This window comes from Durio zibethinus, chromosome 13 (assembly GCF_047325235.1).
Source record: "Durio zibethinus cultivar Kanyao isolate XHJ-2024 chromosome 13, ASM4732523v1, whole genome shotgun sequence".
NCBI classification, from domain to species: Eukaryota; Viridiplantae; Streptophyta; class Magnoliopsida; order Malvales; family Malvaceae; genus Durio; species Durio zibethinus.
The window spans coordinates 22,891,482-23,014,001 of record NC_143174.1 but is presented as its reverse complement, the minus strand read 5'-3'; the positions used below and the strand labels follow the sequence as shown (position 1 = coordinate 23,014,001).

The following is a 122,520-nucleotide window of genomic DNA, read 5'->3' as shown; positions in this document are numbered from 1 at the left end:
ATGATTTGTCCTACGAGTTTATCTTCGGTGTTTTTGTATGTCGACTCTTCTACTGAGACTTGGTTCAGGCTGTTTGTTGTTATTCCTGAAGCCAACTTAGTAAAGAGTTTGCTAATGAATTTTTTGACTTTGGTATTTTTTTCACCTCAATTTTCTTGAAATCAGCCACTAAGGCTATCACATTGTCCATATATTTTTAAATTTAATTTTTTCGAGCTTTGAACTCCTTATTTATTTGGTTGACCACTAGCTGGGAGTCGCTATATATGGTTATATATTCAACGTTGAGTTAGATGACCAACCTCAAATCAACTATCAGTGTCTCATATTTCACCTAATTATTAGAAGTCCTAAACTTGAATATCAAGATGTATGAAAATTGCAGTCTTTCCGAGCTGATCAGAATAAAATCAACTCTTCCACTATGGTTCATGGCTGATCTGTCAACAAAAAGCTTCTAACTTTTCTTATCTAAGGTATCTATTTTTTTCTTAGGTTTTCTTTTAAGGTGGCCCAAGGTAAGCTCTGCAATGAAATCTACCAGCACTTGAGATTTCATTGCCACTTGGGTAGAATGTGCAAGTTGAATTCGTTAAGCTCTATTGCCCATTTGATTAGCCTCCTTAACATTTTGAGCTTCTGTAAAACCTGTCTTAGTGGTTGATTGGACAATACGAGAATCTTATAGACTTAGAAATATGACCTAAGTTTTCTAACCGAAGTGAGAACCTTGTAGGTTAATTTTTCTATATTACTATAGTTGATTTCTGGCCTCGTTAATACCTTGTTCATAAAATACATCGATTTTTATTTTCTTTCTTCCTTTCAAACCAAAATCGAGCTAATTGCTTGGTGTTTAAGTATAAGTATAAAGTATTGTCAAACCTTAATTTAGACAAAATAGGTGGAGAGGATAAAAACTTTTTGAGTTTTTTAAATATTTTTTAACTTTGAAGAATCCACTTGAAGTCCAAGATATTTTGAAAATTTTGAAGAATGGCAGACGTTGTTCTATCGACTTGGACATGAATTAGTTTAAGATAATTATTTTACCAGTTAACCTTTTTACATTTTTTACTAAGGTCGATACCTTTATGTTTAGGATTGCTTGAACCTTTTTTGGGTTCATCTCCATCTTTCTTTTGTTGATCACATAACCAAGGAACTTACCTAACGTGAACTCAAAAGCACATTTACTTAGGTTAAGTCTTATATTATACTTTCTTAAGGTGTTGAAAGTCTCTCTGAGATCTTTCAAGTGCTTAATTGAGTTCTTGCTTTTGACTATCATGTCGTCCACATATATTTTTATATTGTGATTGATTTAATTTTTAAACATCTTGTTGACCAACCTTTGATAGGTCACCTTTGCATTTTTTAATCCGAAAGACATTATCTTGTAATAGTAAAAGCCTTTCTCAATAATAAAGACTATATTTTCATTATCATTTTTTAGCATTTTTATTTGGTTGTAACTAGAATAAACATCCATAAAACTGAGAAGGCTATGATTGGCACTATTATCCACTAGCCAATCTATGCTATAGAGAAAAAAGCTGTTTTTCAGGTAGGCTTTATTCAGGTTGGTAAAGTCAATGTATATTCTTCATTTTTCATTGTGCTTTTTTACTATGACCATGTTGGTTATCCATTCAGGGTAGTAGATCTCTCTGATTAAGTCTGTTAGTAATAATTTGTTGACCTCCTTCTTGATAACCTATTGTCTTTTTAGGGCAAAGATTTTTTTTTTGTCGAACTAATTTTACCTCGAGATTAATGTGCAGCCTATTAACCATTACATCAATATCAATCTCAAGCATATCGAATGATGTCCAAGTAAACATGTTGACATTATCTTTTAGGAGTTGAATTAACTGATCCTTATGTTGAAGTTTAGCTTCGATTTGCATATATTTTTAGGAATGCTATCCTAGAACAAAATTATTTCAAGATCTTCGACTAACTCAGGTCGATTTTCATCCTAATCCGAACTTTAATCAATTATGTCTTTTTGTTCAATTACGTCGGAACCATTTTATTTTATGTTCTTGCTTGTGACTTTTTGCTTTTTGTCAGCTTTCGTTGTTTTCTCCTTTTTAATGCTTTTATTCTCGACTGAACTGCCGGTCTGCTTCTCAGTCCTCCCTTTTATTATTGTGACATAACAATGACGTGTCGTGGACTAGTCTCCTCTAACCTCTCTAACCTTATTGGTGTTGAAAATTTTACTTTTAGATGGGGAACTGGGCCTATAAGCCACATAATAGACTGGATAGGTTGGCCTTATATCATGTTGTACCATAAATTTTATGAACGAGATGATTGTTTTAGGTTTTATCCCCAAAGAGATCAGTAGTTTGATTACTCTTTTCACAGGCTCCTGTTCATTCTCGAATCCCACCAATGTTATGATGATCGACTGTAATTGATTTTCACCAATTTTCATATTTTTTATGGTGCCGTAGTACATGACATCGATTGAACTCCCATTGTCGAACAAGATTCTCTTGACTACATAGTTATACACTATGATCATAATCATTATAGCATCATCATAAGGGTGTTGGATTCTTTCAAGGTCTTCCGAGCTGAATGAGATTGGCTAATTTCTCTAATTTTTTTTTTTCACTTTGCCATGGTGCCCACTGTTATAACCATGCCTAGGTTGGATTTCCTTTTGGCCGAGGTAAAGCTACCTCTAATGATCATATTAATCATTTCGATAATCGACTTATTGTTATTAGTTTGACCTTTTTCTTGCCTCACCTTGTCTTTTCGATTTTTTTTCTCTTTTTTAGCCTTTCTTCTCTACATCAGGTGGGCTCTCTTTGGTATTGTCTATAATTTGTTCTTGGCTGGCCTTATCTTCACTACTTTATAAACCTTCACAGCTGACCTTTTTTTATCACAGTTTCAAACTCATTTTTCAGGTTGATGCAATTTTCAGTGTTATAACCTTTGTCACCATAAAAGGTAAATCTTTTGGTTAGATCCCTCATTGTATTCTGTCTCAGTGGCTTTGGCCATTTGGGGTTAGAATTTCTTTTAATTTATATAAGAATCCTTTCTCGAGATCGAAATCTTAATAAAAATTACAACATCTAGGAGGTGGAGGCAATGATCCTAGTTGCATTGCTTTGTACTCAAGCTTTACTAGAGTTTATCTAGCAATGTCAAAGTTGGTGAAAATGTTGGAAATATATGGGCTAGTAGAGAAGTGGGAAGAATGGTAGCATGTTGAAGTTACACGTAGGCAAGAGTATGAAAGATTGGAAAGGAGATTTTAATGAGAAAAAGATTCATTAAACTGAAATAATTTTAATGTTATTATATTAAATTTTGTGTTCTATGCATACTAAAACAAATTATGTATTTAGATATTTAAATATTTATAATATTTAGTTTATGAAGTTAAATTCATTTTTTATTTTTTTCAATAATTTTTTATTTAATTATAATAGTAAATATGAAAAGATATAAAAAAAAGTAAAATTTTTAATTTAGTGGCATTTGTAGTGAAAAACATCATTAAATTTAGAAATATTTTTATTTACAAACACTACTAAATCAATAACTTAAAGATGTTTTTAGATACAGATGTCGTTAAATTACTTAAAATTAACGATGTTTGTATCCCAAAATGCTGCTAAATTTAGTGACTTTTTTACACAAACACCTTTAATTCTAGGCAATTTAGCTGCGTTTGTTTTCAAAAATGTCGCTAAATTAATGTTTTTGTTTTTTTTTCTAAAATGTCACTATTTTTTTCAACACAAGTATAGTCGACGTTCTTAACGGCGTTTTTGATAAATATCGCTAATCGTTTAGCTAAACATGAAAAAAAATACTAATAAAAACCTATTCTTCTATAGTGATCACAATACTTTGTTAAGTGACCAGATTGACCCACTTTACCTATCTTTATTAGGGCACTTGGGGTAAAGTCGAATGAGTTAAGAGTTAGTTTTAATATCAGTGATCACATGGATCTTTAAATTTTATTTTAACTCGTTATTTTATCATGTAGATCTTTAAATATTACTTGTTAAATTTTATGTGATGCAATAATATTATATAGTATTTAAAGATAATTTTTTTATTATTCTCTATTAAATTTTATATTTGATAGAATGATGGTGTACATATTTTTATATTTATCTAATAATAAGGTGTTTACGAATTATTTATTAATAGTGTACGAAAGTTATATACTATTAATACATTAAATATAAATTCTATATTAGATTATTAATTTCATCCTGTTAATTTTCAAAAGCTTTTTTTTTTTTTTTGCATTAATTAGTTTAATGATTTTAAGTAGACGTGGATCATGCATTCAGACGTAGGGTCCAGCAAACATACAATCTTTTCCATATCCAGGCTCGACACAGCCAAGAATTCTGAAACGTCTGAATCAATGTGTTCGAAACATTTGTCAGATAAAATATAAATAAATAAATATTCACCATGTGAATTTGACTCTTTTAGCAGCCATTGTAGGACATATTATGAGTTCATTCCACAAGGCATACAGAAGCTTCTGTTATGGCTGTCAAGCATTTTCGTCACATCCTATGTAAACAAAATAATTCATTCTCCAACGACAGGATTACCGTAGAAATGGCTCAAAAACTGTTATATGTCATGTGTAATTTTCAACAAATGGGAATCTCAGTTTTCTAAAGAAACAATCACCTTTAAAATCTCAGCTCTTTGAATCCATCTGCTCTAAATTTATGAATGACCTGAAGTTTCTTTGTTCATTAGAGATTTCCAAGGAATAATCCCATTTTCTAAAATAGACATCTCTCTCCGGTAAAATTTGTGGGAACCTTAAAAGCTTGGTTCAATCCCTTGGCTGTACTTGGATGACTCCAAGTCAACTAAAGAATCATATATTATTAATTCTCTGGTTATATGATTCTATCTTGTCTCTTTTACACATCAATTAGATGTTGTCCCCAAATTTGAAATGTGTTATCCCCTTTTGACAAGTCCTTTTATAAACTTTGTGAAGTCAAATTGGTGGAAATTGTCGTGGAAAAGAACTGGGGGAGGGGGGGGGGGGGGGTTGGTGTTGGGGTTGGCAATATCAATAAAATCTACCATGGGGATGCCAGTAGTGATAAACATGCCAAATGAAAATGATTTTACCAAATTTTAACTCTGATAACGATGTTTAGATGAATTAAGTCAGAAATCAAGGAAAATTACAAAATCAAGATCATGTGATTTGGTTAACTTTGCAAGAGATGACAGAATATTCCAATTTGATTTCTGGAGAAAGAAGTTGTACAAATCATGTATGCTACCTAGCAGATAAACTAGTAAAGGATTCAGTGGCAGTGCCAATATAATGGAATACACTGAACGCCTTGCCTTCTTTCCTTATTGTGAGATAACTCCATGGCCAAGCACCGTTTTAGCTCCAGTAACACAAAAGCTTACTGTAGCTCAATGGAAGGAACTAGGTGTAGTACATGCCACTGCCACTTCCAAAGCTTTCCAGACAGAATTCAATCAAATTCTCCATGCAGCCTTTGATCAACAATACTTCCCATAAAGACATCATGTGATTTTATTATTGCAGATGCTTGTTCTGCTATTACACTCCAAATGCACTATAACTTTACCGGAACTTCAGAGATTTAATAGTTCTTTCAGAAACTCAGGAACTGGTCCAGTTAAGTGATTGTTTGACAAATCCCTGGCAGAAAATGATGCATTATATGCATTGGGAGCTTTGTGAAAATCTGGTTCAGGATCAGTGCAGAAATGTGATTCAACAATATGAGTGCTATGACATGTATATTTACAGGGCATCCAGTGATGAGAGGTTACCAATTGAAGCAGATATCATGCCAATTAATCCACTTAAAGTCAAGTTAATGGTCTCATTAAAATATTAAGAAACTTTTATCGGAAGCATTGCTGAATTTAACAGATAACCGGAGACTAACATCAAGATCAAGATCAAATTCTGGGTGCTTATCATCACCATCATAATTTCCATGCAAGAACGAGGCTCCAATCAAATATATAAACTGCCCTTTCCAGCTGCAGGTGCTAAGGGGTAACAGTTCTTGTTACCATGTGGAAAACTACTAAGATCTGACAGTGGCTAAGCAAGATTTGGATTGTTTGTAAATTTAAAAATTATGATATATATGATTAAGGTTATTTATGGGTTGAGTCGAGCTTATAATATAATTTTTTTAAATTAAATTCAAACTCAATCTATATTTAAGTGAATTGAAGACGCTAAATAATTTATTGATCCAAATTATTACTATAATTTGATAGCCATGGCCGATAACTAAAAGGCTTAAGAAACCAATGGGCTATGTATAGCTCATAGTTGAACAATTAAATTCCAAGTATTATTTAAAAAAAGAAAAGTGAAAAAACCCAAAAGAGTAAATATGTAAAGAAAGCAAGGGTATTTGATTAAATTTGCCCATCCAACACCGATAGCCGTGACAAATTCCCGCCAAAAGAAGCAAACGCCTATCTGGGGTCTTATTTCAAACACCTTTCCTCCGATCACCAGTTTCCGTTTTCCATTTCAGCTGAGCCTTTGTTCAGAAAAAAGGATCATCGCAATGGTAAAATCAAATTTCTCTAATCCCTACTTTTCTCTTTTTCTTTTCTTTTCTGCTATTTTCCTTCATTTTCTCAGCAGCCAAACTTAGATTATCAGATTTAGTTGAATCTAACGTTGTTTTAATTAATGCTATAATATCCTTTAAATTTTTTGATATATGGAAATTTCCTATGAAATTCCCCTAACTTTTAAGATTTTTACTTTTTCAACTGTGATTCAGTCGAATAAATGAGGTCTTTCATTGGAAGAAGAGAGGGAGAGGATTCTCCATATATTTTATGAACCCCAAGACTTCTTCCTTGTGAGTGTATCAGTTTATTGAAAAGTTGTTGTTAGATATGCCTAAAGCTTGAAATTTTATTGATTTCATGCCTTTCTTACAATGGTTTTAGCTTAAGGAGCTTGAAAAAGTGGGCCCCAGAAAGGCGTAATTACCCAATCTGTCAAAGATGTTGTCCAAAGTTTGGTGGATGATGACCTTGTTTCAAAAGACAAAATTGGAACATCTGTAAGTAAAAATTTTTCCCAAATTAATATGTTGATTTCCTCTATTTCTAGATAATTAATTGCTCTTATGATGTAATTCTAGGTATACTTTTGCAGCCTTCTTAGCTGTGCTGGAAATCAGGTGGTTTTGTTTTCTAACATCCTTTTCTATCTTAGCATAGTTTTCATCTCAATATTGATGTAATTCTTCGAACAGCTGACGAATGTGCAACGAGAACTTGAGTCTGATCTTCAAAGCAGTAAGAAGAGGTTCTCAGAACTTGTTTATCATTGTAATGAATTAAAGAAGAGGCGCGCAGAATCTGTAAGTATCTTAAGCTTGCTCAGTGATTTGGTATTTCAATTTTGTTTTTAGTGATGAATGTTAGTGTATAATATCTCAACATTTTGTGCATTTGCCAGGATGAAAGAGGGGGGGCCTTAGCTGAACTAAAAGCTATAGAATTGAAATATAATGAGCTTAAGCTTGGATTCTTCATATCTTTTGCTTCCTGTAAAAAAAAAAAAATCATATAGAGGCCTATTTGAGTTTGTAACAATCTATGGTCTAAATTTTCAGGAGGAGATGGGACAGTATTGGACAATGATCCAGCTGCATTTGATGCAATGAGTTTAGTGCTTGTTTTGCCTTGGCGCTCGAGTGATTGTTTTCTTTCAGACACCTGCCACCTGCCGTTCATGAGAGTCTGCATCGTTTGAGGGTTTTCTGTAGTTCAATAAACTCCCATGATCCCATCAAATAATTTTATTTAATCTTGGCAGAGAAAGCAATTGAGCTCGTCCATTTTATCTTTCCTTTTGCATAACATTGATTTCCTCTTCCTTTTCCCTTTTATGTGCTGCACATATATGTGCACAGTTGTACTTGTACTGTTATGCATAATGTTGTTGACTATTTTGATTAATTTCGATTGATATTCAAAATATTTCTTAAAATTAATTGTCCAAACCTCTGCAGACAACATCTTTACTCTGCGGCAGTGGTGCTCGAACAACTTTCCTGAAGCCAAAGAGCAGCTTGAGCACATGTACAAGGAGGTATACTGCTTAATTTCCTCTTAAGTATATGCACAAACTTGTCAATTGTCATATGAAATGCAAATAAAGCCAGCACTCTCTTTGCAATGGGTATCCCTTTTATTTGTGTTATCTTCAACGGTCTCTCTGGGGTGCACAAACTTGTTATTCATTTCAAATCCAGTGGGAAATACTCAAGTCCGGGTCTCTGACAGTCAATTAATTCTGGTTGAAATTTGATTGTTGTGGGGAGTCACACGACACAGAAACCTTTCTCTATGGCTGCCTTAATACATCATATTGTTAACGTTTCTAGACATAGAATCAATAAAACTGAATAATTTATTTAAAAAAGAGAGTTTTTTTCTCTGTTTTGGCCACTTCTCATTAATAAGACTAAAGTGCATATTCCAGAATACATTTTACAGTATGACCTCTCTGTCTTCCTTATTTATTGAATACATGCTTGTTTCGAGGCTAGCCCTCTTGTTAGACTTGGTTCTATATTGTACACTAAGATTTTGCTTTCCGAATCTTACTACAGGTAGGAATTACAGATGATTTCGATTATGTGGAGTTGTCACTAGCCATTCCACTCCACGAAGTTGGCGATCAGATGCTAGAAGGCAATCCTTAAGTGATGCCATTCATAGTATCTCTCTCTCAAGTGGACACACTATATGCAATACCATTTTTTTTCTCGAAACTTAACGACTACCGTCTTGATCGAATGTTCAAACCATAATAGTCGTCAAGGTGAAAATAGGTTCATCTAAGGCTTAATTGAAGTAAACATTACTATAAGTTGATCATGGAAATAGTGTATTAGTTGTTTAATTCCGGGTATTTGACTTCGGTAGAAACAAGAAATTCACTTTTCTTGATGATTTACTTTTTATAGTCTCAATTGTTTCTTAAATTTCCAAATGTGTTTTCTCCGTTGTCATAACATATAGATTCAAAAATCTATAGTTATATTTAACAAATGAATGGAATTGTCATCAATCTTTTATTAGGTGTGATTGGTAACCTAAGAAATCTATCATTTTAAGGAACTCTTAAGCTTACTAAAGGTCCGTAAAAGAATAGATTCAAGTTTACGAACCAAAACAGGATTTGAGAGTTCGTTTACATATGAAGAATGTTATAGCATTCTCACAAAGGATGGTAACATATTATTTCGAATTTATCCTAAGGTTTAGAATCTAATGGCTTCAAATTTTATGTTAAACATTGAAAACAATTTTTAAGATTCTCCATCAATCTGGTAGTACTCTAAAAAAATTTTTTTCTCACTTCAAGAGTATTCAAGAATCCCATTTGATTTCTTAAAAAGGTTTCATCGTCGGAAAAAGATTTATTTTTTTATTTTTATTTTGAAAATAAATCTAATTATTCCACAATTTAGGTCTATTTAGAAAATTTTTTTTCTCTTTTTTTCTTGAAAAGAACATAATATGACAATTATTTTTATTGAAATTTCATCTAAATTATTTCACCATATGGGTCAAATTTAGAGAAAATTTTTTATCTAGAGATTTTTTAAAAATTTATAATTTGAAATTTATACGAATCTCATCCTTGAGTAATTTGTATTTAATTTCAAAAATTTTATATTTTTATGCTTTTTATCTTTTTAATTTTGTTTGAAAATATATATTAATTATTGTTATTAAAATTTTATCTATATTATTCTACCATTTGGGACAAATCTAGACAAAATTTATCACCTAAGAATTTTATAAAAATTTTCATTTGAAATTTTTATAAATTTCATCATTAGATAATTAATATTTATTCTCAAAATTTTTATTTATTTTATTTTATTTTATTTTGATAAAATGAAAAAAAAAACAAGCAAACAAATAAATTAAATAAAATAAATAAGAAAATACCAAAAATAAAAAAACGGCTCGGCTCAGGCTTGGGATATGGTTCGACTCAAGACCAAAAATCAAGGCTCAGATGCGCAGCTCGAGATCTCGGTTCGGCTTAGCTTGGTTGGAACCCAGGCGGAGAAATGGGTCGCTGGTTTGGGTGCGCTACGGGTCGGGTTGAATCTTGACAAAACCCGTGGATCCTGTGGGTTTAATAATGCAAAAACGACGTTGTTTTGGGGATGGTATATAAGACTGAAGATCGATTTTTTTTTTCAGAATTCCCTTCTCCTTTTCTCTTTCTTCCCTTCTCTTCTCCTCATTCTCTCTAAATGATTTCAGATTTCGGTTGAATTCTTACCGAAATCTGAAAAAAGCCGTTGAAAACTTCAAATTTGACTGAAAAACTGGTCAGAAAATTCAAAATTTATCGAAAATTTTCGTCAGATTCTGAAAAATTTTCAAAAATTTTCCAAAAAAAGAACTCCAAAAATTAAAAAAAAAAAAGCTTCTAAAAATCCTATACTGCCTCAAACACTTTTTGCTTCTGTTTCACCTCTTTGTTTTCTTTTTTTCTCCTTGATTCCTCTGTGATTTATGAACCTATTTATAGGGATTGATCAGAAGAGTTTTTGATCAATCCCAACTATTTCTGAGATTTAGATTCAATTTTTGAATACAATTTCAACTCTTTCAATTCTCAAATCACGGCCAAATTCATTCCAATCCTTTTATTATAATCTTAATCTTAACCGAAAATTAATCAAAATAAAAAAAATAAAAATATTAATAGATAACAAAAAATAATTAGATAAATAAAAGAAATAGATAAATAATAAAAGCAAATAAATAATAAAAATAAAAATAAAAATATTAATAAATAGACAAATAATAAAAATAAAAATAAAAATAAAAGTCAATTGAACCTGCTAATTGGATCTTGAATCGGACTCAATAAACTTAAATCCAAACTCTATTGGATCAGGTCCAATGACTTTAAGCTCGGATTAAATAAAGTGTCTACATCCATTTTGATTTGCACTTGATATTATACTTATCTTTTTCCTGTTCAATAATAAGGTAAGAATATTTAGACTTTGCAAGGAAACAATTGTTAAAATGAAAATTATATGGCGATCGAATTCATTATTTGTAGAAGATATTAGAAAAGTCGGAATGAATATATGTTTTTATCTACTTGCAATTTGGTGGGTGTATTATCAAACTCATAGGTCCAATACATAATAGATGATACGGTGAATATGCTGCCAAAATCGGGGTGGCATGTCTGGGGTTTCGTCCATTCCATGTTGATTTCGACGTCCAAAATGAGGGCAAAATCCACTTTGAACTTTGAAAACCACCCAGTGACGTGCATCAACGTAACAAATTACTTAATAAGGAAAGCAAATATTTTATCAAAACTCAAATCTTTTTTGCATGTGGCCAAGTGAAAAAAGAATCATCAGTCATTGGACGTGCCTAGGGAACACAGCTCTACAATACCGGGAGTCTGATCGTGCAGCCGTCATTGATCGTACAGGTGGCACCAATCAAGTCAACAGCTAAAAGTGGGGGTATCACAGCCTTGTTCATTACCTCACGGCATTGCAAGCCAGAGTGGCAGTTTCTTCGTTAAGATTCTGAGTTTCGGCCTCTTTTTGAACCCCTACCCTTAATGTCTAAAGTTTGAAAGCAGGGGTTATCAAAAGTTCGTTAGCAGGAACAAACCCAAGAAACAAAAAAGAAAAAAAGGCTAGAATTGTAGTTTGAAGATAGGATGGAGATTTTAAGAGTTCAGTTTGCAGTAATGGCCATTTTTGCACTTGTATTGTCCCTGATTGTACCTTCCATCAATGCTCAAAGCCCCGCTCCTGCACCTCCACCTACAAGTGATAGTTTGTTCTCTCACTCTCTCTGTTTCTGTTGAGTCATGGATCTAAATGAATACTTTGGTGTCTGGGTTTTTCTTATAGTTGGCTTAAATTGTATTTGGTAAAGAATTTTTGGTGTTTCTGGGGGGCCATGACATGGTTTAAATATGATTTGCAGGGTAGCAGTTGATCAGGGGATTGCCTACGTTTTAATGCTGGTAGCTTCTGTGCTCACATATATCGTTCACTGACAGAGATGACAAAATGGAAAACAAGTCATGATTGTAATTTTTGTATGCTTTACCGTTCATTCATTTGGAACTCAATTCTTTTCTAACCAAATTTTTGTTTTCTTCTTCTCCTTCAGATTTTTCTCCTCCTTTATCTCTGTTTCTTCGCAAATTGCAAACTTCTTTGTTCAATATTCCTCCAAAAAAAGAAGAAATTTGCGTGGCTGTATGATAACTAATAACACCAAATGGTCTTTTCGAGATAATTTACCGTCTCCAAGTAGTTGACATTACACAGGTAGTCAAGATAGCTACAATGACTCATAAGCAGAATGGGTGTTTATTGGACGAACAACAAAAAGAGAAAAAAGAGGGAACAGATTCCAGGAAGCAGAGTACAACGTTTAGTTCATGCAATCTTTATGTACATTGTCTGTAAAACATTCAAGGCACACAAATTTAAAGGAGAAGGTTCAATAATACGATATGGCCTCTCTTTCATGTTTTGCAACATGACCTGCAAACAGCAACAAAATCAGTTCTCTACTAGATGCCTGCAGAGCAAAATAAAAAAAAATAATTAGCATCAAAAGAATGGGTCCAATTATGCTGCAACGGTGAACTAACTATCAGATCAGTTAGCCGTGTTTTAAGGTCCATCTGTAATTCCTGCATAACGAACTGAACTAGAATGAATTACCTTAAAGTGCCATCTCTGCCTGCAATGCAGCAAGTTCATCTTCCTCAGCTGTGCGCTTTTGAGGAACAGGCCGAGCTGGTTGCCTGCCAGCCGGCACCTGCACTGTAGCTGCAGGAGCTGTTGTTGCAGGCTGGAGAAGCTGTTCTTCCAAGTCAGCACCTTCAAGTTCTTCAAGTTCCGCTTCCAATTCATCCTACAGCATCAAAAGTTTTCAATTCATTGTTAGATGCGTATAAATGCTAGTCACGATATGTGTAAACATAGATAATAGCAACAAAAAAAAAAAAAAAGAGAAATGAAGAGAGCACATCAGAAAGGTATTAACCTCGTCAAAATCAGCAGCAGCTCCAATAGGAGTTGACAGTGCTTCTTGAATCTGTTTCATGTTCTCAGTTTGTTCATTGATCTCGTCCATTGTTTTGTCAACATCATCTATATTCCTGTAAAGAAAGCCATTTTCAGTAAAACAGGGAGAACTAGCCACTGCTTGTTCTTCATAAAGGCCCAAGAATAAGTGCCAATTTAAAAAGAAGAAATAGCAAGTTGGCACACTTCAGCAGTATGGTGAATGCCGATGCAAAGGGACAAATACAAGGAAGAAAAACCCAAAAAGTAAATTTTTGGCCGACAGTAACAATATCTTGTTTACATACGTTGCTTTCTGCATTGCCTTCATTGTAGCTGCTCCAGTTCTCAATGCATCTACAGTCTCAGTTGTGGCTTTGGCACCTTCTAACATTATCATCTGTAGAAGTTGATATATACCAATAAGAATAGCATCATCAGAAACAGCAAAAAACTCAAAAAAGGCTTTTAGGACACAATTAAAACACTAAAAAAAAACAAAATTCCAAGTTCACTTGATCATGTATACGAAGCTGGAAGTTTCCAAGCTGTTCTATTTGCTGTTCATATAGTTTCTTCCTCTTCAAGCACTGTATAGCCGCTGCATTAGAATAGCAACAATAAGTAAACAATCAACGTACACAACATGGATTAATTAAGTCATAAATCAGATGATAAACAAGGACAATATCTTTGAATGTCAAGTTCAAATGACATGAGCGCACTAAACATCAGAAATTCAGAATCATATCTTAGAATGTTAATGTTAATCTGCATTAGAACATCAATTTTTGTCCAAAAAGCATTAAGAACTCACAGTTCTTGGGAAACCAAAAGACCCTAAAGATGACACTTGCAATGCTGTAAAACATTTGAGTGCTATTTTTATTTCTTTTGTGGTAGCTTCACTCTAATATGTTCTTTCCTTTCTTTTAGGAATTTAAATGAAAAAAAAATTGGGAGGGGAGGGGAGGGGGAGGGGGATTATTACTGAAAACAACCATTAGAAGTCTCTAATATAAATACCAAAGAAATATGATATGAGTACAAGTCATCACATGATACTGCAGCATGACAGAGTTTTATATCCTTTGTTACATATTTATATAGAAGTATCAAGAAACCAAACATAAGAACTACTATCATTTACAAAGTCAAAAGTCAGCTAGTCCGAAACTTGATATATTTTTTCAACAGAGAAAATCATGGAAAACTAGATAAAACAATAACTATACGTGCATATACATTGCAACCATACCTCTCTTGTTTCTCCCTTTGGCAAATTCCTTCGCCTTTTCAACCTCTGCAGCAGCCTTTTTCACAAGTACATTTTCCTTTTTCTCTAACATATCAAGGGTCTACATGATGGAGATCAAAATAGGGTTCCATTAAGCATAATGCAGAAGAAAAGCAATGTAATTTAATCAGTGGAAACAAATAAAGAGTGCAATTTGCATTTTGCAGCACCACACCAAAAAAATGCTGGAATCTGGATTATGATTAAGATTGTGGAGTTTGAAAGCATCCCTAATACACAATCAATACAACCAAACTTCTAACCTTATATAAAAAGATCATAGTCCATCATACTGTCAAATTTTAGTGAGATCAGCAAGGAATTTGCATACACAATAAAAGATATTTTTTCCTTTGATACTTAGAACCTATCTCTTTATCTGAATGGCAATACTAGATAAGTTGTGCTAGAAGTATAAGAAACAAATTCCATGCATTAATCGATTTTTTGCGTCAGAAAAATATTACATTTATTGCAAAATTTTCACCTTCAAGTTGTCAACCAAAGTAAACAAACACCCCCTCCTCCTCAAGTAGCAGATTTTGTGAAGATGGATTACTTGACTACAAGAATAAACTCCATCATATATATTAGCCAGTTAATTCTTTTTTTTTTTTTTTTCTTGTATGAAATTTATTCAACTTCAGCTGTTCATTATTTTTCAGCGATTGACAACAACCCTTCTAAAATGTAATCAAACAATATAAGAATCCACAGAAGGGGTTATCATATTATTCCATAAACCCGTCAGCCAGTAACTCAGTTCCTTCAAGCAAATCCGAAAAGCAACAACCAATTGTGAGTACTAAATTCAACCCGGCAATTTTCAAATTCCAGAGCTCGCACAAAGCAAAAGAAATCTAAAGCAAATAGCTGATTTCCCAATTAAAGCGGATAAAAGAGTTAGAAAATCGAGAATATACCTCATTTAACTTATCTAACGTGGTTAGAGCATTTGTTTCCTGCTTGGGTTTCCCGAAAAGCCGGTTAAACATGATTAACTCTCGATTAAACCCCCGATCTTCTGTTCAACAACAGTCACCAATACAATCAGATCAAAAGAAACATAATCAAACAATCAATCACTCGAAAACATGGAAAAAAAGAATCAACAAGAAGAAAAACAAATGTTATAAGAAGTCAAAAAGAATATTAAAACAAGGGGGAAAAGTTCTAACCTGTAAATTTAAAAAATTAGGGATGTGGGGAGTTGAGAGAAATAAAAAAAAGAGGGAAAGAGATCTGGGAATTTCTCGGAGAGAGAAAAATAGAAGGGTGGGAGGGGGATTTTTTTTGGGGATTTTTTTCCTTAAGCGTGTTGTGTTCGAAGGGAGTTCTGCGTTTGCTTCGTCTCTCTTCACGACGTTAAGGTCATTTGCTTTCCGTGTCGCGTTCACTTGGTATTTTATGGACAAGATTGGGCCCCATCTCTACGGTATTCATTCTATCGTTTGAGACTACGCCGTCGTTTCGATGCTGTAAAATAAAATAAAACTATCCAAAAGAAATTGCCAACTTGGCATTTAAGTTTAACTAAAAAATTGCTTTTTTTTTGTTTTTTCTGTCGGTTTCTTTTTCATTTTCATTTTAGATACAAATTATGAATAAAAATAGTAAACAAAAGTAATATAATTAATTTGGAATTATATCCGATATAATTTGTTTTGGTTGATTTTTTTAAAAATCATAATTTAGAAATAAAAAAATTATAAATAATAAAAATTTAAAATTTATTATTAAAAATAATAATATAAATAAATAAAGTTAACTATTAAATTTAAAATTTTAACAGATTTCGTCATGGTTAAATTTCAAATTTTTTTTTGTCGTTGGAGTGAGAAGTAATGATTTTTATTAATTCTAAGTTTGACTAGTCAATAGTCACTGTTGAGATGATACATCAGAATTATTCATTAAAACAAATTATAATAAAATAACAATCTTTTGTAACCTAATTAACACTCTTGATTGAAGGGGACTCATTCTAACTTTATAAAGATTTTCAATGCTTTTACCCATTCTACAAACACAGCCAATCCCAAACCTTAATTATGACACTTACATAGCTTCTTTTCTTTTTTTATTTTACTTGAAAAATGGATAGAAAGGGTAATGACAACCAAAATTTTTCTTTGGTGCAATCTTTTATTACCAAATTGTCTCACCAAAAGTTTAAATGTGATTATTTGATCTTTTTTTTTTTTTTTAATACCTTTAAGAGACTAAGAGGAATTTCACTCCATTTGAATGTAATTTTATTTCTAATAGAACAGATAGATACTTTTTCTTTTTTGGTTTTTTTATGACGAGACCTGAGAAAAGTAGGACCCTTTGGATTCACTTCAACCTCGAAGAATTAACACAGTATCTCACTGTCATGATCCTCTGTATGAAAATGTTTGGGATTTATAATTGGTAAATTAATTATAAGCCAAATCAATGATAAAAAAGGGTGGAAACAAATGGTAAGAAAGAATAAAGAATATTTAATATTCTGCTTTATGCTTTTTGTCAAAAAAAAAAAAATTTCTGCTTTGCGTTCGGTTCTTGAGTGACGTAGAAGAAAATTATTGAAAAAAATAGAGATAATTTTATTTTTCTTATTAATATTTTTTCTAGATAGTTAGGTAAAAAGTAATACAGTAAATTCTCACATATGAAAATATATTTACCGTTTACCATTACTTGACTCGATTAGTTCACCCAAAACAGAAACAACCTTCTTTCTTGATCCTGTCAAGTAGTCATTGTTAACTTCTTTTCGGTTCCACTTGAGAAAGAGAGATGTATCGAGAATGGAATTTTCATTGTAGAGTGCTCACGAAGCAAAATTTCAGGTTATTATGAAACATGCAAGTATACGAAGTTGAAATGCAAAAGTCATCTTCGATAAAAAGTCCTCTTACCCTATGGGCTCAAACAAGAAAGAGTTGCATCAGCGTTTCAGACAGGATTGGCAATTCAATCTGTCGTTCCGATCGACCCAACTTTATAAGTTTTTTTTTTTTTTTTTAAATCAAATTTCAAGTCTATGTAGTATTAAAAAAAAATCAAGATCGAATCAAGTTCGAATTTTAACCAAACCTGACTCGATCCAACCTAATATTATATAAAATTATTTTTTAATTAATTATTTTATTTTTTTATTTATATATTTTAAAAATAATATTTTATTAATTTTGAATCAGATTAGATCGAGTACGATTTATACAATATTGGGTCGAGTTAAATTCGAATATAAAAAAAATTTTCGGATCAAATTAGGTTCAAATTTTATGATTATAAAATCGAATCGGGTTCAAAACGAGCAAAAACCTGCTCTAACCTGATGTCATGGACCTAATAAAGAGTCATGAATCTCACATTGAACAAAAAATGAGTCACTAGGGTATAAAAAGATCCACACCATCAGGCTGATCTAGGTCACTGGAAGAGTGAATGCTCGGGTCCTGGAACCGCACGAGCCTGGAGCTTAAGTGTCGACTTATGACAAATTGTATCAAAACCAACCCTAAACCGCTCGATCCACGCCAAGCCCCTCGAGGGAGGTAGGCAAGGTGGCCAACTTCTGTGACGAAGGCATCACTAGATTAGGGAGGTAGGCAAGATGGTCAACTTCTATGACGAGGGCATCACGAGATTGAATGGAGGAAAATGTCATGGACCTAAAGAGAAATCTTAAATCCCACATCGGACATAAAGAAAGGTCATTGGGATATAAAAGGGTTCACACCATCTCTTTCTTGTGAGCCGCCTTTTGTAGGACAAAACCGTGAAGCCAAGGGGGTTAGTGCAAATAATATCTCACAAAGGTGTGAACCGTGACAGTCAGGCTGATTTAGGACGTCGAAAGAGTGAATGCCCGGATCCTAGAGCCACATGAGTCTGGAGCTTAAGTCTCGACCTGTGACACCCGACCTATTACCCACCCTAGTTTCAAAAAAGTTGCAGGGTATACGTTGGGCCCTCTGAATATCAAAGAAATGCAACCACAGATGATTTTGCATTCTTTTCAGAGGCGATTCCAGGACTTATTAATTTCTTGGAAGTAAGAATGAGACTCAAGGACCAATTCAACTAGTACACTACTCACCCTACTTTAGAGTAAATGAAGATATTTTTCCAAAAGGTGCAGTTCCGCATGCATCATTGGCGATGACATACCTATTGGAAAATCTATCCAAACACCACAACCAGAAGAAAGTTATCGTGATGAACTCTGAGCAGATATTTTGTGATGTCAAGCAGGCATCTAGTTCTATGTCTCATCCAAACTATTATGAACTAATTTGATTTTGGTGCTGTCAATAGCTACCTCCTAAATTTGGCTCCTTCTCAGGAATCTTGATCAGCCCATCTTCTATTAGTGAAGGAGTTTTACATTTTCATCTGGTGCCAAGTGCCAAGTGCCGTGACCTTCTTTTTTTCTTTTAATTAGGTGCCAACTCACCAATCTTGTGAAAAATTTTACATTGGCTACTCAAAAAACAAGTAAAGAGAATCAGAACTAGAAAAGCTTCTTTAGCATAGCTCCGCCTTGTTGGCTATAGTTGAACAATGTTCTAGCATAAACCATCCATGATCCCATGTTCTTTTAAAAGTTAACCGTTTTCCATAGGCTATGGAAAATAGAATGGAAATGGCCGAAGTAAAATTCTAGAACCCTTAAATTCGATTAAGAGGCACATGCCATACTCATCCTAAGAGAAGAGGATAAGCTAATTGAACAAAATGATATTTCAATTGCAAAACTAATAAGCATAATCCCTCATCAATGGTTCAGAAAATGAATATATTTCAAGGCAACCCACAATCACACTAGAACCCTGGAACTGGTTAACCTCAACCATCAATAATCAAATTTAAAAAAGATCCATCCTCGTGACTGTGGCAACATATAGAATAAGAATCAAACTGGAAATCAAATACTCTAAACCACAATGACTCATTCATTATGTTATTTTAACGTTATCTAATAGTAATATTTTCAATCCTTTCTCTCCTCATGACTCCAAAGATGTACTTTCAACAATGAAATGACATTAATTTAGCAAGGACGAAGCAGAAACGAAAACCATGATAAACCAAAAAGTAAGACAATTGATAACAAAATCACATCATCCCTAAAACAAAATTAAAGTTCAACTCAATCCTTGATACCAGTAGCTAAATATAAGTATCATAAAACATTACAAAAAGAAAATTAAAGACTTAATCCATCAAAGCTTCAACCAACTACATAGCTCTTACTTCTCAGATGAGTTAGGTCCCCTCTTTTTGCCAAATCCAACCACTGCAAAAACCCCCAAATTAAAATAAATTACTGTCATTAATGAACATTCACATTTCTTTACATTCATTTAGTTTCAGTGAAATTCAGTTCACAACAAAACTTCTTCCAAGAGCAAAAGTGAAATCCATTTCTAGAAGAAAAAAATTCCCAATCAAAGTTAACCATAATAAAATATGGGTTTCTTTTTCACCCGTGAAAGAACTTCGATAAGATCTAAAATGAACCAGATAATCCAAGTTGAAAATCAAAACCCCACAAAAAAAGGAATGAAAAGAGAGAGAACAATAATCACCTGCGGTAACAAAACGGCGGTTGTACTGCATCCTCTTGTAAGCGCGGCCGCGGGGCTTCTTCTTCTTGTCTTGCTTTGCCACTTTAGGAGTTTGGCCTCTAACCTTACCGGCACGAGCTAAAGATCCGTGAACCTTACCTGAAGTAATCAACGGGATTCAAATTGATCAGCATCAAACACCCAGGAAAAACACCCTAAGCAAACGAAAAGACAGCTAAGTGAGGAAGCTTTGGAGATTTACCCATGTCGGATGGTCAAAAGACTGCTCTTTGGTTGCTGAGCTGCTGGTTGTTTACCTCTTTGGTTCGCTTCCAGCGGTGAGCACGAAATCAGCAACACGAGGGTTAGGGTTTTGGTAATATAATGTGTGGAGAATTTGGGCCCGGTTAGGACCCTGAGAGTTGAATTTGGGCCATTATAAAGTCTTAAAAAAACAGTTAAAAGTAAAGCCCATTTATTGCCGACAGTCTTTAAAGCCCAATCTAATTCAAATCCCTCCTTTTAAAATTTACCTATGATCAAAATAGAAAATAAGGAAAATATGAAAAAAAATTACGCACAAAAAGAAATATGAAAAAAAAATTAATTGATCAAAACAGTTTTTTCTTTCCGGATAAATTGAGGCAGTGCTTGGCTTTAAAAGATAAAGTTATTTTTTATTTTTTTTTTAAAAGTAAAAATGTATTTGATAATTGAAAATAAAAATAAAATTATAAAAAATAAAAATAAATTAAAATATGAAAAAATGTTTTTAATTAAGAAAATAAAAGATATACAATATTTTTTTGTGTGTTTTATAAGTTATCATATTTAAATATATTTTAATTTCATTAATTAACAAATATAAATTATATTTATAATTAGATGTCATTAACAAATATCATTAAATATTTTATTTATTTATTTAAAAAATACTTTTTATGTTTTTTACTAAATATAATTTTTAAAAAATAAAAATAAGAAATAAAAACTATTTTTATAAAATAACAATAAAAAATATTTTCTTAAACCAAATATTCTTTCAAGATTCCGCCTTAAAACAACGCGCTTTAGAATCCTTTATATCGTTTCGTCCGTTGCAGTCTTGCAGACCTCAAAAAATCGAAGATTCCACAAGACTCATTAATTCATCCAATAAAAAAATTACACGTGTATAAAACAAACATGGAAGCGCAGCCCTCATTGGAGTATATCAAAATGAATGTAGTATTGGCTCCAACAGTTCATCCCTGACCACATATAAAATGTTTTTAGGGTTTATCCCAAGTCTCTAAATCCAAAAGCCCTCATTTTTTTTTGGTTGTAAAGTCCTCGTTTTTCCTGTTCACTTCAGTCACGCTCGAGAAGCCAATGGCGGAAATAGATCAGGCGACGCCGCCAGTGGACCAACTCACCGCAATGAACTTGAACGACGCCATTCAGAACCACGCATTCTCTGACCGAGTCCTAATCCGGTCTATCGTGGGCCGATCCGACGGCGGGGCTGGCCTCGCGGGGCAACGAGTTCGGGCCGGTGGTTGGGTAAAGACAGGGAGAGAGCAAGGAAAAGGAACTTTCGCGTTCTTGGAACTGAACGACGGCTCGTGTCCGGCGAACTTGCAAGTGATTGTGGACGCCGGCGTGGCTGTTCTGAGCAAGCTGGTGGCCACCGGCACGTGCGTGGTGGTTGATGGAATATTGAAGTCGCCGCCTGAAGGAACGAGGCAGAGGATTGAGCTTCGGGTCGAAAAAGTGGTTCATATAGGCGAGGTGGATCCTGCTAAGTACCCCATACCAAAAACGAAGCTCACGCTCGAATTTTTGAGGGATCATCTTCATCTTCGATCTAGGACCAACACGGTATGAATCTCTACCCCAAATTAAACGCTCATCTCTCTTTTTTGGAACGTTCTAAAACTATAGTATTTCCCTGAAAAAAAGCTTAAAATTTTAATGCTACTATATATATATATATATATATATAGAAGGTTAGGTGTTTCAATTTTCCTGACAAGTCATCAGTGCACAGTTCAATTCAAAACCAAATATGAATTTTTGGTAAGAAAAATTGAGTAACTTTAGGAATCATTTGATGTTGCTGTTTTCTTGCTTTATTATATCTAAGATATTTTGTGTAATACATATGTTAATTTTTTACTTGTGTTATTTATGGATTCAGATTGCTGCCATTGCTCGAATTCGAAATGCACTTGCTTTTGCTACTCACTCATTCTTCCAAGAGCATCATTTCCTTTATGTGCACACTCCAATTATAACCACTAGTGATTGTGAAGGTGCTGGTGAAATGTTTCAAGTTACAACTCTGATTAGTGAAGCTGAAAAGTTGGAGAAGGAGCTGATTAAAAACCCTCCTCCATCAGAGGCGGATATAGAAGCAGCTAGGCAACTTGTGAGTGAGAGAGGAGAGGCTGTTAAACAACTTAAAGCTGCTAAAGCAAGCAAGGAGGATATTGGTGCTTCTGTGGCGGAACTTAACAAAGCAAAGGAGAGTCTCTTAAAGCTGGAGGAGAGATCTAAATTGAAACCTGGCATCCCCCTAAAGGATGGCAAGATTGACTACAATCAAGATTTCTTTGCCCGTCAAGCTTTTTTGACAGTTTCTGGCCAACTACAGGTTGAAACATATGCTTGTGCTGTTAGTAATGTATACACCTTTGGACCAACTTTTCGGGCTGAACACTCTCACACTTCAAGGCATTTGGCAGAATTTTGGATGGTAGAGCCTGAAATAGCATTTGCAGATCTTCAGGTATGTCTGGCACTAGTTCATAATACCCTTTTACATTCATTTATGTGGTTTAAAAAAATATTCATGTGGAAGTTAAATAAAAGATTGGATACTTTTGCAGGATGACATGAACTGCGCTGAGGCTTATGTGAAGTATATGTGTAAATATTTACTTGAGCAATGCCTTGATGATATGGAATTCATGGCAAAAAATTATGATAAAGGTTGCATTGAACGGCTGAGAATGGTTGCTTCAACTCCCTTTGTACGAATATCATACACAAAAGCAGTGGAGCTATTAGAGGAAGCTGTGAGAGATGGTAAGAAATTTGAGAATGAAGTGGAGTGGGGGATTGATTTAGCATCTGAGCATGAAAGGTATGCAAGTGTGTATTGTTATTTTCATCCACATGCTTGAACTGTGGATGCTAATATCTTGTTTTGCTTTTCTTGCAGATACTTGACAGAGGTTAAATTTCAGAAACCCGTTATTGTATATAACTACCCAAAGGGAATTAAAGCATTCTACATGAGACTCAATGATGACTTGAAAACTGTTGCTGCTATGGATGTCCTTGTGCCAAAGGTGGGCTTTTTCATTCTGTACATTACATATTTATTCACAATCTCTCTGTCTTTGCATCGTCACAATTGTGAGTGTATATTTTTCGAACATTTTAGGTTGGAGAACTGATTGGGGGAAGCCAAAGGGAAGAGCGTTATGAGGTTATTCGGGAAAGGTATGAGTATTTCCTTGGTCCATATCATGATGGTATTTTAGTTTTGTGCTGCTAAGTTTTGTCTTAGTTATATCATTGGCACTGGATATTCTACTGTTGACATTGAACATAATAATGAACCTGGTTGTGGTTACTATTCGTTACAGAATTATGGAGATGGGACTGCCCCTGGAGCCATATGAGTGGTATCTTGACCTGCGGCGCTATGGAACAGTTAAACATTGTGGATTTGGTTTAGGCTTTGAACGAATGATTCTATTTGCCACTGGCATTGATAATATTAGAGATGTTATTCCTTTCCCGAGATATCCAGGGAGAGCTGATCTTTGATTTGGTTTAGGCTTTGAACGAATGATTCTATTTGCCACTGGCGTTGTTAACATTAGAGATGTTATTCCTTTCCGGAGATATATCCAGGGAGAGCTGATCTTTGATTTGGTTTCTGCCAGATGACCTGAGAAAATGGTCTTGATTTTCAGTTTAAAAATACGCATGGATGTTCGTATATTGCCTTATTACTCAAGCCTTTAGTGATATGTTACGTACTTTATTCTTGCTCTATTTCTTCCCGTGCGCTTCAATTTTTTGTTTGTTATACGTGGATGTTAATGTTATTTTCTTATGTAACAAGACTTGTCTGCTTTACTTCATGTCTTTTGATTCATTCCTTCATAAAAACATTAGTATAATATTGATCATCGACCAACATAAATTTGTGCTAAGGGAGGTTGGAGGGTTAATTTAAAAAAATAATAAAGGTATCAGTAACTGTAATAACATTTAATAGTAAGCCCTATTTAGCACAAAAAAAAAAGTATATTAATCATAAGCAAATACTAAATCTTGAGTGAAATCGAAGCGGTCTGGAAACGGCGTCGTATGGTTTCCTTCTTCAGTTTGAGTTTCGAGATTCAACGCCCCCACATCTTTAGGCTTTTCAACTGTAACCGGCTGTACCCATAGTTGTTTCATTTTGCGAATTTGGTTTGAAAATGAGGAAACTGGCGAGACGATTTGGAAATTCTAAGGATGACAAATTCACTCTCCCAACCCTCGACGATTCTCGTCCCATGGATACCAACGGTCTCTCTGTCCTTCTCTTTCTCTTTTGCCCATATATTTATCATCCTATTTGATTAACAATAGCGATACTGATAAAAAGAAAGCTTTTTCTTTTTTGGGTATGTTTTGAAATCGGCAGAACAAGAGGAGTTGGTCCGATCGCTCGAAAGGATGCATGCTTACCAAAGTCTTCAATGGAAAGTAATATCTTTGCTTCTTCATAATCTCATAAGGAAAAAAAGAAACTTTCATCTTTCCCTTCACTTGCAATTCTAATTTCTTCATATTACATATACTTTCTAATTATCCTGTTTTTCGAATGTAGAGCGTGTTTGCAGCACTTCTCTTTTGTTATTCGGCGTTTCTTCTATACTCCATCTATCAGCAGGCTTTTTTCCCATGGGAACTGGTACGAATCACCCATATATAGTTCCCAATTACTTACTATGGCCAAAAATCTTATCACGGTTTAGAGCGTATTATTCTTGGAAAATTTTCTTGGGTATGATTATAGAATTGCTAATGTAATTGGATGGTTTGCAAGGTCCATGATGCACTTTGCTCTTAAACTGTATTAATTTTAAGAGTTCATTGGATTGTATGTCATTTCTTTTTTCTTATCACCAATCATCAAATGTAACTTTTAGCACTTTGATTAACAGCGGTACCATGCTTACTTCATGGAAGAGGTTGATTCATGGATAATAATAACTGCAGGTTTGACTGTTTGCTTATCCTCATTGATTTGCATTCCTTCATTGGCTGATTGTGCCTGTAACACGTCAATTATTTTACTAAAATAGTACACAGTTTATTCCAAAAGTCCTGATTTTGGCTATTCTTATGATGAAATATAGCCATATTGTTTTACAATATTTTATTTTTCCCTTTAATTTGCTATTCATAGTAGATATTTTCCACTCCTATTACATTCAGCATGGCTGATGCGGTGTTTCTAACTGTTAGATATGGTATATTTACTAAGTTTATCCTTTATTAGATTGGCTAGCTGTTTTGGCTTGCTCAATGGCCATTATGGGTCTATTCAATAATTCAAAGGATCACAGAAGATGGATTTGGTACTCATGCTCTCTAGGCCTTATGCTTGCAGTTTTCTGGTTATATTACATGCTGAGGTACATCATAGTCTCAGAATTTTAACTCCCATATATTTGATTTTCATTGTCCATATTGATTGTCTTGATTTGGCCATGGAAATTTTTAAGAACAATCTATGATGCTTAATTGTGGGTGAAAAAGGGGGAAAGTGTTGTGGTTTAAGGGGAATGAAATGAAGCAATGCACAGACAACTCCATTCAAACCTATTGGATTGCAGTCATTTTTAATCAGAAACACTTTTGTTGGATTCTTTATGCATTGAAATACATGTAATCAAAGCAGTTTGTATTTGTTAGTTTGTAAAATTGGTTTCTAATGCAGTCTTTTCAATTTATTTTCTTTTGTAATTCAAATGTTGTTGAAATCTTTGTTTGCTTAAGTTTATTCTTTGATTCATCAACCTGGATGTTGTAATATCTTATAACCTGTCATTTGCTTACTGATGCAATGCTAATATGCATGGTAGAATGCCAAAATTCCGTTGGGATGTTATCTGGCTTCCTGTTGGGCCCTTGAGGTAAGGTCTATTTTTCCTGCCTTTTTTATCTATACATAATGCATATCAAATTCATACTTGTACAATAAACTTGCAGTGGATCTGGGGTATGTCTCTACGTGGACCATCTCCTTTCTGAGTCATCAGAAGAAGTGAGAAAACTCAGAAGCTACATGTATGCTTTTAAAGCTGGCTAGAAGTCTGTTTCCGCTCGGTATCAGATTGTCTAACAGGATTTAGAATTAGAAGCAGCTTTTGTTAGGTCATGGGGGTTGAAGAAAGAATGTCCAATGCCATAGTTTGGCAGCTGAGAACTTATCTTCATTTCTCTGCACTACATAGAGAACTACCTCTTCACCAGTAATTCTCACTGGACAGACTGGAACAAAAACCAGAATTGGAGGATTCTTGTTTTGTTTTTTTTAATCATTTTGGAGCGTTTATTAGTTAAGTCAACCATGAAGTGTGAACAGTGCAGAAACAGTCGTTGTATCATTTTGGAGTGTTTAGTTAAGTCTAACGTAAATTCCAAACCATTCATCGTTTGAATCTTTTTATAAAACTAAAAAGCACCATGCTTAAAAGTCCAAACCAAATATACGAGGAAAATAGTATGTCTCACAAGTCACAATTGTAACACTAGCCAAAACTGGTGAACAAAATGGAAGTTCTCATAAACTAGAGATCAAGAAAATACTACTCATCATCATCAATGACCTTGGTGCCCAAACCCTTTAGTCCTTCAGCGGGGATTTCAGCAACAGTTACTAGAGAGTAGAGCTCCTCCTTTGCATCTTCATCATCATTTCTCCTGCGAGCAATGCGAACCCTAATCCTTCTTGGGACACTTCGGATCCCTCTGCTCCAGATGTGCTTGTTCAGCTTGACATCAACTCGCACATCCTTGGTCCCCATGGCTTTTTGTGCAAACTTCCTGATCTCCTTTATAGCCTTGGGAGCTTTCTTCTTGAATGTGCTGTTTCCAAGGGTACAAAGAAGATGGTTAAAAACAAGTTACTCAACCTTTTACCGGAAATCATCAATTTCAACATGATTAAACCTATTTCTAAACAAAGTGATGCCCTCCTGCAGAAATAACTTCTTATTCCACCCAATTCAAAGGCTGAAGTATAGTTAAGATTGCTTCGTAAGATCATGTTTGGTACATAAGATGATGTATAGAATAAAATAATAATCATTCTATATTATATCTGATTTGTATCTAAAGAAAGGATAAGATTACAAGAAGGATTAATCATCCTCTTGGAATAAGATGATTCAATCCTCCCAAAATAGAGATGATTATTTTTAATCCATAGGATTGAACTTATATGTCTTATTATATTCTTTAAAATTACATTAATAACTTAAATTATATAAACTTTAAGAAAGGATAATTTTGACCAATAAATAAATAAATTATCTTATTATAATCTTTGGACACATCAAACACAAGATAAAATGATATTATTTAATCTAATTATATTCATAATATTATCTTATCCTATTTTATCACATCCTTGTGTACCAAACACATCCTAAAGCTATTGCTATTACCAAAGCAAAAATATCACACTATAGTATGTAATACTTGTCACTATTCTCCTATAATAAAAACCCATTCCTCCCAACTTCCAAGCACAAATTACCCTTAAACGCAGTGGCACCAACTTGAGCTGTTTCTTTTTCATTAATACCAACTTTACAGTTCAATTTCTTATCCCCACGAAAGACCATTACTTAGCCCATTAAATTCATGATTACAATAGCTAGCCCACTAATCACAAACAACACGAATACCAAAAAAGGTCAAATTAACCAAAGGATTGATACATATAATCGAAACATTGAAAAGAGTGATAAATCAAGCAAACGACTTTCAAAGAAAGAAGATAATTGACAACCAAGCCAATAAAGACCTACCAAGCAAAGAGAACAATACTAGGAATAGAAAGAAAAAGGGATCCATTAATAGAAAGAAGTCAATTGTTAAATTACCAGCCATGAAGGCGCTTGTGAAGGTTGATGGTGTACTCTCTGGTCACCACCTCTTCCTTTCTTCCCCTAGTTTTATCAACCATTTTCACTCTCTCTGCCTTTAGCCCTTACCTGCATTCAGCCATCCATTTGTCACTTCAAAACCAACTCTTAATCAATAGAAATTGATTTAAAACAAAAAAAAAAAAGTAAATCAGAAACATAGAATCGTAATATAGTTTTCTTTTTCGCTTCTAGTTTCAAGTTGGGTTTTCTCTGACACCAAACGAAAGGAAAAGGAGAGAGAGAGAGAGAGAGAGAGAGAGAGACCTGGTAAGATTTGAAAGAAAGCAGAAGCCACGCGAGAAGAGAGGCAGAAAAGAAGGGAGCTCAGGGAACAAAGTATATTGATTCCTGAACCTAGGGTTTTCAGTGGTTGGGTTTTGGGCTTTTATCGTGTGGGTTTTGGGTTAAAAGAATTAATCTTTTTCGGCCCAATTTAAGCATTATGTCTTATCTTTTTTTTTTGTTTTTTATTTATTCTTCTATTTACTTAAATATTTTGTTTGGAAGATTTATAATTTAAAATAATTAGTACAAATTTTAATCAAATATAAAAAATTTATCAACTTATAATTTTAAAAATAAAAAAATAAACATATGTCAAGACATGTAAAAAAACTACCATTTAAAAAATAAATTATACCAATTATTTTTTAAATCTATGAATGGTGGGTATTGTTAAGGGTGAAGTAACCATGGAGAACAGATTTTAATTAGTACTATGATTTTCATTTCTGTGATTTGATGTCTCGACATTCTTAAGACTCACATGTTACACCATAAAAAAAATTAGCAACTTAAAAATGAAAAGGAAAAAAAAAAAAATCAGCCTCATTCTTTTTCCAAATCATCTTTCCAGACTCAAATCTGCAGAACAAGTCGGAGATAAAACAAGAAACATTACCAAAAAGCACCCAAACAACAAAATTGAGATGTTTATATACCTCTGAATTGAACTCTGCCAAGACGAGATGGCTTGCGACAACAGCTCAGGCTTATCAACAGGAACAAACAACTCATATACCTTCTCATCAGCAGAAGTTACTGCATTCTGACAAGCACCCAATTCGGGTCCAATGCTTTCAAGGAACTTTGACAAAATCATGATTTGTTCGTCTTTTAGTGTCCTTTACAGTTTGTTTGGATTAAGGAGAGAGAAAATAAAAGAAAGTAAAATTAAAAAATATAAAAAAATAAATTTTTTTGTTTGAATAAATTTTTAATTTAATAAAAGGAAAAGAGATAAAAATTAAATAATTTTTAGTTTTCCTTATAAATTTAATTTTTTTAATATCTCAATTTGAAAACAAAATTAAGAAAAAAAATTAAAAAAAATTTTATAAAAAAATTATTATATTCATATTTTTATTAATACTAAAAACATAATAAAAAAACCTAAATATATCACAATTATCTTATAATATTTTTTAAAATTATCTTTTTTTTCAAGTAAATTTCACGTATCTCTTTTAATATAAAATTTTTTTATAATTTTTTGGTAATTTGATTTCAATAAATAATTAAATATGAATAGATATATTTTTTAAATTTATGAGATGTCAAATTAGCTCAAAATCTATCAATATATATTTGTAAAACATCTTATTATTTTACTTGATTAAAAATTATTGATATAGTAACAATTATGAGATTAAATAAAATAATAAATATATAATGATCCAAAAATACTTTAAAATCATATGTAATTAAAAATTATAATTAAAAAAATTATTATAATGAATTATATTTTTCACTCTTTATCTAAATAATAATTGTTAAATTTTATTTTTTTTTATTATTTTAATTACTCAAATAAAAATTACATGTATTTTTTTAAAAATTTTTATTAATATTTATCCAATCATATTGTAAAAGATACACCGTATGATTTAGGCTTAAGCAACAAAAATTTTTAAAATCCCTAAACAGGCTAGGGTTTTGTTAGCTCTTAAATTTGTCAATTAATTTTTATTTTCTTTTTCAAAAAAAAAAAAGGAAAAAGGAAAAAATGAAAGGAAAAGAGGACGACGAACCCGACTTTAACAGCGAGAGCGAGGGCGGCTGTCATTCGGGGCTTAGAATTAGAACGAACATAGTAAACGAGTCCATCGTCGAGTATGCCGTAGTCGACTCCGAAGGGTCGGTGTTGGAACCCTTGGTCTAAGTCCACGTTTACCAGTTTTAAGGACCTGAACCGTGCTTCTTAGCGATCTGTTGGAAGCCAATCCATCTCTATCTCTCTCTCGCTCCGTTGACTCCAGACGAAAACGGGAGAAGAAAATGTTCAATGCCAGAATCGGCTAAAACTAGTATATTTATTTCATGGTATCTTTTGTGATAATCAATATGATGCATTTATAAAATTCAAAATGAACTAAAGATATATTATAATAGTAACAAATTTTTTCCCAGAAAAAATTATTTTAATTATTTGAGTTACTGAACGTAAAATTATGTAAAACAAATTCTAATGAAAATATTTATAAGTTTCCATTGATATTTGAAATATTTTTTTATAAATAAATAAATTCATTTTAGAGTTTATTTTATACTTTTGAATGTCATTTATCCAGTACAAATACAAATTACACGATTTCAAATCTTTATTCTTTATAAAAGATACTTTAAAAAATTTTAAAACATATATATATACAACACTAGTGAAGGAAGATCCAACTAAGTTACAAAGTTTCCTAGGATTTCTGTGAACACTTTCGGAAACTGAGAGCCAATACTGTCAAACCAGCAATGCCTGCTAAAATCTGCCAACACCAACAGAATCAAACTTGTTAGGTTCATTTCTGAAAATCAGAATGAGATCAGAATAGCAGTAAAACAGTATGATAACTGACCTTTGCATCTCTCCCATGAGATGTGAGCCATTTCGACCAAGATAATTGAGGCTTTAGAATCACAACTGTGTGCAGATTTTTGAAAGGCACTATCCTTTGTAATGCCAGTTGCATTGTCAATGGTGTTAGTGATTCTCGAACTTTGGAACGCGCTTCATCTAGAATCTGCACCAGAGAAAGAACCAAAAGTTTTAATTCCAATGATGATTAGAATAAATACTCTTTTTGCATTCTCCAGAAGTCAATAAGACAGCTTTTCAAAGCCGCTGCTTGAGTTTTCCCTTTTCACCATTGTGTTTAAACTACAACATCTAGTCAATTACATGCTATTAGAACAAATTCTTTCCTATCTGTTCAAGGAGAATATATAGTTAAATAAATTAGTAATTGTTCTGACTGCAATATTTACAGTCACTATCATTTCAGTAACAGCTTCTTCCAACTACAGAACTGCAAATAACTGCTAGCTTCTGTCAAGAGTAGGATTTCCGACATAACATGCATGTGTGTGTGGGATAACTAACAAGCCACAGATCAGAACCACCATAGTTGGATACTTACAGTGTTTAAAAGAAAAAAAATCATGCCAGTAATGTTTCTAACCTGTTTTATCATTAGAAAAAAAGTTTACGATCATATTAAATATCATTCTGGACTAAATCCTATTTCGCTTTCTTCTTGGTTAAACTCGAATATTTTCAAACCATACACTTCCCATCTAATATGAGGAAGACAGGAGGATTTTAATAGATCTCCCTTTATTCATACACGTAGTCTAAAAATCTAAAATCCAGTTAAAACATGCAACCAGGCTACCGGGCTATCTTCAATTTATGTTTGAACTTTTGTTTTACCGCTAGAAACCGTTTAAAAACCCCCAATCAAAGTTAGATGCAATATAAGATGGAACTACAGTATACGGATCCGAGAAAGATGCAAACAGAGCCACCAACCTTAAAAGAAGTGCCAACATCACCAGAATAGATCCTCGACTGATAGCTGCCTAAAATCATGTCCAGCCAGTAACCATTTTCCTGAGAAGCGATAGCAAATTAGTGCCAAGAATTAAGTGCTCTATGAATTATTTTCATCTGTTCTCGTATCTCTTAACCTTGACCAATACACAATTACTAAGGAGATAGATAGGACAAATAAAATTATACTTGATAATTTCAAATATGACATGATAACAGGATACGAAAATAACATAAAAAAATCGTATATATATATTTAGTATAATTCTATTTTGTGTTCTAATCATGTCAACAGGGTTAAGTCACAACACTATTCATGTCATGTTTTGTATCAAACACATTTATTATACGTGTTACATGCGATACAACATGATTAATATATTTAAAATTAATTTATATCCAATTAATACGACAGGACACGTTTATATACGAATAACACAATTATTATTTATTTTTTAAATAAATTAAAATAATTTTTTTATTTTTTTTATATTATGAACAATACCGTGTCTTATGCATGTCATTATTATTTAACATGAACACAACACGAATAATTTTATGTTTTAACCGTGTTGACATAATTAAGATACGAAACACGATTACACTAAATTTATACATGATTTTTTTCGTGTCATTTTCATATTGTATTATCATGTCATATGTAAAATTGCCAAGTCTACATGAAAGAAAAGCAAGCAATTAATAGTAATATAAGCATCAATGCTTTGGATTTCATACTAGTTGAGTTTTATTATGTTAATATACGACATTTTAGTTTTTTTATTAGACCAAAACTTTTAAAAGTAGGCCATGAAAGACATAGATGCAAGTAATAAGAGATGATATGAGGCTTAAGAAATAGATGAAAAAGTTATTTTTGATAAAAATGTATAGCATAAGACGGTTTAAACTTACGACCTAACATGATTCCTTTTTTTTAGCCTTTCATATAACCGACCCCAACATTATGTGTTATAAGGCATAATTTGTTATTGCTATTGTTGTACAACATTTTAGTTTTTTTATTATGTTAATATTTTGTGTTTAATGTTACTATTAATAGAAACTAATATTTGTTTAAATACTTATTTCCTAAACAAATTAATAATCGCATTTATCATATCATTTTATGTTTAAATAGATTATAAATACTTATTTCCTAAATAATTTTTTGTTTTAGTACTAATTTAAATTATTATTTTTTGTTTAAATAGATTATAAATAGGTTAATAGTCATATTTATCGTGTTAATCATGCTTAATCGTGTTAATTATATTGTGTTAAATAGATTAATCGTGTCTAATCGTATTATTCATGTCTAATCATACTAATCGTGTCATGTCATATTACTTGTATTAAACAAATTAATTTTAAAAGTATTAGTCGTGTCATGTCATATAGAACACATATAACAAACATGTTATGTTCGTGTTTAGGTTATTCGTGCCGTGTTCATGTCTTAGTTATTCATGTCATGTCTAAAACAAAACACAACACGATAACACGAATTACCAGGTCTAGCTAAGATGAAGTTTAGGGTTTAGCTGTGAGGTTGATAAGTGCATATAGGATTCAATCCTTCATTTTCGGCATCCACAAGCCAAAATGATGTTAAACACAATAAAACATAAAGAAATTTAACCTGCAATCCATTTTCATGGGCTCTCTGCTCAATTTCCAGCATGGTTGAAACATCCTGATCTGAAGGCCCTTCTTCTTGAAGACGTAATATTTCATCGAAAGAAAGATCAACCTGTCAAGAAATATTGCATAAATAAGGATTTGAGATGGTTGGCCTCTTGATGATTAAAACTCAGAGGTGAATGGGCAAAATGTGCAACTTTAGGATACCTACCAGCTTTGAGGAGATCTTTGGATCGCAAGAAAAATTAATGCTAATATCACCACGCATGTCAGTGGTTATACATGGCAGATAACCATCAAGGAAATCATTAACACTAGCACCATAGATCTGGGGCACAGAGAACATTTATATTATGACAAAAAAATAGGCCACAGAATATAAAAGATGTTAGCAGTTAAATCTGTGGGACACCCATACCTGCCCATGCTTGAAACGAAGAAGCTCCAGTATTTTGTTTTCTAGAAGTTTGCTAAGGAACCCGACATACCGAATCTCTTCTACCTGTAATTGTTTTTTCCAATGGAAAGATGCATCATAAAACAAAAGTCAATAAAGGCCTGAGGTCTTCCACAGAGTGAGCTTCTAATAGATCCATTACAAAAATATGACAAACCATTGTTCCTTTCTTCAGCTCTATGGGAATGAATATATGGACACAACATTGTGCTTCCACCATGGGGCTGTGTACCACTTCTCTGCAAACACATCAAATGCTTTAGAAGTAAATTTTCAACAGAAAGCATGCAAACTCTAACATGAAAAATTGGCCTGGTGATGCATGCACGTGCATAAGCAATGAAAAGAGAAAGATCGACTTCTGAACACCGAGGACAATTGAGTTGAGCAACCAGTACAACTGAATCCACCAAACTCTTCTCTTGTTACCATTATCAAATATAAAAGTCACCTACCTAGTTATGGTTGTAGGATATGTGAATGGCAATTCCTTGACGTAGTCAGAATTAAAGTGGAAAATAGGTTCAGAAGGCTTTGGTATTCCCCCCTGCAAGCAGAGGAAAAAGACTAGTTAACTCAACAAAAATTGTATGTAGACTTGGGGTTGCTTGAAAAGGAATCCCAACTAACCAAATACTGCAGTATTAAAGGAAGTGCAACTGTGGCATCAATATTCCCAACTATCACAACGGTAAAAGTTGATGGATCCTTGAAACAGCTGTTGAAATATTGACATGCCTTTAATGGATCAACTTTCTTAAGGTCGCTGATTCTTGTAGGCTGCAAGAAAAATTAAATCTAAATCACAAGGAGGCATACACATTTGAAATCCTTAGTAGTATTTAAAAACAAGTGATAGTGCATACCCTGAAAAAGTAGGACTTTCCATAGTTGATTTCAGTCACTCGGTTTGCAAATGCAGTAAAAGGATCCCTTGCTTGAGCAAGAATCATTTCTTTTTCCACTTGCATCACTCTTTTGACAATTTCTTCAACTGGTGTTACGTCTGTCGTAAATAGCTGATAAACAAGCTGCCAGAACAGGAGTATCAGGAGACATAATATGGGGAGGGGGGGGGTGTTAAACTGGCATGCTCTGAAGCAGTTAAGCATGTTTTAAAATATGAAAGCAGAAGAAGGCCAGAGAAAATACAATTGCATCATCAAAGTTGAAAAGTGATTATAAGAAGTACCATAGGCTACATGGAATAAATAGTAACTCCACTATTTGTATATAAGAAGTAACTTTAATTACTACTTTATGTATAGGTGTTTGATGCATTTATGAAAAGAAATTCAAGATAACCACCATCTATTGCAACAGCACTACACTCAATGAATTAACATAAGACACATTGGCATATTTTCCATGTTAGTTTACATGAGATTACCAATCCTAGGAAGAACTTTACCGTAAAAATTGCATCAAATGAGGTAGGAAGGCCTAATAAGAAATTCCTATGATGCATATTATCTCATGCAGCCCAAACCACCACTCTTTCTGGAGAGAAGAGAGAGGAGCACCAAAAAAATAGACAGAATAGCTATTGTTCTCATTCATTTAGATATCATCAAAGATGCAAAAGAAAAACTACAGCAAAAGTTATCATTTAGATGGGTGCTAAAATGCAGATGTGTAAAATCCAGTTAACAAACCTGCAGGGCAGCTTCCAAGTACAAGGGCGAACAACCACCATGAAAACTTCTCATGTACTTCCTAACATCTACACCAACATTAACTCTCTTACCAGCCAGCATATCCATTAGCACTGATGGTCTATGACCAAACATACCGACTTCTCTTGCAATTTCTGATCCCATCAAAGATGAAAAGTAATTGTTTTCTGGGAGTTCAGATAAACCACCATAGGAGAACCCTGAAAATAGAACCTGTCGAAACACATAATAGTTAAGAATTATATGCTTCACATGAACCAGTGCTTAACTGAGGTTATTATGCCTTAAATTCTAAGCAAACAATAGTTAAAACCTTTTATGGTACAAATTTACTAGAATTATATTCATATTGACTCTTTTCTCAGCAACAAAGTGGGATTCTAACTGATAGGATTTCTAAGTACTGTAAGGCCTAAAGGAATTGTACCTCATCATCAGAGAAGTCTGTACACTTATAGCAAACTCGCATTCCATTTGATAGAATCAATTCGGTAGCTCCAATATCTGAGTACTCAAGCTGCTGTACAATGTTCCTGAAGTAAATTATTAGAATAGGGTTAAAGTTCACGTAATCAAAATACCTAACTGAGATCTAGAACTTTGTAGTTGTCTAGAAATGAAGTAAAAGGAGGCCATAAACACATCAACATGAAATTACAAAATTCATTTAGAGATGAATGAAAGCTTATTTGGAAAGAGAATATATATTCATTGCTTGAAAGAAAAGTAAAAGATCATCTTATTCATTTAGAACTTCATACAATTTGAAATATTATCTCATTAAGACATTGCTTGTGGAACTGTAGTTAAGACTTCTTAAACACTGATTCCCTCTCTTTTGCCTAAGGATGGTTAGATGATGACTATTTAAGGAATAAATCTCAAAACAAGTGAGACAACATATACAAAAGTATCTTCTATTATACCTTTTTCACTTAATAATAGGAGTGGCTGAGTTGGTTTCTTATGCAACTGGGATCTCCCTTTCCTATTTATTAACCTCCTTCTCTCAAACACACATAATGATTTTTACCTTCAAGCACTGTCATTCTCCTAGTTTTCCACCTATTATCTTCTTTTCAATCAATTTTACCCATTATCCTTTTATTTAAATAACATTAGAATATCACATTTTGAAGAAAAAAGAATAAATTATATAGTTTTTAAAGTTATACTGTAAAGGCATGGCATAGTGCAACAAAACAGTACAAAGGGCCCAACTTTACCCTGCATTTGGCTTTGAATTGACAATTTCTTCTGGTACATCTTCATCATCCCAAGGAGTAATACTACCTTCCTTCTCAAGCTTGTTGATCTTCATGACAACATTTTTCAGGTCATTGATCTTTGCAGAAGCTTGAGGTTCAACTATTTTAATGACACAGCTACATGAGGTCCATAATTTTTCTGCATATTTAGATACCTCTGATGCTGATACATCTGCGCAGATGAAATTATGAATGGAACAACAAATAATGTGAGATACGGTTTATTACAAAAATGTATATAAAAATGTTCTAAGTATTTCACTTACAAGGAAGAATAGTTTTTCGGAGCTGAGCTTCCTGCTCAATCCCAAGAACAGGTACATCATGGATGAAGTGCTGCAAACAAAAAGATGAAGACAATAATTTTCCAGATCATGTTAGTGCAACTTAAATTTCAGGAAATGGTGTCAGACCTCTACATATTCATGTCTCAAGCTGGTTGATTCCATTTGATCACGTTCCAAGTATGCAGATTCTATACTTGACAGCAATAATGCACGGACAACTGATATTTCACGTTCTGAAAATCCATGTAGTCGTACTCTTGAAACCTGTAACAGAATGCATTAGTAAAATGACTAAAGAAGAAAAAGAAGGAATGAAAAAAAAAAAAAAGACACACACACATCAAAAGGGGAAATATTAAAGGCATACCTCAAGAAGCATTGATTCTAGGGCCCCTAACGTCCCCTTTTCTTTACAATATGAAGTCATCATATAAGCCTTAGATTGGCGAACAAGATTATCTGTAGCACCTGAACAAGAGAAATAGGGCGGATCCTTTCTCTTAGAGATCTTAAAGAACCTCTGGTTTAGAGCAGTTGTAAACATGGACTCCACAAGCATATCCCTGTAGTCTTCTATTGTCTTTAGTTGGTCTGCTTGCTTCTTATAGCTTACCATCACTGAAGACTTTCCAAGGAAAACCAAAAGAAAACATATTAAAATTGGCAATATCCATATGAAAATCAACATGTTTGCCTGTTATGGTAATTTGCTCCTTAATGCGTGCATGTATGTGCACAAACAAGTCTTATTATTAAGATTTTACTAACCCCATCAGCTTCAGGTTCCACAAAGTATGAAAAGCGTGGCTCCTTGTGTGATGGAATTGTAAAGTGTGGTACAGGTGGAAGGTCGGGCTTTGAAGTTTTATGCCCAAAATGAGTCCTTATCAACTCAACAACACTCTGGAGTGAGAGAGAGAAAGATTGTTAAATTCAATTGATTAAAACAGTTATAACTCTAATAGGAGAATTGCAGATTAACCATGACCAACCTTTGTTTCAGGAAAATCTCCAACAGCTATCACTGCCATATTTTGCAAATGGTACCACTTCTGATAAAATTGCTTCAATGCTTCAGAAGAAACCGTTTGTATTATTTTTTCCAATCCAATAGGTAGACGTTCAGCATACTGCAATTGAGCAAAGTTCTAAAAATAAGATAAAATAACACAACACCAAAACTTAGGATTGATGAGTTATGAACCAAATAAAAAGTTATTCATGAAATTATTTTCTCAAACTTGAGCCTCTCAAATTCTAAAATGTAAGTGAAAATTTATTTTGACTGTAGGTTATAGGAAAAATCAGGTGCCAGAGAAAACAATGAAAAAAGCACCAGTGGCCACTGACCCTTCCCTAACCTGTTACACCAATGATATAAAAGGCTATGGCAATCAGTAATCTTCCATTTTTTGGAACATCTGCTAAACACCATTTCTTGCATTACAAAAGGTGCAGTAAAACGGAAAATCAAATAATTAGATCTCTTCATGGTTAGGTGGAAAAGGAAAAAAATCATTGTGGCTATATCATGCTATGAGAATGCCAAAAAGAGAACATCCTTGAAGGCATTCTCTGTTCATTGATGCAATACTTGCAAATAGATCAAAGTTAATAGCAGTACCTTTGAACCTTCCATCATCAAAGCCCAATGTGCATCACCTATTCTCCCGCTAGCATTTCGACCCCCTCTATACTCTTCCATCACTGCCCCTCTTTCTTTCTCCAAATCATCTTTTGAGAGTCGAATCTACATGTCACAAATAATTATACCAAAACATAAAAGGCATTATGAAAATTTTCAAACTAAAATAAGTTAAGAGATACCTCTGAACTAAATTCTGCAAGGACCAAAATGGCCGTGGATAACAACTCGGGCTTGTCAATAGGGACAACCAACTCATATACAGTCTCATCGAAATATGTATACGCATTATGACAAGGACCAAATTCTGCTCCAATACTTTCCAGAAATTTGACAATATTATGATTTGTGTATTTCTTTGTGGCAGAGAAAGCAAGATGCTCAACTATGTGAGCCACTCCACGCTCATCCTCCTCTTCTACAACGGAGCTGCCATGAATGTAATAAATCAGCGTTTTTACAGTTTATATCGGAAACTTGTATGCTTTAGAGTCTTAACTATAGTATAGTCATAACAATCAAAATAATCACACAAGGAATTTGATAAAAGAAATTTAGAGACCTGATGAATCAGATATTTACCAAAATGAAACTATTGATCGGATCCCACCTAAAAGAGTTTCAACTTTCAAGGCTAGAAAAACTATCTTGACAAATAGCTCTTGAGCCACAAAGACCTTTTTTTCTCTGCATCCGATTAAGGCAACTAGCTGTCTAGTCTATTTCAGCTAATAAGTTGACAGTTTTGGTAAATAGGACTATCTGGGTAATAGCAAGTGTTTTCTACTATGAAAACAGGCTTTGGGTAATGCTTGGCTTCCAACGACTATATTTCCTGTTTTATTTTCTAAAAGAAACATACAAGAATACATGAATGCGGTCTAGTTAAAGCCAAAGGTTTCCGACAACATCAAAATTGATCCCGAGTAGCATAGACTATTACAAAAATAGAATCATTCCAGCATAAAATCAAAGGAGCTAAAAACCCCCCAAAAGATGAGAGAAGTTAAACACTAACCCGACTTTTACAGCTAGAGCTAGAGCAGCTCTCATTTTGGGCTTATGATTGCAGCGAACATAATAAGACAGACCATTATCAAGCTTTCCATAGTCAACTCCAAAGGGCCGTTGATCAACCTCTTGGTTGAGAGACACGTTTAGCGGCTCCAGAGACCTGAAGCTTTGCATCTTGGCGAAGGATGATGATTTCTCTGCTGGATGCGACCCCATTTCTTGTTTCTTTCTCTTGATTCAGGAAACACAATTGAAGAGAAGCTTCTTTCCTTCCATATATATATATATATGGGGAGTGCTCGACCTTTACAGGTCAATGTTGAAAACCCATTGTACTTTCCATTGCATTGCGCGGAAGAAACCAGTTTGAAGCCTCTTTAATACAAAAGAAAAGTCAAAGCCTTTTAAATTTTTTAGTATTCATTTCCTGATGCGGTCAGCCTGTCACAATATCTTACGCTGCCGTTGTTAGAAAGTCTAAGAGGGTAGGAAAGGCTACAGGGATCTAATCAAACGTGAAATGTTTGTATTAAAATAGAGAATAATAATTGATTATATATGTAATAAGATAATGTTACATGTTTGTATTAAAATAGAGAACAATACTTACCTTGGATTAGATATGTATTTGAAAGAGTCAAAAGAAGGTTAGGTATTCTTGGTATAATACCCAAAGAATCAGTGTATTTTATTTTTTCTTTTTTTGGGTTTTCAACATTATTGAATTGAATTTCCTTTTTCCCAGACTGGCTCCCTTAACCATCTTTGTCTATTTTACTTGTTATAATTTTGAATTTTCCATTTTGTGAGCATGGATTTGGTTATGGTTACACTAATTGCTCTTCCTTTTACAGTGCTCAATCTTAGTACCATTGTTCATTTCTTTCCAAGGAAAGAAAGGGGGTAAGAAAAAAAAATTTTAATTTAATGATTAATTACAAAATATAATTTGTTATTTTATAATTCAATCATTAAATTAGAGATTACATACATCAATTCATTTATCTCTTCTCCACGAGATGAACATAAAATATTCCACCTCAAGAAATCAAAATCTAGACTTTACTCATACGGCAATCTTTTGTAGTTTATAAATAGTAAAATATAGATTTCCCATCTTTACAAAACTCAAGTGTTGTGCTCTTGCTTTTTCTTTTATCATTTACTATAATATTTCATTTTATGCAATCTATACATTATTATTTTCCTCAACCAAAAAAAGTTAGGATTTTCACCTGCGTAAGATGTGCACACCCAAGACCCGAACGCTCACATCAAGATCAGGCCGCGAGATCTAGTTGAAGGAAGAATCAGCCTAAAACTGCAAGATTTGCTCGGCTAAAGCTCTGAGTCCGTAACACATGTACCTTCCAGGTACTAGCAGGAGGTAGAGGAAACTAAAGGCTAAACGCCAGTTATTTGTTAATCTTATGCTGTTGGATTTATCCAGTAATTGGAGAAAGTACTTATTCTTTAAGTCTGCAGTTTGGTAGGGCATTCGTAGCATTTATGGTCAATTTCTTTAAAAAAATATAAGCAGAAATTGATCAGAGGTGCGGTGCCAGCCCAAGCCTTAGCCTCGGTTTATCATGAAATGCAACATTGTCTGTTTCAAAAACATTAACTACCAAGCAGATATGCCGTCAATATTCATAATTAAAAATCAACAATTTAATGAGAAATTAAATTCCATCTCTACGGGCCAACTGACCAAGAAGGAAGCTGAAGGTGATATTGATAAATGCCATTAAGTACTAGAGCTCAATGGCAATACTAGCTAAGAAATAAATAAAAACTGCTCCGCTGGCCTGGATGATTGCTCAGAACTCAAAAGCTTTGAACAGATCCAAGTCCAACCTTCCGATTAGGGGAAGTGAATAGGACAAGCTTTGATTCAACAATTATTTCAAGATTGGGAATATTCAAATTAATGTGAGGGTTAAAATGATCACATTGGCGATAAAGTTAGCTAATATTCTAAGATAAGCTTACCTTAAACTACTGCTCAAAAATTTACAAACAAGCCTCAATTTACCGCAGCCTACAACTTCACTACAACTTATCAGTAATGCTTACCTGGTTAATGCATCATGCCTAGAAAGTGGTACTTCATACATGTTTCTGAGACACCTTTTGTGCAATTAACTTTACCTCTTTAATTCTCTCATCAACCAACAGCTGCAGCTGCTGTCTTTGAGTTTTTGTCTGATATTCATCCATTTGAACACCACAAACCTCACAGTTCTGAGACCTGAACATGACAAATGACATCTCCTTATTGTGAGCACTTAGGGCCTCAATCAATAATTTTCCTGCAGTCTCAGAATCTTTTCCCAGTATATCAGCCTTCACCCTATTCCAAATGATTGTTACATAGTCCTCTGCATGCTTCTCTACAGGTTCAAGGCCAAGATATATCAAAATCTCCCAACACTGAAGAAACTGTTTCTTGTTGATTTTCAAAGTTTTTCTGACATCCTCAACTACATCTGGAGGTGGCAAGAATCGAGGAACATGGGTTTTTTTGGACAATTTCCCATGCTTAGACGCAAGACAGCTGATTTAACAGCACTCTGGACTGGGTCAAAAGCTAGCAGTCCTTATACATCAAAACTGGTGCACAAATGTTAGAAGTAATCTAGAGGCTCTTCAATTGTCAAGTCATAAACGTTTTCAGATATTGCAACATTGGTCAGCACCTCCACAAGGTAACTGCCATAACCCTGGTGCTGGTAAGGAGGCAATACCAAAATCTGCCAACAAAAAAAATAACTTCATGAAAACTGCTAATGGTGATTAATAAAATATATCAACATGCAAAGGTTGTTGAAGAGAGCAATAGTTTGGGGTTAATTCAGTCTACCTCAATTACTAATGGGAATAATGACAATGAAAGAGATTAAACCTGGCTGAGTTGCAAGTGTGAACCATCAGGGTATCGATAAAAGCAATAGAGAGCTGCCAAACCAAGCACTAAATGCTGTGTATTTTCTGTCTGATCAATTTTCTTCTAAGTCAAGAGATATAACTCCCAGCTTGGATCAGTTACATCAATTGGATTGCTACCTAATCAAGAAAATAGAATTATTTAGATTATATTAGGAACGAAATACATACTGCTATTAATATCTGTGACAAGTGACAGTTACCATCAACAAGAAGAAGAACCAGAGGTACCAAGCGACTATAAAGGTGTCCAGCAGCCAAATTAATCACCACCAGGCGAACAACCTAAGAAGAAGTATAGCAAATCAACCATAGCTCATGCATGCATGCAACTCAAAACCATTAATTTCATAGTGATGTAATTTACCAGAAGTTAACATCAAGGTAACTTAATCTATTAAAATATTTTCCCTTCCATGGTGGTTTGAACTATTAAGGAGCACTAGCGTCCTCTTTCAGTGCATGCAAAGATAGTAAAAGTACCTCCAGACCATAAGAAGCTGCTTCTGAATTGCCATTAAAATGACTTATATGGCCTATGGAGGCTTGACTTCGCAACTTCTCTCCATTTGAAACAACTGAACTGAAAAAAGTAAATATATAGAGTTCACAACAACCAACCAAAGGAAATATAAAGCCAACATTGCAAAGAGAAATGGGAAATACATCTTTATATGTGCATAAGATTTTCATCGCATAATACCTAATGAAATTATTCTCGGTTGAAAATGTTTGCAGGAAATCATCTCTATTCTCCAAAAGAGTCTCACCAAAAATTTTCTATAAGAAGAAGATGTAATTAATCAGAAGGCCTCAAGATATCAGACATTAAGTAAAGACTCAACATTATAGCTAATGTATACCTCAAGAGCAGATTTCAGGTCTGTAATCCCTTTGCCCACCTTGAAATAAACAACAGCAGATATAATTAAAACGCCATGCAAAGACAAAGAAAATGCTTCACTGATTCAATGTATGATACAAAATGAGATTAAACCGCTACTAGTGGTTCAGAGTTGCGGAAATTCTACTTACATCAGATGTGCCTTGGAAGGTAATATCAGCATGTGCATGAAATGATATGCTGCTAATCCAGATGGTTATCTGCATAAAATGAAGTGTAATAATACATCAAAACTAAACCGTCAGAGAAAATAAAAGATTGTTTAAAGGCAAATATACTGCAACTTAGAATGCAAACTACCTTTAACCATTGGTAACCATATATCTTCCCATCTTCTTCAAAAAAGGTGTTCAAATCAACTGGACTGATACAGAAACCATATGAAGTTCCCACTTCCTCTTTCCTAGAAACTGAATTACCATCAATTAAGCAAATAAGTAATGTGGAAGAAAATTCACATGAAAAATATCAGAATTTCGAGTGGAAATAAAGTCTGACTAAATTAAATACAAAACTAAAAACTGACCTAATAGGGTTGCCAGTGTATAATTAGGAATCAACCATTTGCCAACAATCAAGAAGCAATCTATGATGGCCCAGCTAGGACCATACCATATATGATGAATTTAATAGTGAACTGAGTCTGCCAACTCTAGTATTGACAGGTCATGCAGCAATGCCACTTTAAAATTAGTAATAGCAAGTAGCAACAAGCCTCACTAACTTATATAAGGAAGACAATTCTAAATTTTTCCAGGTGACGTGTCGTGTATTATGACTGCCTCAACTCTGGCAAGAGCAAAGTTAATAACATTTTCATCGAGACTAAGGCAAAATATTTTCTTCGTTCTTACTTAAAACAGTTTTAAGTATCCAATTGACAATTCACGAAAATCAACTTTCTTTTTTCTCCTTTTTTTTGCCATCAATGTATAGCAAAACCCAAAAACAGAGTTTAGGTTCCCAACAGCAGAAGATAAACCACTCATAAAATTAACACAAACAAAAACTCAAACAAGTTGAGGAAAACAACTTATTTTTTTCAAAAAGAAAGCTACTCACCCAAATAAATCTTAATGCAGTCATTGGGCTCAACTCCAGCATCTGCTTCAAGAACCAACAAAAAAAATACAGAAAAAAAAAAAAGAAACATCAGTGAGCTGAATCACGGAACACTCTTCGGACAGCAAATAGAAAAAAGAATTTACTGCGAAGCTAAGGGGAATTTAAGTTCGAAATGGAACACGTAATTTCGGCGGAAAAGCTAAAACATAAAACGATGAAATCAGAGAAGAGTAGACTGACCGACGTTGGAGAAACCGACGCGTCGCTTTTTCTTGGGCTCGGAGAGTGGATCGGGATTGGGTAATTGCTGCTTCTGCCCCATTTGCCGGAGGGTTAGGGTTTTGCAGAGCCGGAAATGATGGAGTGAGAGGCGGGAAATTATGTTGTGCGAATTGGGGATACGTTAGGCTATTTATAGCAAATCCGGTGCAGTTCAAAAGAGAAAAGGGTAGTGATAGCGTTCAGCGCACCTTGATGTTCGAGAAAAGGAAAGTTGAAAGGATTAGGCTGTAAGGCATCGTTGGCCCATAAAAGAAATGGGCTTAAAACAAAAGCGAAAAGCCGACCAGAGCCTCATTGTTAACCCATTGAGAGCATCCGTTTTATCATGCAATGTTTTTCAAAAGCTTTTGCATTGAGGAACAAGGTTCTTTCTTTGGACCAGGTTGAAATGCCTAAAATTCTATCAAGGGGCTTCAATGTTTTGACATCCCTAAAATTCTAACACACAAAAGGATTAAAGTAGCCAAAGAACTAAAAATAATCCCTCATTTAAGCAATCATGCCACAAGAAAATGTCTATTTACAAATGTATACGGCTGTAAGATTCTTCCTCGTGCTGATTTTAAATTGTTCTTGTACATGATCCGTGGGTTTTTGTCAAAAGAACTCAATGACTAAAAATCAAAATGCACCCTCATACAATGTACTTAAAATTTCCTAATGCAATCTTAGCTCAGTTGATTAATGCAATCAATATTAAAAAATGGCATTGTGCAAATCTGATATTCAAATTTGAATATTTGCAACCCATTTCCCTTTCATCAAACTAAGACCTCTTTTGTACCCCAAAAAAAAAAAAAAATCCAGATGCACAGAAAATGTCTCAAAATTTTGGCTTAACATCTCTAGCAGAGGTGAAATTCTCCCATTACATCAAAAGCTTGAACATGAAGTGAAACATTTAATGTTCGAAACTTTTGGAACCAAGGAAAATTGACACTCATCCAAGTAAAATGACACCTTCACTAAATATCTATATCTCACTTCCTCCGAGAGATCCTAACAGCCTGCCTGTTCCTCTTCTTGACTCCAGATTTGACTACCTTAAGACTCCTACGAACAGTACTAAGTCTTGCAAGGGCCGCCTTCTTCAAATGTGGTCGGTAGTAATTATCTGCAACCTGAAACCATTGAACAAGCAGCAGTCAGGAAAAGGCTCATATTCGATAGCTTTTCATCCATGATATAGATAGGTGTATTAGCCTTTGTTTTGGGTTTTTGGCAGAAATAACTCCACGACTTAGATTCAAGTCTATTGCCAACATTAGAACTCGAAAACTAATGAATAAATGCAGGGGTTTTCCCAAATTGAGAAATGAGTAGCATTCGCAACCAACACAAGAAATAGAGAAAAAAGACTAATGCAGGAGCAAGATATTTAACAAAGAAGAAAACTTCGTGATATCAATAATTATTGTCAGCTGCAACAGTTGATCAAACAAAAAGAATAGAACGGACAATCAATTAAAAGAACAGGGATACATGATCGAGGATTGAAGCTCGGTAGCCAAGCGTAACAAATACATTTCATTGAAGAACCCACCATAACATGGGTCTCCTTACATGTTAGCTTTTCATCACAACTTCTAAGATAAAACTGTCAACAGATGGTTGCAGGCAACTTTCTAATATAGAAGTTGTTCAACCGGCAATAACCATTCCATTAAACATTGCACATCCAACATATCATTGAAACAGAAGAATAGAACATTAGCAAAGAGCATTACATTCAAACATGAGACTAATCAATGCTTGTTTCCCAAATGGTTCGAATATAAGCTAAAACTACACATCTGTTCATAACTTGTAAAACAAAATCGTAAAAGTACCTGATTGACAGCAGCCTTAGCCATCCTAGGAAACTCCTTCCTCATAACAGATTTATGAAGCAAACTACAGGTTTGTTCTGCTTCTTGGTCTTTGAGGTGGCAAGCAACACAGACTGATCCTTCCCTCCAGACTGAATAGTTACATGTTTGCTACACCTGCAACAATTTAAAAAAAAAATGTCTTCTATAGTTTGGGATTTTACGGATAACAATTAAGACAAAGTGGAGGATTGGGTTCCCAGAGTGTTTGTAAGAGTTGAGATTGTAGAGATTGTTGCTCTCCTTACTGAATTGGACGCTAGCGTTTCCTCGGCCGAACTCCTTCACCAAGAAATAGTTGTTCTTCTTCACGATCTCCCAAATCAACTGCCCTGGAACCGTCGCCATTTGATTTGCCTGAGAACAAACGCAATGGATAGAGATCAGATCGAACCGAAACAAAAATGTGGAAAAGGGGAAACAAATTTAAGATCGTAGAGAAGGAAAAAGACCGAAATCAGAGTTTAGGAAAACAAAAAAAAAAAAAAAGGAACCATTCGAAAGACCGAGAGGAGAGGTCACAGCAACGGAGCAATAGACGCCGGCGGCGAACAGGGTCTTAGGGTCGCCTAACTATTGCGATACCGAAAGTTGTGCTCCTATATTCCGGGTAAAAATCCTAATAAATCTGGCTATCGAAAGACATGATAATTTGATTTGTCATCGCGTTTCGCTGAGGGTGCTTGGTCTAGTGGTATGATTCTCGCTTTGGGTGCGAGAGGTCCCGAGTTCGATTCTCGGAGCGCCCCACATTTGTATTTTATTTTGGTGAAAATAGGATTAGTTTCAAATTAAAACAGAACACCAAATCAACTAAGCATCAGCTCCCCGCTTTCGCTAAATGAATGGCAAATGGTTTGTGCATGCCAAGAAGAAAAGGAACTTCAAAAGGGCAAAAGAACCGTCTTTATCAAAGACAACATAGTAACTTCCTTTGAATTCTATTTCCCATGTAGCTCCTTACGGGATGAACATTTATCAAAGCAACACAAATATGACGTAGCAGGCTAGCAATTAACCTCACTGAAACATAAATAAACCACAAGCTCAGGCAATGTACATCAGCACCATATTTGGGAAACGGATGATATTTACATTCTTAATCGATGGATTTTTGTTTTGCAGAAAAAATACGACCTGCAGAACTATTCCTGAAAGAAAACACAAAAATATACTATTTACAAAATAACAACCAAGTATCAGCTTGGTGATGCCTGGTTTTCTTTCCTCCTTTTCCCCTCTCCTTTTGCTGGAAGGCAAGATGCTGGGGGTACTTGGTGGTGAACTCTCTTGTTCAGTCACTCAAAAGCAGTGGAGTTTGCAGTAGAATTCAGGACAGAGATGCATAAGAAGATGGTAAGAAACCAACTATGAAGTTTAGTTTGGAGAAGGCCTGACATGTCTGCAAAACTGTAATCCAATATGCTTTCACTTTCCAAGCAACCATATTCATTTTTACAGGTCATGTAGTCACTTATGTCTTCATACAAGTCACCTATACGTGTATTTACTAACAAAATCCTTATTCTAACCATTTGAGGTTGCTGAAAAGACTTCATCCCTTTTATTTGGGAAGATTAACTTAAACCAGAGAAACAACACACAGACAGCATAAAAGATAAAGCATTCCTATTTCCTTTCTAGAAAGGAGGATTACCAAATTAAATGCCAATAAAGACCTAGGTATCTTTTGATCCCTCCTTCCACGTTCCCCATCTCCATTTTACTCTTGGACGATAAGTTGTACACCTAGAGATGAGGCTATTAGCAGCTCCAGAATCTTCTTTAGGGTGGAGTAATGCCATGTCGGATAAGTTGGGGCATTCATCCAAGATTGAATAAATAAATGAGAGGGTAACTTCAATATCGTACACAACCAAATGTGCCACAATCTCTTTCAACTCCTTCATTGCATTCCTATCCTCCAAACCTCGTTTCCAAAAACAACTCTCTGCTTCAGACCAAGCCCCAGGGCCTAAATTAAGAGACATTACATTTGGAAACACATCAAACAATGCTTCTAATCCAAATTTGCTTGTTTCAAGAGCTTCAGTCCATCTGAGAGAATCCACTGTCAGCTTCTTAATTGATTTACTAGATGGAAACATGCCAAGGAGGCTATGAAGACTTGAAGATTCAAGCTGAAGGTTTTCCAAATTACAAAACTCTTTCGCTCTAAAATTATAGGCTTCCTCAACAGAAAGATGCAAATCTGACAACAATGGGGTATCAAGAACAAGAGATTTTGGCTTAATACATTTCAGTCTGAGTTTCACGAGGTTGGGAGCAAAGATAGTCAAAGAAAGTGGAGCATTTGACACCGTCCACAAGCAGGATTCAAGATGCAAGAGATGAATCTTGGGATCTTTAAGTCCTCCAACACCAACCAAATTCAGAACTCGAAGAGAAGGAAAGCAATCATTAAGTTTGGTTAGGTCCTCATCTTCAAGTTTAATAAATTCAAGTTTCAAATTTGTTACCCCAGTCATTGGCTTCAACCTATCAACCGAAAGCCAAGCATTCTTCAGCTCTAGTTCCATAAGACCATTGCCTACAGACACAAAACAAAGGCAATGGCCATTGCATAAGATACAATACAATAAATAACTTAACAAAAAAGAGAAAAGGCTTCAGGCTTTAATGCAATCAAAAGAAAACTGATGATTAATTCATTTCGCTTAACCATCTTTCACAATCCCATTTCTCATAACTTTAACTCCCAAATTAAATCAAACCCCCCAATCTATTAAGCTCAATTTCAAACTAATTCTCCTGTATTCAAAGATAAAATAAGAAAGAAATTGCATTGCCGAGGAACTCACAACACGAAGAAATCAAGCTCAAAACCTCAGATTTCCTCCAGCATGACTGTATCAAAAAATCCAAAATCGACAGCTTCCTTAGGTCCCCACAAACCTTAGGCAACCACTCCTTCACGAACCCCACATCGGTCAAATACAAATCATCCGACTCGTCATCCACGTCATCGTACGAGATATCTCTGAGCGACTTATCGACTCCGATCGTGATTGAGTTAAGACACCGAGCTTGGCGGACAAGGTTATTAAAGATTGCCTTGAAAGGAGTGACGTGGGCCTTGGTCTCAGGCGAGCGGGATTTAAGGTATCGAGATAAGGTGCAGAGGAGGTTAACAGAGCGGACCTCGTGAGAGAGGGAGTTCAGTGTTTTGGAGACGAGTCGGCACCGAGCAAGGTCGGCGGAATCGGTGAGTCGACTCAGGATTTCCACGACAAGAAGTGGCGGTAGATCCTCCATTGAGAAAATGAATGACAAAAACTGGAAAAAAAAAATACAATAAAAAAGGACAAGACAGCTGAATGGAAGATATTAGAATTGTTTCAAACAGTTGACCAGTATTTGTTATTACTACCCTTCAAAACCTGTCCAAGATACATAATGAACATGTCTTTACTTTTAATATCCAAAATGCCATTTCAGTTGGTCTGTTAGATTACGATAATGTCCTTCAAGTGATTGAAACGACAGAACCTTTTCATCACCCGGGCTTTGCATGCCATGTTGGGAGTTGAGCCAGTCAGCTCTGGAGATGGTGTGAGAGAGAGAGAGATGGAAAATTGATCATCTCAATGATACTTCATTCGTGCAAATGGCAATGACACTTCGGAGTTTACGGGGTATAGTCATATAATTCAAGTTATCTCACATATTCACGTCCACAAAAATTGATGATATTGAATGCTAACATAAGCGAAAAATACAGGACCAAAGCACAAAAGACTCAGCCCCAGAAACTTATTCCACTCTTGATTCCCGTCTCAGAGCAACAGTTTTATTGCATTATAGCAAGCTCCAAATCAAAGAAGCTTATGAAAGCAAATCAATGAACAGATAATATTTTGACTGAGTTGGAAAGGTTATATTATACAACCCTATAAACCTTAAAACGAACCTGTATAAACATAAATATCGAAAATAAGAGTAAAAATATAATACATCATATTAGACTGCGAAAAAAGCCTATTCATTGGCGATTCTGTCTGAGAGAATATAATTGTGCGGTCAAGATATCATAATCAGGAAGCTTTGGGTGAACATGACTAGCTTTCTCCTTAGATGGCCCCTCCCTAATTGAAGTTTGAGCCTTCAAACTTTTGGCACTATCTGATGGTATAATCTTCGGGACAGAAGTAGATGACAGTTCCTTTTCCGATGTTAAAGTTCCATCAAATGAAGACCTTTTGGTCTCTGAAACCAGCCTTGAAGTTGCCTGTGATGCCAACTGGGAATGATGAAAACTTTCCCAGTGATCAGAGTTCTTCTTCTGAGGCTGAGTCTTTGATAGCTCATCAGCATTAGAACTCCTTGAGAAGGAATTCTTCTCCCCATCATAGCTAGAAACTACAGTTGGCTCAGAGGAAATTGTACTTTTAAGATTGGAACTTCTCCGTGAATTTAAAGGATAAGCCCTTGTCCTTCTAGAAAAACCAGTGTTTGAATGAGCCTTGAAACTTGTTTTAGGAATATCTTCATCAGAATCACTATTTCCTGAACCAAAATATGGGATGCGGGCCCTTAAGCTTAATCTTTTATTTTCTTCAAAGCTTGGCGTTTTGTTGTATTGGTCTTGAGTGCTACTAAAAGTCTGTTTTGGTTGTTCCTCCTCAGAGTCATCATCACTAGAATCAACATGAGTAACCGATGCCCTTGTGCTGAGTTTTCTATTCCCCTCATCACTCCCTTTCCAACTGTGTGGCTCTTGATTGTAAGATCCAGAACTAACTGAAGCCTCCACTGCTGCAGCAGCAGAGGATGATTGCTTAATTCTAGAAGATGTATCATTGGCTGCCTCTCCAGAGGATAAAGCATTGCCTTGAGGAATTTTTGAATATGGTGGATGCCTATAACCCTTATTTCGAAGGCCACCTGTCAATTTTCCAAAGTTCAATTCCTTACTTTCTTCCATATTAGAATGATTAGAATGTTCAGTATCTTCCATGCCTTCAGCCAACTGTGGAGAGAAATTACTGTTTTCAGCTTGGTGGGAATTCATATTCTTTATATGACTACCTATACTTAGATCAGTGGTCCTAACAAACTTAGAATTGTCTACCTCCTCTTCACTTTCTGAGCTAGGGCCATAATTATCAAAAGTTGCAGGCAAGTCATCTCCATGTGAAGGAACTGTAGAGCTAGTTGAACTCTCAAAGAAGACAGGAGTAGACCGCTGCTCTGAGAAAATATGTGATTGTGAAATGGGCTTTGCAGGTGACTTAACATCCTGCTCAACGCTCCAAGAATTTGTACTTGTAAATGGATGAGTAGGTGATCTTTGACCAGGAGATGAAAAGTTCATACCGTTTTCAGGTACCTTATGCTCTTCCTCCAAATCAAAATTATCTTCATCATTATCTGATCCATAATCATCAAAAACTGCAGAGGCATTGTCATAAGAATCTGTTGTTTCTTTGGTGGCTCTTTGAAGGCTTCCTTCATCATTGAGAAGAAAAGAATCCTCACCAGAATTATTTCCCAACTTCTGACGGTTTAAATTTAATACAACATTATGATCATCAGCAAAAGTACCCGAGAGAGAATGAGACGAAGAATAGCTTGATTGCTTCCTGATCCTTACTTCCTGATAATCAGCAAAATCAGAATTTTTTTTATCATGCAGTTCATTCACAAACTGCATCCTGCTTTCGCCTGAGTTTATCTTATCATTTTCTGACTTCTGCCAATTTAAATTAGAGACAACATCACGATCATCAGTAAAAGAGTTTGATTGAGAATGAGAAGAAGAATAGGGTGATTGTTCCCTAATCCTAGCTTCATGATGATCAACATTCTGAGGATTAATATCATGCAGTTCATTTACAAATTGCATCCCATTTTCGCCTGAGTTTCTCTTCATACTCACTTCAGCAAAATGCTCAATTTGCCTGCCTTCAGATGAATTACGTAGAGAATATGCATCTAGGATCTGATTATTCACTGATGGTTCTTCATTGAAGGAAGCTGCAGTTGACTTAAAGGAACTGTGAGTGGATTTAACACCGCTCCTCACATTGTTACCATAAACATTTTCAGACTCTCCTGCCCGGTTATGTTGTTCGTTGCTGTCAGTTTGTTCATAATTCGTAGAATTCCTTCCATGGAGGGAAATATTAACTGGATGTCTGGCAAGATGTTCATTTTGAGATGCTGAGCCAGTATACTCCCATGGTTCATCATCTCTCATACCATGAGGAGACGACATTAGTGACTCCGTTGAATACTTCTGGGAGATATTTCCACGGCTTGAAAGTTCAGCAGCAGCTCGGGCAGCCATACTCGCTCGCTCTGCAGATTCTGCAGCTGCCTGAGCTGCAGCAGTAGCATCCTTGAATTCCATATTCCAACGTTGCCTTGGTGAAGAGAAAGTTCTCTCATTCCCAGAATATGAATTCCTAAATTCCATCCCTTGATTTTCAGTTCCTTCAAAACAGAGCACCCAAAATATGCTAATCATTAATGGACAATGAAAAGCTAAGTGAAATTTTTATTTAAAAATGACCAAAAGAATTGATCAATTAACATGTTTGAATAATAATTAACATACCATGAGGTTTTGAATTTGGGGGATAAGTGCCAGAGGATATTGAATTATTGGCACTATTATTTGAATAATCAAATTTCTTTGGGTGAGGAGATGATCTTGAGCTGTGCTCATGGAAGCTTGTGGGCGCATCATTTTTCTCAATGTGTTTTGGATCTTGAACATTAGGACGCCCCTTATCATGATTAGGAACTTCAGTGCTAGGAGGCCTCTGCTCATAATGACTGGGTGATGAAGCTTGGATATTAGGAGGATCCACTGGAATTTTGGTGGCCTCCATAAAACTATTTGGTCTATTCTGCAGAAGCAATTTCAAATGAAAAGAACATAAGTTGTCCAGTAAATCATTCAATCACTGACAAACAAATAACAACATACAATCACTTCATAATCGAGTATTTTTCTAAGGAGGGTCCTAAGCATCATAACAAATTGGCATAAAATAACCTGTTTGGCACTATTCTAGTCTTACCAGCAAGTCATCATAAATCTGTGACTCTTTTGCTCCAAATGATTCAGGATCCCAGTTGATTTTGTGTTCCTCAGCAATTGCAGTCAAAATTTTGAGTTTGGTTGGACCATCAGGTGCTTTGGCAGATAATTTCTCAACCAACTATATGAAACAATATAAGGATCAGTCAATAATACTACTATCAAAATTCAGTTACATTTCAACTATTGTTTATTCGTGAGTAGATTTTCCATAAAAACTCACCATACGACCTACACCACAATTAGGACGCAGTTCAAGCGCGGCAGAAGCAAATTCCTTTCCATATTTTGCAGTAAAATGTTTGGAGACATCCTTGAGTTCTGGTATCTCTTCACACCTTGCAGATGCAAATATGACACTTGAAATTGCTTCCTTCAAATCAATTGGGCAGTTTCTGAATAATTCAGGTCAGAAAAGCACAAGCCAAAGTTGTAATAAACAATAGCAATCAACAAAATTTAATCTGGCTGAAAGACCAAAGCATGCATATGCAGCTATTCAAAGCCGGTGAAATAAACAGGTCCTCATAACTTAAGCGGGAAGGTGCCAATCTAATTAGTTGAAATCAAAGTAGTTTTTGGCAGTTGGATCGAATGTCAGTTTCCCCAGGGATTAAGGCAACTTAAGATTTTTAAAGACCAAGTCTAATTGCTTCAACACTGAAAATCTGTTCTCTATTTGTTTCAAACATTTGCAAACTCAGCAAAAGTTTCCCTAATTCCATTTGCATGCTGGCAAAACATTAAAAGACGAATAAAATCAAAATATGAAATACTAAAGAAAGTATTTTTACACACTTTTGAGACTCAATGATGGGCATACGTGCCACGATAAGTTCACAGTATATCTCAAGAAGATTATATGCTTCCACAGTCTTTTCTTCCCTAACCACATGCTCCACCTGAAAAAAAACCTCCAAAATTAATACCACAACAATTACAAACAAAATTATGATTATGAAACTTTGATCAAAATTCAATACCCTAATCCTGGCCGTCTGATCCTGTCCTGACTCCAGTAATTGAGCCAATTCCCTCTTTAACTGCTTGACCTGTGCTTCCCTCTTGTTCTTCATTAGCTTTGTTCGCGGAATCGCTAGCTTTAGAGCTATCTTGCTGCATCAAATCAAAATTCAGTAAAACCAAAACCAATCAAAACTAAAAAAAGTCAAACGATCACTTCGACTTCGATCCAAAAACAACCCAAAATTCAATCAATGAAACATATATTAAAATTAAAAAAAAAAAAAGAGAATTTACCATTTGGCTGGCTTGAAGCTCCTGTGAAGCATTTTTTCCGGAGCGTGTCTGATAATTCGATTTGCGAGATGATTGTTAATGGAAATCGGTATCTTAGAAGTGAAGAAAGTTATACAAGTCGATTGGACTCTCGCGCAAAATTGGATTGTCGTTTTTCCCTTCTTGTTCTTTTCTTTTTTTTTTTTCTAAAAAGAAATTTGTTGTTGCGTTTTCTTTTGTAATTGTCAGAAAACGAATCTGATTAGAACACTCAATTTGGGGAACAGCGTAAGAAAAGTTGTGGGTCAAACATTTGATCAAGAGAGGGGTCAGGGGAATGAACGACGTGGAACTCGGTTCACATTTTGGATTTACCAGATTGCCCCTTTAGATCACAGGTAATTTCCATGCTCTTGCGGTGAAACCGGGCCGGCTTTAGTATTGCTTCTTCAAACAAAACTAAAATGTCCAAGTAGCTTCGTAAACCTTTTTCATGGTAGATAAAATTCAACTCGGCAATAGAAAATAATTTTCCAAGAGGTTTTTTTTTTCCGTCTACAATTATACATTTATATTTTGTTTTTTTCATAATAAAACCTTTCGTTCTTACATTTTAGATATAAGAAAGTTTAAATTTCTAAAATGTATTTTAGAGATAAGGAATGAGTGAAATTTATAAAATATACTTAAAAAAATTATATTTGAAGTTATTAAAAATTAAATATGATTATTAAAACTAAAAATTAAATATTTTTTATAATTACAATCATAATCAAATATAACATCTATATAATCAATTAAAAAACTAATTATTATATCATAATTAAATTTTACAATTACAAATAAATATTATATTGATATATTCAATTGAATAATTAATTATTACATCATACTTAATTTATGATGAATAATCAACTAACAAATTAAAATATAATTAAATAATAAAACATATATAATAAAGCTTGAACTTAAAATCTAAATATTCTAAAGTTTTCACCTTACTATTAAGATAAAATCTCATTGGTATTGAAAATTTAATATTCTATTAATAAATCACATAACTTTTAACATGCTTTAAAATGTATTCATATAATCTAAAATCAATAAAATTTTTGGGATGATAATTGTATTTTTTATCAAAAAATATTGCAATGATCTATATTGTTTGAGCTTATTGTTGAGGAAAAATTTTCTCATAAGGCTTGCACTATAATTTTATAAGCAATGTTTACTTTTTTCTTAAAGTTTATATTTGAACATTGTTAGAGTATATATACTATATATTTTCAATAAATCACATTATAACATCTCATAAAAAATTAATTTTGAAATTTTTAAAATCTCAAAAACTAAATACACTTATTAAAAATATACTTCAAATTATTTTTTTATAAAACATTATTGTTTGATTACTGACAATAAATAACTTGCATTAAATATAAAAAAAAAAATTATCATGTACATTTTCAATAAAGGTGTTTATGGACTTGATCGAGTCAAAATTGGGTTAAACTCATATTTAATATTAATAACTTATATGTTTATTCAGATTCGATCGAATATTTTAAATTTTAAAATTTTTTCAAACCCAACCAAAATTGAAAAATAAATCCTAAACACATCTATTAAATTTAATTTATGTAATAAATATTAAAAAAATATTTTATAAAATAAATATAAAAATATAAATTACATTTATATAATTATAATATTATTATTGTATATTTTATTTGAATCGAAATCAAACTTTAATTCTTTTGTCTTAGGCACCATCCAAAATTTAGTCTAAATATTATTTTCAAAATTATTTAATAAACTTTAATTTCTTATTCAAACCCTCTTAAAATTGGATAAACCTTCGGATTTAAACAAATAATCCAACCTTTAAATTGGTTTATTTTTCACAAAATAGTTTTTATGTCAGCAGACAATATATGCCACAAATATTATTGTATTCAAATAGCTAAAATATTAAAAAAACTAACCTGAATTATTTTATGTTTATAATATTTTTTTATATTTTTGTTATATTTAAATAAATTTTTATTTTTTATTTATATTAAAATAAATATTTATTTCAAATAAAATATTAATTTACTTTAAAATTCTATTTAGATATAAATTAAAGGTTAAGAATTTATTTAAATATAAATTAAAGATTAAAGATTAAAAATTTATTTAAATGTAAAATAAAATTTAAGAACTTATTTAAATGAAAAAAAATAAAAAATTATAAAAAATGATAAAATTTAGCATTTCTTTTAGTTATTTTAGCCTATTCAAAATAACCAGTTCAGGTGTAACGTGTAAGCTCCCCCGCCCCCACAATCTAATTGGGCTAACAAAAAAATCCTACCACCAACTAGTGGCCTGATTTAAAAATAAATCTCCAATACTTCATCCCATTGGATGAGGATCAGTTTGATACTGTTTTGACAAAAAGAAAGAACCAGAAACTAATTCGTCGCTAAAAATACATAACGAATATTAAAGGCATCGAAGTGTGATAAAAGTTCATCAAAAGCTCCAGAAGATAAAATTCTTCAGAAAAAAAATCATAGCCCATCAAATGGAATAAATCTACAGTTAATGAGAAGTCCAATCAAGTTAAATTTTGAAGTTGAGAAATCAAAGTTCATCAAGCTTGGTGCCGCCTAACCGGCTCAGCAAGATGGCCATATCCATACCGTGCATCATGGTAGGCACAGCCGTCTCGATGGGACAATTACGAGAAAATCCAACCTTGCCAGATTTTTGTACTTTCTTTATGCAACTCTTAAACTTTTCATGGCATTTTACGTTAATCAAACCTGCAAAAAGAACGACTTCATCATCATAATTCTGTATTACCTTCATTATTATCAAACAATCTCAGAGAAAGAGAAATTTGTGCAAATTTCAATGAAAACTGGGCAAATTGGTGAATGACTCAATATAAAATGATGACGAGAGATTACTAGGACCTTTTCTCTCGACGCACTCGTCGTGGATCTTGCAACAAGCGTCCAGATCGTCGCACGGTTTTTCTCCAGGACAACCAGACCACCCTACACCACAATATTTCCCGTATCGGATCCCAACCGCTTCATTCCAGATTTAAAATTAATTGATTAATTAATTAATTACGAAAAACAATTAATAAGAAAATCTAGTTGATTTCTCAAGAAAGTAATTCGGGAGGAAAAGAAGAAGGAGCTCACAATTACAGTTTTCAGCTATGCAGGTTCTGCTACATTTTAGCTGTGTAATTATAACAATTATTGTTACAACTATTTTTTTTTAAATGGAGAGAATAAAAATTCAAAAATTGGATTCGATCATTGGCATTCGAATTCTCATTCTTAATCGGAAAAAAAATAGAGATAGGGTTTTGGGAATATTGTACCTGGGAATCATTCGTGACGGAATCGGCGAAAACTGTGAGGAAGACGAAGATGAAGGCAAATACTGCTACTAAACGTGTCCAACCAGGAACAACGGCGCCGGGCAGCATTCTATCGCCGATTCGTTGACCGATATAGGCCATTCTTTTTTGTTCTTTCTTCCTCGAGTTGTCCTTGTGATACAAGTCGTTGTAAAATTTTGTTCAACATTGTTTTTGTATTGGACGTGGGGAACCCGCGGGAGGAATTTCGAAATTACCAGAACACCCCTCCTAAGCATTTGAACCTCCGATACCAACAATGAATCCGTTCAATGGTCGAGGCCTTTTTCTTATTATTATTATTATTATTTTTGAAGAATTGACTAGGCCGAAATAAATTTTGCACGTATAAGAAAAGGGCAAACGCAGAAAAATTTCGATTCCTTTTTCTAGGCCGAAAGAAAAGCTTTTGATTCTTCATTCGTGCAAATGCCAAGAGCAATTGATGTTCTAGTATCAATTTATTTATGTCAAGCTCGAAGCTATCCACTGTACTTTAGACTGATAGAAATCCACAACCGTGCTGCATTGTTAAAATTCCAAATCAAGATTTAGGAGCAGCTTCGCCTACAGATGAATCGAAGAGCAAGTCTTAGGTTGGTGACGGCCACAATACCACGGAAAGAGCAAAAGCCTATTCGAGATCTAAGTCTAATTCTGAACTTGGTCTGAAATATTTAAGTATAACCACCGAATTAAGAAAAACATAGCAGAGCAACTATTGGCGAGTCATGGATAGAGGCCGACCAACTAAAAGCTACCACCAAAGCTGTTAAAAGCTACTATAAGAAAGAAAATCTGAATCATAGAAACTAGTTAAATCTAACAAGTCAAGGACAGGCTGTTACTGTTAAAATGCCAATCCCACCACATACGATTTGGCTGGGGATAGAAACAGAATGGAAGATTAGGGGAGATAAGTTGAGAGTAATTTGCACCATTATCATCAATCTTGGTTGCGGTAAATTCTGTGAAGATAACGAGACAACAGCAAGGCTTATCAACCTAAGCCATTTTCAACTATAAAAATTATTCAGGTTATCATGTTAACCACTGATTTCTCAGCTTCAAAATTTCCATGAAACAACAAAATTGTGCATCTAGAGTATCCGCAATTCAATCATGCGAACAATGATAAAAGCATACACATTTAACTCCCTGAAAAACCTTCCTCTGGCTGATCACCGTTAGACATAGTAACCAGTGAAAGTAAAACCCCTTCCCACTATCTCCCCAGCACAAAACCATGCAAAGCACTCCAGTCCAAACAAAGCAGCAATACCAGCATCTTCAACCTTCAGTTCTTGCCTGTTCTTCCATAAATTCTTGATATAATCAAGCTCCTTCCAGAATGACTCAGAACGACCAGGGATACTGCAAAAAATTGCATCAAAAGGGGTTACTCCGTTTCACACTTGCATTCTGATTTTTAGCCACTATTAAAGCCTCCATAGAGTAAACTAATATTTGCTTCTAATGAGACGGCATATAACAACAATGAAAGTGCAAATAAACACAGTAAGAAGATATTAGAAGCATTATCATTGACTCTCCGTGACGTGCATAATCATAAGCAACCCAGCCGCATTGTTTTGTTCTTATATTCTCCTGTTCAGAAGTTCATAGGACATCACAGGCACAGTCACAAAAATTTCCAGAATGTTAAAGAGAATCTCGTTATTTGGTTCTCAGGAACTCAATAGTTGACATATTTATTAGTAAGTTGCGAGGCAGCTTTCATTCGCTTACCATCCTCCTGAAGATGAAACTGGGAAACTCCCAAACACGAGGCACATGCTGAGAGAGGAGTAACAAAATGACATATTTTCCAAGAGAATTCCCCAGAAAAAGGTTTCTCCTTTTTTCTCAGAGGTATGGATTAAAATGAATTCTAGCCCTATGTTGATAGCAATATACTGTCAGAAGACCATTCAAGGTCTTTCAATTTCAACAACAAGAACTTCACTTCCTTCCATTAAATCCAAGTTGTCCTATTGACAAATGTTCTCTCACAGTGGCCATTCAAAACTTTCCTATTAACATGCCAAACAAAACTCATTTCTAGCATACCAGAATCCTAATACCATGCTTCATCGACAAATTTTGTAACTCAATCAAAATACGAAACACCTGAGTGTACTGGAAAACTATAGAAATTCATGTATAATGCAAGATAAATCTGGAAATATGAGAAGATTAATTTTGCCATCAATGCAAAAGGGATAACCAATGCCATGCCCCAAGTAACATCTAACATGCTAATAAACACATCAATTCGTCCAATTCTACTAACAACCACATATAGTTTCATATTATAAAAAATTAGCAGATACAAATAAAGAGCACCATAATCATTAGCAGTGGACAACTAAGACCAAATGACCAAAGACGTTACCACTGCATCATCTGACTTTCACAAATGATATTACACACCTATAAAAAAAAAAAAAAAAAACTTGGTTCGTGCTTAAGAAATTAGGCTAGGACAACTTGATTGGTACTTTGGACTAGTTATAACATAGTTCCTTCGCTGCAGTTGTTAATAACTGTGTCCATCTGTTAGATAGAGTAAAATTTAAACATTTTGTTATTTTAGACCTCAAATCTAGGGAGCTCTAGAAAAAAAAAATTGATATATAAACACATGATATAAGGCAGGTCTTATTGGCAGTAGAACAAGAGAAGCAAATAATCAAAGGTAAGTAACAAATACCTAGCAAGGCGAGTGTAAAACAGCTGCTTAGACAACTCGCTACATTTCTCCACGGTCGGTGGCTCCTGAATGTATTGCTTGTTCTGCTCCAACAACTGCTTGTAATAAGCAGTTCCATTTTTCGCCAGGAACTTCGATGCTTGACACGCCTTAGATTGCAACTGTTGCAATTTTGACGCCATCAAAATCGCACCTCAAATCTGCAGTATATATAAAACACAATGAAAAATTAAAAAATTAATTTCTGTTTCCAAAAATTGACATAGAATACCTAAAATAACAAAAAAAATATGTTGAAATTAAAAAAAATGAAATTAGGTAACTAAAACCCTACAAATTAACATAAAAAGCAATCAATGGTGGAAATTAAAGTACTTTGAACAGTGATCGAGTTGTAAAATCAATAGATCTGTGAGAAAAAGTTAAGAGAAAAACGAGAGATATTTTAAAATCAAATAAATTACAGATCTAAGCAAAGAAAGGTAATCTTACTGGGAGAAAAAGTGAAAGATAAAGAGAGCGTATTATCGATCGGAGTCAAAGTTTAGAGGAGAATTGGGGGCGGACTTGTCTTGGCTTCTCTCGCGGCCTACCTTGGAAAGAAGAGCGAGAGACTTAATGGGTGAGATTTCTGGGATCAGTGGATTCGTTTCCTAATGACCCCTTTCGGGGTTTTTTTTAATTCTTTTTGAGATTCTGTTTCTAATTTGTGTAATTTTCAGGGTCACTTTGCAATTTAAACAAACTACTTCCCTTTTTAGGATAATTTTCCTAATTTAATTATAAAGAGGTTAGCTTTTACTTTTCTTTCTTTAATTGTAAGGAATTTTTTAGTTAATTGCAGCTAAATGCACCCTACTCTCTCTTCTTCACATTTTAGTTTTTTATTTTTTAAATTTTTTATAAGTAAAATTATTTAATTATTTTTCTCTTTTAAACAGACTTTTAAAAATTCATTTATAAAAATCTTTAAAATTTTTTGAAAACTTATTTTCTAAAATTTGAAAATTTATTTTTGAAAATTTTAAATCGCATAAAAATATTTTAATATTAAATTTTACAAAATTAAATACAAAATTAAATGAAAAAGTAAAAATAACAAGCAATTTACCTTTGATTTTATACTTTTTTTTACTTTAAATGAGTGAAATTTTTAAGTACCTTTTTACTTTTAAAAACCTCAAATCATTTATTCATTTTAGTTTTTTGTTTGATTTAGTATTTAGTTTCATAAGCTTTCGTGTTAAAATTTTGTGTTGAAATATTTTTGTGCATTTTCAAATTTTTAAAAATGAATTTCTAAAAACTTGTTTGAGATAACTAAATAATTTTACTTCAAAAAATTAAAAAAAAAAATTGAAATGTAAAAACAAAATTGTGGGAAGCATTTAGCAACTCTCTTTTGAAATTTGTTTAATAAACCTATTTTTTACTGTTTTAAGTGATCTTATTTAGTAAAACTTAGTAAATTCATGTATAAATAATTTTATATAAGCCAAGTTTATAAAATTTTGAAAAAATTATCTTTTCATAATCTTTCAATAAATTATAATTCGAACAATTAATAAAATAAAAAATTTTCTTTATCATTTAAGTCGATATCTGTTAATAGCTTTAAGCTTTTACTATCTTTTGCTTGTAACTTTTACAAACTTAAAAGAATAAAAAACAACTTTTACCTTATTTTTTTAAAATGTTTTAAAAAGAAATTGAAAAATTTTTCAATAATAAAGTTTTACTTTTTAATATATTTTTATTACAATAAAAAAATGGCATTACTTAAAGTTATGATCTATTTATTTTTTATTTTTTAGTGAAGATGAGATTAGGAATAACATTCACAAATATTTCTAAAATTAAATAAAATAAAAATGAAATGAACCAAATTTAAAATTCAACTTTGTGTTTCATCCTCACTGATTTTTGCCTCACAAAAGGCTGCCTGGCCCTTTTGCAATTGGGCGTTTTCTGCTGCAGCACTGGACTCCTTCCCCTGTAGTCTTGAACAAGAGCGTCTCAAACGGCCCATTTTTGAAACTAGTAGCAACAAGAAAAAGGCCTGACTTCATTTGGGTCCTTTTGGTTGCCCATGTTTTACTCATGATGCAAGTGATTCATATATATATAAATATATATGGGTTAATTATAAAAAAAAAAAAAAAACATATGAACTGAAACTAAGTTATCATTCAAACTCTTATCATTTTATTATAATTAATTAAAAATTTAAATATCTATTTTCATTTAATTAAACTCTTTATTGGACAAAAATTGATCACATAAGTCGTTAACCAATTTTGATCAAATCAAAAACTTAATTAGGTAAAAACAAATATTTAGATACTTAAAATCATGTTTAGTTCATAAGATTATGATAGGAGATGAGAAGATGATATTATAATTAAGATTAAATTAAATAATATCATCTCATTTTATGTTTGATACATGTAATAATTAAAATATAATAATTTATTTATTGATCAAAATTATCATTTTTCAAAATTTATACAATTTACATTATTGATATAATTTTTAATGATATAATATTACATATAAGTCTAATTTTATGGATTAAAAATAATTATCTTTACTTTAAAATGATTGAAACAACTTATACCAAGAGGATAATAATCATTTTTGTAATCATATCTATTTCAATTAGATACAAATTAAATATAATATAAAATAATTATCATACTATCTTCTTTATTATTTTATGCACAAAACATAACTTAATTGATTGTAATAAAAATATAACAGCTTATATGATAATTTAATTTTATTTCAAGGTTTTTTATAATTAAGTCTTCCTTTTTTTTTTTTACTTAAGATTACAACAGATTGAGCACTAATCATTGTAATTAAAAATTCAACATTCTATCAATAGATTAGGTAGTTGTTGACCTATTTCAATGAGTTAATTATGAATAATAATTTATTAAGATTTGTTATTAAAATATATTAGATGGGTCAATAATTCAATAGTTCTAATTTTTTCCATTTCAACGAAATATTTAGCCTCAATGACATAAGCTACAATTTATCAATTTGTTTAACCAACAACTAAAATATAATAACAAATTATAGTTAATAATTTACTAATTTTCTTAAGTAAAAAGGTAATAAATCAAGGAAACCAATGGCTACGTTACTAATCGTTTAGCAGCTTAGCGTTGAAAATGCAAGGTTGGGCTTGGCTTAACTGCATGATGAATTCTTAATTTGTTTGCCTAGCTAGATCTAGCCAGACCCATATAGAAAGGAAATTTTGACCAACCTCCTCCATGGAAGTTGATCCTATCTAGCTCAATCAAAAGCACCATATCATTACGAAATTTTCCTTTTCGAGCACTTACGTCTGTTCATACATAAGCAAGTACATCCACACACATTCTAGCATGTATTTGGACTTTGGAATAATTTTTAATGAGTTTGGTTGATGTGTAAAATTTTTTATATATTTTTCAAGTTAGGTTTTACAAAAATAAAACTAACCAACTGAAGTTTTGATACGAAAGAGTGATTAAACAATATAATTGAAATATTGTTAATTCAATAGGTTTGAGCTTAAATAATTTTGATTAAACAATATGTGAAGTTTGATTAGCTATATAATTAGTAATTAATTTTTTAAATTTATTTATATAATTATTTTTAAAAATAATATTTAATAAGTTGGATCCAAGATTTTTTTTAAGCTTATAATAAGTCAAAAACTTAGAATTCTTATTGTCCAACTCAATCAAATTCCTTTGTTCCTTCCATCACATTTGTGGCAAAAAGGTTGTATTATTGGGGGAGAGTTGAATGATTAGCTTGACACTATATATTGTTGGAATAACGTGTTTGGACTTTGGATAAGTAATATCATTGTACCATGTAAATCTTGTTAACAACACATCTTTGACATGACATCCATCCTATACAATCATTCCATCAAACTTTTTCAAGTTTTCCCACCAAAATTGTTTCATTTCAGCCCAAAATTAAAGAAAAAAAAAAAAAGGTGATGGGAATCGTGATTATGTGGACCGATGGCTCTCCATGGCAGCGCAGATTACGCAACCAGGATTGCCTTGGAAGGGAGGGTGGTTGGCAGCCAGGATGGAAGAATAGGACTATGTTGGATCATGTGCGTACGTGTCGTTTTATCATGGATTATGATTGTCTCCGTCTCCGTCAGCCACGTGGGTTGATCTCAACGGATGTGATCGAATCGACTGTTGGTCTTTGGCTGAGTTGACTAAGAAATCGTTGAATTTGTCAACACAGCGGCTTTGCTTTACAGGTGTTCGCATGTGAGGCAACATATGCTCTTTTCCATTCAAAATTCAATCTTTGTCATTATTTTCTCTAAGGTTTTCATTTTCTTTTAATCCATTTGATGCTTTTTGAAGTTTTAATTTTACAAGCGTTGGTTCGAGAGAATTAAATTTAATTTAAAACACATATTCATCTAAGAATTTTAATTTCAAAGCATGCATATCATCTTTACTTCATAATCTTTGAAACAAAAATTTTAATTCGAAACATATTATTTTACGAACTGATGAGTTAAAAAAAAAATCTAAAGAGACTAAAATTTCTTGAGAGAGTGTAATTAAAATGTTTTTATTTTTTGATAAAAAGAGAAAAAAAAAAAAGCTAAGACATATTAAAATTAATATGGTAAAATAATTTTTATTGGGTTTTCGGTTACAATTTTAAAAGGTGTCAAATATTGCTTGAAAAAACTTAATGCAAATTAAAAAAATATTTAGATAGGGAAGCTTAATAGTAATATTTTGTCTCACCCCAACAATTAGTATTATTATCTTTAACTAGTGGCTAACGAGCTCTAGAAGAATATAGAAGTTTTGGTTTCAAATCAAGATCTTCTTTTCATGTCTATCTTATGTAAAAAGAAATTAGTATAATTAATGACCGCTAATCTTCTTGAGGCTAATAAAATTGATGCTTAATTTGTGCAAACCATTCTATCAATAAGACGTTAACTTATTTTTTTCATCCAATCAACTATAGTTAGATGATAATGCTAGATTAGATAAACATCAAACCGTTAGTTATCGATGAGATGTTTGGAAAAATACATAGATAACAAAAACTAAGGTCTAATCACTCCAATAATCTCGGTCGTTTTTCTAACACTAAACTATATGATTAAGCTTCAATGGCCCATAGGATTTGGGTGTTTAGTTAAGATCATACACAAAAAAAAAAAAAAAAATTTATATATAGAATTGCCTAGAATATCTTATCTAATAATTATTAGCACATCTTAATCAAGGTTAGTGTATAGTTAAGATCATGCTGTAGTCTCTAAAGTATCTAATTATTGGCACGTCTTAATCAAGGTTAGTGTTAATTGAGCATGACCTGATTATGACAATTTGTAGGATCAACTGAAATGTGTTGGCCCCAAAGGAAGAGAAAACAAAAAACCTCTAATGTTAAAGGTTCAAAGTCCATCTTTCCAACCTAGCTAGCCATGATATTAGGGGGCTTTTTTTTTATGGTGTTGGCTGATGATTTTATTCATTGTGATCTTTCAGACCATTAATGTTACTAAGTGGTGAATGATAAACCAACAAATTCATTTGATAATTTATGGGTTCTGGTTAAGTGAATGCTCAATATAATTTTAGATGAACCAACACTTTTTTTTTTTTTTTTACAAAAAATGCTATATCTAAGGTAAAAAAAAAAAAAAGAATTGCAAGTATTTAAAATTGAATTTTAAATTTATTAAATCTAAAAAATAATTATATGAACTAAGTAAATTAATTACTTTGAATTTGTTGAACCAATATTAATTTATATAGATAGACTATAATCAGTTTGATCTTTCATAGAAGCATAAATAATATCCGAGAAGTTAAAAATAAAAAGAAATGGATAATAATAGTGATAATGGAAAGTTTTTTCTTTTGCTAGAAAAAGCTTGTTAGATTAATATTTGAGTGAATCTTGGATAATCTGTAGCTGTAAATCCCAGGGGAAAATGTCGCTATTTCTTAAGGAATTTGACAAAATTTTCTTAAATTTTCAAATGCAAATATAGGATAGGAAAACATAATGGTATAATGTTCCATCTATAAGTTTGATATGAAAGCTGTCACATCATACACATATATGTATGTGAATGTTTTTTGTATGGTTTGGGTGCAGCAAATAATGTCTATATCATTGGTCGGCTTAGAAAATCAAGCACGTAATTATAAGGTTGGCTTGGACAAGTGATGGGATTGATTTTGAAAAAATTAAAAATAATAATGAAGGTGAGATTAATTATTTTAATGATGCGATTAAAATCTATAATAATATATATGTTTAGATATAAAGTGAATTGTTATTCAAAGAAAAAATGATTGTTAAAAATATTAAAATAAAAATATAATAATAAATTATTTTTTTAATATATTTTAATATATTCAACATTTAAAATTTTAAAATTTTTATTGAAATATATAAACGATTTATTATATATTTATACTAATATTATATGAAAAACTTTAAATAAAAAATGAAAATAACAAAAAAAGACAAAGGGTAATCTAATCTCTACACTATACATTGGAGGGTAAAGGACAAAAGATAGCAGAAGCATAAAAGGAAAAAAGGGATGCAATGGAGTGGTCGATTTTTTACTGGACCCTTAAGCTGCAATGGCGATTGAAGACTTCAATACGACGAAAAAAAGTTGAATCGTGCTGAAACAAGTAATCCAAATAACTTTTACTGACGATTGAAGGTATGAATTGTGTATCAGTCGGTGACCCAAATGGAGCCATAGTCTAACCAATGGGGTCCGAAATTTAAAATTTCATTGCACAGTTTAGGGTAATTTGACCTTAAAAATTTTTTTTAAGGGGTCAATATAATACATAAAAGAAAATTAAGAATTAATTTATAGTTAGTAGAAGTTAGAAGTCACATAATTGTCTTTTGTTTCTAAAAGAACTAACCAAAAATTTAACAAAAACGAAAACAAATTAATTATCCATTATTTTTTCTAATAAAACTCTAATTTGTCAAGAAAGAATATTTTAGAAATGAATATAATAAAAAATACATTTCATAATCGAATGAGAGTTAGTTTGATAAAGGAATGGTTGATTACATATTTGAAATAATTGTATTTAATAATGTTGATAATGAAGCAATTATACAATAATTTCAAATTACGAAAACAAAATTGTGAAAGAATATTTTTATATTGAATTATTTTTTGTTATTAATTTATCTTAATTTTTTGTAATAACGTCATTATCATGTAAAGATTATGTATGAAAATTTTATATTTACATATATGTGTATTGTGAAAGAAAATACTTCTCAAGTCCCATTTTGTATGTTTCTCTTTTAATTTTTATAGAGATTAGAAGAAAATGTGTTTTACGTTTAGTATTGTATGTTAAAATTTTATAAAAACTATGTTTCATGATTTTTAATGTATATAAAAAAATAAAAAATATTTTTAAAATAATCAAAGTATTTGGTAATATATATATCTTGAAATGCATTTTGAAATGGGAAAGACTCTCCTCACCTAAGCTATAATTTAAAAAAAAAAAAAAAATCTTAACTTGTACAATATGAACTAAATTTTAAACTATATGATCTTCCACCATTCTAACATAATCATGATTTCATGACACGGTGGAGCTTCTGAATTGACTTCTTTCCTTGGTGGTATCCAATTTAACTAAGTAATTTCTTTTAGAAAGAAAAATTGATTATGTTTAGCTAAGGATTCAAAAACGAGCACATTTCTTGCTTGAATTGGATAATGACCAAGTCAAAGGCATTACAAAGAAATTAATCAAAGACAATAGTGTGTGTGTGTGCATATATATATATATATAATTTAAAAAGTAGTTTAGGTGACAAGAGAAAACGAAGTTCTTCCAATTAAAATAAATGGAAGAATTTTTAGGGAACTTGCTTTTACCAGAAGCAAGAAAACAAGAAGATAATCATGTACACCTAAACAAGAATATCAAAATCATACTTTGATTTACACATTAAAGACACAAACCTAATTCTTCAGACGGGTTATGTCGGCCAAAGAACCGAAATGGGTAAAACCCCCCACTAAAAACTGGTTGATGATGGTGAAGATTTTACTAGGTTTCTTTTCTCTTTCTTTGTTCCATGAATTTATGTATTCTTTCAAGTGCAACTCCAAGCGTCTGCTCACTCATGTTTGCAAAACAGACCCTGAACCAGCCTGGTTCGGAGCAATGGCAGGAGGATCCTGGTGATATGTTTATTTTCACTTCGTTCAAGATAGTCTTCCAAAGAGCCAATTCGCCTTCTCTTGTAGGTTCCTCCAGTAATGGACTTAGATTCATCCAGCAAAATAACCCAGCATTGCCTTTCAAGCATTCGATCCCGGCATTTTTCAACCCTTTAATGATCATGTCATATCTCTTGCTTAGTCTCTCCCTGTTCGTCTTTATGTAGTTTTCAGTGAACTCCTTGTTGGACAACATGCAAGCCAAGAGATGTTGTGTTTGAGAAGAAATCAAGGTGAAGCTTGACATCCTCCTGGCAGTTGTGACAACCTTGTCATTGTACGAATATATTGTTCCGACTCTAAAACCTGGAAGGCCAAGATCTTTAGAAAGACTGTAAACGATGTGAACTCTTTCAGAATTTTTGTAGTCACGAGCGTCAAGAACTTCTGCAATGCTTATGAATTCGGGCGATGAGAAGGTTGATCCAGAGTAAATTTCATCTGAGACAAGGTGGATGTTTTTGCGTGTGGCGAAATCAAGAATCTCTTCCAGGACTGATCTTTGGAGTGTTGCACCTGACGGGTTTGAGGGGTTTGTTATCAGTACTCCTCTCACTTTCAAGTTCATGGATTCTGCACATTGATATGCAGCTTCCAGGGCTTGATGTGTAACTTGGAAATTGTTTGAGCTATCGCAATGGATTGAGACAATTTTCACACCGGTTCTCCACCTCAGATCTCTGTCAAATCTGAAGGAAGCAAAACAGTTCAAATTAGAGCTGGGGTAAAAACATGAAGGAGCATGGAAATGCATAGGACATGAACTTCCAAGAAAATGTTATTATCGGAACTTGTTCCTACCCCGGATAATATGGTGTTGGAACCAGCAAAGCGTCCCCAGGATCTGCCAAAATGAATGTTAATAGCTCATTAGCTGCAGTTGCGCCTGCAGTTAGGACTATTCTATCAGGGTTGAATTTAGCTCTTCCCCCTCTAATTTGCTCCATGAAATTTGCCATAGCCTGTTGCAAAATGAACATGTTTTAGTAGGCTTGAAAAACTAGCTACTTTCTGACTTGTGCTTATATATGAAACCTGTTTCTGTTAGGATAACAATCTTGAGGTTCAAGAAAAGTACCTGTCGGAAAGATTTTAGTCCATGGTAGTCTTGAAACAAAGCATTTTCTCTAAAGCCAGGTGCTCCTTTCCCCCAGCTAGATGCTTCCGAATGCTCTTCCAAGAACTTCTCCAGTAAATCAAATGAAACCTGTTCGAGGAACAAGAAAGAGAATTACATGCAAATTCTAATTGATTCATTTTTGCTGTTGTTAAGTAACTGTTTTGCCCGGACACTTACTTGATTTTCAGCCAGTCCCATCTGTATGACTCCTGACAGGTTGTCTGATTCATCGTAGGGGTTTTCGTCGTATGCTTTCCAGCCTGCAAAGTATGGAGAGTCTTCTCCATGAGTTTTAGAAACCGCAACCTTTGATAGCCCAACAGAAGGTTGCTCAATCTCTATAGCCATGTCTATCTTTCTAACTGAATAAGTAAAGCCTTTTCTGTGAGGGAGCTGTTGAGTACTAAAAAAAAAGGCAAGGATAGACGAGAGAGAGAGAGAGAGAGAGAGAGAGAGGGACAGAGAGAGGAGAGCTTCAAGGAGATGAATATGCTGATGAATAAAGACCTGCCCTTATATATATAGGATCCGGGAAGCCCTTTGACACAGAAAAAAAGGCCTTACAACTTGCCTGGTTCTTTCAGAAGATAGAAAATAAAAAATATTTATCAATGATTGATTCTATAGTGTAAACAAAATCAAAGGTCACCTTTTACAGATAGTATTTATCTCCAGTGACAACTGTTAGCTTCTGTCATCTTGTCAAATCTTTCTTTATCTCAATCTCCATGAGATCCATACCAAATATGGTGGTTGATTTGTACAGGAAAGGTTGGTGCCCATTGAGGCTTTAATTCTCAAATTTCTTTTCGTTAGAATATACAAAGGTTCTTATCTCTTTTATCATACTATCTTCAAGCAATTACTCTCTTGATTTATAATATATTACTAATTTCCTTTTAAACTAATGGTGATTGAGTTCCCTTTGCAAGTCTCCACTTCCCAACCTATGACTAATAAAATCCCTGTTTGAAAAAATAATTTCCTCAGTGAAAATCAAATGCATATATTACAAAACAATTATGTGGAGAGATCTAAGAGTAGTTAAGTTCTGATAACCTGACAAAGATCCCAATTTACTGAAGATTAAGATTCTGATTTGCAAACAAAGTTGGGACAAAACAGAAGCTCCGAGAAGATCTGATGGTCCCACTGATGCATTAGTTCCAAGCAACAGAACCTATTACTTCTTCAGGGTCTTGAGGATTTCATCATTATGGATGATCATTTATCTAATCTAGGTTTAATCAAAGGTAATCTTAAGCAAAATCAATCATGGGGCTTTATGATTTAATCATTCAGTTAATCATATATATATACACACGAAATGATCATTAGATCATCAGTGCTTATTAAAGTCAAATACTTTGCTTCTGGTTATTCTGCTAGTCCTTCGTAAGTACATATGCAGAAGGAAAAAAAAACGTTTAGGTATATTATGATTTTTTTTATACAAAATAAATCGTAGTTTGGAATAAAAAAAAATTGTGGGTACTAACTTTTAAAAATTATTGCATAAAACAAATAACTAATTATAAACTTTCGATTACATTATGATTTGAAAGCTAATTAACTTTGTAAATGGCTAATTAGATTCATTAATTATAATGACATACTTTAATTACATGTCTGGTTTTCTTTCTTTGTTACTAATATCTAGGTATACAATATGCCCACATGTAAGAGTTAAGATATTTGTCAAGATTATGATGGTTTTTTTCTTTTTTTTTTTTGGGAAAGAAAAAAAAAGAAAAAAAAAAGGCTTTTAGATTTCAACTAACTAACATAGAGAATAAACATTAAACAAAACCCTCATAACAGAAACCAAAGAGAAGAATATGCTTTTCTTTGTATATATGATCATCGACGTGGGGCTCGAGATCATGTGCGGGAATTCAACACGCAATTAATAGATTGCATATATACTAACAGTGCAAAAATAGAGAACATCAAAGGAGTGGAGTGGTCGATGACGACTGTTCCGCTACTTCCACCGTTTCAAGAGACACAAGTATCGTGTAATCATTTTTAAATATTATATTTAATAGATATGAAGTAAATTTTTTAAATAAATATTGAATATATCAAATCAATAAAAAAGAATGTTATTTTAAAATTTTTAGAAAAACGAAATGAACTTAAAAAAAAATTTGAAAACACTTTCGACCGTATTAGAAAAATAAAACTCATTCTTGAACTGTGTCAACTGACGGGGTTACCCTGCAGTAAGAACAAAGTGATTGGCTTCTGTCATTGATTATAGAATAAAGAGTTACGCAGCAATTAAATCACATATTCTAGAGTAAACCCAATTTTTTAATGCATGGAAGTCACCAAAACCAGCTTCTACCACATCATATATATCACAAAATAAATAAAATAGTACTGTCAGTGTGGTAGGTAACTGCAAGCTGCTAAGAAGCAGTCTTATCCACTAATATACGTTAAAGTCTAATTGCTTAAATTTATTGTGCTTAGTGGAATCCAACTGATAAGCAACTGGATATGGAAGCACCCCAGAAATTGGGATTTCAGAAAGGAAAATGACAGGCCAATTGGTTTTATGGGGAACTTACAACTGGACACCCTCAATTTCAAAGTACCTTTTGATCCTGCATTTAACACACTAATAAGCTAACTGTGTCAACATCATATAATTAAGGGCCATGTTTATCACTTCATACTTTGAATTTAGACTAGAAAGTGAAAAAAGCAACCGAGTATGTTCTTCAATTCAGATATCTGATCTCTGCATTTGATGTTGCTGCTCCACCAGACGATAGCCTTGCCTTCAATTGCTACCGACAACATGCGCTTAAAATGTCAGAAATCACTCGTATATATTACATAATTGAAGGAAAACTCTTCACCATTGAAATTCTGCAAGATTTACAGGCTCTCTGTTCCAACTTTAACCCCAAGGAGTAAGATCAGACCAAACAACTATTAAGATAAAAGGGGGTGTATGTTTGTATATTTGCATCCCTATTAGCGGTCATGAATCTTCGTGGAAGATATAATGCCAATAAGGACATGCCACGTCGGAATCTTTATTCTAATAATCATGCTAAGTTCATGTCGATAGAGAGAGAAACAATAGTGGAATATTGGGTAGTTCAGATTATTAATGCTACCAACGCTTGGACATGTAAGAAAATAAGGTTTTCCAATAAGATTGCATGCTTCAACAAATATTATACGTGCTCTCTCTTTCCCTCCTTTCTATTCATTATTAAACTATTTTTTTTTCATTTTTTTACTTAAAAATCACTGTTTATATTTAAATAATCATTTAAAAATAATTATATAAATCAAATGAATTTAAATTTCATTTTGTATAAATATAAATTCCATACTTACTTAATATGTTCTTTGTTTTTTATATATTTATGTAAGATTCGTTTCGGTACAACAAGTTTTGTGAACCCCGTAAGCATGCAATGTTCTTTGAAACCTGCTCATCATTGTCTTCATATTGGAAATTTCCTGTTGATTGATGCGAGTAAAAGTATGATACTTAGCCCTACATACAGTACTACATGAAAAATGTTCTTTGACTTTTGTTTTTTTGTTGAATATTTCTAATTAATGAATTGCTATATAATAGTTGTGATAAAGTATAACAAAATGTGATCCACAGGCATCTCATAGGTTTTTGAATTTTGATTACTAACAATATACATGATCAAGACTACTCAAAATCATTCTTTATCATTAGTGTCTTGTACTTATGAATTTTTATTTTATATCATTAATTTTATCTTTCAAAAACATTTTATCAATTAAAAATTTGCGACTTCAATTTAAAATCTTAAATTCAAATTGTAAGAAAGAAAAAAATATATACTTCTATAAAAAAAATAGTTATTTTACTATTTCTTTCACTTGATTTTATTTTACAAAAAAACTCGTAGATTGGAGATAAAAAAAAATTACAGGTGCTAAAATTTAAATTTATTAAATAATATATTTTAAAAATAATTATATAAGTTAAGATCTTAATTATCTTTTTCACTTAGTTTTATCTTTTATATATATATATATTATTTCTTTTCCCCATATAAATGAATTATTTTTTGAAGGAGTACTTAGCAAATAATTGCAACACATGAGCCAAGAGTGGCCTTTTTCATGAAAGAATTTTCTATATTTCTCCATGTGCTTTCTCCTACTCTTCCCCCTCACCTCAACCTGTTGGAGTCAAATGATTTGTTCCTTAATCAGTATATTGTGATCCTTGAACAGCAACAAGCCCTAGATCAGATCATAAGTTTTCCATTTATATATAATTTTTGTTTCGAATTCTTGAACATTTCAGTTTGTTCTTTATTTGTTTATCCGACTTTTGGATTGATTTTGATTTTTCTCTGCTTAAATGCATGTAAAATCCACCCCTTGGCCGACCAGGCAAACCACGCAGGCAGCAGCATCGATCACAATCATCCACGCAGCATTACTTACATTGGAACTCTTGAAATATAGGGTTTTATATAAATATTCTTAGGTTGTTTAGAGATTAGATGTTGACCTCGTAACTTGGTGAAACATACACATGCTTTGGCAACTTGATATCTTTAAGTAGTAAAATATTTACTGAACACCTTTGAAAGGAGAATGCGAATCGCATCATCAATTACTTCGCCCGTGAAACCTAATCAAACAATATCAGTAAAGGAAAAGGGACTTCTGCTTAATTTAAGAACCCGTTCGATGCAGTGGTGATTATATAAGTCATGGTGAACATTATTGAACGTAGACTTATGTTCAAATAAGTTGATGGATACAAAATGATGAAAGAGTTAAGAAATGATACCCTAGAAAAGTTAAATTTAAATAGAAAATATTCCTCCAATGAGTTATGAAATGATCAATTTTTAAATCCGTAATTTAAATTCATTTAATTCATTCAATCATCAAGTATCATTTAATAAGTTCAAAATTTAAATTTCAATATCTATAATTTACTTTCCTATCTCCACAGTGGTGTCTCTTTTTGTGAAAAAAAAGTTATCAATGTCCCTAACTGGGTAAGCCAATTGTACAATAAGGACTTGGAGGGGTGAATGCAAGAAAAAGAAAATAAATTTTTTTCAAGATTTTTTTGACCCTAAGTTATCTCAGCTTTCAGATCCACATATGCCATCACCCTCCCACCAAGCTAGGACCACGTTTAGATTATGCAATAGTACTGTTCCTGATTGCTTTACTTTGCAAATTAATAGACTTGTTAAAAAATACGTAAGCCTGGTAATGCAGAGGCTATAGCTTATAAATTAAGGCCTAAGAACAACTTGCTGCCTCCAATTGCCAAGTCAATGGAAAACATGCTCATTGACTTCACAATAGCAATTTTTAGAGGTAACTGAAGTAATATTAACCAGCTTAAAGAGTCACGTTAATCAGACAAATTTCGAAGAGAAAAATTTGATTCCCAAATTAATTAAAATCATAAAGTAAGATGAAATGGCAGACAAACTCCAGGAATCCAGCCCCTGTGCTCCAGAATCCCTTAATCTGCCCAAGGAAGACCCGTGTCCTTTTTCTCCACCATGTAATTGGACACCTACCTCTTATCACCATCACATGTCGACAAAATCTACTCAACATTTAGATTTTAGACAGCTCAATGAAGCAGCTTTGGTTGGTCCTTTTCACTTCTAATTTCTTCGCAAAATATGACTAGAAGATAAGAACCCTAAATAAAATTGCCCACCAACTCAAGCTGAGTGGTAGTTCAATGCAAGAGGCACACTAAAGATGAAATTCTAAAGAAAAAGGAATTTCCTTTTATATATAGACTCCTAGAGCGATAATATTTAATGCCTTATTCTTACTCTCAAAATTTTCATGTGGTAGTTCATTTCTCATATTGACAATAACTTGATAGCCATCAATTTGGAGTTGTAATTAAGAATAATATATGTTGATAGATAATGAATGTAGAGGTTACATATTTCTTTTTTTTTTTTTTTTTTTTGGGTTAGGATTGGATTTGAACTCAAAACCTTGTTTGAATGATCTGAACAAGATTAAAAACGGGAGAACCAAAAGTGAAAGATTGTCAAATATTTCTGCTGGCACTGCATTGCTGAAGAAGGTTTAAGCTACAAGCAATCAACATAAATCTTCAAGTTTTGAATATCCAACAATTTCCTCGCAGAGCCAGCCATGCAATGCAACAAACCCCTACAACACCTCTGCTGTAGCTTACCAAGTTAGGAAAAGGTTCCTCTTTTGACTTTCAAAGTTCAAATGGACAGAGAAAAGGGACAGGACAGGGCTCTCCTAGTCTTAATTGAATTGTTAATTACCAAGATATGTTATGAGTCCCAACTCCCAACTAATAATCACCATAAAGAAAGTTTTAACATAGAAAATGATAAGACAAACTCCAGAAATCCTGAGCTTCTGCCTCAGAATCCATCAATTTACCCAAGGAAACTCGTTTTTTCTATCCCCTATGTCTTTAGAAACCTACTTCTGTCAGCATCAAATGTTGACAAAAACGCCAAGCAAAATTTTTAAAAAGCTTCGTTGCAAAATTTGTGCTGGCATGACAACATTCTTGAGTTACCATCAGCTAAAATGGAGAGAATATTGTAGAAAATCTTCCCATTATACTGGTTTATACATTCATTGGTGGAAATTATTGTATTTAATATATATATATATATACACACACACATTCTTTACAGTGTTGGTTTCTCTGTTCTGGTTAAAAGAAAATAATAAACAAAACTTCTTTAAATATGAAAAGAAATCATTATCTTCTCGTTAAAGTCTCTAAATCATCTTCTATTCACATTAACTAAGAATCCTTTGACTGCGTCTATCACAAAACGACATCACAGCAAGATGACAATCCTTCTCATCACGCTACCAAAAATCCTTACAGCACGGTGAGAATTACTCTCACCACGCCACCAAAGGATTCTTACAGCGTGAGAAAAATCTCTCATCATGCAACTAAAAAAATTCATAAATTTATTATATTCATATGATAGTATTTAGTTAAGAGCAATTAATTTAATACTGTGCTGCCTACTATATTCCCTCACTTTTTAATGAGTAATCTTTGGAGATTTCATACCAAATCATAATCAGATTAATTAGATTCTTAACTCCTATTATTTTATATTGTAGTTTCCTAACAGCTTTGCTTAGATCTTCATTTCTGGTTGCACTTCTTAAGTTAATTATTCTTGTTTTTGACTTCTGACTTTAATGGCATAATTATTTGTAAAGTTTATCATGATTTGGGTATTAAGCAGGTGATCAAACCATGTATAACAAACACTTCATATCTCATGCATATAATAGAAAGAGGGTTATTTATAATTAACATCACCCAATTCATATCTTCATCTAAATCTTCTTTAATAATCTTTAATGTTCTCTCAATCCCATCTAATTTTTAGCAGTTATATATACATATATGTAAAGGAAATTGTGTTTTCGTTGTGATTATATTGAATTGAAAATTAATTTATCAGTGATAATATATATGCTAATTTTGCATTGCATAATTAAACTTATACCAACTTTTTTTGGGGTGAGAATATGCGAATTAATTAAATTAAACAACCAATAACAATTCTCAAAGTCAAAATCCATATTTGGTACAAATTAGGAGTAAATTAATGGAGTAATATGCTTTGACAATAGTTCCTATTGTTAGTGGTCTTCATGTTTATAATACACTCATTTTTATGACTTGTTTTTTTTATACAAAAGTGATCACAACCTAAGAATAGATGAAGAGATTGCAATTGCTGATAATTTAAACTCCAAATTTGTATATCTTAAAGGTAGTCATATGGACCAACTAAATTAAACTCATGACTTGCTTTATAATAATAATAATTCTTTGTCATATCTTTTCTATCCAAACTACTACCTTGTAAATTTTGCATACATGGTTAATTCTTTTCAATGTGAAAATAAAAAAAATTTTGTGTCCTTGGAGGTCAAAACTCAAATGGTTTGATTTATTCAAACAAGTGATATCTTCCCTTGTGTTATCTAAAAAAGGCCCAATAATTAAAAGATAAAGAGCCCAATCCAAAAGAGCCCTTATTACCATAAATATCGTACTGACACTTGGATTTTCAAAATGGTGGTTATGATGAGTGGTGGGACGATTAGTGTTAATCTATAAATTTCTGATACGAGTTGGAATGCCAAAATCCAGTTATATTGATGAGAACTTGAGCAGCATTTCTCTATGGCTTTTATATCGATAAAGTTGCAAGCACTATATATATATATATATATTGTAACCAAAGCATACTGCCACTTGCTGAATCCATGTTGAATATGGAGGGGTGGCTGAGCAACCTAGTTAAGAGTGGACAACTGATATGGGTTGGGTTCCTTGGTTCATTGATACAAGTCTGAAGTAGCATAAGGCATGGGAAGTGAAAGTAGGGATTGGTGCACAACAACAGGATCTAATATCAGAAACTCCTTATTTAAACTCATAAATTCAACAGTAGATAAAAAGAGAGACGTTTCAACAGATTTTGTGTATTGAAAATCAGCAAATAAATGAAGTTGCTACTTGTTAAGAGAGTACCACGGATGAAGGGAATCATCAAAACTTCCCCAAGGACGGGGAAAGAAAAGTTCAGGGAAAAATGGTATTTACTTGATTTTCGACTCGATCAACTTCTTCCGAGTAAATGAGTAACAAAGCATATTAATACAGTGGAAGAAAACAAACAAGAACTGCTAACCATTGGCATTTCTCACACGTTTAGTTCATGGTATCCTAAAGCTCTGCCTTGTTGGCCTTTGAACGGGCAGCTTTAATTCCTTTCCACCACCTTTGTACCTGGTTGGACACCTTGTTTGCATGTTTCTTCAATGTTTCACTCGCATTTTTTATTCCATTGCCGATCTTCTGTTTCCAATCACCTTGTCTACTTTCTTTCTCTCTCAAAAGTTTTCCCTGAGAAAAAAATAAATCATAATCAAATCAAAAATCTTATGAAAATTTTAATCCATTTTAGAGTTTTGTTTAAGTACCAAATTAGATGAAAATTGTTCCTCCTCATCCTCATCTTCTTCATCATTATCATCATCTTCACCCAAGTTCTTCATGTTCATCAGCTCCTCCCTTGAATACATTTTCATGCTGGGTGCCCCTGGCATACCCTGAATCACAAAAAAATTAAACAATTAAATAAATATCACATATAAACATCAGGTATGCAAACCATAATAATTAGCAATAAATCTTTAATCACCTCCATGGATCGTAAGATCTTTTCCATTTCAGCCTCTTTAGTTGGCTTGGGTACAAAAGGTTCTCCTCGAGTCCTATCCTGTATATATCAATGAGGAGAAAACAATTTGATTGAGTTAATAAACTTGACACATCTTTTCCTCACACCAGATCTAAAAGGTAACCTGATCAATGGACATTGACATACAACAATATAACAACAAGCTCCTTACAGAAAAACCAGTTCTACACAGGAGAAGCTTTTAGAATTTGAAGACACTGTTGTACTAAAGTAAAATAGCTGTTGTGATATACAAGGAGTCAGACTAAGGCATTCAAAGCATTTTATGGAGAGAGTGAACTAGTAGAAAGATAATGATTAAATAAAACAAGTCAGTCCACAAAAATTATATTCATATTATCCAAATTATGCAGGTTCAGTTCAAAAAGGATTGCCTACCAGCAATTCGCTACAAAAACAGAAAGGTGTACTTTGGAATGTACTATAACAAAAGAACATAGCAGAAAGTAAATGACGATACAGAAGTAATGCTTGCAAGGTTCCTGGAGATGAAGATTTTTTGAGATTCAATTACAGATGGGGAATCAAGAAGCACATGCGATTAATAGCCTACCCTATCAAAAACAGCAAGAAGGATTAGCCAAATTTGAAACAAAGTTCAGCTATTACTACAGAATAGCAAGTATCCATCTTATGCAGGATTAGTGCTTTCTAACAATAGTCAGAAGACTACACTTAACGAAAAGAAAGCAGTACAGAATGGCGAATCCAAGTACCTTTGGTAGTGGAGGAGGCTTGGTTTTGCAAGTCTTAGTCAGGTCTTTACATAAATAATTCACCAGTGACTCAATATCCGGCTTGGACGTGTATATATATTCAGCTACATCAGTATCAGAATATCCCATAACCTGAAAAAGCATAAGCAGGCCGACTTAACAGTCTCATATCACAACTGCTAAAATCAAAGACCAAGTATTATGAGCTGAACTTTCTAAGGAAGGAAAATGCACAAAAATTTCACATGCTCACAGCGACACTAGACTGCATTGATCAATCCAAAATATATTTTACGTATGTTAAACTTATCAAAATTCTAACCTCCTGACATGCTCGCTCGACTGTCTTACACTCTGAATTGCAAATTCCTTCAGCATCCTGTTCGATTAGCTGTAAATAGATGGCACTTTCATGAGTCAGCATGGTAAAATTAACAAGAAAATGCCCAGAAGCAACAAAGCATAAAAATCTTTAAAATGCTCAAACAATCAGGAATCCATTCACCTCACCTCTAGCTTATCTCTTTGCTCTACTATATCAATCTTCAAAATCCAATCAGCTTCCTCCTTCTTCAAATTACAAACATTCTCAGCAATCTCGATGATTTGATATTCCGATATCTAAACCCCACCAAACCAAACAGAAAAATCAAAATCAAAATAAAATTTAAAAAACCACCAAAACAGAATTGAAAGAAAGAATATTTATACAATAAAAAGAAATCCCAGATGATACAAAGACCTTCTTGGGAGAGATTTGGGCTTGTTTCGTTTGTGCTTGTTGGTACAACTGTGATGCCACCTTCTCACAAACTTGACATTTAATGTAAGGAATGTCTTCCTTTCTAGCAACTGCCACTGGTTTCTTGGCACACAGAGAGACAGGCACCCATGTTGACAACAACAAAACTGAACCTAAAAGAACTAAAATTTTCTCCATCTTTCTCATATTCTCTCTTGATTCTAACGAACGTTTAGCTGAACTGAGAGAGATGTTAGAAAAGATCCTTTTTTTAACGAACTGATTGAAGTAGACTTGAAGTCAGCGTTTTGAAAAAGAAAAATAGATACGTGTTTCGCTGCATCTGATTGGTTGCTTTGAGGTTTTAAAAGATGGGGTCCATTATTTTCAACCAATAGAATTGGAGAAAATACGTAATTCTGGTTTTAAGGTGATTTTGTTCAACCCTAGGAAGACTTCGCTGACTTAATTTCTCTGGTTGATCAGAGCCGTCTAAACTTCATATTGGGACCCCACTCATTTATGCTTGCGTGGCAGAATTTTGCAGCAACTGTATGAACTGGAGACAATGAAACCGGAGGACATCTGAAAACCTGCCTAAAACCCTAAATCCAGAGCCTGCGGGGTTGAGCTTTTAGGAATATTAAGGTTTATCTCGTCAAACTTTCCCTTATAAAAACCCCTAAATTTCACAAATTTTAGTAAGTTTGTAGCCAACGCCATGGATTTAACTGTGAAAGATTATGCGAATTCCCCAAAACCCAATTTTCTGATAGGTGAAAACTACAAACTTTCTCAAAAACATACTGTTTTTTGGGTAGAATTTTTATTTCTCATTTATATTTTTTTGACACGCACTTTACATTCTTTTGTTTTTATCATTTATCATGTCAAGGATATACAAATCGTCTCGGGTTCCAAAAAAAAAAAAGAAAAAAATGGCTATTTGATGTGAGCAGCACCAAGGCCTCATGCCCGAACTTTTGAGCGAAAATCTGCACGAATGATGGTTAATCTGAATTCAAGCCCTTCAATTTTGCTCGAAATCTGAAACAATTCCATGTTCATTCTTCATTTTATCAGCTTCCCCAACTGCATATTGATCTCCTTGATGCTTGGATAAGAATTATCCTGTGGATAGAACAAGTAGGCTCCACCATGGATCTGAAGCCAGCTGCACCCTGGCTGCTTTTTAATTCCTTGATTGCCCATTAATGCTCTAACTTTTTCAACATCATCCCACATACCTCTACCTGCAAACATGTTGGATAATGTCACATAATTATATTCCAGTTCAGGTTCAAGCTCAAAAAGCTTTCTGGCAGCTCTTTTACCAAATTCTACATCACTATGCAGTTTACAAGCCCAAAGAACGGTATCCCATATCATGGCATTTTCGGTTAGATTCATCTCCTCCATAAATCTTTCAACTTCTTCAAATTTACCTGCTCGACACAATATATTGACCATACAAGCACAGTGTTCAATCGCAGGAGTAATCATGTAGACCTTACTCAATGAATCAAAAAACGTTTTTGCTTCTTCAATTAAACCCAATTGACTGCATGCAGAAAGAACACCTATAAATGTAACCTCATCAGGAGCAAAACCTTCATCTAACATAACTTTAAAGGCTTCAATAGCTCTCTTTCCTTGTCCATGCTGAGAGTATGCACATATAATTGTGTTCCATGAGACAGTGTTAGGCAAATCTATGTCCTTAAAAACAGCCTCAGCATCTTCTATGCACCGGCATTTTCCATACATATCAGTAAGTGCACTTGCAACATAGGTATCAGTTAGAAGTCCAGACTTTATTGACACGGAATGGAGTTGCCGGCCGCTTTCCAGCATTCTTAAGTTGCGGCAACCACTAAAACAGCTTGAGAGAGTAAATTCATTGGGCTTAAATCCTGCATGTTGCATCTGATTGAAGCATTTGAGAGCCTTCTCTCCCTGATCAGTTTGAGCATAACTGGCAATGATGACAGTCCAGTTGAAAAGATCTCTTTCATTCAATTCATTAAAAAGTAACTCGGCATCATCCAAGCATCCGTTTTTGGCATACATGTCAATAAGGGATGTTCCAACAAACTTATTACAATTAAGGCCATTTTTTACTATATAGGCATGTACTTGCTTTCCAAAGTCAAAATTTCCCAGTGTGCAATTGAATCTTAAAATGCTAGCGAAAGTGTAACTATTAGGCCTAAAACCTTCTTCAAGCATCTTGCAGAAGATTCTCGGTCCCTGATCATAAGTTGCAGGTTCATGAGGACTAGACAAAAGGGAATTCCATGAAGTTGAATCCCACGAACTCATAGCATTAAACGCTCCCCAACCATTTCGAACAGATTTTATTTTCATATACATGGTGATAAGTGCATTACTTACAAACTTGTCAGATTCAAATCCAAATTTAAGTACACAAGCATGAATGCTTTGACAGTAGCGCAAATCACCCAAATTAGATGCAGTACAAACAATATTAGCAAACGTATAATGATTTGGTCTCACCTCTTTATGTCTCATTAAGCAGAACATCTCAGCTGCTTCTCGACTCTTGCCTTGCCCATCAAAGCAGGTGATCATTGAACTCCAGGCAACCACATTGGTAACCTTGATCGCCTCAAACGCCTTCTTTGCATCCTCACCAACCCCACACTTGGAATACATATCAATAATGCAGCAACCCAGATATTCATCAATATCAAAGCCAACCTTAATTGCAAGAGAATGCATAACCCTGCCTCCTTGCAAATTTCCCAATTGCGCACAACTCTTAAACACAGTCGGTAAGATGAACTTACTGAACTTCAATTCTGTTCCTTTCGTTCCACAAAACAACTTCAAAACCTCTTGGCTATTACCCAAATTTGCATAACCATTAAGAAGAGCACTCCATGACACAACATTCTTCTCCGGCATGCAAAACAATGCTCTTTCTGCGAGTTCCATCTCACCACATTTGACGTAAAGGTCAACAATAGCAGAAGCAACGAATTTATCTGATAAAACCCCAATCTTAATAACTTCTGCATGCAACTGCGCTCCAAAATATAACTCAAGTCCCATAGAACAAGCTTTTAAGGCCGTCACTAAAGTGAAACCATTTAGCCTAACACCATCTTTTTTCATATTACAATAAAAATTCATAGCAGGATAACTATGTCCCTCGGATACTAACCATGAAATGAGCACAGTCCAAGATATAACATTTCTATTTGGCATTTCATCAAGAACCTGACAAGCGCTCCCAAAGCTCCCGCATTTTGTATAAAAATTCAGCAACAAGCTCCACAAAGGCAGGCCATTTTTTACCAGCTGCCCATGAACTGCCTTCCCTAAGTTTAGAGATCCATTTGAAGGAGAATCACGTAGCAGCCCAGAGTACTGGAATGAAGTAGGGTTTCTTGCGGTGAAATGCCACTTTGTTGGGAAGGTTTTCAATTTCAGCACAGGTTCTCTCAACTGAATCGAAACCACACCAAGCATTGCTTTCCATAGTATTCAAAACAATGGTTCATTCTTCAAGCTTTAACATTTATTAAGCGGAACTGAGTCACGCTTGGTTCGTGCGTAGAGAAGCGAGATAACTGTTTCTACCTCCCACTGACGAAGAGACAGCGTACAAGACTTTGCGGTTCTGTTTTTTGGTCCAAAAATATGTCCATGGGCTGGATCTGTGGGTGATCAGGTTGGACCGCCTTTAACCCTAGGCCTCAAATAGTTAGCCCAAATCAGCCTATGGCTCCAGAATTTATTATCAGTAAATAATAATATAAATTAGGATTATACAAGTTAACTGAGTTTTTAAATTTCAAAAATTTAGAGTAAGAAATTTTCATTTTTTTAATAAGAGTTCGTTTTTAATGCTTTATTAATATATTTTTTAATTTTATAAACAAAATTAAAAAATTGATGTGTATAATTAAATTTTTTATTTTTAATTATATTTTAAACATATGTATTATTATATTAATTTCGTTTGTAAAATTTAAAATTTTTATTGATAGTTGAAGAAATTATCTTAAAATTTTTCTTATATGATAATTTTTTTACATTACATTAAATTTAAATAAAAACATGATACTAATTAATTATATTTATTAAAATGATTTTGGTTTGATCAAAATTTTGAAAGATTTTGCATGGATTGTCTATCTGATTTAGTGGGGAGATTCGATTTCTGTTTGTTATTTATTGCTATTATTATTTTTTTTTGAAAAGAATTTCTGTTTGTTAATTAAGTGGTTTGAAAATGGAAAATCTTATGAAAAATAATTAGGCAAGAAGCATGTCACGTGTGCATGTGCATTGTAGCCAGAACAGAAAAAAAGCAAAAAAAAAAAAAAATCACCAATAACAGTGGCCATTTTGGTAAATCCGCATCTTTCGCCGGTTCATAACGGCGTTTGTTTATAAAGTTCAGTTTTTTAAAACTGTACGAATTAATATAATATTAAATTTAAATTTAATTAAAATTTTAAAATTTAAAATTTAATTTAATTTTTTTAATTCAAAATTAATTTAAAATAAAAATTAAATTACTCAAATTCATTTAATTAAATTTGATTAATATATATAAATAAATTTATTTTTTATATTTAATAAAAATTTAATTATTTATGTTTAAATTTAAATTTAAATTTAAAATATTTTATTAATTAAAATAATAAAAATATATTTAAATATAAAAATTTGATTAAATTTATAAATCTTTGAATCAAATATAAAAATATTTAAATTTAATTTAATCGATAAATTAAACATTTAAAATTTAAATAAAACTTAATAATAATTAAATTAAATTTAAATTTTATTTTAATCAATTCAAATTCAAATCTATCGTATTATTTACACTTTTAATCAGAGTCAAAGAAGTAAATCCGTTGGTTTCCCAAAAAGCGTCCGTGGAGCCTCACCGCTGGTTAAAAAAACAGATAGAGAGCGAGAGCGAGAGAACTTTCGAAGGCGAAAGAATCGCTTGATTTATAAGCAATCAAAGCCAGAGTCTTTTATTTCTCCAAGAAGAAGCAGAAGGAAGAAACAAGAAAGTGAAAAGCTGTTGTTTTGAGAAAAAAAGAGGCTTTTCTTTCTTTGTTTAAAGATATCCGAGAAAGAGCCACAGCCATGGCTGAGTCAAAAGATTCCATTCCTCTTGATATAGAAAAGATCTATCTTGGTGAAAGGCTCTACCCCCCCCCCCCCCTTTTTATTTCCATTTTGCATTATGTTCACCTTTTTTCTTTTCATTTCTCGGGGTTTCATTTTATTATTATTATTCTGCACTTTGATTGCTGAATTGAGGATTTTAGTGTTATGAGAAAAGAACCCAATTTTGGTTTTTGTTTGAAAATCGGGGAGTATTGGTTTGATTCGAAATTCAATTGAATTTAATTCTGCAATATTTGGAATTTAACGAAATGAGTATCACTACATTTGCGTATTCCTTGTTTGGTCAAATTTATTTTTATATATTTTTTCATTTATTTTACATATTTGGTAAGCTTTGCGAGTTTCCATTTCTGGTTTCAACTGTCCTTTTCCTTATGTTTATAAAGGAAATGGATTCTTCCCACTATTCATTCCTCGGGATTATTCAACGTTTATTCGCAGTTTATTGAAGAAACCTTGGCTGAACCTTTTTCATTGTTTCATTTTTTTATTATATTAAAATCGTCTAGCTGTAAAGTTACAAATTTTTTTTACGTCAACCCAATGTCAATGTCACCTTTTAGTATGAGAGATTCCATTTTTGCTTTTAGACTGTCATCTCTTTTGAAGAATTTAACAATTGATATCAGGAACCACTTAATTGATTTATCTTCTTTTTTTTTTTTTGCAAAGTTATTTTATTTTACTAAAAGGGTGAGTGCACTTGGGAAGTGCTTTTGATGAATAATTTGATTTAGATAATTTAAGTGTTTCTTTTCTTTTCTTCCTTTTTCCAAGGGTCACATGAAACAAATGATATGTCTTAACTGAAATATATTCTTATTGAACAACTACTCCTGTAGTTAGAGAACATTATGGTAATCAAAGTTTCAAATGTATTTATTCTATGATTGTTTGAAATACTTAACTCTCTCTATGTTGATTGGTATGCATCTTATATCTGTTTATAATCTGTGCTCGTGTAAACATTTGCCAGGAACATTATATAAGAACATGCTGTGGTTCTGTGTATGTTATAGTATATGGGGACCAAGACAAGCCAGCTCTAATTACATATCCTGATTTGGCTTTGAATCGTAAGTATAATGGTGTCAGATACCATAGCCTCTTTCTTTTCTCCCCCAGTTATATAAATTTGTATTTGTTATACTAAATTCAGGAGTATTCTCCTTTTGCTGATTCTTCAATATACAAGCCATTTCATTCGTGGTTTTTTGTTGTTAACTGGAATATGTGTATTCATGTACATTCAAATGTGAGAGAAATTTGTTAGGACATATTTGTTTCTCTTAGTTGGTGTACTTCCACAAATTGGCTTTCTAACAATTACATTTTTCCTTACTTTTATAATTTTCTTCAGATGTCTCTTGTTTCCAAGGGTTGTTCTTTTGTCTAGAAGCGGTCTCCTTGCTTCTCCACAACTTCTGCATTTACCATATTAGTCCTCCTGGGCATGAGGTTCTGTAAATTAGTTGGCATATGCCTATTTGCATTATTTGTGTTGTATATGGACTATTTTATCTCCTGGTAACATACTAAATAAAATACCGGATTCTATTATTCACATAGTTTCCTTTCTGGCACTGTCACAAGAGTTACTTGCAGTTGGGAGCTGCTCGAATTTGTGCAAGTGCTTCTGCACATTGTGTTGAAGACTTAGCTGATCAGATCCTTGAGGTTCTCAACTTTTTTGAGTAATCTTATTGCTAATACTTTTTTACATTATTTTTACGATACTCTTTTTTAGCTGATGCTGCCAACTGACTTAAGATAAAGTCACTTGGCATCTTAGTAGAGAGCTATCTGATTTGTTTGGTGTCAATAGTTTGGTTGAAAAGGGGTTTCTTTTCCCATTAGGAGCTGCAGATGTCTTTGTTAGCAATTTCATAGTTGAGATTTCTGTGTTAACTTCGTTTCTGATGGCATCAGGCTTGGTGCAGTGATTTGCATGGGAGTAACAGCTGGTGCTTACATTCTTACTCTATTTGCTGTAGGTTTTCGTATGAATCCTTTGAGTAGTATTATTTAATGTTTTTGATGTTAATTCATTTGACAAAGCTTTTGCATTGCAGATGAAATACAGAGAACGTGTTCTTGGTTTGATACTTATATCCCCTCTTTGCAGAGCACCCTCTTGGACCGAATGGTTTTGTACCAAGGTTCCTTCCTAAGATTGTTGTTTATAACTAACATCCTTTGTCCACAAATTTCTATTGTATAACTGAAATTACGTCCTTATAATCCGTAGGTGATGTCGAATTAGTTAAATTTTATGGAATGTGTGGACTGGACTGCTTAAAGAGTTTTTGCTTCAACGTTAATTTAGCAAGGTATCCTAGCATTTCCATCCTAGTAATGTATCTTCTAAGTTTCTTTTTATTATATCCTCACTTATTGAATAGGTTGAATGATGAGATTTATATAAATTGTAACAGGAAGTTCGTGGTAATGCAGAAGTTCCTGAGTCGGATGTAGTGCAAGCATGCAGAAGAGTTAGTGTTTAAGCATTTCTTTTTCTTTTTTTTTTTCCTGCATAGTATGTATGCTGGATTTGGATTTTCTTTCTGTTTCTATTCAATCCTTTTAAACAGTGAGTTTTCGTAATTTGACATGACTTATTCCTATGGCATGTTTGTTTACTTAGTTGCTGGATGAGAGACATGGATCAAATGTGATGCTATTTCTTCAAGCAATTAATAGGAACTAAATAGTGTGACTACTTTCGTATAGTCACTTCTTTTGTTTCTATATTACTTGTCTTTATTACATTAAAAAATGAATTTTCAAGTGCTCAAAACTTTGTTTTGCGAACCTGCAGGAGACCTGACCTTACCAGCGGGCTGAAGAGGCTCAGATGTCGTACCTTAATATTTGTTGGGGACAACTCACCTTTTTATTATGAGGCCTTCCACATGACATCCAAGTTGGATAGAAGAGTTAGTGCCTTAGTTGAGGTAAGTAGTACATAGTTTTTTGCGGATCAATGTTGACAGAAGAGCAGCCGCATGCAATGTTGATACCTATGGAATGCTTCTTCATAGGATATGGATTGCATAGGCCTTGCCAGTTGAGTGGTAGCCCGAAGAGCCCGTTAAGTCCATCTTGCATCTCATCGGTGCTTCTTTCTTCAGAAAGCATGGGTTTGAGGCTAAAACCTATAAAGACCCGTGTTGCGCCCGAAGTTTGATGAGAAAGATTGGATTGATTTTTTTTTTTTTTTAAATAAAATTTTTTGTTTCTTTTTTGCCTTTGCAAAAGGAAAATTTACAAGAAGCTTAGAAGCAGATGGGGAGGTGTAGATACAAGGGAGAAACTGAAGGAATATAGCATAGGGAAGGGGTAACATGCATTCATTCTTTTGTAGTCAGTCATAAAGAAGAGTCATTGAACTGTGTATGTAAATTCCGAAGGAGACTGGGATTTATTTTTCGATGATGACGAGCAACCAATAATGGCGATCAACTCCGTTGAATATCGTGATTTGTTTCTCATATTACTGGATCTCTCTCTCATACCGATTTCTATGTTAACTAGATTGTAATTAGTATCACGGTATGAATAATTTTATTTATTTTATGTGTATATACATATAAATTAATATTTTTTAAAAAAATATATTTAAAATTACAAAATTTACAATGCATAACAAATTTTATATTTGACTAACTTATAATAAAAAATAAATTTTTTAAAGAAATATAAGAAAATTTTGACTTGTTTTTAGTTTACACAATTTTTATTTACAATAATATTTATACATCTAAAATTTATATCAAATAAAAATAAATTACATATTTTTTTTTTAAAGAATCAAAACATATATTATCAAATAATGAATTAAATAATAAAAAATATAGACATTTTTTTCTGTAATTTTATTCAAATTATTGTACAATATATAAAAAATATTAAGAGATACATGAAAAATTAATTAATTAAAAAATTAAATTTCATAAGAATAAACTTGCAATAATAATAGAATATATTATGAAAAAATAAAGATGCAAATCTAAAAAATAAATTACAAAAGCAATAGAATTTCAAAAACTTTAAATTGAAAAATAAAAAAATGATATAACACGTTATATTTATAGTTTTAAATTTGTAGAATAACTCTTAGATGATATTTAAGATTGAATATATAATTTTTAAATTGATATTTTAAAAAATTAAAAGGATATAATAAGTGATAAAAGTTAAATAAAATTTCTTGTCTATTTTTTAAATATAAAATTGATAGTTTGAATTGAGATGAATAGAGGTCATATTATTTAGAGATCTAATTTAAAGATTATTTGAATTTTTAATATTTTATGTAAAATTTTAAAAAGGTAATTTTTGTTTGATATATAGTGAGTTTTTAAAAGATTTTAATTGTTATAGTTTTAAAACATGTTGAAAGATTTTTATAATTAAATAATTTATAAAATAAAATTATCTGGTAAAAATTTAAAATTATTTGGATAAAATTCACATTTCTATTTTTTAATTTTAAAAAAGTATCTTTAGATTAATTTGATTTGTAATTATAATTTAAATAATTTTGATTTTTAAATGAATTTAATATTATCCAATTTGTAATTAAAAGAAGATATACTATTTAAAAAAAAAATTATGTCATATGAAGAAATTATCTACATAAACATTTACGTGATAAATCTATGTATTTTTTAATATAATAATATATATGATGATTCTTATACATTTAGCTTGGGGTTGTAGCATATGTAAATGGGAGGTACTTAAGGATTTTAATAGTTCTTATATTTATGTTGTGGTTGTTATTTATCATGCATGTGTAAAACATAAAATTATTTTTTAAAATTTTTGTGTTAAATTTATGTATAATTTTTGTTAAAATTTTAAATTATATTATTTTTATATTTTTATATTATATTTAAAATTATTACATTTATATGTAATTTATTATGAACTTTCATCATTATTTGTTATAATATTTTTTGTAATTAAAATGTTAAAAGTAAGTTTTGAAAAATCCTAAATTCGAAATTTTCAATTTTTTTTCTAATATATGTGATTTAAAAAAAATCAAAATTAGTAATATTTAACCAAAGAAAAGGTAGCATTCAAATTTCGGACGGAGCATATGATTTGAATTAGATTAGCCTTGTTATATATCTTATGCTAAATGTTTAATTTAATATATAATATTTGGATTTTTTCATTTAAAAATATTATTTTTTATTTAATTCAATTTAAAAATAAATGTTTTCGAGTTAGTTGAAAACAGGATTATTTTAAACTAATCCAAAAACATTTAATCCAAATTAAAAAAGTTCCAAATATTATACCTTAAAGTGACCATTTAGCCCATATCTTACGCTTACGATCAGGTCTGTCGTTAGTTACTACCAGCAACCCAACTCGGCGTCCCCACCAGATACCTTCTCCGCAGCACCAAATAATCAACAGATTTTGAGGCGGCAGGTGTCGGAGAGCCGTCTCAAAATGGCGGGAATAGTGGTGGTTTTTGACTTTGACAGGACGATAATAGACGGGGACAGCGACAGTTGGGTGGTGACAGAGATGGGACTCTCCGACCTCTTCCATCGGCTTCGCTCTACCTTGCCTTGGAATTCCCTCATGGTTCGGTGCCTTTGATTTAACTTTCTTTTCAGTTACCATTCCATTTGCTTTTCTTATAGTATTTCTTTTTCCCAATGTTTGGTTGCTGGGAAAATCCGGTTAATCTCTTTACGAAATGGAAATTTCAGCGTCTGAGCGTCGTTTACCATTTTCAAGTTAAAAATAAATATGTTGATTCCTAGGAAAAAATTGGATTACTGGGCCTATGAATCGAATTTTGCCTTCTGTATGCTACTATGTTGCTCCTTTACTATGAAAGTTTAAGGCTTCAAAATTCTGTTTTAGCCTATTACGTTATGTCAAATGGGTTTGATTTGTGATAGTTTATTGATAGCTGCAGTAAAGATTTGTATTTTTGAAAGTATTGCTGGAAAATAATAGGGGCTTTTTCATGTCATGAATTTAATAGATAGGTTAAATCTAATTCTAGGATAGGATGATGGAGGAACTTCATTTCCTAGGGAGAACAGCTGAGGAGATTGCAGAATGCTTGAAACGGACTCCTTTGCATCCAAGAATTGCTGCTGCCATAAAATCTGCCTATGCGCTTGGGTTGTGATCTTTTACAATGTTTTTATGTTTGTTCTTTGTAAAGTTCTTATGTTAATATTGGTTGCATGGTACTGGTACGAAATTTCAGTTGCGACTTGAGGATACTCAGTGATGCAAATCGGTTTTTCATTGAGAAAATCTTGGAACATCATGGTCTGTTGGGTTGCTTTTCGAAGATCTATACAAACCCAAGCTTTGTAGATGAAGAAGCAAGGCTTAGGATCTTCCCTTATCGTGACTCTGCCTTATCTCCACATGGATGTATTCTATGTCCTTCCAATTTGTGCAAGGTAAACAAGATCAGTAATTGAGCATGCATATTTATCAAATTATGTGATGATTTCTCAATCAGTGATTCATTAGTTATGAATTTATGTGAAGCTAGTTAAGAGTGTTGGTTCCACATTTGCATTATGTAGACATAAAGACTTACTTATCTTGATAGCTGGATATATTGATATATGCTGGGGTGGATTAGTCTGCACGGTCCTATTCCCTGGTAAGGTTCTGGATGCTCCTTCCAGTTTGAGCAAAGAGTTAAGGGGATTATATGGATTGCAAGGAAATATGGTCATTCATCCTTGTTTCTAGTGCACCTGAATTTATTAGTCCAATGTGTTTTTTAAAAGGGTTTTTACCATGAAGTTTATGTACTGTCAATCTTCTCCTACATCCTGAAGTAAGCAAAGTGCCAATGTTATTACCTTTGGCATACAGAAAAATCGGATTGATTTGTTTCTTTCAATTCTTGCCATGCATGTTGAATTATAATGGTTTGACATCTAGGTTGTTCAGTGAAATATTTTGCGATTAAGCATAATTAAGTGGTTAATTTTTGCCACATCATCATCAGTCATCACAAGATATACATTCCTTAGAATTGATTTAGTTAATGCGCACTATAACCCAGTCCTCACCAACAAAAGGTAAAGAATAATCCTCAAATAATTGAAAAGTGGACAGAATATTGAAAGTTACAAACTTTGTTACAATGTTACAGAATAGCTCAATAGAAATTACAGTTTGGTTGCTTATTTTTACTGGTTGATATATGCTTCAATTCCTTCCAGGACCTAAAAGTTTGGTGATTTAATCATCACTATATGTTTGTATCCCAGAATTATATTCCTTGTGTTGCTGTCAGATAGTTTCTTTTGAGTGTTGATTCCTCATCTTCAAGTACAGTTTTAAATGTGGTTTCTATTTGTAGGGTCTAGTACTTGACCTTATCTATGGTTCTGCTCCTGAAGGAGAAAGGCGCACTTTTATCTACCTGGGAGATGGGAGAGGTGATTACTGCCCAACTTTGAAGCTTCAAGACAGTGATTATGTGATGCCAAGGAAGGATTATCCTTTATGGGACCGTATTTCCAGTGACCCAGCCCTTGTCAAAGCAGAAGTTCATGAATGGAGCACCGGTGAAGAGCTTGAGAAGATCTTGCTCCACCTTATTGACACAATCTCCACAGAACAAAGCATCAGTGGCAGCAATTCTTCTTCTCAATCAAACTCATCTGATTGCAAGCTCCACATGTCAGTGTCTTCACCTGAAGCATTTTAAGTCAAAACCAGATACCATTAACAGTGGTGGGCGTTCTCGTATTGCTTTCTAATCTACTATCAGCTCAAGCAACAATTGACAAATGTAGAATTTTTCTTTCTCTTTGGGAATCTGATCTGATTATGTCATTAGATCCGGCCCACATGATTTAGGAATCTGATCTGATTCAGTTTTTATCCTTATTTCTGAATTCTGATAATCTATTTGTAACTCATGAGGAGAATAGGAGAAGAGATTATGGATGCTAATTTGATAATTCGAAGATGTTATCTTTTAAAATTAATTATATGAATTAATTGAGTTAAATTTTAAATTTAAAAATATTTTTTCAAACACGATTCTCATGTAATTTAGTTAAAAGCAGCTTTTCTGCCCGCATTCGTTCGCGTTTTCATTTCTTCATGCATAGCTTAATACTATTTACTATTTCCTCTTGCTCTCATCTCTACCCGTTGAGAAACTTCCAATCCCACTTCTAGCTTCAGTGTCTTTCCTCCACCTATTGGCCTTCAACTTCTCTGACTTGAAGAATTCGATTATTCAAAGAACCACAGTAGATGCAGGGTGCAGGACCCACCTATGAATGGTTTGAGTTTTCTATTTATGTTACTGCCAAACCTACAACTAAATTTTGTTAGGACAGAGTATAAGATAGAATTCAGTACTAGTACTTTTATATATTATTATTATTATTATTATTATGCTGATAAGAAGAAAAACTGCATTTAATATTTATTACCTCATGAATCCTTGGCTGTAAGTTATTTTAATAAATATATGCCTATTTGCATGGATGATAAAAATGGTTATTAAGAATAATATTGATAATGAGATTAATTATTGCAATGATAAGATTAGATATTATTATGATGAGATTAAAATTGATTATGAAATAATATATATAAATGCAAATATAATGATAACTGTAGTGAGATCGAATATGTGCACTGCCTCATTAATTGGAAAAATACCTTTTATTTCAATTTTACACTATTAGTTGATTGAACCCTTTTCCAAATAAAAATTAAAAAAGTAATGTAGTCGAAAGCCCTCAGCTGCATTGATGGTGTTATCCAAATACACTTCCCAATGCAATTAAAAATCAAAATGACATTAAATTCCATGCACGTCCAAGTGAACCACACTAGATAGAACAAAATTAGGAGAAAGGGCCAAACCGCCAACAGTAGTCAACGTTTTAAATTATCATTCCACACTCACCACCACTGGCCAGTGGCCACCAAAGCAAGCAACTTGGAACCAATGGGCAACGGGAAACGGCAAAGATAATTATAATAATAAAAAAGAACTACTCTTCAAAGTATAAAGAAAAGTTAGATTGAACGGCCAAGATTACAAGATTCTTAACGAACACAGGCAATAAAGCCGCTATCATTCCTGAATAAAATAGAACTGAAGGCAGTTCCACGAAACTCGTGAGCCAATTACCTACCCTTTTCTTGCACAACAGGGAATCTACCGAGGAGGGAAGGCGTGTACTCGTCTGACTTGTCAGTTGTCCAAAACATATAAAAACCACAATTTTCCGACCGAATTCTGACCCCAACAAACAGAAACGTTTCTATTCTTTTCTTTTCTTCTTTCTTTCCCTTCCCTCCTATACTGTTCTTTTAATAACTAATCCTTTTTCTCTCTTCTTCTCTGTATCTGGGGCTTCAAGGCGTAGTAAAAATGGCAAAGAAGGGAGAGGAAAGAGAGATGGGTACGTTTTTTGATGGGATCATAGAATCCATGCCTTTGTTTGCAAAGGAGTTGGTTGCTGGAGGTGTTGCCGGGGGCCTTGCAAAGACCGTTGTTGCTCCACTTGAGCGTGTCAAGATTTTGTTTCAGGTAAAGTTGGTTTTTTTTTTTTTCGGTGTTTGACACTTTGTTTTGATTTCTTGGTTTGTTGCTTTATTTTCTGTCTCTTTGCTATTGTCATGGTTGGATTCTTGGATATGATTTTGGTTTTTATTTTATTTTATTTTTTAATGGGTTTGCATCCATAGTTGATTTTGGAGCTTAAAATGAATTGTTTTGACCGTAGCTGAGCTTAGAATGACTTATCTGTTAATGCAATGAAGTTTTATATGGGTTTTAAGATTGTTTATCTTTGCGCAAAAATGGGGTCTTTCTGATTTTCTTGGACATCAATTGCTGATGATGATTAGGAGATTTAACATGTCAAACCCCACCAATGTTGATATTTTGATCTTTCCCAATGTTTTGGGAATGCCTTCCGCAATCTTGGAATAACAAACTGATATCCTCACAAATAATTTGTTAATGAAAGAATGTAGCTTTCAGTATTGCCCCTCCAGCTGCTAATGGCTTGCAACATGTGAAGATTCACCTTGCATTAGCAGATGGAACTAATTCAGTATTCTGTTTCAGACTAGAAGAGCAGAATTTCACAGCATAGGCCTCGTTGGATCCTTCAAGAAGATTGCAAAGACAGAAGGCATCATGGGTTTCTACAGGTGGATGTCCAATTCATTATCCTTTACATGAATGTTGTTCCGAAAGTTATCTTCAATTGCTTACTTAGTTTATGGGATTTCTATAGAGGAAATGGTGCTAGTGTCGCTCGAATTGTCCCCTATGCAGCACTTCATTATATGGCTTACGAACAGTACCGTAGATGGATCATCAATAGTTTTCCTGACATCGGAAGAGGCCCTGTACTTGATCTTGTGGCTGGATCGTTTGCTGGAGGAACTGCTGTTCTTTTTACTTACCCTCTTGATTTGGTTAGGACTAAATTAGCTTATCAGGTAAAATAGTTGAATATAAAGCTGGAGGCTCTGAGGAGGCGCTGGCAAATTTTGCTGGAGTGCCAGGGCAGTCAGCACTGACATTCACTGGTTTTGGCTCATTCCCTCTGAGCTCTTTCTGTTTTTCTGATCTAGTTACATTTGCTAGTGCAGGTTGTTGCTCCACCAAAGATTAATATGAAAGGAGTAGTTAATACAGAACAAATTTATAGTGGAATTCTTGATTGTTTCTCAAAGACTTACAAAGGGTCAGGGCTCAGAGGACTCTATCGTGGTGTGGGTACGAATATCAAAACTAATCATGCTGCTGTTAACTTGTGTTTTGGTGGTTTCTTTGTTGTGGGATTTTCCTATTAATATGTGAGAATTTTTTTCAGCTCCATCACTTTATGGAATCTTCCCATATGCTGGTTTGAAGTTTTACTTCTATGAGGAGATGAAATGCCACGTCCCTGATGAGCAGAAGAAAAATATAATGGTGAATCTAGTATGTGGATCTGTAGCTGGTCTGTTGGGCCAAACTTTCACATATCCTCTTGATGTTGTGAGGAGGCAAATGCAGGTATTTTATTCCCTGGATCCAATCCTTCAATTGATAAGTGATCAAGCCAGGAATTTCAATGTAACGAATGAGAATTGTCTTGTTAGGTCCAAAGGCTCTTGGCGTCCAACAGTTCTGCATTGAAAGGAACAATGGAAACGCTTGTTATGATTGCTAAAAATAAAGGCTGGAAGCAATTATTTTCAGGGCTGAGCATCAACTACCTGAAGGTAGGAAAAACTCCCTTCCCATTTGCGTGCTTATTATCAATCATTCTTGTTAAATTAGTCTTTTGTGCCAACTCCAGGTTGTACCATCCGTGGCGATTGGTTTTACAGTCTATGACATCATGAAATCAAGCCTGAGAGTTCCATCCCACGATGAAGCTGTGATAGAAGTAGTAACAAATAAAAGAAATACCCAAACATCATCTCTCCACTCATAATAAGGAGTAATATTAATCTCATATATTCTTATATTGGCCATCAAGGAGCTTTGTTTCACCTTTAAAATTCTTACGATGAAACTGACCAAGTCAGGCCATCTAACCTGTACAGTCCATTCTTTTAAGCTGTAAAGTAGGACTTCTATAGGTTCCATTTTCCCACCAAATAAATTTTGTAAGAGGTGGAGCTTACATATTGATCTGAGGGATGATACAGATGGTGAGTAGTCCAAGATTAGATTCATCAGCAATGTACATAATTGGAGGGTATTAATCCATTAAAGAATTTGACTGCTTTTCTCTATCTTCTACTGAGAAATTAATATCAGCGCCCTGTTCATGTCTAAGTTTATTGAAGCAAATGTCACATATGGTACTAGCCACTTTGGGTTCAACATGCATTCATTTATGACCAGTTACGGTAATACTGAGGACCTAGGTTTTGATGGAAAAGGCTGATGGAATTTCCCGTGTTTTGAAGGGACACCAGAGACGCCATTGTTTTGAACTTGCAGGGCCAGACGATGGCGTTTCCGAGTTTCGCATGTTTATAAACTTACCAAACAAATGTACGACCTAAACGACAGCGTTTCTCTCAATACCAGTTTATTGTTGCTACTTGAAGTTACCGATGTTAGTCTTATCCAAACGAGATGTAAACCTAACTTTTCATCTAATGGGAATGGGATGAGTTTTAAATTATATCGCAGATAAATATAATTTTAAAATTATTGTGGAGTACGAGAATGGTAATAAGTAATATAATATAATACTTACTTTTAATTCTACCTTATATATATATTTAAATATATATTTAGTAAATAAATTTTTTATTTAATAATATAAAATTTTATTTTAGATTAATTAAATTTAATACATTTTATTTAAAAAATATATTTATAAAAGAATTATATAAATCTACAAAATAAAAAAAATAAAAAAATTATTTTTTTATTTTTTTTTATAGAGTTATGGATACAATTCTCTTTACCTACTAAATTTATGTCGGAACAAAGATGAAAATAAATTTAAAATATTCATGTGGAAGTATAATCTTCATTTTTTTGGGGTCATTAGTAGAATTATAATTTGAACGAAATCAAATTGATAGTACTTCTTTTTATCCATGACATAGAGGATAAAAATATTGAGATTCGAAATTCCACCTAATATCTCTTCTTAAATTGAAGTAAAATCGGAAGCACTTGATAGTATTGCCTGCCATGACAAGATATGTCTCTTGTCAAAATATTTGATAGCACAAAAGTTAACAACCAATCAGCCAAATGCCATTCTGTTTCAGTGCTTCAACTGGCTATTTGGGATTCAAATATCTACCCTCCGATGCACCATGGTTGGACAAAAGAAATGGTAATCAACTCAAAACTAGACTAACGAGGGAGCAAAAATTTGTACAGTCTTAATCGTACTCTCATCCAAATTTCCAGTTGATGTACTACCCCTTATAAAACAAATTTCATTCAAAGAATCTTGTTTTGTTCTGCCACACAATGGATCAGAGGGTTAAGTCAGGTTGGATAGAAACAGGTAGTAGTAAAAAGATATTGCAATCACCAACCGGCATATCTCATTGCATAATCACAAAGGAAGTCAAGGCCTCTCTGTATGATCGAAGCTTAAAGTAAAAAGACAGAAGCAGACTGCACTTTTTAACAGCTTCAAACACCATAGCATGCGCAACAGCAGAGGTTTCAAGTATACGTATTACCAATAACAATTAACAAAACTGAAACTGGGTGATCAAATGATATAATCTGAGCACTCAGAGATGAACGAAGTGTGATCCTTGGTCTCTCCAGGGCATTCCTCATGCCTTGAGGGTTTTTCCTTCCCTCCTACGAGCCTTGCAGGGTTCCCTACAGCTGTGGTCCGTGGAGGCACATCAATCAGCACCACAGACCCTGCCCCAATCTTTGCTCTATCCCCAGTCTTCACATTTCCTAATATGGTGACACCAGCCCCGATCAACACTCCATCTCCATTCTTCGGATGCCGATCCCCACATGCCTTCCCAGTCCCACCAAGTGTAACATGATGCAAAATCGACACATTGTTACCAATAACCGCGGTTTCACCAATCACCACACCAGTGGCATGATCAAACAAAGTCCCTTTCTCAATCTTCGCCGCAGGATGTATATCAAGCATCAACAGCAAAAGCATCAGAGATTCGAGAGTGTAATGCCATTGCTAGCGGCTTGCGTGACTGAGCCCACAAATTGTGAGTTACCCGATGAGCCTATAATAACAAAATCCCAAATATTATGAATTTTTTTTTCCATTTTCCCCCCAATTTTCTACTCTATCAACAAAAATCAGTGCTTTACTCAAATTCTTTAACGATACTTTTTACAACATTCAATTAATCAGAGGGAATTAAGAAAATGTATTTACCTGGCAATCCAACAATCTTTATAATTGAGTAGGCAATGAGAGAATGACACGCAAGCAGGATCCCTTAAGCTAGCGCAAGGAGATCGGTGACGGCGGCCGCTCGAAGCGAGGGGTCGGAGGGAATAGTATTCAGAAAAAGATCGTAGAGAAGCGTAGACAGCAGCGTGGAGGAGCAGAGCTTGTTGCCGAGATGGAATGAGAGCGAGTGCTTCAGAGAGGAGTGAGAAAGGATCGTCGAGTAGAGGTAGCTAGCTAGAGCCGGCTCCGACGGCGTCGCTGCGTGCCTCGGCTTTTATCTGTGCCCACACCCACGCCTCGTCTTCCTCCACGGGTGCTTCCATCGCTTGAGAAGGCGGTGGAGAAGGGGTCTGGGAAGGGTACCTTATTTCTCCAGCAGGCATTTTTGCGGTAGTGGCGTACGTTTGCCAAGTTCTCGATGATTTGGAAATGCAGGATAGAAGGGCCGAGTTTTTACGGTGATGACATGGTATAAAAAAATTGCTTTTGGGAGTCGCTTAAGTTTGCATGTAAGATTTTTCTGGGCATTCACGGAGGTGACACGTGGAAGATTTGCCTCAACCGAGGAAAAACTTGCATGCTTCTTACGTGAAGTATATGAAATTTTTTATAAAAAATAATAAAATTATTAAAATATTTTATTACAAATATTAATTTTTTAAATATTTTTATATAGATATTTTTAATAAAAAATTTGATATAATTTTTATTATTAAATAAACACAGATCAAATTTAAATTATAAATTATATTTTTAATTTTTTATACATTATTAATTTTCATTTTATCAATTTATAAGTTTAAATTTTTTTATTAAATCATTTTAAAATTTTTTTATAAATTTCATATAAATAATTTCATTTAAATTTTATTTTACTTGAGAAATATCCGTATCTTCCATAATTTTTTTTGGGTAAGAACAATGAAAGAATAGTTGTTACTTATATGTTAAATTAAATTATAACTATTACTTATAATTTTTTTAATTTCAACACCTATTATTTTTTTATTCTAAAAATAATATATAAAGAAGATATTAATTGAATTAGTAAAAATTGAATACTTTATTTATAAGATATAAATTTAATTCTTGCTATCATAATCTCAACAATCTATAAATCCAATATAAATTTTACTAAAAATCTATAATTTGTCATATACTTTGATCTCAAAATGAAATAGACCTAAAATGAAATAAACTTTCCTCTTCTAAACTTTTCTAAACTTTTATGTAAAAAAAAATTTAAATAAAATGAATTTGGTTGCATATGTTAAAGAGTAAACTATCAAATAGATTTGATATTTCTTCAAGGGCTACTGAATTAAATAAATTCAAGTGTCCCTTTTCCCTTTTATTTGATTAAAGAAATTTAGGGGATGCACACATCTTTATCCAATGTAATAGTATCTTCATTTTGGAACTGCATCTGCTCAAACTGAGGCAGCCCCATAAACATGGAGATTGTAATTTGTACAGAAAAACAAAGGTGAGAATCACACTTAACAACAGACCTTCTATAGAGTAAATATATGTTCATGAGCTATAGGCTTAGCTTCTGAGGAAAACAACATCATACAACATCTTCATAAGACATGTAAAGCGACAACATGATTTAACAACACACACATTAATAGATTATAATGTATTTACAAAATACTTAAAAAACTCTTTGGTTCCAAAACAGAAGAAATTAATGGCGAGTACTCTCCATCCAGTGCTGCTCAGGCCAACTCCCACAAATTTCTCTGCTTTGCCTTGACCAATTAGTGCTGCCAACACCTTCCATTTCCCTTAACTGTCCTCTGGCAGAAAGAACCATTGCGGGTAGGTGCTCCACAAATGGATGTACTACAACCGCCGTAATATGAGTATGGTGAACTAAAATTACTACTACTACTACTATCACCATAATTCAAGTGCTGAAAACATCTCCCATTTCCCTTGACTGTCCTCTGGCAGAAAGAACCATTGCGGGTAGGTGCTCCACAAGTGGATGTACTACAACCGCCATAATTTAAGTACTGTGAACTAAAATTACTACTACTACTACTACTACCACCATAATTCAAGTGCTGAAAACATCTCCCATTTCCCATAACCGTCCTCTGGCAGGAAGAACCATTGTGGGTTGGTGCTCCACAAATGGATGAACTACTACCACCATGATTTGAGTACCGTGCACTAGAATTACTACTACTACTACGACCACCATAATCCAAGTGCTGCTCACATCTGTCATTTCCCTTAACTGTCCTTTGGCAGAAAGAGCCATTACATGTGGTTGCTCCACAAATGGATTTGCTACTACTGCTGCTACCATAATTCCAATTATGTGGATTGAATCTTGAACCCGTGTCAGAAACATCCAATATGCTCTTTCTATCTAATCCAGAAAAGAGACTAGTAACCCTCATCCCTTTATGATCCTCACACCTGACTCTTCCTCTACCAGGTTGTTTTGTGCAGAAATATCCATCACCTAATTCCACCCCACATATAGTATCATAGCCCTTACTGAAAACAGGCCTTTGTGGGGCAACTCCAGTTTCCACTTTTCCAGGTATAAACAATTCAGAGGATCTCTTGTAAAAACCTGAATCTTCATCAGAATCTGAATCGAAAACCACATATGGCACTCTCTTGGAATTGGAGCTACAAATTTTCCTCCCCTTATGCAAATCACACCTCTGTCTCCCCGAAACTGGCTGCCTTCTACAAAGAGAGCCATCATCCATGGCAACTCCACAAATAGGACTGCACTGCTCAATTTCAGGATTGCCCCCTGCCAATAAAGGCACTAGACCAAAGCTGGGAGTCTCTGCTCCATGAACATTGAAATCTCCATTATCAAGAACAACATGTTCCGTGTATGCCTTTTGCAGTTGTGATTTCTCACTTGTACTCAACCTCATAGAGGATCCCTTAGTTTCCTTGCCCTTATGTTCAGCACACATTTTTCTTCCTTCAACTGGTGGCTTTCTACAAATGGAATCATCCCCTAAAAGCAGCCCACAAGTGATAGTGTCATTCTCATTGGAGCCACCATGATCCAAAACTAACCTAGGTTGTGATCTGCTGAACTTGAAAACTGGCGACAAAAAGTTGTAGCTCTCTCCATCAGCATATTTGCTGAATTGATTGTCATGTGAAAGCAGCTTGCTTGCTTTGATTTTGATGCCTAATTGCTTTTGAAGGAAGGGCGGATGCTTTCTAGAGAAAATGGCTTGTGTGGTACAATTGGATGCACATTTATCATGTTTCTCAAGGATATCATCATGGCGGCGTGGACCATTAGAAACTTTATTCCATGCATAATTATAGGTTTTGAGACGCCAGGCTTCCATTCTCTGAGAATCTGCCGTACTTTTCATCTACTTATTTAATAGGGGAAAGGAAAAGAATATTAAAATTTTGAAAATTAGAAAGCAAAATTTGAATGCAGGCATTCTTCTGTCTATGAGTACGGGAAGACACTATAAAGTACAGACCATCAATCCAGCATCATTTACATGCTATGCTGTGTGTATGTGGGTGAACATGTAATAAGAAAATTGATTATGAGTGTACTTTCACAGTTATTTAGCTTTCAAAAAGCCATCTCATCCAGTTCAGAGTCCAGAAGTAATTCAATGAGTACTTATTTAAGTCCTTTTCCATAACCATCTGTAAATCATATACGACTAACAGCTTATAACAGTATTAAGAAGAACATATAAACACTACTTCACAACTTGCAAAATTGACCGTAACAAGTTGCATATATATACTTTTACTGTTCTTTGGTACTAGTTTCTTCATTAATTCTTACTTATTTCACCCTCCTAAGCATTGATATTCACAGAATTAATTGCCTGAATATTGCAACTCTCAATTATAGGCTGTTGTAGCATAATCAGAAACGGTAGAAAAACTTCGAAAACACGGATTGTTAACAATTCAAAGGAACGCAAACTAGAAGATCAATGAAATGTCACCAGAACAAATATCTCATTCATTATATATGAACTTACCATTGTTTTTTACTACTAAAAGTATACTCCAGGAAAAAAATAACAAAAGTTTATAGCCTCCAATGCTTAGAACTTTTATTCCAATTTTTATATTTCAAACTTATCAAATAGTTACCATTGAAGACTCATAGGATACCAAGCACGTTGAAGTTAGCAAAAACTGAAAAGAAAATATACTCACAGGAGCCCATCTGTACGCAATCGAAAAGCCTCTTGAAAACATGTCTTCAAAGAATCCACTTGCTTTTTCTCCAGAGCCACCGCTACCCAAATGATCACCTGTACGGCCATATTGTTGGAGTCTTCTCCTGACATTGTCACCTACCCCAAGATAAACCACCACAACATTGTTCGGATCAAGCTTGCCACGATTGTCCCTGCTCGCGGAGCAATGACAGTAAATAGCAAGCTCATAGATTCCTGGCTCTGAACTTCTGGGAAGATTTTCACCTCTGTATCTGGCCACTCCTTCTTTTCCCACTGAATAGTTTTTCCAATCATCAGGCCCTATAAGAACCTGAACACATGAAAACACAAAAGACCCATAAGAGATCAAGGATTACAATCAAGTATAAACTGGATAAAAATATTGATTAGCAATAATTAACTGAAAAAGGAAGCTTGGTAAGATCAGTAGTTTGTGTATTATTAAATGCTAATTTAGAGGTAAACAAGGGGGACAAGAGATTTTGGAGTTTGAAGGGAACCTTCCATTTGGAGAACAGGGAGCCGTCCTTGGTCCGGTGGTGATCTTCTCGCTTCGATCGGGTGTCTACAGCTGCCAATATAGCCTCTGCCATTGGCATTGGATCTACCTCCTACTGGATAACGACCGTAGTCTTGCTTGCTCCACTTTATAACGGGCGTGTTCGTTAGTAAAAGACCAAATTGCCTTTTCCTTCTTGTCGAAGCTTCTAAAACATTTGAACCCTCGAAATTTACCCTTAACTAAAATTACCTTAGGTAGTTTATTGTATTAGGTAAGTATTTACGATTTAATGTGATGATGATTTTGAAGAGTTATCATATAATTATTTTAGAGAATAATTTAAATTTTATATAAAAGGATATAAAATTTTTATTATCAAGATAAAGTCATATGTAAAATTAATGATAGTTATTTTTATTCATTTAATATGTAATTTAAAATTTATTATATTTTAAAATTATAATTATTTTATATTATAAAATTTTTTATTTTTAAATTAATATTTATTATAATAAATTTAAAATAATTTATGTATTTTTTAATTTTAAATAGTTATATAATATTTTTATTTTTCTTTTATTATGAATTTAATAGGTTAGTTTTATTTTCTAATTCAAAAATTTTTACATAAATTATATTATAAAATTAATTTACTTATCGATAAATATATTTATTAATTTAATAATTTAATAATATTTTGTTTTAAAATAAATATTATTAATATTTTATAAATTATTATCTTTAAATAACCTTAAAATTATTAATTTGTATAACTATTATAATATGTATAATTATTTTTATATTTTTAAATAAAATAATATTTAATTTTTAATAATATCAAATATAATAATATTTAATTTCTAAAAATTAATCATTGTTAAAAAAATAAAATAATTTTAAATTACGAGTGTTAAGATTAACTTAATAGTAAGATTAGTTCAAAATTACATTACTATAATAAATTTACAAAAATACCAAAAGCTACTTTAATGGAAATTTTTTTTTTTAATTCCCATAAATTCCGAAACTTAAAAGACCAATCCAATTAAGAATTTAAGCCCCCAAACTTGTTAAAATTTAAAGATGATTTCCTTATCATGCTGTTTACATATAACAGCTAAATATTTTTTTTACCCATGAATATGAATTCTGATGGTATACATGCTAACTGAGATTTCCACAAAATTGGATTCTTTTCTTTTCCCCATGGCTTGCCAAACTCAAAGTTAAATAATAATTTAGTGTATTATAATCAGACTCAGAATCCATCTTAGTTTGGCAAAATGCTAAGATGAGAAAACTATTTAACATATTTTGCTCTCAGCCAAATTGGAATCTTAGACTAGAAGGGAAAAGAGAAAAGGCATCTTCACCATGGTTTTCTTTTTCTTTTTTTTGTGGGTTGCAGATAAGAAAACATAAAGCTTTATATTTATCTGTGATTGTGACATTCAGTTGTCTTTATATCCATTCATTGCCAAAGCTGTGACCTCAAAAGTTTTCATCTTTGTTACTAACTCTTGTCGTTTTCTTTGCCATATGTATCATCAAAGTTTGCTTTTCTTTCTAGAGTGAATTCTCATACTTTGGTGAATGTATATATGAAATATATTTGGATGGTTTTGTTGGAAATATCTCAATTCTTGAAGTGGATAACCATCAACCAAGTGTATTATATGCATAAAAAACATTAGGGAATATCTTAAAGTTTCTTTCATTATTTGTATCTTTAGTAAAGTTAGTCATTGCTGTCTAGATAGCCAACTTTAGATCCCACTTCCACAAAGAATTATTTTGGGATTTAAATCCAACCCATCTTTCAAAAATTTTTTTATATTTAATATTATCAAAATTTAAATCCTAATCATTGAAATTAAGAGTTCAACATTATTTACGTCGTCTTAATTTATTTTTGGTTTTTTTCGTTGTTTATAGTAGGATATACAAACAATAAAGTTTTTTTTACAGCAGTGCTTAAGATAAATTATTTTCAGCAAAAATAAAGAGTGATGTGATTTCCCATTATTTATATTGAATTTAGCCCCCCTTTTTCTTTTCCTTTCCTTCAATGTGCAGATTTCTAGTTGACTGATCTTCTTCATTTTCTACAGAATTCAAATCCGCTCAAGGAGAGGGAGCCCGCCATAAGCTGAAGTTTTGTTGGCCAGAAATTGACATTTCCCTTGAAGAAAATGTGAGCAGTTGTATTCAAATGACAGCAAGCTCATAATTAATGTTACCTCTGCCATCCCATGCCCTACCACAAAGCTCTTTGTCTTCATTTGTCAAGTGTGTAGACCTTTAGGGCTCATATATTTTGTCCTACCACACTACCAATCTGCCATGCTGTGCCATATCAGAGCAACACAAAACAAAGAAATTTAATTGATGTTCCAGCACAAATTTAAGTGACATATTTAGTTTATCTGTGCCATCTGCTGTTCATATTTAAGTTCAGACAATGCCTAAAAAATTCCAGATTATAAAACAATGGGAAAACCTCGATGGGCAAGAAATACTGAAATATGCAGTTTTGTTGCATCCCAGATAGATAGTAAATCCCAAAATGGTGATAGAATAATGAACCAATCGCAAATAACAAATTGGGAAATTCCAATAGTCTTAAAGTATATTTTTTGTTGTTTCCAAAAGAATTTAGTATTAAATCTAGTCTTTACCAAAATAAATGGAAGGTAAGGCAAATGACCAAACACTACTAACAGATTCAAAACTGTTAAAGAGTTATTCTTCCTCCCAATACCTACTCTCAACTTTATGTCTAAAAGAAAAGGATCAAATTACATTGCTTGGTGAAGTTCATATTTGAGACCAAATAGAAAAAAGTCCACATTTGAGGACTTCATGGAAAGTTTCTAATTTCATTTAAAAATTCATTTTTTTTGGGAAGAGAGATAGAAAGGGAAAGGGGACGGGAAAGGGAAAGCCATCCTTCAATCATGCAGCTAATTTTTTACATGATTACTTGTGGTTTAATATTAAACGTTCGTCCTTTCCTAACATAGCCCGTTTCTTGCTGTCGTTTGTAATTTGTATAATATACTGCCAATTACCCTTTCTTGTAATTTTGTTGAAAGCAGGAGGTAAAAATGTAAAAAGCTTAACCAGTTGATAAGAAGGCTTCTTAAATTAGGCCACCCGCTTTGTTTCACAAGAATCAAAATTCTGCTTCTAAAAGAAAGCTCACGCACGTTAAATGAACTAAAAGAAAAGGCAACCTCAGTTTCTGTGAAAGAAAGCTGAGCTTGTTCTTGCGAGAACTGATACATGTTCCTTCATTGCTTCCAAAGCTGTCTTTTGAGAGAGAAAAAAGATGGACTTGATAGCTAGAGTCTTGACACGTCCTTTTTAAGAAAAAGCGCTTACTTGATTTGATAAAAGTTCTTGAAGTGCACGTCCCCATCTGCTTCTCTTTTTTCAAATCAAACTTTTCTTCTGGGCACCTCTAAGAAAAAAAAAGGCATCTTGGTTATTGTGAATCAGCAAAACTGCAGTCTTTTTTTATCAAGAGTTTTGTTTTGATGGAGAAATGGGATGTGGGTTTTGATTATGGGGTGTGTGGAAGGTGTTTAGGGGTTTAGTTTCTAGCTGGCTTTAGAGATGAAACAGAAGGGTACCTCAGACTTGGTTGGCAAGGTAGTGGTTGTGGCTGTTAAAGCGGCAAGGGAAATCCCCAGGACTGCTCTGGTCTGGGCTTTGACTCATGTTGTCCAGGCTGGGGATTGCATTAAGCTGCTCGTGGTTATTCCTGCCTACTCCTCAAGTAACTTACTTTTCCTCACGAACACTTATTCTTTCACTTTTATTTGTTTTCCCCTTACTTTTTGAATGATGATAGAATTCATAGAGCAGATTTTGGGGATTAGAGGAGTCATCTAGTAGAATTATATACACAAGAGCTAAGTTGCACTGGATTCTCTTTCATTCATTTAAGAACAAATTTGTTCTACATCACTTTCTTCTGTTTAAAGAAAGAATTATTGCTAGATGATCTAGGGCTTAAAGCATATATTTCAGTGCATAGAGATTTTGCCAGGTTTGGATCTTGAAACCTTTAAGTCTTACAAGTGGCAAGATGCAATCATTGCAACAAAATATTGCAGTGCATTAGGAAGAAGTTTTGGAGAACCTATTGATGATCTTGTCCTTTGTCATTGTAAATATTGCAGTGGAAAATGAAAATGAGCCCTAAGACACGGGAAAACTATTGAATTCTTTCTGTTACTGAAAATTGGCGATGTCTTTTAATTTCACTTAATTTGAGTAAATAGTAGAGAACTTGTGAATTTGTATAATGTTCCTTTCTTCCTTTGTTGAACTTGGCTGTTGGTTGGCTCACAACTATTAATGTTAGCCTCTTCATTCTGTGTTTGATACAGTTGCTTCACAGATTATAAATGACCACTTAGCATGCATGGTTCAAAAGAAAGAACATTATTGAAATTAATTGACCTATTATCAGGGTGAAAATGCTCAAGGCCTTTAGGCTAAGATTATGTTCAGTATACTTTCTTATCAGCTTAATATGCAATTATCAGGTTCAGTTATATATAATTGCTACAGCTGAAAATGTGGTTTAAGCGTATTGCTTCTTTGTTATATTCACTTCATAATATTTGCTGTTGATAACTCATTAGAATCCAGTACATTCTCAGGTAAAAAGATATGGGGGATTTCAAGATTTACCAGTGATTGCACCAGTGGTCATTGGAAGTCTCTCTCGGGGACTGATTCAGATAAAAAACAAGATATTGAAGATTCATGCTCCCAATTGATTTTTCAGTTACAGGATGTTTATGACCCAGAGAAGGTTAGTGGATTACTTTATTTTCAGATGTTTCTTTAGTTTTTAAATTCTTCTTTCCTAGTATTCAGTTTTTAAGTTCCTGTTTACAGGTAAAGATCCGGATAAAAATTGTGCCTGGATCACCGTATGGAATTGTGACTGATGAAGCCAAGAAAGCTCAATCCAACTGGGTTATATTGGATAAGTAATATATACAATGTAAACTTTGTCCTCTTGCATGATGTATCACATTCTGCTTTCTAGCTAAAGGCTTGCTTTTGGCTGTGTGATTATTGAAATATCACAAGGTCTTAGTTAACTCATTTGTTTAGCGGACAACATTATCTTGTTCTGAAACTTCCTTTTGACTTTAGTTTCCTTTCAGTTCTTCTATTTGTTCAATTAATTATTGTTATAATTGCTTTCTAATCCTTTCACAGAAGCTTAAAACATGAGAAGAAACACTGCTTGGAAGAGCTGCAATGCAATCTTGTGGTCATGAAGCGATCTCAGCCAAAGGTTCTCCGATTGAATTTGGTTGGATCACCGAGCGTGGCACCTGATGTGGCTTGGCCGTTATCATTTGAGTCAGAAGTATCTCCTAAACATAAGAAAAGCAAGCATGACCAGTTAGATGAAACTAAAGGGCCATTTGTGACTCCTGTCAGTAGTCCCGATCATGAATCATTCCTGACAGCTACTGATGTTGGAACTTCATCAATATCAAGCTCAGATCCAGGGGCCTCACCATTTTTCCTCCCTGGATTATATGAGAGCTTGAAGAAAGATTATTCATTTGTAACTGAAGAAAGCCAAAATCTGTTTGAATCTGATTCAGACTCTGACAGTGAGCTAGATCCTCCTAAAACAAGATCATATTTCCATCCATGGATGGCTGACATTCATAATTCTGGCACTGACCCTAAGCATCTTGGCAAGGGTTTACAGAGACTGAATGATTCATCTCTAACTTCAACTCATAGCATTTTGTTAGAGAAATTATCTGCATTGAATAGAGAACCTGATGTCGGGGTCCTTAATTATAAGCTTGATCTGAAGGTGAGCAAAAGTGTCAGGGAAGCTATCTCACTGTCAAGAAATGCTCCTCCTGGACCTCCTCCATTATGTTCAATATGTCGGCACAAGGCCCCTGTGTTTGGGCACCCTCCAAGGTGGTTCACTTATGTTGAATTGGAACATGCTACAAATGGCTTTTCACAATTGAATTTCTTGGCTGAAGGTGGATTTGGTTCTGTTCATAGAGGGATCTTACCAAATGGTCAGGTGGTTGCTGTGAAGCAACATAAGTTGGCTAGTTCTCAAGGTGATCTAGAATTTTGCTCAGAAGTTGAGGTTTTAAGTTGTGCACAGCATCGCAATGTTGTGATGCTAATTGGGTTCTGCATCGAGGATGGAAAAAGATTGCTAGTTTATGAGTACATTTGTAATGGTTCTCTGGATTCTCACCTTTATGGTAAGTTCCTTCTACCTAATTTATGTTATAGCTTGCTGATCTTGATCATGAAACTGCTATGTGAGCAAATTGCTAGAAAATCAAGGGAGATTTTCCTCTCTGCTTATGAATTGAAATTGAAATGTTTATCACGCTTTTTCAGTTTGACCAACTTCGAAACTATTGTTCCATTGACTAACATGAGTTTACTGGGAATCTCCTAAAGTCATGACTTTGAATGAATATTTTTATTTTCTGTTGACTATATATTGGGGATTGGTGTGTGTAGTTACATAAGATTTGCCTTTCGAGGTAAGACCATTATAATTTTGTCACAACTTATTTATTTCGTGGATAACTTTGGTTGAAGTGTATGCAATTATTTACTATCACTGGTCAAAACTTCCTTAAATGGGAAATGTTGTTTGGTCCTCAAATTGGAGCAAGTTGTATATGAGTCTAACATGTTTGTTGTCCTTAATGATCATTGATAACTACTCCTCTGAATAGGCAACTTAACCATGACATTGAAAGTTTTCAGGGCATAATCATGATACGTTGCAATGGTCTGCAAGGCAAAAGATTGCTGTTGGAGCAGCTAGAGGATTAAGATACCTTCATGAAGAATGCAGAGTTGGTTGTATAGTACACCGTGATATGCGGCCTAACAATATCCTTGTCACCCATGATTTTGAACCTTTAGTATGTCACGTCTTCTAAGCTCTATGTGAACAAATTTTCAAATTTGATTTAACCAGCTGTATTTTGTCCTTGTTGCATGGCCCATTCAAGTGTGAATGTTCTTCTTTCTGTATGAAACAAAAGGCACATATAGTATGTGCCTTAAAAGGGACTGCAAACTGACTATTGCTTCTGGATCATTTAGGTTGGAGATTTTGGCTTGGCAAGGTGGCAGCCAGATGGAGACAGGGGAGTGGAAACTAGAATAATTGGAAGATTCGGGTACACCTATATAACTTATTTTTCCTTGTTGCTTTATCATCTAGCAAAGACAAATTTATTCAGGAAAACATTCTTCTTGACAGGTATTTAGCTCCAGAATATGCCCAAAGTGGCCAAATTACAGAAAAAGCTGATGTTTACTCTTTTGGGGTGGTATTGGTAGAGCTCATCACTGGACGAAAAGCTATGGACATCAATCGACCAAAGGGACAGCAGTGCCTTACAGAATGGGTACGAGTCTGACTTGATTTTAGGTTATAATTTTGTAGATTGGTAATTGCAGAGTTCTTTGATAAAAGTTAGATTTACTTCTTGTCATAAGAGGATCAACAGATCACCTTCTATTTTATCTTGTCTCTTGATACTAATTGTATAATTTTCTTGAGCAATTATTACTTTAAAATTTATCATAAATTGATTTTCTCACTGTTTCAAATTTGGAGCAGGCACGCCCTTTACTAGAAAGTCATGCCATTGGCGAACTTGTTGACCCTCGCTTGAGGAACTGCTATGCGGAGCAAGAGGTTTACGGCATGCTGCACTGTGCTTCCTTGTGCATCAGGCGGAATCCTCATTCAAGGCCTCGCATGTCTCAGGTTGGGAAATTGGAATTTACATCATAAAATCCCTTCTAAAAAACATTTATTAGGTCATCATTGTTTCCACGATCATAGCAAAAACGGTGAAAAATCTCACCTAACGCCAATATTACTGAAACTCTGAAAGAGAACTTCTAGATGTGTATGTGCATCTTATTGTTTTGTCTGCTGGCTATGTTGCTCTGTGACACTGCTAGTTCTTTCAGCAGTTTTTGCTACAAACCTGGTTTGCATTTCATGTTTAACAATTACTAGTTGAAAGATCCTTTCTTTACAGTAGTTGGTTATGAGCCTATCAAACTTCACTTGCTTGTTGAAACAACTTGCCGATTCTTATAAACATTCCATGTTAATCTTTCACAATTTACAGTTAACTCACTCTTGTATATACTGAAGGTGCTTCGGATGTTGGAGGGGGACGTAATCACAAACTCGACTATCAATCCATGAATTGCTGAATCATGTGGACTGAATATCTGCTGCATATTCATAAGCAATGCCTACCTTTGCGTGATCGGATCTTGATTTAGGCAGAAAGATATTGGTAGCTACAGTGCACAAAGAGTAGATACGCAGCTCACTCTTGAAGAGTCAAGGAGGGCTGGGGCAAATATTATTTGGAAACAATGTCACCTTTTGTCATTAACTATGGTATAGATTCATATGGCTGTAAATTTGAGTGAATATTTTGTAAATTACATAAATTTTCTCTCTTATGCCCAATTTTTACCGTTATTTTTTTAGAGATGAAACATAGTTTTACTGCATTTGCCCTTTTTTTTTTATTTATAATTTATCCTTAACTTCTAAAGTCTTATTTACTTAATTCAGGGAGAAGAACTTTACATGTCTATCTGTCTAATGTACATATCATCTAAATTAATATTTAATTGCATTTGCTGCTTTTTGTTTACACTGAATCATGTCAATTTTCACGTACTTATTTCAAGCTCAGCTTCTTCATTTAAAAAAAAAAAATTAACGGAGAGTGCTTATTGTCAGAAATTCAATTATATTATACCAGCAGTAAAAAATTACCTTCATACAAAATTCAACGGTGCAGATTATATGTTTTCACATGCAAAGAAAAAAAAAACCCATATTTTGTCAGAATTGCAGAATTCTGTGTTATCTATTTTTGGGCTTTTATCTAGGGCCATAAGTAAATTTTGGGCCTTAAGTTAAGTTGAGAGGACCCATTGGCCCAAATAATTAAGGGAAATGGGTTCTTTTTGCTTTAAAAAAAAAAAATCCACGTACATCGAGCATCTGGTCAGATAAACGAACGGTCTAGATTAACCGAAATGCGAGTTATCGTCGAAACAAACGGATGAAATCTAGGAGGAGGACAAGACAGGACAGACCTCTTTTAGATTACAGGAAGAATCGCGGCCGCGGCGGCCGACGCCTGAAGCTTCTCACATCTCAACTCACATGTGTTTTTTTTTTTACATAAAAAACGTTAAAAGGTCGGAAAAAGATCGGCCATTGTCTGAGACTTAGAGCGCCAATCCATGAATTCCCTGCTCAAGTTTCGAAAGCCCTTAAGCTCTTATCTCACCTCTCTATCTTTGCACCGCTTCTCCTCGACTCTTAATTGTAAACCTTTTTTTTTCTTTTTCCTTTTATGAATCTTACTATGAAGTTTAAATTTTTTTTTTTAAATCTCTTTTGGTTCTGATTGTGAAACAGATGTTTTTGAGGAGACAAAGGAGGCAACGAGCTTTATACACCCAACTGCAGTCGTTCATCCAAAGGCTGTGATTGGCCAGGTGCTCTTTTCTACCCCTTCTCTCTTTTCTGCATGTCGAATTGTCTTTTGACACCAAGGTAAAAACAACAGAGAAGAATAAAAAAGGGTTAAATTTAGTTCATTTTTTTGAAGTAGTTGCCAGGAATGTTAAAATAAAAATTTCCACATGTCGTTCTTGCTTAGTCATTAGTTGGGGTATAGATTGCTGCATTCTTCGTAACGATTTGTAGTCATCACTAAAATTTCAAAATTGATGGCACAGGGTGTTTCAGTAGGTCCTTTTTGCACAATTGGTTCTTCTGCAAAACTAGGAAATGGATGTCACTTGCATCCGTCAAGCCATATTTTTGGAAATACAGAATTGGGGAACCACTGCATTTTGATGACGTGAGTTTCTCTTCCGTTGTTTTTCTTTTTCTTCTTCTTTATGACTTATGAGCTGTTGGAAATATATATTATATTAAGTAGTTTATTTGTAACTTATGTAATTACTAGAAACTTTATCAGGCAGTGGTGCTGTGGTTGGTGATGATCTTCCTGGGCGTACTGTAATAGGAAGCAATAGCATCATCGGGCATCATGCTGTGGTTGGTATTAAATGCCAAGACATGAAGTACAAGGTAACTTATCCTCTTCAGATTTTGATGCATAATCAAATGCATGCTTCTAATGGTTAGAAGTGATAGAAGCTGTGCACTATGTTTCAAATGTTAAATATTTGAAAAGATATGACCACTTATTATCATATTTCTGTGGTTTTAGTTAGGGGATGAATGTTTTCTTGATATGGGGGATAACAATGAGATCAGAGAATTTACTTCGATCCACCGATCTTCAAAGTCAAGTGATAGAACGGTAGATGAGAATATAAAAATACCCACATATTTGATTTCTTATATTGTAGTCAGAAACAGGTGTATGCTATATCCTTCCTTATCTAACTAGCATGTCTAATCAGGTTATTGGTGATAACAATCTTATCATGGGGTCTTGTCATATTGCACATGACTGCAAAATTGGCAACAATAACATATTTGCTAACAGTACTCTCTTGGCAGGCCATATCATTGTGGAGGTAAGTCCTTCATTTAGCGTTTGTTCTGGAAAATGTCATTCTGTTCTCTTACATTTTAGTCTCTGCTTAAATTTTAATTCAAGTGCTACAATGTAGGACTATGTGCACACTGCAGGAGCAATTGTTGTTCATCAGTTTTGTCATATTGGTTCGTTTTCTTTCATCGGTGGTGGATCTGTGGTATGACCTTTAGTTCTATATGTGCCCTACACTGCAAAAAGATGCTAAATAAGTCCACTAGTTGTATAATCGACCTTTAGGGCAGCTTAATCATATAGCAGAAGACTTTCAGACATTCCTTTGCATTTACAACAAAATTCAACTAGATTTCCTTATATGCATATCTATGCACGAAGGTTTCACAAGATGTTCCAAAATACATGATGGTGTCTGGAGGGAGAGCTGAGCTTCGTGGTTTGAATTTGGAGGGTCTTCGTCGTCGTGGATTCCATGTCACAGAGGTTGGTGGAAAGATTCAACTTTTATTCTGATTGATTTATAGTTTAGTTCCATCATATTATAAGTGTAGGATGGAAAAAACTGCAAAAAGATCCTTTTTGTTAATGTGGTCTTCCATCATTTAAAATTGCATATCATGGTCTTTTGAAGTTTGCTTGAGGTTTTTGGCTACCAACATGGTATGTAGGTGAAATTTCAGAAAACTATTCAAAGTTGCATTTACTTCTGTTTTTATTTCTACCTTTGTTTCTTGAGTAGCATTTGTGTTGAAGTTTCTAAATATATCACCTTTTTATGATTTAATATGTTTACTGTAATAAGTCTGAAAGCATTATTATGGTATGCCTTTCTCCAAATTGCATGTTATGGAGTCTAAACTCCAAAACTAGAAAATTTGATTGGGTAAATGTATAGAAATGACAGACATGGTAAGATTAACTTATCCTATAATAGATTAGTGATATTAAGTGGGAACTAATTAGATTTCGAGTTTTGCTGTAATCTATCAAGATTATTCTAGTTTCAATTTCACATTTGCTTCCTTGCTTTTCAAATCAATATTTACTATCTGGATGTTCAATTTTTTAAACACCATAATGTATAGAATTTGCAAGGAACCTGTATATGAGTGCTAGTCCCTATTATCTTTTTATTGCTTGGAGGATGCTACAGGCAGCCTTTTGGAATTTTATTTTAGCACAATAATGACATTGGGTAGTGAACTTCTGCCTTTTCATGGCTGGTTGGGTTGTTAATCATTTATATTCTATACCCTTGATAAATGGAGATAAATTTTTTACATTGTTTTATAACTCGATTTAATTTGGTCACCTGTTTAAAAGTGCTGTACTTTTTTCTTTTTGGGCAAGGTTCTAGATTAGGAGTCTGAGAACAGCTTACAGAAAAATTTTCATGCCCAGCAACTCAAATTCTATGGGTTTTGATGAGCGTCTTTCTGAAGTGGTAATAATAACTCTCTCTCTCTCTCTCTTACACACACACACACACACACACAAACGCAAACAAATTCAAATTTACGTCTAAGATATTCTTAAAGAAAGCTTTAATTAACTTTGTAGGAGCAAGATGAAAATTTGGGCACTGTTCCTGCCGTGTGTTCCATGCTCCAGTCCATTCGTGATTCTTTTACTGAAAATCGTCGTGGAATATGTAAATTTGGGCAATGAGCAGTTCTTGAAAGCATTGCTAGAGTGATTTTCAGTTTAGCCTTGACCTTTTTGTGTTATTTTTTACTTACTACTAGTTACATTTTTGTCCTGTGAAAGTCTTTTATGGCATCTAAGCTAGAGTGAGAACTCCATTTGGTTTACAATAGTTTTATACATTTGACTATTGTTTTGGAATGGATGCAGTTGGACTTATTTTTTGGTCCAGTTTCTGCAGATTTCATATGACAACATTCACATTTTCAAGCTTTGTATTCTAGCATGTAGCAGATATAGCATGAATACCAGTCCAAGAAGCTCTGGCTTGTTTCGCAGTGGTTTGATCTTTTGTTCTCGGATATATATATATATATATATATATATATATATATTTATATAGACACACACACACACATTGAGTGAAGCTGCTATTGGTTTAATCACATTCAGCTACACATTTGTCAACCTGTTGGCTAAGATATAGTCCGTATTCTTATCAAGCAGATTTCAGCACTCTTTACCTCTGCCCTCAACATCAAGAATACAAATTTTGGGAATTTTCTTTTCTTGTTTTCTTTCAGTTTGTAGTTATGTACTACTACATGGCCAAAGTTGCTGACTTGTGTTCCATAAGTTCGCTCATTTTATATCAAAATGATGTCTGGTTTATTGAAGATGGATGAAGAAGGTTCATCATGTTCTCTTGCCTTTTATGTCATAGTTACATTTAAGTATTCTACACGATTTGGTTTTGGGATAATTTAATGATGAAATCGTACTTTGAGAGAAACATGGTCCCTTTTCTTTCATGGTTTCCATGGCGTTTTCATTGTTGAAACAAGCCAATAGCATCTGCTTGATGTGTTTTGCTTCGTGGTAAAGCATGATCCTGCTCTGAATATAAGCAGGTTTTCTTTTTGAGGAAAACAACCCACTTTTTCTTTTCAGTATTTTCTTTTGTCCCATTAAAAAGCCACTGATCATTAGTTGAACTGTCTTTTTTATACTTTTGTTCCTTCACCTGCACACTCTACCAAGCAAGAACCGCACTTTTTTTTTTTTTTTTATGTAAAAAAATCTGCTAACCAACCTCTTAATATAATTTTAAAGTTCTTATATCAGAAAAATATTTTTAAATATAAGAAATATTATTATAAATACTATGTTAATTAATTTAAAAAAAATATTTCTAAAACACTCAAAAACAAAATCAACTATCAACCTATGTTTCGGTTTCAAAATCAGTGACATTAATTATTTCAAGAAACAAAGATATGAAAGCATTAATTATTACAAGAAACATAGATATGAAAGTGCTTTACACATTAGACATTCAACAATTGCTGAAGTTCTGAACTTGGATTATGATCTATGATGTAATCTTACCTTTTTTTTTTCACCAACCTCTGTTTTTTTTATAATATTTTTTCATATATATATTTTTATATGTTACAGTGAAAAAGTAAAGGCATTTTTTACTGATAAAAGAAGCAAAGAGCATGTGTTACTAGGTTATTATCCTATTATCGTAAAATCTACTTATGATCTACTTATGATGTAACATCTACATTTATATATTCAACGATTGTTTATTTTCCATTCGATTGTCAAATTGAAACTTTTTTTTTCTCCCCCTTAAAACGCTTGATGTGATACATGCATACTATGTTATTAGCTATAATTAGTGGTTGAGGTCCTTCAATTGAATGAGACATTTGTGGTGGCCATGTCCTCATTCATTGCTTTTTTTTTTTTTTTTTTTTTCATTTTCAAATTACAAATGAATTTGCTTCCTTTTCTGGATTAATAATCATAGAACTGGAACTTTTAAAAAAAGAGTTTTTTTTTTTTTTTTGTTGGTCCAAACTATTAAAGTAGGCAAAATTAAGTAGATTTTGCTTAATAATATTTATTTGACTATATCTTATAATTTTAATTTATCAAAAGAAATTAAAATCTTACAACTAAAATACAGTTGCAAGTAATTAAATGGAATAGGAGACAAAAGAGTACTAATCACCTCTTTTTATGTGACCATGACACAACCAATTGATGAACAATTTAAAAAAAATAAAATCGAAGTAGCCTGAATTTTCAAGCATCTTGAAATTTTTATTTTGAAGCTAAGATTGAAGGAGAGGATCCTATAAAAACAATATAAATGCTTGAATAAATAATTCATCCTTAAGTGGACCTACAAACTACAAACATAACATTTATTTCTTCTCCATTTGGATTAATTTTTTTTTACAAAAAAAAAATTATAATTTAAAAATAAATAAAATTATAAATATTAAAATTTGATTTTCAACTATATTAGATGTTATTTTTAAAAATAAATACATAAATCAATTGAATTAAAACTCATATTTCATATTTGATTAATTTTCATCATCAACTCTCATGAATAAATCATGTTTCACGAGCCATTAGAATATTTCTTTACCTAGAGTCAATTTCGCCATTATCAATTCAAAATTTTCTTTGTGCCCAATAATAGGCTTCTAACAAAGTGCCCTTCCTACATATTCTTAAATGAAGAGTTTTGATCAAACACCACATTTCATGTTTTTTTTTTTTCACTTTTTGGGTGCAAATGAAAAAACATGTAGCTTTAAAGTCAATGCTTTTTGGGTTTGTGACGAAGCAAGCAAATTAGTGAAAGAGAGCAATTTCAAAGCAAATCTTACCATAAATTAAACTCTATTATAATATTGAAGATTATGTATATAGGGTTAGTACAAAGCCATAGCTAGTACATGATTTTAGTACAAAAATTAAAAATGAAAGGCAGATTAATTTGGAGATTCCCTTGCAAGTTGATTGATGATTTCATGTGATCCCACTATTTGTTGTAATTAAATTATGATTATTTTTAAGCATTCAAAATCTTGAAAATTTGGCATATACCCTTTTGTTAGTAATTGGATGATTTAAGGCATCTCATCAAATCCAAAAACTTTATGATTAATGGATTTATAAATATGAAAAATCTAGTGATTATATATATATATATATGTGCTTTTGATGCTTGTTTGATTTTGAACTTCTGATTATAATTTTCTTAATCAATAAATATTCTAGAGTAGACTCTAGGATGCATCATGTAGTCTGGTTGCATTCACATAAAAAAATAAATTCAATGAACTTAATTATTGATCTCTCACATCTCACATTTTTATCATAAATAATTAACATTATGCACTTGCAATAATGTGTAGTCAAACAAGATATATTAAAAAAAATTTAATAGATAATATATATGTTTTAATTCAATTGATTTATATAATCAGATTTAATATTTGTCAAGTTTTTTATATAAAAAATAATTATCTTATCTTTTCAACAAGAGAGATTCCTTTTATATGATAAAGCCAAATAAGTCTATTTGGAAATTTGCAAATGGAGTTGTTTTCTATATCATCAATCAGAGATGACTAATAAAAAAATTCTTCAACTTGACAATTGGATGCACAGGATTTATTAATCCACATTAGCTTAATATACTTAAACAATCAGGTGAATAATTAAAATTATATAGTAATAACTCTATTATAAGACAAATGCTAGTGGGTAAGATATCTATCCAATATAATATATATCCATCTAAGTGTTTGATTAATTCATTAAACTAATTATTAAAACTAACTTTACTTATATGGGAAAGGGAATATATACACTATTCAATACCTTCCATTTTCAGTTCTTGATTAACCATTAGTGGCAAATGGTATATTTGCCAAAGCCATGGGCTGCAATTACCCAGGAAAAGATTTAGGTGAGATATGCCAAACAGTTTGAGATTGTCCTGTTTTCTTCCTTTTTTGTCTGCCACCAATTTCTTTGAACCATAATTTTTAAGGAAGAAGAAGAATTTGCTGAGACAAATTTTTTTTTTTTTTCACATGTGAATGGGGTAAATATAATCTGACTGTTGGTTGTTGGCAGCCTAATACAAGAGGAAGTTTCAAATGAATCGTTTTCACACGTGAATGGAGTTTCAAGTCTCAATTAATCGGGTCAGCAATCCCAAGGACACAAGGGAAACGTTTGATAATCAATCACCTAATATATGTGGTTTTTGAGCATTGATCAGTTGGTTTCAACTTTTTTTTTAAAAAAAAATAAAGAATGAGAATTTTTTGCATTCTGGTACAGTTTAAACTCAAGCATTTATTTTTCAATGTCTTGACTTAATGAAAAAAAAATTTTTCATCAGTGTCTCCCCATAATTTTGCTGAGATAAGGAATTGAAACAATCAAAAGGAAAGTATATCCCTGGGCGTTGACAACATGTGGTTAGTTATATTCAAAATTCACACGGATTTATGTTGGTTGATCAACATCAAACTTTCAAACTTATGATTTTCTATGATATTTCTTATCCCTTCTCTCAAGTCATCTAATTGTCTAACTACCCAAGTCTACCTCCAAACCATTGGAGCATCCTGTCCCTTCTCTTTCTCATACATCTTTATCACTTTTTTCCTTTTGTTTTTATGTTTTTGTTAGTTTTGGAGTGCAACATATTGGTTTGTATGTGTTATTATTTGTCTCAGCAAGCAATTGGAGGAAAATTATTCCTATAAATATTGCAATTAGAGGAAAATTATGCCTATAAATGTTTATGTATTTATGTATATGTGAATGTAGACTGTAGAGTGAGAGTTTGTCTAATGCATCACTGTATATTTTGGAGGGTCC

General features: G+C 33.3%; 19 protein-coding genes, 2 non-coding genes and 4 pseudogenes across 39 annotated transcripts; 9 read left to right on the top strand and 16 right to left on the bottom strand.

The window, feature by feature from the left end:
• The first annotated feature begins 5,720 nt into the window (after window positions 1-5,720).
• Window positions 5,721-8,983, top strand: LOC149515440 (meiotic nuclear division protein 1 homolog; annotated as a pseudogene). The gene is made up of 9 exons (XR_016326838.1): window positions 5,721-5,884; window positions 6,475-6,605; window positions 6,680-6,717; window positions 6,825-6,905; window positions 6,997-7,112; window positions 7,194-7,232; window positions 7,308-7,415; window positions 7,671-8,149; window positions 8,673-8,983. The product of XR_016326838.1 is annotated as a meiotic nuclear division protein 1 homolog (transcript).
• A 3,355-nt stretch (window positions 8,984-12,338) lies between these two features.
• Window positions 12,339-15,828, bottom strand: LOC111303142 (vacuolar protein sorting-associated protein 32 homolog 2-like). Of its 2 annotated transcripts, none has more exons than XM_022899191.2 (8): window positions 15,630-15,828; window positions 15,375-15,475; window positions 14,413-14,512; window positions 13,670-13,755; window positions 13,463-13,554; window positions 13,135-13,249; window positions 12,810-13,002; window positions 12,339-12,663 (listed from the first exon to the last, which is right to left on the bottom strand). In XM_022899191.2, exons 2-7 carry the CDS (start codon window positions 15,444-15,446, stop codon window positions 12,811-12,813), a joined length of 657 nt encoding a protein of 218 aa, XP_022754926.1. In that variant the 5' UTR covers window positions 15,447-15,475; window positions 15,630-15,828; the 3' UTR covers window positions 12,339-12,663; window position 12,810. The 2 variants fall into 2 exon arrangements, with proteins under 2 accessions (XP_022754926.1, XP_022754927.1); XM_022899192.2 differs by having other exon boundaries at window positions 12,339-12,626.
• Window positions 15,829-19,531: 3,703 nt separating this feature from the next.
• LOC111303140 (small ribosomal subunit protein eS30z/eS30y/eS30x) lies at window positions 19,532-20,415 on the bottom strand. The gene is made up of 3 exons (XM_022899190.2): window positions 20,278-20,415; window positions 20,037-20,174; window positions 19,532-19,744 (listed from the first exon to the last, which is right to left on the bottom strand). Exons 1-3 carry the CDS (start codon window positions 20,279-20,281, stop codon window positions 19,698-19,700), a joined length of 189 nt encoding a protein of 62 aa, XP_022754925.1. The 5' UTR covers window positions 20,282-20,415; the 3' UTR covers window positions 19,532-19,697.
• Window positions 20,416-21,256: 841 nt separating this feature from the next.
• LOC111303137 (asparagine--tRNA ligase, cytoplasmic 1-like) lies at window positions 21,257-24,065 on the top strand. The gene is made up of 6 exons (XM_022899187.2): window positions 21,257-21,875; window positions 22,195-22,785; window positions 22,886-23,142; window positions 23,221-23,350; window positions 23,446-23,504; window positions 23,651-24,065. Exons 1-6 carry the CDS (start codon window positions 21,387-21,389, stop codon window positions 23,832-23,834), a joined length of 1,710 nt encoding a protein of 569 aa, XP_022754922.1. The 5' UTR covers window positions 21,257-21,386; the 3' UTR covers window positions 23,835-24,065.
• A 315-nt stretch (window positions 24,066-24,380) lies between these two features.
• On the top strand, window positions 24,381-26,718 carry LOC111303138 (uncharacterized). Its single transcript, XM_022899188.2, has 7 exons — window positions 24,381-24,587; window positions 24,706-24,767; window positions 24,892-24,975; window positions 25,229-25,283; window positions 25,567-25,702; window positions 26,153-26,203; window positions 26,280-26,718. The coding sequence occupies exons 1-7, from the start codon at window positions 24,497-24,499 to the stop codon at window positions 26,377-26,379; spliced, it is 579 nt and encodes a 192-aa protein (XP_022754923.1). The 5' UTR covers window positions 24,381-24,496; the 3' UTR covers window positions 26,380-26,718.
• Window positions 26,707-28,621, bottom strand: LOC111303139 (large ribosomal subunit protein eL31). The gene is made up of 3 exons (XM_022899189.2): window positions 28,490-28,621; window positions 28,181-28,291; window positions 26,707-27,158 (listed from the first exon to the last, which is right to left on the bottom strand). Exons 2-3 carry the CDS (start codon window positions 28,261-28,263, stop codon window positions 26,879-26,881), a joined length of 363 nt encoding a protein of 120 aa, XP_022754924.1. The 5' UTR covers window positions 28,264-28,291; window positions 28,490-28,621; the 3' UTR covers window positions 26,707-26,878.
• A 2,092-nt stretch (window positions 28,622-30,713) lies between these two features.
• Window positions 30,714-40,461, bottom strand: LOC111303134 (zinc protease PQQL-like). Of its 2 annotated transcripts, XM_022899183.2 has the most exons (21): window positions 40,044-40,461; window positions 39,208-39,454; window positions 39,005-39,130; window positions 38,373-38,510; window positions 38,149-38,283; window positions 37,748-38,005; window positions 37,507-37,644; window positions 37,360-37,429; window positions 37,052-37,265; window positions 36,253-36,358; window positions 35,805-36,038; window positions 35,016-35,180; window positions 34,780-34,929; window positions 34,605-34,696; window positions 34,307-34,388; window positions 34,111-34,194; window positions 33,904-34,020; window positions 33,691-33,801; window positions 32,028-32,108; window positions 31,075-31,239; window positions 30,714-30,984 (listed from the first exon to the last, which is right to left on the bottom strand). In XM_022899183.2, the coding sequence occupies exons 1-21, from the start codon at window positions 40,253-40,255 to the stop codon at window positions 30,916-30,918; spliced, it is 2,994 nt and encodes a 997-aa protein (XP_022754918.2). In that variant the 5' UTR covers window positions 40,256-40,461; the 3' UTR covers window positions 30,714-30,915. The 2 variants fall into 2 exon arrangements, with proteins under 2 accessions (XP_022754918.2, XP_089598240.1); XM_089742114.1 differs by lacking the exon at window positions 38,149-38,283 and having other exon boundaries at window positions 40,044-40,457.
• Window positions 40,462-41,688: 1,227 nt separating this feature from the next.
• Window positions 41,689-45,871, bottom strand: LOC111303135 (histone acetyltransferase type B catalytic subunit-like; annotated as a pseudogene). Its single transcript, XR_016326669.1, has 10 exons — window positions 45,195-45,871; window positions 44,952-44,993; window positions 44,190-44,299; window positions 44,021-44,089; window positions 43,849-43,887; window positions 43,689-43,765; window positions 43,469-43,568; window positions 43,189-43,270; window positions 42,945-43,105; window positions 41,689-42,792 (listed from the first exon to the last, which is right to left on the bottom strand). The product of XR_016326669.1 is annotated as a histone acetyltransferase type B catalytic subunit-like (transcript).
• Window positions 45,872-46,055: 184 nt separating this feature from the next.
• Window positions 46,056-47,929, bottom strand: LOC111303136 (large ribosomal subunit protein eL28y-like; annotated as a pseudogene). Its single transcript, XR_016326670.1, has 4 exons — window positions 47,599-47,929; window positions 47,296-47,461; window positions 47,066-47,219; window positions 46,056-46,357 (listed from the first exon to the last, which is right to left on the bottom strand). The product of XR_016326670.1 is annotated as a large ribosomal subunit protein eL28y-like (transcript).
• Window positions 46,732-46,823, bottom strand: LOC149515439 (small nucleolar RNA R24). The gene has a single exon (XR_016327198.1). It is a non-coding gene; the product is annotated as a small nucleolar RNA R24 (small nucleolar RNA).
• TRNAP-UGG (transfer RNA proline (anticodon UGG)) lies at window positions 47,782-47,853 on the top strand. Its single transcript has one exon. It is a non-coding gene; the product is annotated as a tRNA-Pro (tRNA).
• Window positions 47,930-48,112: 183 nt separating the features above from the next.
• Window positions 48,113-50,763, bottom strand: LOC149515438 (F-box/LRR-repeat protein At4g29420-like). The gene is made up of 2 exons (XM_089742115.1): window positions 49,927-50,763; window positions 48,113-49,655 (listed from the first exon to the last, which is right to left on the bottom strand). The coding sequence occupies exons 1-2, from the start codon at window positions 50,378-50,380 to the stop codon at window positions 48,784-48,786; spliced, it is 1,326 nt and encodes a 441-aa protein (XP_089598241.1). The 5' UTR covers window positions 50,381-50,763; the 3' UTR covers window positions 48,113-48,783.
• A 138-nt stretch (window positions 50,764-50,901) lies between these two features.
• On the bottom strand, window positions 50,902-55,620 carry LOC111303133 (uncharacterized). 2 transcript variants are annotated; one of them, XM_022899181.2, is made up of 7 exons: window positions 55,434-55,620; window positions 55,157-55,289; window positions 54,972-55,075; window positions 54,397-54,568; window positions 54,154-54,294; window positions 53,685-53,979; window positions 50,951-53,560 (listed from the first exon to the last, which is right to left on the bottom strand). In XM_022899181.2, exons 1-7 carry the CDS (start codon window positions 55,463-55,465, stop codon window positions 51,108-51,110), a joined length of 3,330 nt encoding a protein of 1,109 aa, XP_022754916.2. In that variant the 5' UTR covers window positions 55,466-55,620; the 3' UTR covers window positions 50,951-51,107. The 2 variants fall into 2 exon arrangements, with proteins under 2 accessions (XP_022754917.2, XP_022754916.2); XM_022899182.2 differs by lacking the exons at window positions 54,397-54,568; window positions 54,972-55,075; window positions 55,157-55,289; window positions 55,434-55,620 and having other exon boundaries at window positions 50,902-53,560; window positions 53,685-53,974; window positions 54,154-54,292.
• Window positions 55,621-57,751: 2,131 nt separating this feature from the next.
• On the bottom strand, window positions 57,752-59,694 carry LOC111303130 (putative phospholipase A2 homolog 1). Of its 2 annotated transcripts, none has more exons than XM_022899178.2 (4): window positions 58,798-59,694; window positions 58,613-58,652; window positions 58,376-58,495; window positions 57,752-58,222 (listed from the first exon to the last, which is right to left on the bottom strand). In XM_022899178.2, exons 1-4 carry the CDS (start codon window positions 58,936-58,938, stop codon window positions 58,041-58,043), a joined length of 483 nt encoding a protein of 160 aa, XP_022754913.2. In that variant the 5' UTR covers window positions 58,939-59,694; the 3' UTR covers window positions 57,752-58,040. The 2 variants fall into 2 exon arrangements, with proteins under 2 accessions (XP_022754913.2, XP_089598239.1); XM_089742113.1 differs by having other exon boundaries at window positions 58,376-58,459.
• Window positions 59,695-59,833: 139 nt separating this feature from the next.
• On the bottom strand, window positions 59,834-62,216 carry LOC111303131 (uncharacterized). The gene is made up of 3 exons (XM_022899179.2): window positions 62,042-62,216; window positions 61,550-61,749; window positions 59,834-60,210 (listed from the first exon to the last, which is right to left on the bottom strand). Exons 2-3 carry the CDS (start codon window positions 61,729-61,731, stop codon window positions 60,024-60,026), a joined length of 369 nt encoding a protein of 122 aa, XP_022754914.1. The 5' UTR covers window positions 61,732-61,749; window positions 62,042-62,216; the 3' UTR covers window positions 59,834-60,023.
• Window positions 62,217-69,433: 7,217 nt separating this feature from the next.
• On the bottom strand, window positions 69,434-71,459 carry LOC111304187 (1-aminocyclopropane-1-carboxylate synthase 7-like). The gene is made up of 4 exons (XM_022900708.2): window positions 71,146-71,459; window positions 70,927-71,055; window positions 70,650-70,810; window positions 69,434-70,537 (listed from the first exon to the last, which is right to left on the bottom strand). The coding sequence occupies exons 1-4, from the start codon at window positions 71,314-71,316 to the stop codon at window positions 69,676-69,678; spliced, it is 1,323 nt and encodes a 440-aa protein (XP_022756443.2). The 5' UTR covers window positions 71,317-71,459; the 3' UTR covers window positions 69,434-69,675.
• Window positions 71,460-79,460: 8,001 nt separating this feature from the next.
• On the bottom strand, window positions 79,461-82,014 carry LOC111304186 (uncharacterized). Its single transcript, XM_022900707.2, has 7 exons — window positions 81,735-82,014; window positions 81,503-81,613; window positions 81,315-81,383; window positions 80,993-81,124; window positions 80,217-80,294; window positions 79,996-80,124; window positions 79,461-79,918 (listed from the first exon to the last, which is right to left on the bottom strand). Exons 1-7 carry the CDS (start codon window positions 81,939-81,941, stop codon window positions 79,739-79,741), a joined length of 906 nt encoding a protein of 301 aa, XP_022756442.2. The 5' UTR covers window positions 81,942-82,014; the 3' UTR covers window positions 79,461-79,738.
• Window positions 82,015-82,592: 578 nt separating this feature from the next.
• Window positions 82,593-85,366, bottom strand: LOC111303129 (pentatricopeptide repeat-containing protein At2g33680-like). Its single transcript, XM_089742112.1, has 2 exons — window positions 83,069-85,366; window positions 82,593-82,987 (listed from the first exon to the last, which is right to left on the bottom strand). The coding sequence occupies exons 1-2, from the start codon at window positions 85,227-85,229 to the stop codon at window positions 82,806-82,808; spliced, it is 2,343 nt and encodes a 780-aa protein (XP_089598238.1). The 5' UTR covers window positions 85,230-85,366; the 3' UTR covers window positions 82,593-82,805.
• A 1,501-nt stretch (window positions 85,367-86,867) lies between these two features.
• On the top strand, window positions 86,868-90,386 carry LOC111302584 (protein NDL2-like). The gene is made up of 11 exons (XM_089742435.1): window positions 86,868-86,919; window positions 87,299-87,352; window positions 87,755-87,769; window positions 87,833-87,988; window positions 88,273-88,370; window positions 88,506-88,606; window positions 88,842-88,876; window positions 88,985-89,071; window positions 89,161-89,242; window positions 89,348-89,404; window positions 89,731-90,386. The coding sequence occupies exons 1-10, from the start codon at window positions 86,868-86,870 to the stop codon at window positions 89,385-89,387; spliced, it is 720 nt and encodes a 239-aa protein (XP_089598561.1). The 3' UTR covers window positions 89,388-89,404; window positions 89,731-90,386.
• Window positions 90,387-92,242: 1,856 nt separating this feature from the next.
• LOC111303128 (Pyridoxal phosphate phosphatase-related protein) lies at window positions 92,243-94,915 on the top strand. 3 transcript variants are annotated; one of them, XM_022899176.2, is made up of 4 exons: window positions 92,243-92,519; window positions 92,950-93,071; window positions 93,160-93,361; window positions 94,282-94,915. In XM_022899176.2, the coding sequence occupies exons 1-4, from the start codon at window positions 92,382-92,384 to the stop codon at window positions 94,630-94,632; spliced, it is 813 nt and encodes a 270-aa protein (XP_022754911.2). In that variant the 5' UTR covers window positions 92,243-92,381; the 3' UTR covers window positions 94,633-94,915. The 3 variants fall into 3 exon arrangements, with proteins under 3 accessions (XP_022754911.2, XP_089598237.1, XP_089598236.1); XM_089742111.1 differs by having other exon boundaries at window positions 92,384-92,519; window positions 92,955-93,071; XM_089742110.1 differs by having other exon boundaries at window positions 92,384-92,519; window positions 92,929-93,071.
• Window positions 94,916-96,068: 1,153 nt separating this feature from the next.
• LOC111303126 (mitochondrial carrier protein CoAc2-like) lies at window positions 96,069-98,696 on the top strand. Its single transcript, XM_022899175.2, has 7 exons — window positions 96,069-96,483; window positions 97,027-97,112; window positions 97,199-97,406; window positions 97,560-97,686; window positions 97,784-97,968; window positions 98,055-98,177; window positions 98,255-98,696. The coding sequence occupies exons 1-7, from the start codon at window positions 96,325-96,327 to the stop codon at window positions 98,390-98,392; spliced, it is 1,026 nt and encodes a 341-aa protein (XP_022754910.2). The 5' UTR covers window positions 96,069-96,324; the 3' UTR covers window positions 98,393-98,696.
• A 1,321-nt stretch (window positions 98,697-100,017) lies between these two features.
• LOC111303127 (serine acetyltransferase 5-like) lies at window positions 100,018-101,310 on the bottom strand (annotated as a pseudogene).
• Window positions 101,311-102,318: 1,008 nt separating this feature from the next.
• LOC111303125 (protein EFFECTOR OF TRANSCRIPTION 2-like) lies at window positions 102,319-105,662 on the bottom strand. The gene is made up of 3 exons (XM_022899173.2): window positions 105,543-105,662; window positions 105,017-105,352; window positions 102,319-104,196 (listed from the first exon to the last, which is right to left on the bottom strand). Exons 1-3 carry the CDS (start codon window positions 105,639-105,641, stop codon window positions 102,589-102,591), a joined length of 2,043 nt encoding a protein of 680 aa, XP_022754908.2. The 5' UTR covers window positions 105,642-105,662; the 3' UTR covers window positions 102,319-102,588.
• Window positions 105,663-108,702: 3,040 nt separating this feature from the next.
• Window positions 108,703-114,086, top strand: LOC111303124 (inactive protein kinase SELMODRAFT_444075-like). The gene is made up of 9 exons (XM_022899170.2): window positions 108,703-109,325; window positions 110,218-110,372; window positions 110,459-110,553; window positions 110,789-111,822; window positions 112,343-112,503; window positions 112,688-112,764; window positions 112,848-112,995; window positions 113,211-113,360; window positions 113,760-114,086. The coding sequence occupies exons 1-9, from the start codon at window positions 109,163-109,165 to the stop codon at window positions 113,811-113,813; spliced, it is 2,037 nt and encodes a 678-aa protein (XP_022754905.2). The 5' UTR covers window positions 108,703-109,162; the 3' UTR covers window positions 113,814-114,086.
• Window positions 114,087-114,630: 544 nt separating this feature from the next.
• On the top strand, window positions 114,631-118,349 carry LPXA (bacterial transferase hexapeptide repeat-containing protein). Of its 10 annotated transcripts, none has more exons than XR_016326666.1 (11): window positions 114,631-114,962; window positions 115,056-115,135; window positions 115,379-115,503; window positions 115,628-115,736; window positions 115,879-115,971; window positions 116,075-116,191; window positions 116,288-116,371; window positions 116,548-116,652; window positions 117,520-117,613; window positions 117,730-117,861; window positions 118,055-118,151. XR_016326666.1 is itself a non-coding variant. In XM_089742108.1 (11 exons), the coding sequence occupies exons 1-10, from the start codon at window positions 114,878-114,880 to the stop codon at window positions 117,835-117,837; spliced, it is 993 nt and encodes a 330-aa protein (XP_089598234.1). In that variant the 5' UTR covers window positions 114,631-114,877; the 3' UTR covers window positions 117,838-117,861; window positions 118,055-118,151. The 10 variants fall into 10 exon arrangements, 7 of the variants coding, with proteins under 7 accessions (XP_089598234.1, XP_089598233.1, XP_022754900.2 ...); XM_089742108.1 differs by having other exon boundaries at window positions 117,527-117,613; XM_089742107.1 differs by having other exon boundaries at window positions 117,527-117,613; window positions 117,730-117,871.
• The last annotated feature ends 4,171 nt before the right edge of the window (window positions 118,350-122,520 follow it).

Bases quoted from the DNA above. Each gene is read 5' to 3' on its own strand.
- LOC111303142 (XM_022899191.2), bottom strand. From the start codon at position 15,446: ATGTTTAACCGGCTTTTCGGGAAACCCAAGCAGGAAACAAATGCTCTA. The intron at 13,555-13,669 runs GTGAACTTGGAA...CAACTTCTACAG, and splicing joins AGCTTCGTATACATGATCAA to ATGATAATGTTAGAAGGTGC. The intron at 13,250-13,462 runs GTATGTAAACAA...CTTTCTTTACAG, and splicing joins AAGGCAATGCAGAAAGCAAC to GAATATAGATGATGTTGACA.
- LOC111303140 (XM_022899190.2), bottom strand. The intron at 19,745-20,036 runs GTGATTATTGTT...GGGTTTTTGCAG, and splicing joins CCGCCGTTTTGTTACCGCAG to TGGTTGGATTTGGCAAAAAG.
- LOC111303137 (XM_022899187.2), top strand. From the start codon at position 21,387: ATGGCGGAAATAGATCAGGCGACGCCGCCAGTGGACCAACTCACCGCA. The intron at 21,876-22,194 runs GTATGAATCTCT...TTATGGATTCAG, and splicing joins TTCGATCTAGGACCAACACG to ATTGCTGCCATTGCTCGAAT. The intron at 23,143-23,220 runs GTATGCAAGTGT...CTTTTCTTGCAG, and splicing joins TTAGCATCTGAGCATGAAAG to ATACTTGACAGAGGTTAAAT.
- LOC111303138 (XM_022899188.2), top strand. From the start codon at position 24,497: ATGAGGAAACTGGCGAGACGATTTGGAAATTCTAAGGATGACAAATTC. The intron at 25,284-25,566 runs GTTTGACTGTTT...ATCCTTTATTAG, and splicing joins ATGGATAATAATAACTGCAG to ATTGGCTAGCTGTTTTGGCT. The intron at 26,204-26,279 runs GTAAGGTCTATT...ATAAACTTGCAG, and splicing joins CTTCCTGTTGGGCCCTTGAG to TGGATCTGGGGTATGTCTCT.
- LOC111303139 (XM_022899189.2), bottom strand. From the start codon at position 28,263: ATGGTTGATAAAACTAGGGGAAGAAAGGAAGAGGTGGTGACCAGAGAG. The intron at 27,159-28,180 runs GTAATTTAACAA...CCTTGGAAACAG, and splicing joins CACAAGCGCCTTCATGGCTG to CACATTCAAGAAGAAAGCTC.
- LOC111303134 (XM_022899183.2), bottom strand. From the start codon at position 40,255: ATGGGGTCGCATCCAGCAGAGAAATCATCATCCTTCGCCAAGATGCAA. The intron at 39,131-39,207 runs GTATCTCTTAAC...TGTGACATGTAG, and splicing joins TTGCAGAATTTAGTTCAGAG to ATTCGACTCTCAAAAGATGA. The intron at 37,430-37,506 runs GTCTGACACCAT...TTTTGTTTGCAG, and splicing joins TGAGACATGAATATGTAGAG to CACTTCATCCATGATGTACC.
- LOC149515438 (XM_089742115.1), bottom strand. From the start codon at position 50,380: ATGGAGGATCTACCGCCACTTCTTGTCGTGGAAATCCTGAGTCGACTC. The intron at 49,656-49,926 runs GTGAGTTCCTCG...TTGTGTCTGTAG, and splicing joins GAGCTTGATTTCTTCGTGTT to GCAATGGTCTTATGGAACTA.
- LOC111303133 (XM_022899181.2), bottom strand. From the start codon at position 55,465: ATGCTTCACAGGAGCTTCAAGCCAGCCAAATG. The intron at 55,076-55,156 runs GTATTGAATTTT...GTTTTTTTTCAG, and splicing joins ATCAGACGGCCAGGATTAGG to GTGGAGCATGTGGTTAGGGA. The intron at 53,561-53,684 runs GTATGTTAATTA...TCTGTTTTGAAG, and splicing joins CCCAAATTCAAAACCTCATG to GAACTGAAAATCAAGGGATG.
- LOC111303130 (XM_022899178.2), bottom strand. From the start codon at position 58,938: ATGGCCTATATCGGTCAACGAATCGGCGATAGAATGCTGCCCGGCGCC. The intron at 58,653-58,797 runs GTACAATATTCC...ATAATTACACAG, and splicing joins CCGTCACGAATGATTCCCAG to CTAAAATGTAGCAGAACCTG. The intron at 58,496-58,612 runs GTGAGCTCCTTC...TCTGGAATGAAG, and splicing joins CATAGCTGAAAACTGTAATT to CGGTTGGGATCCGATACGGG.
- LOC111303131 (XM_022899179.2), bottom strand. From the start codon at position 61,731: ATGGCGTCAAAATTGCAACAGTTGCAATCTAAGGCGTGTCAAGCATCG. The intron at 60,211-61,549 runs GTATTTGTTACT...AATTTTTTGCAG, and splicing joins TTTTACACTCGCCTTGCTAG to TATCCCTGGTCGTTCTGAGT.
- LOC111304187 (XM_022900708.2), bottom strand. From the start codon at position 71,316: ATGGCTATAGAGATTGAGCAACCTTCTGTTGGGCTATCAAAGGTTGCG. The intron at 70,811-70,926 runs GTACTTTTCTTG...ATTTTGCAACAG, and splicing joins GACTAAAATCTTTCCGACAG to GCTATGGCAAATTTCATGGA. The intron at 70,538-70,649 runs GTAGGAACAAGT...TGCTTCCTTCAG, and splicing joins CCAACACCATATTATCCGGG to ATTTGACAGAGATCTGAGGT.
- LOC111304186 (XM_022900707.2), bottom strand. From the start codon at position 81,941: ATGAGAAAGATGGAGAAAATTTTAGTTCTTTTAGGTTCAGTTTTGTTG. The intron at 81,384-81,502 runs GTGAGGTGAATG...ATCTATTTACAG, and splicing joins AGCAAAGAGATAAGCTAGAG to CTAATCGAACAGGATGCTGA. The intron at 80,295-80,992 runs GTACTTGGATTC...TGATATATACAG, and splicing joins AGCCTCCTCCACTACCAAAG to GATAGGACTCGAGGAGAACC.
- LOC111303129 (XM_089742112.1), bottom strand. From the start codon at position 85,229: ATGCTTGGTGTGGTTTCGATTCAGTTGAGAGAACCTGTGCTGAAATTG. The intron at 82,988-83,068 runs GTAAAAGAGCTG...ACATGTTTGCAG, and splicing joins GCATAGTGATGTAGAATTTG to GTAGAGGTATGTGGGATGAT.
- LOC111302584 (XM_089742435.1), top strand. From the start codon at position 86,868: ATGGCTGAGTCAAAAGATTCCATTCCTCTTGATATAGAAAAGATCTAT. The intron at 88,607-88,841 runs GTAATCTTATTG...TGATGGCATCAG, and splicing joins GAGGTTCTCAACTTTTTTGA to GCTTGGTGCAGTGATTTGCA. The intron at 88,877-88,984 runs GTGCTTACATTC...TTTGCATTGCAG, and splicing joins TTGCATGGGAGTAACAGCTG to ATGAAATACAGAGAACGTGT.
- LOC111303128 (XM_022899176.2), top strand. From the start codon at position 92,382: ATGGCGGGAATAGTGGTGGTTTTTGACTTTGACAGGACGATAATAGAC. The intron at 92,520-92,949 runs GTTCGGTGCCTT...ATCTAATTCTAG, and splicing joins TGCCTTGGAATTCCCTCATG to GATAGGATGATGGAGGAACT. The intron at 93,362-94,281 runs GTAAACAAGATC...TTCTATTTGTAG, and splicing joins GTCCTTCCAATTTGTGCAAG to GGTCTAGTACTTGACCTTAT.
- LOC111303126 (XM_022899175.2), top strand. From the start codon at position 96,325: ATGGCAAAGAAGGGAGAGGAAAGAGAGATGGGTACGTTTTTTGATGGG. The intron at 97,407-97,559 runs GTAAAATAGTTG...TTGCTAGTGCAG, and splicing joins GGACTAAATTAGCTTATCAG to GTTGTTGCTCCACCAAAGAT. The intron at 97,687-97,783 runs GTACGAATATCA...AATTTTTTTCAG, and splicing joins AGGACTCTATCGTGGTGTGG to CTCCATCACTTTATGGAATC.
- LOC111303125 (XM_022899173.2), bottom strand. From the start codon at position 105,641: ATGCCAATGGCAGAGGCTATATTGGCAGCTGTAGACACCCGATCGAAG. The intron at 105,353-105,542 runs GTTCCCTTCAAA...TCATGTGTTCAG, and splicing joins CCCTGTTCTCCAAATGGAAG to GTTCTTATAGGGCCTGATGA. The intron at 104,197-105,016 runs GTGAGTATATTT...TTAAATAAGTAG, and splicing joins TTGCGTACAGATGGGCTCCT to ATGAAAAGTACGGCAGATTC.
- LOC111303124 (XM_022899170.2), top strand. From the start codon at position 109,163: ATGAAACAGAAGGGTACCTCAGACTTGGTTGGCAAGGTAGTGGTTGTG. The intron at 110,554-110,788 runs GTAATATATACA...ATCCTTTCACAG, and splicing joins AACTGGGTTATATTGGATAA to AAGCTTAAAACATGAGAAGA. The intron at 112,765-112,847 runs GTACACCTATAT...TCTTCTTGACAG, and splicing joins AGAATAATTGGAAGATTCGG to GTATTTAGCTCCAGAATATG.
- LPXA (XM_022899165.2), top strand. From the start codon at position 114,878: ATGAATTCCCTGCTCAAGTTTCGAAAGCCCTTAAGCTCTTATCTCACC. The intron at 116,192-116,287 runs GTAAGTCCTTCA...GCTACAATGTAG, and splicing joins CAGGCCATATCATTGTGGAG to GACTATGTGCACACTGCAGG. The intron at 116,653-117,526 runs GTTGGTGGAAAG...GCAAGGTTCTAG, and splicing joins GTGGATTCCATGTCACAGAG to ATTAGGAGTCTGAGAACAGC.